Genomic DNA, 144,179 nt, shown 5'->3' on the forward strand with positions numbered 1-144,179 from the left:
TAGTGAATCTATGGAGTTCATTTCCCCAGTTGGCTGTGGAGGACTAGTCATTGGGTATATTTGAAGTGGAGGTTGATAGGTTCTTTATTAGTCGGGGCATCGAAGGTTATGAGGAGAAGGCAGGAGAATGGATTTGAGGGGGATAATAAATCAACCATGATAGACTGGCAGAGCAGAGTCGATGGCCAAATGACCTGATTCTACTCTTATGGACTTAGGAAAGTTTTAGGAGGATGTCAGAAGTAAATTTTTACACAGAGAGTGGTGGAATCATGGAATGGGGTGGAGGCGAAGGCAGATACATTAGGGACATTTAAGCAACTGATAATACAGGCACAGGGACGATAGAAAATGGAGGGCTATGTAGGAGGGAAGGGTACATAGATCTTATGTTGTGGTAGGCACTACATCATGGGCTGAAATATCTGTACTGTGCTGTAATGTTCTATGGTTTATGTTGATATCAAACTACATTGTACTTTCACTATAACTGCTACACTTTATTCTGCATTCTGTTATTGTCTTACCTTGTTCTACATCAATGCACAGTGTAATAATTTGTCACGTATGAATATATGCAAGACAAGCTTTTCACTGTATCTCTGTACTTGTGACAATAATAAACCTCTATAAATTAGACTTCTTGCATTTGGAATGGAGTAGGTTTGCTTGTGTTATTCGGGAGGGGTTAAGCTGGAGTGGCAGGAAGATGATAATCTCAGCAACAGGGCAATAGGTAGTAGAGTTGTGGGCAAGAAAAGTGGTTTGACAAGATTAAGGGAAAGGATAGTAAAGGACGGGTTAATAACCACGTTGGACTGATGGGCTGAAATGTCTTTATTTCTCTGCTAAGGGTATGAGGGGTAGGGAGGATGATCTCAGAGCCCAGATCCGGACATGGAGTTATGATGCTGTCGCCATTACAGAGACCTGATTGCATGAGGGACAGGACCAGCAGCTCAGGGTTGCTGGGTTTTGCTGATTTACAGCAGAGTGAAAGAGGTGGAGGGGTTGTTCATCTGATGACAGAGAATATCTCAGCAGCACTTAGTGAGGACACACTGGGGAGCTCATCCACAGAGGCAATTTCGGTGGAGGACCAAAGGAAGAAAGATCTCCTTATTCTGATGTGATTATACTTTCGGCCCTCCCACTAGCTACTGAGAGGTGGAGGAACATATATGAAGACAGATTATGCAAAGGTGCAGAAACAACAAGGTTGTCATAGTGGGGTCTTTAACTTCCCCAGTACTGATTGGAACTTCCTTAATACAAGGAGCTGAGATGGGGCAGGTTTTCTTCAGTGCATCCAAGAGGGGTTCTTGAAAGAGTTTGTGGAAAGTCCATTTAGAGGGGAGAATATATTGGACCTGGTTTGAGGAAATGAGCCAGGTTAAGTGACAGTGTGGATAATCATCTTGGGAATAGTGACCTCAATTCGTGAGTTCAAGTTCAACTTTTTTGTCATTCAACCACACACCTGTATACCACCAAACGAAACAGCGCTCCTCCGGACCACAACAACGCTCCTCCGGACCAAAACAACGCTCCTCCGGACCACAACAACGCTCCTCCGGACCACTACTCAGTATATATAGCTCACATGCAGTACATAAAGTAATACCACCACAAATAAATGAACAAATAACAAGGTGCATTTATGACACAATTTAAAAAGTAAACAGTATAATGCTACTTCTGCCTCATACACAGTGAGATCTGTGTGGTGGCAGTGAGTTTAGTAGCTTTACGGCCTGGGGGAAGAAGCTGTTTCTATCCGAACAGTCCTTGTCCTAATGTTGCAGTGCCTCCTGTCTGATGGTAGGGGACAAATAGATTATTAGTCAGATGGGAGGAACATCCTCTCCACATCCACTCCATCTTGGCCTTTCAATATTCAATAGGTTTCAGTGAGATCCTCCCTCATTGTTCTGAACTCGAGAGGACAGGCCCGGAGCCATCAAACCCTCTTCATACATTAACCTTTTCATTCCTGGAATCATTGGCGTGAAACTGCTGGATCCTCTCCAATGCCAGCACCAGCACATCCTGTCATAAGGGGGGGGGGGGGACACTGGGAGCAGACATGACATGGCTACAGGACTGGACATGGCTTGGGTTCTTTGTGACTTGGATTCCTCGAGGCTTGGGTTCGTACTCCGAGTCAGAGACTGGACAAGGACCAGAACCTGGGTCTTGACTTGGGCTCGGACTCTGGAACTAGGCAAAGACATGATGTGGTCTTGGGAGACAGGACTAGGCGAGGCTACAAGACAGAATGAAAGAATTCAGGGCAAGATGAGGGAACTCCAGCATAGGATGAAGCACATGGACAGGACGAGAACACAAAGACTTGACCTGGTACTCAGGAACCGCCGAGCCTTGGGCTTGGGACGGGGGGGGTGGGGGTGTAGTATACAATCAGGAGGGAACCCAGGATGATGAGAGTTAGGCGACAGTGTCTGCATTGCTGGGTCCATGTAAGGCTGCTTCGTTCTGTCATGGGGGGGGTGTGGAATGCTGGGAGCGGACATGGTGTGGCTACAGGACTGGACATGGCTTGGGTTCCTCCAGGCAAGGGTGTGATGAGGCTTGGGTTTCGACTCCGAGCCAGAGACTGGACAAGGATCCAGAACCTGGGTCTTGACTCTGGCTTGGACTCCGGAACTAGGCGAAGACATGACGTGGTCTTGGGAGACAGGACTAGACGAGGCTACAGGACAGAATGAGAGACTCCTGGGTAAGGTGAGGGAACTCCAGCACAGGATGAGGAAACTCCAGCACATGGACAGGACAAGAACACGAAGCCTTGACCTGCTACTCAGGAACAACTGAGCCTTAGACTTGGGATGACAGGAACCTCAGAACCTTGGACTTGGGATGGCGGGAATGCAGAACACAGAGCCTTGGTCTTGGGGAGGACAGGAACACAGAGCCTTGGTCTACAGCACGGAAACACAGAGCCTTGGACTTGAGAGACAGGAACACAGGGACATGGAACACAGAGCTGGGCCCCTCCTTGGGAATAGGACGTAGGGCCAGGATTCATACACAGAATGCTGAACACGACGAGATGGTTCCCAACACTAGGTAGCAGCAAACTGCCAGATCTACCTAGTAAAGGCGTGGACACAGAGACAGTTTCAACTCAACAATAGACAGTTCCTTATCTTGACACAGCAAGGCTCCGGTCTCACTCCAGTGGTTGAACTTGACAAGGTTGCGGGGCAAGGCTCCAGACACAGGCTGCAGGGCAAGGCTCCAGACACAGGTTGCAGGGCAAGGCTCCAGACACAGGTTGCGGGGCAAGGCTCCAGACACAGGTTGCGGCAAGGCTTCAGACACAGGTTGCGGGGCAAGGCTCCAGACACAGGTTGCCGGCAAGGCTCCAGACACAGGTTGCGGGGCAAGGCTCCAGACACAGGTTGCCGGCAAGGCTTCAGACACAGGTTGTGGGGCAAGGCTTCAGACACAGGTTGCCGGCAAGGCTCCAGACACAGGTTGCGGGGCAAGGCTCCAGACACAGGTTGCGGGGCAAGGCTCCAGACACAGGTTGCCGGCAAGGCTTCAGACACAGGTTGCGGGGCAAGGCTCCAGACACAGGTTGCGGGGCAAGGCTCCAGACACAGGTTGCGGGGCAAGGCTCCAGACACAGGTTGCGGGGCAAGGCTTCAGACACAGGTTGCGGGGCAAGGCTCCAGACACAGGTTGCGGGGCAAGGCTTCAGACACAGGTTGCGGGGCAAGGCTTCAGACACAGGTTGCAGGCAAGGCTTCAGACACAGGTTGCGGGGCAAGGCTCCAGGCACAGGTTGCAGGCAAGGCTGCAGGCACAGGTTGCGGGGCAAGGCTCCAGACACAGGTTGCGGGGCAAGGCTTCAGACACAGGTTGCAGGCAAGGCTGCAGGCACAGGTTGCGGGGCAAGGCTGCAGGCACAGGTTGCGGGGCAAGGCTTCAGACACAGGTTGCAGGCAAGGCTGCAGGCACAAGTTGCAGGGCAAGGCTGCAGGCACAGGTTGCGGGGCAAGGCTCCAGGCACAGGTTGCGGGGCAAGGCTGCAGGCACAAGTTGCAGGGCAAGGCTGCAGGCACAGGTTGCGGGGCAAGGCTCCAGGCACAGGTTGCAGGCAAGGCTGCAGAAGGATAGGGAAGGGAAGGGAACAGTCCAGCCTCAGGGTAATGGCAAAGACAGCCTGGCTTACCCCACAGAGGCAAGGACAGGATATTGACAAGACAAACCAGCACCCACACTCAAACCCAGGGCCACTTACATTCCCAGCCTCAAGACAAGCATCCGGTGCCCATGATTAAGACCAAATGAAACAAGGGTCAGCTAGAAGACCCGGAGTCCGGAGTCCACAGACCGGACCATGAACCGGAACGTGGATTTTACAGACCAGACCATGAGATATCCTTTCTTAAATAAGGGGCCCAAAACTGCTCAAATTGCTCCAAGTGCAGTCTAACCAATGCCTTATAAAGCCTTAGCTTTTAATATTCCAATTCTCTTGAAATGAATGCTAACAATACATTTGCCTTCTTACCACCAAATCATCCTCCAAGTTAACCGTTTTGGAACCCTGCACGAGAACCATACACAAAAGTTGCTGGTGAACGCAGCAGGCCAGGCAGCATCTCTAGGAAGAGGTACAGTCGATGTTTCGGGCCAAGACCCTTCGTCAGGACTAACTGAAAGAAGAGCTAGTAAGAGATTTGAAGGTGGGAGGAGGAGGGGGAGATCCAAAATTTTTTTCTTCCTAGAGATGTTGCCTGGCTTGTTGTGTTCACCAGCAACTTTTGTGTGTGTTGCTTGAAATGCCAGCATCTGCAGGTTTCCTCGTGTTTGCGTGTTTAAACCCCAAGTCCTTTTGATTTCTGAATTATCTTCCTGTTTGGAAAATAAACTACACCTTTATTCATGCTACCAAAGTGCATGACCACACACTCAGCGATTCAGGAACAGCTTCTTCCCCTCTGCCATCCAATTTCTAAATGGACATTGAATCTTTGGACACTACCTCACTTTTTTTTTAATGTACAGTATTTCTGTTTTTGCACAGTTTTTAATCTATTTTTAATTGACTTACTTGTTTATTTATTATTATTTTATTTATTTATTTTTCTCTCTCTGCTAGATTATGTATAGCATTGAACTGCTGCTGCTAAGTTAACAAATTTCACGTCACACGCCGATGATAATAAACCTGATTCTGATTCTGATTCATACACTTCTCCACACTATCTGCCACTTCTTTGTCCATTTCCCTAAACTGTGTAAGACTTATGCAGACTTCCTGCTTCATCAAGACTACCTACTCTTCCACTTACCTTTGTATTTGTCTGCAAACTTGGCCACAAAGCCATCAATTCCATTTTCCAAATCATTGACATATAACGTGAAAAGAAGCAGTCCTAACACTGACCGCTGTGGGACACTACTAGTCACTGGCCACCAAACAGAAAAGGCCCCCTTTATTCCCACTCTTTAATGAGAAATTAGCCAGGATTCCCTTCATTTATTTGGGAGACTATGTCACTTAATTGGGACAGGACCTATTGCTGAACAGTTTCTAACTAGAGTCAGATGCATGCACATATATGACCATTAGACAACAGGCCGTGCTAAGGTCGAACAGTTTTTAAATAACGTCAGTTGGGTGGACTTGTCTTCAAAAAGCAGTGATTTTTCTCACTGACAGTTGGTGAGAAATAAGCTGGAATACAATTCAGAACTTTTTTGCTCACTGCGGTTCAAACATTCAGGCTTGAGATGCCAGAAAGGGCCGGGAGTGAAAATGAAGCAATTTCATTACTTCATCAAGTTAGGAACTATGAACAATTTGAAAGCTTAGACAATCATCTTGAATGCTACAATAAAGATGAAGATCTTGTGAATGCAATTGTTGATAGCATTGTATGAAGGCAGCACCAGGTGCCTGCATCGATTTCTTCATTTACAGTTAATCAAAAGAATACAGCAGCATACAGGATAAATTCCGCCGACGATAACAGTTAGGAACTAATACACAGTTATATAGTACAGGTCGACCTTCACTAATCCGACTACCTATAATCCAGTCCCTTCTATAATCCGGCACTGATTATGCTTAATGTGATCCTTCTGTAATTCGGCATTTTCACCAATCTGGCGCTCCTCAGGTCCCAATGGTGCCGGATTAGTGAAGGTCGACTTGTACCGTAATAGTATTGATTGTGTTCTAATTTGTACCATATTTCATTTAAATACATAATTTATTACTTAGTTAAATGGTAAGATATCTCTTTCATACTTTTTAACTATTTCCATGAAAATTTGGATAATTGGGACAGCTGCTTAATTGGGTCAATGTATGTCGATCTCAATGTGTCCCAATTAACCAAAATCGATTGTGTATGCTACATGGGTGGGAAGGGGTATGGAGGTCTGGGTGCAAGTTGCTAGGACTAGACAGACTAGATGGGCCAAAGGGCCTGTTTCTAGAACATAGAACAGTATAGCATGGCAACAGGCCCTTCGGCACACAATGTTGTGCCAAACCAATTAAATTAGTAATCAAAGCGCTACCTAATCTGTTCTGCCTAAGCAACGTGGACTATCCTCCCATATTCCTCATATTCATGTGTCTATCTAAAAGTCCCTGAAAAGTATCTAATGTTTCCACCTGTACCATCACCTCAGCAAGCAGATTCCAGGTACCCACAACTCTCTGGGTAAAAAAAATATTACCCTCATATATCCTTTGAACCCACCCTCTCTCACCTTAAATGCATACCCTCTGGCCTCAGACATTTCAACCCCCTTGAAACAAATATTGTTTGTCTACTCTATCTATGCCTCTCATAATCTCATAAACCTCTATCAGATCTTCCCTAAGCTTCCATTGCTCCAGAGAAAACAGCCCAAGTTTTCCCAACATCTCATAATGTCACATGCCCTCTAATCCAGGCAACATCCTGGTAATCTTTTCTGGGCTCTCTCCAAAGCCTTGACATTCTTCCATAATGGGGTAGCCAAAACTGTATGCAATACTCCAGATGCAGACTAACTGGAGTTTTATAAAGCTGCAACATAACTTCCTAGATTTTTGAATTTAAAGTCTCAACTAATAAAGACAAACATGCCATATACCTTCTTAACCACCCTATCCACCTGTGTAATCGCTTTCCAGGAGCAATGAACTTGGACCCCAATATCCCTTTCCTTATCAGCACTGTTAAGAGTCTTGCCCTGAGCAGTATAGTTTCCTTTCACATTTGACCTACCAAGGTGCAGTACTTCACATTTAGCGGGGCTTGTTTCAACTCGCAGCCAACCACGAAAGCTTCTGGAATTCCGACACTCTAACTCTCTGGAGTATGGGTAGCTGGTGCGGCTCGTTTGAGGATTCAGGGCCATCTCACCTGTTGGCTGCCATGGTTTGGTGCCAGGATTCAAGGAGCACCTGAACAGAGGTTCAGTGCTGAATAATCAGAAGCTCAACTAGGGATATTGTCTAGCATCTTGTTCAGTGTTCAGTTCTCGTGCCAGTTTTGTACCATGTCTCAATCCTTGCCTCAGGTACTCAGGGACTCCACCATCCTCATCAAAGTCTCTCATCACAGGGTTAAACTCCGTCTGCCATTTCTCTGTCCATATCTGCAAATGAATAATATCCCGCTGTACTTTTTGCCAGTCTTCTATGCTATCCACAACATCACAGATCTTCATATCATCTCAGACTTACTGACCCAGCCATCTACATTTTCATCCAGGTCATTTACATGCATCATAAACTGCAGAGGTCACAGTACAGGTCTCTGCAGTACACCGCTGATGACAGATCTCCAGCTAGAATAACTCTCTTTGACCACTACTCTCTGCCCTCAAGGGGCAAACCAGTTCTGGATCCAAATGGCCAATTCACCATGGTTCCCATGCAACTTAATCTTCTGGATTAGCTTCCCATGAGGGATCTTGTCAAACATCTTACTGAAATCCATTCTCATCAAAAAACTCAATCAAGTTAGTATGACAAAACTTGTCTTGCATTAAACCGTAAGACCATAAGATATAGGAGCCAACTTAGGCCATTCAGCCCATCGAGTCTGTCCCACTATTTCATCATGGCTGATCCCGGATCCCATTCAACCCTATACACCTGCCCCCTCACCATATCCCCTGTTGCCAAGACCAAACAGGAATCTATCAACTTCCACTTTGAATATACCCACGGATTTGGCCTCCAGCACAGTCTGTGACATAGCATTCCACAGATTCACCACTGTGGCTAAAAAAATATTCCTCCTTACTTTTGTTCTAGAAGGTCGCTCCTCAGTACTGAGGCTGTGCGCTCTAGTTCTGGGTACCCCCACCACAGGAAACATCCTCTCCACATCTTATCTAGACCTTTCAACATTCGGTAGGTTTCAATGAGATTCCTCCCACATTCTTCTCATTTCTGGTGAGTACAGACCCAAAGCTCCTATACACTCCTTATATGTTAACCCCTTCATTCCTGTAATCATCCTCATGAATGTCCTCTGGACTCTCTCCAATGACAACACATCCTTTCTGAGATAAGGGGCCAAAAACTGTTGACAATACTCCAACTCGGGCTTGACTAGTGACTTATAAAGCCTTAGCATTATCTCCTTGCTTTTATATTCTATTTCCCCTGACATTAATGCCAACATTTCATTTGCCTTCTTTACCACAGGCTCAACCTGTGAATTAACTTTCTGGGAGTCTTGCATGAGGACTCTTAAGTCCCTCTGCACCTCTGATGTTTGAATTTTCTCCCCATTTAGATAATAGTCTGCACTATTTTTCCTTTTACCAAAATGCATTACTGTACATTTCCCAATACTGTATTCCATCAGCCACTTTTTTGCCCATTCTTCCAATTTGTCTAAGCCTTGCTGTAATCGCGTTGCTTCCTCAGCACTACCGACCCTTCCACCTATCTTCGTATCATCAGCAAACTTTGCCACTAAGCCATCAATTCCAGAGATATGCTTGTTTTCCCTAATAAGGACATGGCTTTCCAAATGCTCAGAAATCATATTTCTAAGAATTCTCTCAAGTAAGTTTCCTTCCCATGACATGAAACTCACCGGTCTGTAGTTTCCAGAATCTTCAGTCATGGAACATTAGCTACTCACCTGCCCTTTGACACCTCATCTGTGACTGGAGAAGACATGAATATATTGATCAAGGTCTCAGCAATCTTTTTTCTTGCCTTCTCAACTCCTGGGTTATATCGCACCATGCCCTGGAGACTTTGTCGCCTTAATGCCCTTTAAAAGATTCAACATTATCTCCTCCTTTACCTTGAAATGCCTTATCATATCAATAACTCAGCACTGTTCTTCCAATCCTCCATGACCTACTTCTTGGAAAATACTGATGTAAAGTACTCGTTAGGACCTCACCCACATCCTCTGCTTAGCAAGCAAATATTCCGCTCTATGTCCTCGAGTGGTCCTACCCTCACCATAGTTATCCCCTTGCTGTTGATGTATGTATAGAATACATTGGGACTCTCTTTAATCCTACTTGCCAAGGACTTTTCATGGCCCCTCCTGGATTTCCTAATTCTCTTCTTGAATTCTTTTCTGGCTTCTTTATAATCCTCAAGACCACAGTTTGATTCCTACTTCCTAAGCTTTATATACTTCTCCTTTTTCTTCTTGACTAAATTCATCATGTCTCTCGATATCCAAGGTTCTTGTACCTTGCCATCCCTGTCCTTCCTTCTTACTGGAATGTACCAGTCCTGCATCACGTGCAGTTGGTCTTTAAACACCCTCCACATGTCAGGATGTGGACTTGCACCAAAAAAGCTGTATCCTGTTAACTATCCCTAGTTGCTGCCTGAGTTTCCCTGCTCCAACTTAATACTCTGCTGCAAGGTCCACACCTATCCTTATCTAAAGCTATCTTAAAATTTGAAGACGCAAACAGGAATTCTGCAGATGCTGGAAATTCAAGCAACACACATCAAAGTTGCCGGTGAACACAGCAGGCCAGGCAGCATCTCTAGGAAAAGGTACAGCCGACGTTTCAGGCCGAGACCCTTCGCCATTGGTTGAGCAAGCCAAGGCTTTTCTCTTTGAAGATAAGGATGAGAGGTGATGTGATAGAGGTGTACCAGATATTAAGAGAGATAGATAGAGTGGACTGCCAGAGGCTTCCTTCTCAAGGTGGAAATAGCTAATACCAGGGGCATAATTGTACAGTGATTGGATAACTGGGGCAACAGCACTTGGTTTTATACACAGAGGGTGGTGGGTACATGGAACGTGTTGCTGGGTTTGGTGGTAGGGGTAGATAAATAGGGACACTGAAGGGAGTCTTAGATTGGCACATGGATGCATATAAAATGGAGGGCTATTCAGCAGGGAAGGGTTAGTTTGAACTCGGAGTAGGTTAAAAGGTCAGTACAACATCGTGGGCTGAAGGGCCTGAACTGTGCTGTAATGTTCTAGGCTCTATAAGGATGAGGATGGTAAAGTATGGGAACTTCTGATGACCTGAGAGGTTCTAAGTTCAGTCAAAAAGCTAAAGGAAGCATATGTAAGATTTATAAAGGTAAAATCAGATTGGACCCTTGTGGATTATAAGATAGCAGGGAAGTGGTTAAGCAGGTACAAATGAAAGGAGAAAGTATACCCCTTAGAGGCCCCTCAATAGCATTGAGGTACAGAGGGATCTTGGGGCCCAGGTCCATAGTTCACTGAAAGTGGCGTGGCAAGTGGATAGAATCATAGAGCAGCACAGCACAGAAACATGGCTTTTCGGCCCATCTAGTCTGTGCTGAACTGTGATTCTGCCCAGTGCCATCAACCCGCATCTGGGCCATTGTCCTCCATACCCTTCTCATCCATGTACTTGGACAAATTCCCCTCAAACCTCTTCATCAATGTCAACGAGACAAAGGAGATGGCTATTGACATCAGGAAAACTTGCAGCACTCACTCCTCTTTTTACTTCAGCTGAGGCAGTTTCAAACTCCTGGGAGTGCACAATTCACACAACCTCTCATGGTCCCAGAACACAATCTATACAACCAGGAAAGCTCACGAATGTGTCTGCTTCTCTGCTTTCTGATGAGGCGGTAGAGAGCTGGACTTTGCCTATCAATACTCACGTCCTTCTACAGATGTGCAGTAGGGAGCATCCTAACAAGCTGCATCACTGCATGGTACAGAAGCTGCACTGCGGCAGACAGGAAGCCTCAGCAATGGGTAGTCAAAACTGCCCAATGCATCACCAGCACCAGCTACCAGCTATCAAGGACGTATACACAGTCAAGTGCCAGAAAAGATCCAGTAACATTATGAAGGGTCCCACCCACCCTACCCATGGACTGTTTGTCCCACTCCTATCAGGGAGGAGGCTACGTAGCATCTACACCGGGACTGCCAGACTGAAAACAATTGCTTTCCCCAAGCAGTAAGGCTGATCAACACCTCCACCCACTAACCCATCCCTCCACATTCCCCACCATCACAACTTTATAATTTCCTGTCAGAGTCACCTTATGTACATATACTTCTGTGCCTAGCATCATTTTATGGACATACAATCAACCTATGTATATAAGCTATCTTATATATTTATATTTATTGTGCTTTTTATTATTGTGTTCTTTATCTTATTGTGTTTTTTGTGCTGCATGAGATATGGAGTAACAATTATTTCATTCTCCTTTACACTTGTATGCAACAGTCTTGGATCTTCAATCTTGAAGTAGTTGAAAGCGATGTGTACTGATGTGTATTTAATATTTCAGTAATCTTATATATATATATATATGTTAATTAAGAATTATTGTTCATTTAATTTTATGTTATATGTATGAATACATGAATTTCAAGTCAAATCTATTGTCATTTAACTACCTATATGTATGTAACATATATAATGTATATAGAAACAAGATGTTTCTTCAAACCAGGGTATAATGCTCACGACACACAATAACTTATGAAGGTAAGGATAAAATCTACAGATCTACAAATAAATATTGTAAGGTACAGAACAGATTAACCAGTGAAACTTCGAATACGATATGGCCAGGAGTTCAGAAGCCTAATTGCCTGGGAGAAAAAACTGTTTCCCATCCTGATCATTCTTGTTTTTATACATCATAGTCTCCTGCCTGATGGTAGAAAGTCAAAGAGGATGCTGGATGGATGGGTGGGATCCTTAATAATACTAAGGGCCCTGTGTATACAGCACTCTTGATAGATGTCCCGGGTGGATGGTAGGGAGATCCCTATGATCCTCTCAGCTATTCTCACCATCCTTTGTAGGGACTTCGGGTCCAATGGTCAACTGCTCCCATGCCAGATGCAACTTGTCAGGACACTCTCAATGATGCTTCTGTAAAACTCAGTTAAGATGGGTGAGAGCCTTGCTTGCCTCAATCTTCTTAGGAAGTGGAGGTACTGCTGTGTCTTCTTGTTCAGGGTGGTGATATTAAGGGACCAGGTGAGGTTAATTTTGACGTGAACTCCCATGAATTTGGTGCACGTAACTCTCTCTACGGAGGAGACGTGAATTCACAGAGAGGGACTTCACCTTCTTGAAGTTCACAATGATTTCCTTTGTCCTCTCCACATTCTCCAGGCTTCAGTTGTTCTTCTCACACCAATCCACCAGCTGCTCCACTTCCTCCCTATACTCCATCTTGTCATCTTTTAACTGGATGACACATTTTGAGCAGAATCCTGTGAGATAGTCATGCATCAGGAGTGTGAGCAGCAATGGGCTGAGCACACAGCCTTGCGGAGAGCCAGTGCAGTGGGACAAGAGATGTCGCTAGCCACACAGACTGACTGTGACCTTACTGTTAAGAAGTCCAGCATCCAATTGCAGAGGGAAGTGTTGAGGCCCAGTGAGGACAGTTTCGCCACCAGTTTCTGGGCTATGATGGTGTTAAATGCTGAACTGAAGTCTATAAGCAGCAGTCTGGCATATGAGACCCCATTTTCCGGTTTGGACAGCATAGAGTGGAGGGCAGAGGCTATTGCATTGTCAGTGGATCATTTCAGTGATAAGCGAACTGGAAAGGGTCCAATGTAGCCGGAAGCAAGGCTTTAATGTGCTCCATGACCAAAGGAAATGATGACATCAGACAACGTACTCACACATTATGTTCCACATTGTCCAGTAAATCTGTGACGCCTCGCCTTATAGAATGGGTGCAGTCATGTCACATGTTGTGAGTGATGGAAGTGAACACCCTGTAGCGTTTGCATCATGTTCCCTTACTGCTGCAGAGAAAAAATATGCACAAATTAACAGATTGGTCTAGTTTGGCGGTGTAAACTATGGGAGAGAATTTGACCTCTTTACTAATCATCAGCCACCGGTGTCCATTTTCAAGCTAAAGAAGGGTACTTCACTGATGGCGGCAGCACGAGTGCAGAGGTGGGCTCTGTTTCTTGGGGGACACAATTACAAGATATTGAATTCAAGAGGATTACTAATCATGGAAATGCTGATGAGTTGTTCTGTTTATCCGTGGATAAGGAAATACCTGAAAAATTTACAAAGAAGGATACATTCTCTCTAATGCAAATCTAAGGGCTCCCTATTATGGCAGAAATGACCCAAAGGGAAACCAGAAAAGACCTCACACTGATGCAGGTCTACATAACCACCCAGAATGTCTGGAATGTGCAGCAGTCCAATTCCCCCATTCTTACCAGTGCTGAGATGGACTTGCCCTTGGCGAAGGATGCCTTTTCTGGGGATTGACAGTAGCACCATCCAAGCTGAGAGCTGAAGTGTTGGAAGAGCTACCTACCGGTCATCTAGGCATGGTCAAAATGAAGGCATTGGCTTGAAGCTTTGTCCAGTGGCCTGAGGTAGATCAGCAGATTAAGCAGATTGCCATGCACTGTGCAATATGCCAACACATCTAGAAGATTCCAAGAATAGCGCCTCTCCATTCTTGGGAAAGGCCTGAATTGCCCTTGCAGAGGACTTATGTGGATTTTGCTGGCCCATTCATGGGCACAAATTTCTTGGTAGTAGTGGATGCAGTTACAAAGTGGCCGGAAGTGTTCCCAACAGATTGCACTACAGCCTCACACACCGTTGTGTTGAGAAACCTTCTCTCAAGGACTGGTGTTCCAGAACACTTAGTCAGTGACAATGGACCACACTTAGTGGCGGAACAGTTTCATTCATTCCTAAAAATGAATGGAATAAGACCTATTGCATCTGCACTATACCACCCAGCTATGAATAGCTTGGTGGAAAGGTCTGTCCAGAGTCTAAAGAATGCACTGCGTGCAACCTCACTAACACTAAGTGAGAAGCTTGCCAATTTCCTCCTTGCATGTCGCAATGTAACAAACTCCACAGCCAACTACTTATTAGATTATGAGGACACTCAGTCCTCGTTTATTGTCATTTAGAAATGCATGCATTGAAAATTATACAATGTTCCTCCAGAATGATATCACAAAAAAACAGGACAAACCAAGACTAAAACTGACAAAACCACATAATTATAACATAATTATGCAAAGCAATACCATAATTTGATAAAGAGCAGACCATGGGCATGGTAAAAAAAAGTCTCGAAGTCCTGATAGACTCATCATCTCACACAGGTGGCAGAAGGGAGAAACTTTCCCTGCCATGAACCTCCAAGCGCCGCCAACTTGCCGATACATTGGAAGCACCCGACTGCAGCCAACTCTGAGTCTGTCCGAAAACTTCAAGCCTCCGACCAGCCCCTCTGATACAGCCTCTCCGAGAACCATCCTCTGCCGAGCGCTTTGACCCTGCCCCGGCCGCCAAGCAACAAGCAAAGCTGAGGACTCAGGGCCTTCTCCTCTGGAGATTCCAGACCACACAGTAGCAGCAGCAGCGAAGCAGGCATTTCAGAAGTTTCTCCAGATGTTCCTCTGTGCTCTCACGTCCATCTCCATCAAATCAGGATTGTGCACGGCACCCTACTTTACAAATAACAGACATCACCACTGGAGTGGCCGCTGTGAGCTGCATCGCGCCGCCATCTTCTCCTCCCGCCTTCTCCTACTCACCAGCTATGCTGTTCCTGGGCTATCCTTTGTGTTTGCACTTGGATCTCCTCAAACCCAATCACGAAGGAGAAACAGCTGAGACAAATTGAAGGCTCCTCAAGCAAGGAAGTTCGATGTTTCACTCCTGCACAAGGAGACCTGTCGAGGGACTACAGAGGTGATCAAAGATGGATACTTAAAAAGATTAAGGACGGAGCTGGACTACTCTCCTATATTATGGAGATTGCGTCTGATATCATCTGGAGATAGCACTTTGATCAACTGAGGAAAATAGAGTCAATTGTTAGATAAGAAACATGGCTACCATGATCAGATCCACTTCTTGCAGTCTCAGAACAACTCCTACAACCAGCACAGGAGAGGCAGCAGAACCTTTGACCGTTTGACAGCCACGAGTCCCACCTGCCAAGCAGAATGATCCCCCTTGTCAGGAAAGAGGTTATTGCACAAGGGTAAGAAATCCTCCACAGTGATTAAATCTTAAGGCCTGAATGGGACAATTTAACATTTACTATGCTGCAGATGTCCACATAGCAGTTGCATTGTGTAGTATGCTGCCTATGTAGTTAAGATGCTGTCTTGAGTTGGATTTCATAGATAGGCAGGGAGGAGTATTGTGTATTTAATATTTCAGTAATATTTGAGTAATTCTGTATATATATGTGTGTGTGTGTGTGTGTGTGTGTGTGTGTATAGTTTGATTAAGAATTCTTGTTCATTTCTTTAATTCATTACAGGTTACACGTATAAATACATGAAACGTATATATCGTCATGCTACCACACAATACATGTGCACCTCGCTTCAAATAAAAGGATAAAGTTAGACTCGCATTCCCGGCTCTCTTGTTTTTCTTTGAATTAATGTTTTGAAGTTACAAAGCGTAACATGTACCTCTATCAAATCTCCCTTCATTCTTGTTCACTCCAGGGAAAACGAAAGCCCGAATGTATTCGACCTTTCCCTATGACCCAGGTCCTCAATTCTTGGCAACATCATTGTAAATTTTTTTGTATTCTTCAAGTTTTACTGATATCTTTGTGTAAAGACGTGAGGTATGTTTAAGTCGCTGCTGGGCAGCTAATCAGATTTGGCAAGTTTCTCAGAGTGCGAAGTGAATGAGGGAAGTGGTAATGAGATAACATGGAGCACTTGCCAGATACACTGAGAGTGTTTACAAGATACAATCAGAATCTGTCTGTAGGACATCAGCTCCGTAATCAGTTCCGTCAAGGCTTGGAGTTGGGTGCTTTGCTTGGGATACTCATCAGCATCACTCAAACACTGGCAATAGAGCGAAGGCTTGCCCGCTTGGAGGTCCTCGTCAATGTGGAGTGGGTGGGAGAGCAGGGAGAAAACATCGCCATGGAAGCTGTGAAACAGTGGTTGGAAAGATCCGGGTAGACCTGAGCAGGAACTAGAGCATAATTTGCAGATAATTCACTGTTGAGGTGAGTAAGGTTTCCACGCTGGTTCAGGAACCTGATGGCTGAAGGGTAATAACTGATCCTGAACCTGATGATGTGGGACATAAGGCTCCTGTATCTCCTTCCCAATGGCAGCAGCGAGAAGAGAGCATGGCCCAGATGGTGAGGCTCCTTGATGATGGATGCTGCTTTGCTGTGACGGCTCCCCTTGTGCTCAGTGGTGGGGAGAGCTTTTCCTGCGATGGACTGGGCTGTATTCAAGAATTTTTGTAGGCTTTTCCACTCATGAACGATAGTGCTTCTGTACCAGGCCATGGGCAGCCAGCACCATTTTCCCAGAGCAGAAATGGCTCATACTAAAAGGCATAGTTTTAAGGTGATTGGAGGAAAGTATAGGAGGGTTGCCAGAGGTAGATCTTTCACCTAGAGAGTGGCGGGTGCATGGAACACCTGCCAGGGTTGGTGTTAGAGGCAGATACATTAGGGACATTTAAGAAGCTATTAGATAGACACATGGATGAAAGCAAAATGGAGGGTTATGTGGAAAGGAAGGTTTCGGATTGACTTTAGAGTGGTTTAAAGGGTCAGCACAACATTGTGGGCTGAAGGGCCTGTACAGCACTATTGTTCTATGTTTGATGTACTGTATTCCCAGATCCCTCTTTTCTACCACACTCCTCAGTGTCCTACTGTTCACTGAGCAAGTGCTAGCTTGGTATGACTTCCCGAACTGCAACACCTCAGACTTGTCTGCATTAAATTCCATCTGCCGTTTTTCCAGCTGGTCTGGAACACACTGCAAGCTTTAATAGTCTTCCTCGCTGTCCACTACAGCCCTAACCTTATTGTCATCACAAATTTGCTTATCCACTTCACCACATTATCATCCAGATCATTTATATAGGTGACAAAGGACCTAGCACTGACCCCTGCGACACAACTCAAGTCACAGGGCTCCAGTCAGAGAGGCAACCATCTACTACCACTCTCTGACTTCTCCCACAAAGCCAGTTTAACTACATCATCCTGAAAGGCCAAGCCTTCTCGGTAAGCCTCCCACATGGGACCTTGTCAAGGGCCTTGCTGAGGTATGAATTGTAACATGAGTTATAAAGGGAATTTGAAAATGAGTGTAGTTTGTGGAGTCAGTTGAGGTGAGTGAAGTTATCCACACTGGTTCAGGAGCCTGATGGTTGTAGGGTAAGAACTGTTGCTGAAGCCCGATGGCAGCTGCAAAAAGAGGGCATGGGCTGAATGGTAGGGGTCCTTGATGATGGATGCTGTTTTCCTGTGGCAGCATTCCTTGTTGGTGTACTTGATGGTGGGGAGGGTTTTGCATAAGATGTATCCACCACTTACTGAAGCATTTTCCACCCATTGAGCATTGGTGTGTCAATAAGACCATGTCATAGGAGCAGAAATGAGGCCATTCAGCCCATTAGGTCTGCTCTGCCATTTTATGATGGATGATTTATTATTCCCTTCCAACCCATTCTCCTGCCTTCTCCCCATGACCTTTGATGCCTTGCTATGATGTCTCCCACCTGCCTAGCCTGTCCATGTCACCCTGAAGGACTCACCACCCCTCCCCCACTCTTGCAGTCACACCAAGTTCCATGTCATCAACACACTTGGGAATGTGATGTTTTGATCTTCACCAAGATTGGTGGTAGAGTTCAATGAGGAGACTGTTGGTTTAGTTTGCTATGTTGACTGTTGGTGTAGTTCACTGAGGAGACTGTTGGTGTAGTTCAATGAGGAGACTGTTGATGTAGTTCAATGAGGAGATTGGTGGTAGAGTTCAATGAGGAGACTGCTGGTGTAGTTTGACCAGGAGACTGCTGGTGTAGTTTGACGAGGAGACTGCTGGTGTAGTTTGCTGAGACTGTTGGTGTAGTTCGCTGAGGAGACTGCTGGTGTAGTTTGCTGAGGAGACTGTTGGTGTAGTTTGACGAGGAGACTACTGGTGTAGTTTGATGAGGAGACTGCTGGTGTAGTTTGACGAGGAGACTGTTGGTGTAGTTTGACGAGGAGACTACTGGTGTAGTTTGACGAGGAGACTGCTGGTGTAGTTTGCTGAGGAGACTGTTGGTGTAGTTTGACGAGGAGACTGCTGGTGTAGTTTGACGAGGAGACTGCTGGTGTAGTTTGACGAGGAGATTGTTGGTGTAGTTTGCTGAGGAGATTGTTGGTGGAGTTCAATGAGGAGATTGTTGACATAGTTCGATGAAGAGATTATTCGTGTAGTTCAATGAGGAAGTTGTTCTTGTAGTTTGATGAGAAGATTGCTTGTTTATGTTGATGATGAGATTGATTTTTAGGATATGGAGAGTATTGGTATAGTACAGAGAATTTTGTTGTAATTTGATGAGGAGTTTTTTGTGTGTGGTTTATTGAGGTGACTGTCCATGTTGTTCATTGAGGAGATTGTTGCTGTGGTTGACGTGGAGGTATTTGGTGTAGTTTAACGCAGAGAATTTTGGTGTAGTTTGATGTGGAGGTTGTTGGTCTGTTTTCAGGTGGAGATTTTTGGTGAAATTTAATGATGAGATAGTTGTATTGTGATGTGGAGTTTGTTGTGTAGTTGTATGAGGAGATTATGGGCATAGTTTGAAAAGGAGATTGTTGGTGTAGTTTAATAAGGTGATTAATTAGATTAGATTATGATGACACGCAGTCCTCTTTTATTGTCATTTAGTAATGCATGCATTAAGAAATGATACAATATTCCTCCGGTGTGATATCACAGAAACACAGGTCAGACCAAGACTGAAAAACTGACAAAAACCACAAAATTATAACATATAGTTACAACAGTGCAACAATACCGTAATTTGATGAAGAACAGACCATGGGCACGGTAAAAGAAGTTCAAAGTCTCTCGAAAGTCCCACATCTCACGCAGACGGGAGAAGGTAGAAAACTCTCCCTGCCATGCCCGACCACGGTCCGACTCTGAGTCGTCCGAAAACTTTGAGCCTCCGACCAGCCCTCCGACACCAAGGACCGAGCACCATCTCTGCTGAGTGCTTCGACCCCAGCCCCGGCCGCCAGCAGCAGGCAAAGCCGAGGATTTGGGGCCTTCCCTCCGGAGATTCTTGATCGCACAGTAGCAGCGGCAGCGAACCAGGCATTTCAGAAGTTTCTCCAGATGTTCCTCTGTGCTTCTCACGGCTGTCTCCATCAAATCAGAATTGTGCATGTCTCCCTATTTAACAGATACAATATCATTTCACCGGAGAGGCTGCGCACGCTGCGTCGCGCCGCCATCTTCTCCTCCTGCCTTGATGGTGTGGATTAATATGAAGGTAGCTGGTGTAGCATCAATAGGAGATTGTGATGTAGGTTACTGAAGGCATTTTTGCTGCAGCTTGATGTGGAAATTTTTAGTGTTGATGATGAGAATATAATTTGTGCTGTTAGATAAACAACTTGGTGGAGATTTATGAGGAGATTGTTGGAGTAGATTTTTGAAGAGATTGTTAGCGTTGTTTGATGAGGAGGTGGTTGATGTACAGTACTATGCAAAAGTCTGAGCACCCTTTAATTTTTATATAATTTCTTTCAGATATTTATTTACCGTCCTCCGCATTAGTTTGTCAGAAAAAGGAGCAAATTTTGGATTTTAAACATTCATTTTCCAAAAAGTTGAATGTTACAGTGAAATTCTTGTATTTCATTACAGAAAGTGATGTATTAAGTAATGGACTGCTTTTCTTTTTTTTGTAATTTATTTTTCATTGAAGTTCATCATCAAGCAAACAATTCCATAAGATGTATTTCAGATATTGTACGTATGTATCATATAGTCATATTTGTCACAAATCTCCACATAATATTTATCTGAGGTATACACTTACAGAAATGAGAGGAAAGAAAGAACTAGCAAAAGGAGAAAACTATGTACAAGTAGGGAGTGATTTTTTTTACCACATATTCATTGATTTGTGAGAATAAAATCAGGTCTATGAGGTGTTATGTAGTTAAACCATTGAATCAAATTGTTCCAACTTATGATTAACAGATGCTATTATCTTCTCCATTTTGTAAATATCCATTGTAACTTCCATCCATGTGTTTAAAGTTGGGCTCTCCTGCGACAACCATTTCCTGGTGAGAGTCTTTTTACCAGCCGCCAGCAGTATATTCATTAAATATTTATCTCTTTTCAAGCATTCTTGAGGTATATACCCAAAATATATGTTCTTACCTTCTAAGGGTATTTCACATTTAAAGATGTCTTGTAGGGCAATTTTCCCACTCCAATAGTCTATGATAATGGTCTGCATTTTGATATTCCACAATTTCTCCAGCAAATAGGAAGGTTACTATCATAATGGAATTTCTGAGAGGGTGTAATAAAATATCGTAATAAGTTTTTCCATCTGAACTCCCTCCATTTCTGTGAACTGGTACACTTCCATTGATACGCCCATATCATTGTCCAGTCTTCCTCAGGTATAATTAATCCTCCTTCCTTCTCTCATTTTGTTTCAATGTATGAAGTTGAGTATGTTTTAAGATTTGAGAAACCCTTATACACGTTTGAAATGATTCTAATACCGTTATCTGAATTATACGCTTTTCTAAATAGCTCTATCAAACATGTACTTGCCTTGGTTGCATTTTTAACCATCCTATTAACATACTGCCACATCTGTAAATATCGATAAAAGTCTTGTTTTTCTATTAAGTGTTTCTCTTTAAGCATTTCAAAACTGAACAGTGTTCCTTCTTTCATTATAATGCAAAGAACTGTTATTCCTTTAGCTGTCCAGTCCTTAAATCTAGCATCCAGTTTATTCGGCGTAAAATCCGAGTCATATGCACACCATTTAAGAATTGCAATATCTCCCTCTAGTTTATATTTTTTGATAATAGTTTTCCATTTTTTAAGAGTCCATTTCATCCATGGGTTATCAATAGTATTTATGTACCTTTGTAGGTTATTATCAGCCAAAATTGCCTGTATGAGGATGGGAAGTATCCCCTCCTCAATGCTTTTCCATTGAGCATCACATGATGGATTGCACCAACATATCACGGCTCTCAACTGTGCTGCAAAATAGTAATCTCTAAGAGAAGGTAGGCCCCATCCTCCCTTTTCCTTGGCTAATTGCAAAGATTTGAGGCGAAATCTAGGACTTTTACCTTGCCATATATAACTTGATAACATTTTGTTCCATTCATTGAATTGATTTTGACTAATCTCTACTGGTAGGGTCTGAAAGAGATATAGTAGTCTGGGCAGTATATTCATTTTAATAGATTCAATCCTTGAACGGAGACTAAAAGAAGAAATTAGGTTTCATCTTGTTATATATTTTTTATATATAGGCTGATAATTGCATTTTGACAATTTTAGAACATAGAACATAGAATAGTACAGCACAATACAGGCCCTTCGGCCCACAATGTTGTGCCAACCCTCTAACCCTGCCTCCCATATAAGCCCCCACTTTAAATTCCTCCATATACCTGTCTAGTAGGCTCTTAAACTTCACTAGTGTATCTGCCTCCACCACTGACTCAGGCAGTGCATTCCACACACCAACCACTCTCTTGAGTAAGAAACCTTCCTCTAATATCCCCCTTGAACTTCCCACCCCTTACCTTAAAGCCATGTCCTCTTGTATTGAGCAGTGGTGTCCTGGGGAAGAGGCGCTGGCTATCCACTCTATCTATTCCTCTTATTATCTTGTACACCTCTATCATGTCTCCTCTCATCCTTCTCTCCAAAGAGGAAAGCCCGAGCTCCCTTAATCTCTGATCATAATCCATACCCTCTAAACCAGGCAGCATCCTGGTAAATCTCCTCTGTACCCTTTCCAATGCTTCCACATCCTTCCTATAGTGAGGCGACCAGAACTGGACACAATACTCCAAGTGTGGCCTAACCAGAGTTTTATTCATTGCGACTCTTAAGCTCTAACCCTCGACTTAGGAAAGCTAACACCCCATAAGCTTTCTTAACTACCCTATCTACCTGTGAGGCAACTTCCAGGGATCTGTAGACATGTACTCCCAGATCCCTCTGCTCCTCCACACTACCAAATATCCTGCCATTTACTTTGTACTCTGCCTTGGAGTTTGTCCTTCCAAAGTGTACCACCTCACTCTTCTCTGGGTTGAACTCCATCTGCCACTTCTCAGCCCACTTCTGCATCCTATCAATGTCTCTCTGCAATCTTTGACAATCCTCTACACTATCTACAACACCACCAACCTTTGTGTCGTCTGCAAACTTGCCAACCCACCCTTCTACTCCTACATCCAGGTAGTTAATAATAATCACGAAAAGTAGAGGTTCCAGAACAGATCCTTGTGGGACACCACTAGTCACAATCCTCCAATCTGAATGTACTCCCTCCACCACAACCCTCTGCCTTCTGCAGGCAAGCCAATTCTGAATCCACCTGGGCAACTTCCCTGGATCCCATGCCTTCTGACTTTCTGAATAAGCCTACCGTGTGGAACCTTGTCAAATGCCTTACTAAAATCCATATAGATCACATCCACTGCACTACCCTCATCTATATGCCTGGTCACCTCCTCAAAGAACTCTATCAGGCTTGTTAGACACGATCTGCCCTTCACAAAGCCATGCTGACTGTCCCTGATCAGACAATGATTCTCTAAATGACCAGAGATCCTATCTCTAAGAATCTTTTCCAACAGCTTTCCCACCACAGACGTAAGACTCACTGGTCTATAATTACCCAGACTATACCTACTACCCTTTTTGAACAAGGGAACAACATTCGCCTCCCTCTAATCCTCCGGCACCATTCCCGTGGACAATGAGGACATAAAGATCCTAGCCAGAGGCTCAGCAATCTTTTCCCCCGCCTCGTGGAGCAGCCTGGGGAATATTCCGTCAGGCCCCGGGGACTTATCCATCCTAATGTATTTTAACAACTCCAACACCTCCTCTCCCTTAATATCAGCATGCTCCAGAACATCAACCTCACTCATATTGTCCTCACCATCATCAAGTTCCCTCTCATTGGTGAATACCGAAGAGAAGTATTCATTAAGGACGTCGCTCACTTCCACAGCCTCCAGGCACATCTTCCCATCTTTATCTCTAATCGGTCCTACCTTCACTCCTGTCATCCTTTTTTTCTTCACATAATTGAAGAATGCCTTGGGGTTTTCCTTTACCCTACTCGCCAAGGCCTTCTCATGCCCCCTTCTTGCTCTTCTCAGCCCCTTCTTAAGCTCCTTTCTTGCTTCCCTATATTCCTCAATAGACCCATCTAATCCCTGTATCATAAACCTCATGTATGCTACCTTCTTCCATCTGACCAGATTTTCCACCTCACTTGTCACCCATGGTTCCTTCACCCTACCGTTCTTTATCTTCCTCACCGGGACAAATTTATCCCTAACATCCTGCAAGAGATCTCTAAACATCAACCACATGTCCAAAGTATATTTCCCTGCGAAAACATCATCCCAATTCACACCCGCAAGTTCTAGCCTTATAGCCTCATAATTTGCCCTTCCCCAATTAAAAATTTTCCTGTCCTCTCTGATTTTATCCTTTTCCATGATAATGCTAAAGGCCAGGGAGCAGTGGTCACTGTTCCCCAGATGCTCACTCACTGAGAGATCTGTGACCTGACCCGGTTCATTACCTAGTACTAGATCTAGTATGGCATTCCCCCTGGTCAGCCTGTCCACATACTGTGACAGGAATCCGTCCTGGACACACTTAACAAACTCTGCCCCATCTAAGCCCTTGGAAATAATCAGGTGCCAATCAATATTAGGGAAGTTAAAGTCACCCATGATGACAACCCTGTTATTTTTGCACCTTTCCAAAATCTGCCTCCCAATCTGCTCCTCGGTATCTCTGCTGCTACCAGGGGGCCTATAGAATACCCCCAATAGAGTAACTGCTCCCTTCCTGTTCCTGACTTCCACCCATACTGACTCAAAAGAGGATCCTGCTATATTACCCACCCATTCTGTAGCTGTAATAGTATCCCTGACCAGTAATGCCACCCCTCTTCCCCTTTTTCCGCCCTCTCTATCCCTCTTAAAGCACTGAAATCCAGGAATATTGAGAATCCATTCCTGCCCTGGTGCCAGCCAAGTCTCTGTAATGGCCACTACATCATAATTCCATGTACCTATTCAAGCTCTCAGTTCATCACCTTTGTTCCTGATGCTTCTTGCATTGAGGTACACACATTTCAGCCCTTCTACCTTACTGTCTTTACAACGTTTATTCTGCTTATCTTTCCTCAAAGCCTCTCTGTATGTTAGATCTGGCTTTACTCCATGCAGTTCTTTCACTGCTCTATCGCTCTGGGTCCCATCCCCCTCGCAAATTAGTTTAAACCCTCCCGAACCATGCTAGTAAACCCACCTGCAAGGATATTGCTCCCCCTCGAGTACAGGTGCAACACATCCAATCCGTATAGGTCCCACCTTCCCCAGAAGAGATCCCAATAATCTAAAAATCTAAAACCCTGCCCTCTGCACCAACTCCTCAGCCACGCATTCAACTGCCATCTCCTCCAATTCCTACCATCACTGTCACGTAGCACTGGCAGCAATCCTGAGAACGTCACCCTTGAGGTCCTGTACTTTAGTCTTCTGCCTAGTTCCCAAAACTCACATTTCAGGACCTCATCCTTCTTCCTGCCTATGTCATTGGTCCCAACATGTATCACGACTTCTGGTTGCTTTCCCTCTCGTACCAGGATGTCGTGCACCTGGTCAGAGACATCCCGGACCCTGGCACCTGGGAGGCAACAAACCATGCGGGTGTCCTTCTCACATCCACAAAATCTCCTGTCTGCTCCCCTGACTATAGAGTCTCCAATGACGACAGCTCTCCTCTTCTCCATCCCACCATTCTGCACCACAGGGTCAGACTCAGTGCCGGAGGCCCTGCCACCGTGGCTCACACCTGGTCGGTCGTCCCCGCCAACAGTATCCAGGACGGTAAACTTATTATTCAGGGGAATGGCTATAGGGGTGCTCTGCGCTACCCGTCTGCTCACCCTTGCTTTCCCCCCCTCTGACTGTCACCCAACGACCTGCTTCCGACAGCCTAGGTGTGACTACCTCCCTGTAGCTCTCATCTATGACTGCCTCATTCTCCCTTATGAGTCAAAGGTCATCCAGCTGCTGCTCCAGATTCCTTACACGGTCTTCCAGATCGCCCAGCCGTATGCACTTCTGGCAGATGTGACTCTGCGGGAGAGGGGCGTTCCCCCAAGACTGCCACATCTCACATGAGAGGCACATCACCGTCTCAGGAGACATTGTAAAAACTAACTGCAAGCAAGCTTGTCCTCCGCCTCTTCTCATCGAAGCCTCAAAGCTCCACTCCTTCACTGGCCCACTCACTCGCTGGCCGCTTTGCTTGAGCTATCCCTCTATTTATCTGTTTGAGTTTTTCAAAATGCTTTGTCACCTGACCTCGATTGCCCAATCAGCTGCTTTCTGCTGAGTCTGAGCTATTCAAATCTTGATTGTCTAATCAACAGCTTTCTGCTGATCTATTCAAATCTTGATTGACTTGATTGCACAGACCAACTGCCAAAACTGCCAGAATCTCTCGAGTCAAAGCCTCAAAGCTCCACTCCTTCACTGGCCCACTCACTCACTAATGATGCCCAAATATTTGAAAGACTCTGTTTGCCATGCCCAGGGATAACTACTTTCAATTTCTCTTGGTGGGCTATAGTGATATGAAAGTAATTGCATTTTATCTATATTAATCTTGTATCCTGATAATTGACCATATTGTTCAAAGGATTGCATCAACTTAGGTAAAGAGTATTTTGGTTGCCCTAGATAGATCAAAATGTCATCCGCGTAACAGGCCAATTTATGCTCTGTCCCCTTAATAGTAATTCCCCTGATATCTTCATTTTGTCTGATGTGTTGAGCTAATGGTTCCAGATATAATGCGAAGAGTAGCAGTGACCATGCACAACCCTGTCTCGTGCCCCTTTCTAGGGTAAAACTATTTGATAACTATTGGCAGACACGAGGAAATCTGCAGATGCTGGAAATTCAAGCAACACACACAAAAAATGCTGGTGAACACGGCAGGCCAGACAGCATCCATAGGAAGAGGTACAGTTGACGCTTTGGGCCGGGACCCTTCATCAGGACTAACTGAAAGAAGAGCTAGTAAGAGATTTGAAAGTGGGAGGGGGAGGGGGAGATCCAAAATGATAGGAGAAGACAGGAGGGGGAGGGATGGAGCCAAGAGCTGGACAGGTGATTGGCAAAAGACTGGAGAAGGGAGAGGATCATGGGACAGGAAGCCTGGGGAGAAAGAGAAGGAGGGAGGGGAGCCTGGAGGGTGGACAGCAGGCAAGGAGTTATAGTGAGAGGGACAGAGGGAGAAAAAAAAAGAGAGAAAAAAAGGGGAAAAATAAAAAATACATAAAATATATATTAAATAAATAAATAACGGATGGAGTGTGAAGAGGAGGAGGGACAGTAACTGAAGTTAGAGAAGTCAATATTCATGCCATCAGGTTGGAGGCTACCCAGACGGAATATAAGGTGCTGTTCCTCCAACTGAGTGTGGCTTCATCTTTACAGTAGAGGAGGCCGTGGATAGACATGTCAGAATGGGAATGGGATGTGGAATTAAAATGTGTGGCCACTGGAGATCCTGCTTTCTCTGGCGGACAGAGCGTAGGTGTTCAGCAAAACGATCTCTCAGTCTGCGTCAGGTCTCGCCAATATATAGAAGGCCACATCGGGAGCACCGGATGCAGTATATCACCCCAGCCGACTCACAGGTGAAGTGTCGCCTCACCTGGAAGGACTGTCTGGGGCCCTGAATGGTGGTGAGGGAGGAAGTGTAAGGGCATGTGTAGCACTTATTCCGCTTACAAGGATAAGTGCCAGGAGGGAGATCAGTGGGGAGGGATGAGGGGGACGAATGGACAAGGGAGTCGCGTAGGGAGCGATCCCTGCTGAAAGCGGGGGGGGGGAGGGAAAGATGTGCTTGGTGGTGGGATCCCATTGGAGGTGGCGGTAGTTACGGAGAATTATATGTTGGACCTGGAGGCTGGTGGGGTGGTAGGTGAGGACAAGGGGAACCCTATTCCTAGTGAGTGGGTGGGAGGATGGGGTGAGAGCAGATGTGCGTGAAATGGGAGAGGTGCATTTGAGAGCATAGTGATGGTGAGGAAGGGAAGCCTCTTTCTTTAAAAAAGGAAGACACCTCCTTCGTTCTGGAATGAAAAGCCTCATCCTGAGAGCAGATGCGGTGAAGACGGAGGAATTGCGAGAAGGGGATGGCGTTTTTGCAAGAGACAGGGTGAGAAGAGGAATAGTCCAGATAGCTGTGAGAGTCAGTAGGCTTATAGCAGACATCAGTAGATAAGCTGTCTCCAGAGATAGAGACAGAAGGATCTAGAAAGGGTGAGGGAGATGTTGGAAATGGAAAAGGTAAACTTGAGGGCAGGGTGAAAGTTGGAGGCAAAGTTAATGAAGTCAACGAGTTCAGCATGCGTGCAGGAAGCAGCGCCAATGCAGTCGTCGATGTAGCGAAGGAAAAGTGGGGGACAGATACCAGAATAGGCACGGAACATAGATTGTTCCACAAAGCCAACGAAAAGGCAGCATAGCTAGGACCCATACGGGTGCCCATAGCTACACCTTTAGTTTGGAGGAAGTGGGAGGAGCCAAAGGAGAAGTTATTAAGAGTAAGGACTAATTCCGCTAGACGGAGCAGAGTGGTGGTAGAGGGAACTGATTAGGTCTGGAATCCAAAAAGAAGTGGAGAGCTTTGAGACCTTCCTGATGGGGGATGGAGGTATATAGGGACTGGACACCCATGGTGAAAATAAAGCGATGGGGGCCGGAGAACTTAAAATCATCGAAAAGTTTAAGAGCGTGAGAAGTGTCACGAACATAGGTGGGAAGGGATTGAACAAGGGGGGGATAAAACCGTGTCGAGGTATGCAGAAATGAGTTCAGTGGGGCAGGAGCAAGCTGAGACAATAGGTCGGCCAGGACAGGCAGGTTTATGGATCTTGGGTAGGAGGTAGAAACGGGAAGTGTGGGGTGTGGGAACTGTAAGGTTGTTAGCAATGGATGGGAGATCCCCTGAGCGGATAAAGTTGGTGATGGTGTGGGAGACAATGGCCTGGTGCTCCTTAGTGGGGTCATAATCGAGGAGTAAATAACAGGAGGCATCCACAAGTTGATGCTGTGCCTCGGCAAGGTAGAGGTCAGTTCACCAGACTACAACAGCACCTCACTTATCGGCGGGTTTAATAATAAGGTTAGGATTAGTGCGGAGGGAGTGGAGAGCAGAGCGTTCGGAAGGAGCGAGGTTGGAATGGGAACAAGGTGCGGTGAAATCGAGACGGTTGATGTCCCATCAGCAGTTAGCAATAAAGAGATCCAGAGCAGGCAGAAGACCAAAGTGGGGTGTCCATGAAGAGGAGGAGGGTTGAAGACGGGAGAAGGGGTCATCGGTGGGGGTGGGAGAGTCCTTGTCGAAGAAGTAGGCTCGAAGACGGAGCCAGCGGAAGAAGAGTTCAGCATCATGGCGAACGCGGAACTCGCTGAGGTGTGGGCGAAGGGGGACAAAGGTACGGCATGGACTAGAAGGGCTGAGATGGCCTGTTTCCATGCTGCGATTGTTATATGGTAAGGCCCTTACTGAGGACAGAGCGCTCTGCCTCAGAGAGTGGAAGGTTGGAGGAGATGGTAAGGACCTGGCACAGATGAGAGCTGGGATCAGAGGGGAGAGGGAGGTTAGTAGTGTTAGTGGAGAGGGGAAGGTTGGGGTGAGAGGAAGACGGAGCCTCTGAGGGCCCTGGAGCTGACGGTGGGATCTGAGGGAGACGGGGTTGCAGAGTGGTGGTGGGGGAAGGGGAGACGGGAGTCACAATAACAGCACGTGAAGACCCGGCCTTGTCATTGGGTGGTGGCTGGGAACGGACCCAAGTGCAAGACACAGACACTGAAGGACTAGGGACAGGACTAGGATACAGGGTGAGGGCAAGGACATGGACACGAAAACCGGGAACCTGGAACAGGACTGGACAAGAGAGCTAGGAACCCGGGCTTGGACTTCAAGCCAGAGACTGGACAAGGACTCTGTTCCTGGGTCTTGCCTCTGGCTTGGACCCCAGAACTAGGCAAGGATGAGGCTTGGCTGGCAGGCAGCATGAGGCTGGAGTCTTCAGGCTTGAGGCTAGAGGCTAGAGGCGAAGCTTGGCAGAAGGCAGGAGGCTGGAGTCTTCAGGCTAGAGGCTAGAGGCTAGAGACTTGAGGCAAGGCTTGGCAGGAGGCTGGAGACTTGAGACTTGAGGCGAGGCGAGACAAGGCTGGAGGCTGAAGGCAGGAGACTTGAGGCGAGGCGAGGCTGGAGGCTGGAGGCAGGAGACGAGAAGCTTCTCCTGGGAAGGGCGTGGCACTCCTGGGCAGGGCGCAGATCTCCATCCGACGGAGGCAAGGGACAGGAAGGGACAGAACCAACTGTAGGTAACGGCAATACGGCCCGGCTACCCGATGGAGGCAAGGGACAGGAAGGGACAGAACCAACCGTAGGTAATGGCAATATGGCCTGGCTTACCTGACGGAGGCATAGGGACAGGAAGGGAGCTAGGTACAGGGTGGCTCCAGGACAAGACAGCAAGACAAGGCAAAGCTTCAAGGCAATGCAAGGCAAGACAGAACTTCAGGCGAGGTGAGAGTTACCGGCAAGACAAGGCAGGGGCTTCAGGTGAGGAAACAGAAGGCAGAGGAAGGGATACAAGGAGTAAGGACAAGAACAATCCAGCAGCCATACCCTGGTCTCTGAAGGTATTTATGCAGCCAGCCCCAACGAGCATCAGCTGCCTCAATTAGTGCTCAACAAGAACAGAAACAGAGTAGACAGGAAAACCTGGAGCAAGGGTCGATGGACCGTGAAGGTGAACCGGAATACGGACTTCACGGACCAGACCATGACAGGTCTGGAGTTCAAGGCTGGGAGTCGCACTTGGTGGTTGCGCAATTGCTTTGAAGGTGTCCAGGGTCGTTGCTGGAGTCCAGATTTTGAATATGCCCTGGGTTGGTGGAGTCGCCGAGATCAATGGCAGAGGCCACGATCCGAAAGTTCATGCCTGCTAGCGTCGGGGCCAGCAGGCTTTGGGGTCTGCAGATGTAAGATCTTGCGATTCTTGCCTAACATGACAAAGTCCAAGAAATGGTGATTGCGGGCATAGTCCCAACGGAGGATGAAATAACGGGCAGGACCATTACAAACGATGAAAGAAGTGTCCCTGAGGTGTGGAAGGATCTGGGATAGGGACGCCAAGTACCTCCTCATGGCCGAGAGTCGTCGCCTTCAGAGTTTGATGGGAGAAGCGACGGGAGCAAGAATCAATTTATTTAATTATTTAATATATTTTTTTTTTTAATGTATTTTTTATTTTGCCCCCTTTTTTTCTCCCTCTCCTTTTTTCTCCCTCTGTTCATCTCACTATATCTCCTTGCCTGCTTTCCACCCTCTGGGCTCCTCTCCCCTCTTCTCTTTCTCCCCAGGCTTCCTGTCCCATGATCTCTCCCTTCTCCAGCCCTTTTGCCCAATCAACTTTCCAGCTCTTAGATCCACCCCTCCCCTCCCCTCCTGTCTTCTCCTATCATTTTGGATCTCCCCCTCCCCCTCCCCCTCCCACTTTCAAATCTCTTACTATCCCTTCCTTCAGTTAGTCCTGACGAAGGGTCCCGGTCTGAAACGTCGACTGTACCTCTTCCTATGGATGCTGTCTGGCCTGCTGTGTTCACCAGCATTTTTTGTGTTGTTAACTATCCATTGATTTTAATCCTGGCAGTAGGATTGTCATATAGTGCCTGTATAGTTTTAATAATTGTGTCATGTAGACCAAATCTATGTAAAACTCTGTAAAGAAAATTACAATTAACTGAATCAAATGCCTTTTCAGCATCCACGCTTATCACTATTGCTTCAATTTTATTTTTTGTATATGATCCATAATGTGAAGTGTCTTTCGTATATTGTCTTGTGTTTGGCATTGTTGTATAAAATCTGTCTAATCCTTATGTATCAGTACGGGTAGAAAATCTTCTAATCGTTTGGCCATGATAGAGGTAAATAATCTATAATCTACATTAAGAACAGATATTGGTCTAAATGACCCACATTCCATTTTATCCTTGCCTTCTTTCAGTATAGCTGAGATTATCGCCTCCTTCCAGCTGGGTGGCATTTGTGTCTTTTTTCGAGCCCAGTTCAGTGTGGGGAGGAAGACAGGAATTAACTCATTTTTAAATTCTTTGTACCACGCTGCCGTATACCCATTTGATCCTGGTGACTTGCTTAATTTAAGCCTACTAATTGCAGTATTTAGTTCAACTTCAGTTATGTCAGCAGTCATTATTCTATTTTATTCTTTGCTTAAAGTGGGTAACTCTGGAGAATTCAGGAAGGTGTCAATTTGGGTTATGCTTCCCCTTGGAACTTTGGAATATAGGGTTTTGTAAAATACTTCAAAAGTTTCTTGAATTTCACTTAGCTTATTTTTTTTTATCATTTTTGTTCTTGGATCCCTAATTCTATGAATTGTATTTTCTGCTATCTTTTTTTTCCAGTTTCCATGCCAGCATTTTCATAGACTTAGATCCACTTTCATAGTGTCTCTGTTTCAGAAACATTAATTTTTTCCTGATTTCTTGCATAGCCAAACTATTAATAACATTCCTAAATTTTTAAAGTTTCCTCTAATGTATCCTGTGCCAAGTTCAATTTGTGATTTTTTCTGGTTTCTTCAGCATATTTTGTAATTCCTCTAATGCTTTATTCCTTATTTTTTTCTTATATGAAGATATTGCTATAATTTTCCCTCTTAAGACAACCTTCATAGTATCCCATAGAATGGGAGGTGAAACCTCTCCATTATCATTGAATTCTAAGTAAAGACTAATTTCTTTTTTAATTTGTTCCTTAAAATAGGGATCATTGAGTAGACTTGAATTTAGTTTCCAAATAGTATTCTTTGGTTGTAGGTCAAAATCAAGAGATAAATATATAGGTGCATGGTCACTTACATCTATCGTCCCAATTCCACAGGTATTTATTTTGTCTTTGTCTTTTCCAAATGTTATGAAATAGTCTATACTTGTATATACAGAATGGGGGGGGGGGCAGAATAATGAGTGTAATCCCTTCTGTTGGGGAAAATGTCCCTCCATATATCAATTAGACCAACATCCTCAAAAAGTGTATTAACTTTCTTATGTAAGGATTTTGTGTCATAGGTTTTTCTATTGGAAGAGTCTAACTTTGGTTGTAATTGTAAATTTAAGTCTCCCCCACATATCAGGAGATCTTCTGTTTCTGTTACCATAATATTAGTAATTTTCTGAAAGAAACTAATATCACTTCCTGGGGGTGTGTATATATTCAATAGAATAACTGAATTTCCATCTATATTCCCCCTTACCAGAATATATCTGCCCTCCTTATCTCCCATTTTGAATACTTTTTCAAAATTTAGCCTGCTTGAGATGAGAATAGCAACTCCTCTCCTATGTCCTGATTTATATGAGGAGAAAAACAAATTAGTGAAGCCCATTCTCTTTAATTTTCCATGCTCATTATCACTTAAGTGAGTTTCCTGTAAATATACTACATGGGCTTATTCTTTTTTCATTTTGGATAGAATTTTACTGTGTTTGATTGGATTTAACAGCACATTGACATTAAAAGAAATGAATTTTACTTTGTCCTTAGCCATGTGTATTTATCTGCCAATATATCACTGAAATTAGCAGAATAAAACTTAATCGATCTACTCCCTGAACAAATAAGAACCAAGAAACGCAAATAATTTTAAAGAAAGGTAACAAAGGTGTGATTCCAAGGCTGAGGTCTCTAGATGACCCTGGGTTGGGCTAGAAGAAAAGTCTAGCCGTGGGGGATAGCCCCTCCTACCTGTGAGTTGAGGGCCCCCACTGCAGTACCCATAAAAGTAAGTGAGAAAATCTATGTCCATTACACAGAAAAGATCTCCCTGTGTATTCCTCCCATATATATATATATATTCTCATATAGGTGGGGAAAAAGGAGTGAATGAATAAATAAAAGAAATTGAGTACTATAAAATCCACATTATAATAGGTATTTCTTGAGACAGGTATAGCACCATCTATTTTCGCTTCCGTTTAGCTTATCAACACTTTTAAAGTTAGCCAAACCTTATGGCTTTTCTGGAGGGTTGTCTTTGGAAAACTCAATCTCTTCCTGATATTCTTCTCTTGCCCTTCTCCCATCCCCTGCTTTCTTGGTTCTGTAACTATTTTTCAAGCAGATCGGGATAACTGCTCAACCAGACTTTCCCTCAGTTTGACCACACTGACTGGCAGCCCTCTGTTCCTCATGTCTGTAGTCTCCTCTTCCACTGTCTGATACAGTTGCGTCCCACCTTCATAAAATACCCGCAGTTTAGCAGGGTATGGAGTTTGGAATCTAATCTTTCCTTGCTTTAGTATTTGCTTTACTTCAGGGTATTCCTTACGTTTCTGCAGGACAGCCCGGGCCGGGGGGGGGGGTGGAATCTTGATCAAAATATATTAATTTCCTGTTCAAAAACACCCTCTTTCCCCAGGCCCTTCGTAGAATCTCTGCCTTGGTATTGTATCGAAGGAATCTAATTACTATTGAGCGTGGCTCATCCTCTCTGTCTCCAGTAGGCCTCGGGACAAGCACACGATGCGCCCTCTCAATTTCAAGCTCCATAGTGGAGGGAATCTCCAGTGCATCCCGCAGCAACTTTCCTACAAGCTCCATCATAGACAAACCCTCTGCTCCTTGGGAACATTGTATATCCTGATATTTTTCCGTCGCGATCTTCCCTCCTGGTCAAGCAGTTTATTTTCTTGTTGATTTAATATTTTTATCATCTTACTTAGTATCCGTTCCACGTTTTGCACGCGATCTTCCACCTCCTCAATTCGTGTCTCTGCCACATCTATTTTCTGATTGACATTGACGAGTTCTGACATGATATCATTTAGTTGCTGTTTTATATCTTTTTGGAATCCCCGTATCTATTCCAGAATTTTTAATCATATTTGCTGCTTAATGGACTACTTTTCGAACCAAAATATTCTTGAATACTTTGTAGGTATAAAGCCCAGTGCCTGGTTAAACAAAGGTAACAAACAGATGCTAATGATCAATGACATTATGAGTTAAATGAACTAAACTTGTAGAATGTCTGCGAGATGGCTTTTTAGAACAGCTTGTCATTGAGCCCACTAGGGGATCGGCTGTATTGTGTAGTGAACCGGAGGTGATTAGACAGATTGAGGTGAAGGAACCCTTAGGAGGCAGTGATCATAACATGATTGAATTCCCTGTGAAATTTGAAAAAGAGAAGCCAAAATCCGATGTGTCGGTATTTCAGTGGAGTAAAGGAAATTGCAGTGGCATGAGAGAGGACTTCGCCAAAGTTGACTGGAAAGGGACACTGGCGGGAAGGACGGCAGAGCAGCAGTGGCTGGAGTTTATGCGAGAAATGAGGAAGGTGCAAGACAGATATATTCCAAAAAAGAAGAAATTTTCGAATGGATAAAGGATGCAACCGTGGCTGACAAGAGAAGTCGAAGCCAATGTTAAAGCAAAGGAGAGGGCATACAAGGAAGCAAAAATTAGTGGGAAGACAGGATTGGGAAATTTTTTAAAGCTGACAAAAAGAAACTAAGAAGGTCATTAAGAGGGAAAAAATGAACTATGAAAGGAAGCTAGCAAATAATATCAAAGAGGATACTAAAAGCTTTTTCAAGTATATAAAGAGTAAAAGACAAGTGGGAGTAGATATAGGACCAATAGTAAATGATGCTGGAGAAATTGTAATGGGAGATAAAGAGATGGCAGAGGAACTGAACGAGTATTTTGCATCTGTCTTCACTGAGGAAGACATCAGCAGTATACCGGACACTCAAGGGTGGCAGGGAAGAGAAGTGTGTGCAGTCACAATTACGACAGAGAAGGTACTCAGGAAGCTGAATAGTCTAAGGGTAGATAAATCTCCCGGACCAGATGGAATGAACCCTCATGTTCTGGAGGAAGTAGCTGTGGAGATTGCGGAGGCATTAGCAATGATCTTTCAAAAGTTGATAGATTCTGGCATGGTTCCGGAGGACTGGAAGATTGCAAATGTCACTCCGCTATTTAAGAAGGGGGCAAGGAAGCAAAAAGGAAATTATAGACCTGTTAGCTTGATATCAGTGGTTGGGAAGTTGTTGAAGTCGATTGTCAAGGATGAGGTTACAGAGTACCTGGAGGCATATGACAAGATAGGCAGAACTCAGCATGGTTTCTTTAAAGGAAAATCCTGCCTGACAAACCTATTACAATTTTTTGAGGAAATTACAAGTAGGCTAGACAAGGGAGATGCAGAGGATGTCGTATATTTGGATTTTCAGAGGGCCTTTGACAAGGTGCCACACATGAGGCTGCTTAACAAGATAAGAGCCCATGGAATTACAGGAAAGTTACATACATGAGTGGGGCGTTGGCTGATTGGCAGGAAACAGAGAGTGGGAATAAAGGGATCCTATTCTGGTTGGCTGCCGGTTACCAGTGGTGTTCCACAGGGGTCCATGTTGCGGCCACTTCTTTTTACGTTGTACATCAATGATTTGGATTATGGAATAGATGGCTTTGTGGCTAAGTTTGCTGACGATACAAAGATAGGTGGAGGGGCCGGCAGTGCTGAGGAAACAGAGTCTGCAGAGAGACCGGGATAGATTGGAAGAATGGGCAAAGAAGTGGCAAATGAAGTACAATGTTGGAAAGTGCACTTTGGCAGAAGTAATAAATGGGCAGACTATTATTTAAATGGGGAGAGAATTCAAAGTTCAGAGATGCAAGGGACTTGGGAGTCCTCGTGCAGGATACCCTTAAGGTTAACCTCCAGGTTGAGTCGGTGGTGAAGAAGGCGAATGCAATGTTGGAATTCGTTTCTAGAGTATAGGAGCAGGGATGTGATGCTGAGGCACTATAAGGCACTGGTGAGACCTCACTTGGAGTACCGTAGGCAGTTTTGGGCTCCTTATTTAAGAAAGGACATGCTGACGTTGGAGAGGGTACAGAGAAGATTCACTAAAATGATTCCGGGAATGAGAGGGTTAACATATGAGGAACGTTTGTCCGCTCTTGGACTGTATTCCTTGGAGTTTAGAAGAATGAGGGGGGACCTCATAGAAACATTTCAAATATTGAAAGGCATGGACAGAGTGGATGTGGCAAAGTTGTTTCCCCATGATGGAGGAGTCTAGTACGATAGGGCATGACTTCAGGATTGAAGGGCACCCATTCAGAGCAGAGATACGAAGAAATTTTTTTTAGCCAGAGGATGGTGAATCTATGGAATTTGTTGCCACGGGCAGCAGTGGAGGCCAAGTCATTGGGTGTATTTAAGGCAGAGATTGATAGGTATCTGAGTAGCCAGGGCATCAAAGGTTATGGTGAGAAGCGGGGGGAGTGGGACTAAATGGGAGAATGGATCAGCTCATGATAAAATGGCGGAGCAGACTCGATGGGCCAAATGGCTGACTTCTGCTCCTTTGTCTTATGGTCTAAACTGATTGATTGAAACAAAAACGGGTGTAAAAGGAATCAGACTGGGTGAAGCACAACTATACTAAAATGCCAGGACCCGGCTGATGTGACATTTTAACATTCAAATCATCAATTTTTACACCATGGCAAGAATGAGCAGAGCAACAAGACACACCGAGGTCGTCCTGCATCAGCAAGGTCTCTCCCAAAAAGAAATTTCATGGCAGACAGCAGTTGCAAGATGTGCTGTCCTAGTTCTTCTGAAGAACTACAAAGAATTGGGCAAGATTGAGGACCAGAAACACAGTGGTTGGTCACGGAAAGTCAGATGTATTACAGTAGAGTAAAGGGAACTTCAGAGGCATGACAGAGGAATTGGACAAAATTGATTGGAAAGAACACCAGTAGGGATGACGGCAAAGCGGCAATGGTGAGATTTCTGAAAGTAATTCAGAAGGTAACAGGAAATATAGATCTTAAAGAAGTATTCTAAAGGTAATATGACACAGCTGTGGCTGACAAGAGAAGTCAAAGCCAACATAAAAGCAGAAGAGAGGGCATATAATAAAGCAAAAGTTACTGGGAAGTTAGAGGATTGGGACGCTTTTAAAAACCAGCAGAAGACAACAAAACAAGTCATTAAGAAGGAAAAGATGGAGTAAAAACGCAAACACGAAGAATTCTGCAGATGCTGGAAACTCAAGCAACACACATCAAAGTTGCTGGTGAATGCAGCAGGCCAGGCAGCATCTCTAGGAAGAGGTGCAGTCGACGTTTCAGGCCGAGACCCTTCGTCAGGACTAACTGAAGGAAGAGCTAGTAAGAGATTTGAAAGTGGAAGGGGGAGGGGGAGATCCAAAATGATAGGAGAAGACAGGAGAGGGAGGGATGGAGCCAAGAGCTGGACAGGCGATTGGCAAAAGGGATACGAGAGGATCATGGGACAGGAGATCCAGGGAGAAAGATGGGGGGGAACCCAGAGGATGGGCAAGGGGTATAGTCAGAGGGACAGAGGGAGAAAAAGGAGAGTGAGAGAAAGAATGTGTGTATAAAAATAAATAACGGATGGGGTACGAGGGGGAGGTAGGGCATTAGCGGAAGTACAAAAGTAAGTTAGCCAATAATATTAAAGAGGATACCATCCATTTCTTCCGACATATAAAGCATAAAAAAAGAGATGGGAGTGGATATCAGACAGCTGGAAAATGATGCTAGAGAGGTAGTAATGAGGAACAAGGAAATATTGGATGAACTGAGTAAGTATTTTTCACCAGTCTTCACTGTGGGAGACACTGGCCGCATGGTGGAAGTTCCAGAGTGTCAGGGTCAGAAGTGTGTGAAGTTGTCATTACTAGGGAAAAGGTTCTTGGGAAACTGAAAGGTCTGAAGGTAGATAATCACCTGGACCAGGTGGTGTACACAGCAGGGATCTGAAAGAGGGGGCTGAAGAGATCACGGAGGCATTAGTAATGATCTTTCAAGAATCACTAGGTTCTGGAATGGTTTCAGAAGACTGAAAAATTGGAAATGTCTCTCCACTCTTCAAGAAGGGGGAGGCAAAACAAAGGAAATTATAGTCCAGTTAGTCTAACTTTTGCGGTTGGATTTGATTGTTAAACATGTGGTTTCAGGGTACTTGGAGGCAGATGACAGAATAGGTCATAGTAAGCATGGTTTCCTCAAGGGAAAATCTTGCCTGACAAATCTGCTGGAATTCTGTGAAGAAAAAGCAAGCAAGATAGATAAAGGAGAATGGTTTGATGTTGTATACATGGATTTCCATAAGGCCTTTGACAAGATGCCACATATGAAGCTGCTTAACAAATTAAGAGCCCATGATATTACAGGAAAGATATTTGCATGGATAAAGCAGTAGCTGATTAGCAGGAGGCGAACAGTGGGAATAAAGAGAGCCCTTTCTTGTTGGCTGCTGGTGATTAGTGGTGTTTCACAGGGGTTGGTGTTGGGTCCGATTCTTCTTACATTACATGTCAAGGACTTGGATGAAGGAATTAATGTCTTTGTTGCAAAGCTGGCAGACAATGTGAAGATGGTTGGAGGGACAGGTAGCTTGAGGAAGTAGAGAGGGGACAGAAGGACTTAAACAGATTAGGAGAATGGGCAAAGAAATGGCAGGTGGAATAGGGTTTCAGAAAGTGTGGTCATGCACTATGGTGGAAGAAATGAAAGGGCTGACTATTTTCTAAATGGAGCGAAAATTCAAAAATCTGAGGTGCAAAGGGTTTTGTGAATCCTTGTGCACGATTTCCTAAAGGTTAATTCACAGGTTGAGTCTGTGATAAGTAAGGCAAATGTTATGTTAGCATTCATTACAAGAGGACTGGAATATGCAAGGACATAATGGTGCTACTTTATAAGCCATTGCTAAGGCCTCTCTTGTAGTATTGTGAGCAGGTTTGGGCCCTTATCTTATAAAGGATACGCTGAAACTGGAGAGGGTTCAAAGGAGGTTCACAAAAATGATTCCAGGATTGAAAAGCTTATGATATGAAGAGCATTTGATGGTTCTGGGCTTGTATTCACTAGAGCTCAGAAGAATGAGGGGTGACCTCATTGAAATCTATCAAATGGCGAAAGGTCTTTATAGAGTGGATGTGGAGAGGATGTTTCCGTTGGTGAGAGAGTCTAGGATCAAAGGACACAGCTTCAGAATAGAGAGATGTTCCTTTAGAAGGGAGATGAGGAGGAATTTCTTTAGCCAGAGAGTGGCGAACCTGTGGAATTCATTGCCACAGGCAGTTGTGAAGGCCAAATAATTATGTATATTTAAGGCAGTGGTTAATAGATTCTTGATTGGTCAGGACACGAAGGGATACAGCAAGAAGGCAGGAGATTGGGACTGAGAGGAAAATTGGATCAGCCATGGACTAAATGGCCTAATTCTGCTCCTATATCTTGTGGAAACTGAGTTCAGCAGATGAGAAATACATCAAACTGACATCCCTTCTAAATTGGAAGAAGTCCAGCTTTGCTATTAGTCCTGAACTCACATAAACCACTGGAACCCAAGTACACTCCTTTACACTACGGAGAGATCTTGTCAGATGTGTCTTCATGGAATAGTTGCTGCCAAAAATCCATTCCTCCAAAGTTGAAACAAAGCCTAGAGACCGTCCTACGTACAAAAGTACAAGGACTGGGGTGCTGAGCAATGGCACTGTTCTGTGCTGTCAAGTCAAACTTTGAAATTGTTGGCTCAAAAGGAAGCAGTTTGTCCACAGAAGTGCTGGAGTGTAGGGTTGGGGCTGCATTTTGGCAAATGGATTTGGTGATCTGGTCAGAATTAATGTAATCCTCAATGCTGAGAAGTACAAGCAAATTCTCACACATCACGCAATACCCGAGAAGTGGCTGATAGGTGCCAACTTCATTCTGCATCAGGACAATGACCCCAAACACAGACAAGGTATGGAGATTTTTGGTGAAGATTGCTGGTGTGGCTTCATGAAGAGATTCCTGGTGTTCATTGTTAGCAGGAGATTGTTGGTGTAGATTGTTAGCGCCGATTGTTGTAGTTCGATGAGGAGATAATTTGTTTAGTTTGATGCAGCGTTTGTTGGTATAACTTGGAGATTTTTAGTGTAGTTTGATGAAGAGATTGTTCATCTAGTCTGATCAGGAGATTTATTGGTGTAATTTGCTGAGGAGATTGATGGAATAGTTCGATGTGGAAATTTTGAGTGTAATTTGATGCAGAGATGGTTTGTTATATTTGATGAAGAGATTGTTGGTGTAGCTTGATGCAGCTATGTTTGTTGAAGTTTGATGCACAATTTGCTGGTGTAGTTTGATACGGAGATTATTGCTGTAGATTTATGAGGAGATTATTGATATAGTTAGATAAGGAGATTGTTGGTGTAGTTTGATGTGGAGATTGCTGGAGTAATTTGCTGAGGAGATTGTTGCGGTAGTTTGCGGTAGTTTGATCCAGAGATTTTTGTAGTAGTTTGACGCAGAGACATTTTGGTGTAGTTTAATGCGGAGAACTTTGCTGTAAGATGAGGAGATAGCTGATATATCATGATGCAGAGATTGTTGGTGTAGCTGGACGAATAGATCGTTGGAATGGCATGTTGAGAGGAGAGTGTACGTTTAGTGTGATGCAGAGACAGCTGGTGTAGCTTGAAGAGGAGATTTTTGATGCAACTTGATGAGGAGATTTTTGGTGTACCGTAGTTTGATAAGGAGATTTTTGGTATGGGTTGTTGTGGAGATTGCTTGGGTGTTTATTCTGAAGATATTTCAAGTGGTTGAATGAGGAGATTGTTGGTGAAATTTAAAGAGGAGAATGTTTGTTTAGTTTGAATAGAAGCTTCCTTGTGTAGTTTGATGGGGTGGTGGGGGGGGCGGGTGTTTTGGTGATGTTCATTTGAGGAGATGTTGCATAATTGATGAAATGATTTTTGGTGTTCACCCAGGAGATTGTTACTGCAGTTGATGCAGAGTTTATTGGTGTAGATTGACTTGGAGATTTTTGGTGTGGTTTGAAAAGGAAAATATTGGTGTAATTTGATGCAGGGATTGTTGGTGTAGCTAGATACAGAGACTGTTGCTATAGTTTCAAGAGGAGATGTCTAATGTAGTCTGATGAGTTGTTTATTGTGTCATTTTATGAGGAGATTTTGGTGTATTGATCCTGAAAACAGAATACAAGGAGTTAGGAAGGAAGTTGAGAAGCAGGACCTCAAAAGTAGTAATCTCAGGATTACTGCCTGTGCTACGCGACAGTGAGTATAGGAATAGAGTGAGCTGGAGGATAGATGCGTGGCTGAGGAATTGGAGCAGGGGGCAGGGATCATTGATCATCAGATTTCTGGATCATTGGGACCTCTTTTGGGGCAGGGGGGTTGCACTTGAATCGGGGGGGGCAATATCCTGGCGGGGTTTTGCAAAGGCTACTGGGGAGAGTTTAAACTAGGATTGCTGGGGGGGGGGGTGGAAACCAAACTGAAGAGGTGGTGGAAGGGGCAGTTGGCTCACAAATAGAGAAAACTTGGAGACAGTGCGAGAGGGAAGATAGGCAGGTGATAGAGAAGGGATGTGCTCAGACTGATGGTTTGAGATGTCTCTATTTTAATGCAAGGAGTATTATGAATAAAGCAGATGAGCTCAGAGCATGGACCAGTACTTGGAGCTATGATGTTGTGGCCATTACAGAGACTTGGATGGCTCAGGGGGAGGAATGGTTACTTCAAGTGCCAGGCTTTAGATGTTTCAGAAGGGACAGGGAGGGAGGCAAAAGAGGTGGGGGCGTGGCACTGTTAATCAGAGATAGTGTCACGGCTGCAGAAAAGGAGGAAGTCATGGAGGGATTGTCTACTGAGTCTGTGTGGGTGGAAGTTAGAAACAGGAAAGGGTCAATAACTCTACTGGGTGTGTTTTATAGACCACCCAATAGTAACGGGGGCATCGAGAAGCAGAAAAGGAGACAGATTCTGGAAAGGTGTAATTCTAGCAGGGTGGTTGTGGTGGGAGATTTTAATTTCCTAAATGTTGATTGGCATCTCCCTAGAGCAAGGGCTTTAAATGGGGTGGAGTTTGTTAGGTGTGTTCAGGAAGGTTTCTTGACACAATATGTAGATAAGCCTACAAGAAGAGAGGCTGTATTTGATCTGGTATTGGGAAATGAACCTGGCCAGGTGTCAGATCTTTCAGTGGGAGAGCATTTTTGAGATAGTGATCACAATTCTATGTCCTTTACCATAGCATTGGAGAGGGATATGAACTGAGCTTAATTGGAGTAAGGGGAAATATGAGGCTATCAGGCAGGATAAATTGAGAATAGATGTTCTCAGGGAAATGTACAACATAAATGTGGCCAATGTTCGGGGGATATTTGCGTAGCATTCTGCATAGGTACGTTCCAATGAGACAGTGAAAGGATGGTAGGATACAGGAACCGAAGTGTACAAAGGCTGTTGAAAATCTAGTCAAGAAGAAAAGAAAAGCTTACGAAAGGTTCAAAAAACTAGGTAATGATGGAGATCTAGAAGATTATAAGGCTAGCAGGAAGGAGTTTAAGAATGAAATTAGGAGAGCCAGAAGGGGCCATGAGAAGGCCTTGGCGAGCAGGATAAAAGAAAACCCCAAGACATTCTACAAGTATGTGAAGAGCAAGATGATAAGATGTGAGAGAATAGGACCAATCAAGTATGACAGTGGAAAAGTGTGTATGGAACTGGAGGAGAGGGCAGGGGTACTTAATGAATACTTTGCTTGAGTATTCACTATGGAAAAAGACATTGGCGATTGTAGGGATGATTTACAGCGGACTGAAAAGCTTGAGCATATAGACATTAAGGAAGAGGATGTGCTGGAGCTTGTGGAAAGTATCAAATTGGATAAGTCTCCGGGACCAGACGAGATGTACCCCAGGATATTGTGGGAGGCAAGCGAGGAGATTGCTGAGCCTCTGGCAATGATCTTTGCATCATCAATGGGGACGGGAGAGGTTCCAGAGGATTGGAGGGTTGCAGATGTCGTTCCCTTATTCAAGAAAGGGAGTTTAGATAGCCCAGTAAATTATAGACCAATGATTTGATGGAAAAGATCCTGAGAGGCAGGATTTATGAACATTTGGAGAAGCATAATATGATTAGGAATAGTCAGCATGGCTTTGTGAAAGGCAGGTCGTGCCTTACAAGCCTGATTGAATTTTTTGAGGATGTGACTAAACACATTGATGAAGGTAGAGCAGTAGATGTAGTGTATGAGGATTTCAGCAAGGCATTTGATAAGGTACCCCATGCAAGGCATATTGAGAAAGTAAGGAGGCATGGGATCCAAGGGGACATTGCTTTGTGGATCCAGAATTGGCTTGCCCACAGAAGGCAAAGTGTGGTTGTAGATGGGTCATATTCTGCATGGAGGTTGGTGACCAGTGGTGTGCCTCAGGGATCTGTTCTGGGACCCCTTCTCTTCGTGATTTTTTATAAATGACCTGGATGAGGAAATGGAGGGATGGGTTAGTAAATTTGCTGATGACACAAAGGTTGGGGGTGTTGTGGATAGCGTGGGGGACTATCAGAGGTTACAGCGGGACATTGATAGGATGCAAAATTCGGCTGAGGAGTGGGAGATGGAGTTCATCCCAGATAAGTATGAGGTTTTTCATTTTGGTAGGTCAAATATGATGGCAGAATATAGTATTAATGGTAGACTCTTGGCAGTGTGGAGGATCAGAGGGATCTTGGGGTCCGAGTCCATAGGACACTCAAAGCTACTGCGCAGGTTGACTCTGTGGTTAAGAAGGCATATGGTACCTTTTCTCCTTGGAGTGAGAGGATGAGAGGTGACCTGAAAGAGGTGTAAAAGATAATAAGAGGTATTGATTGTGTGGATAGCCAGAGGCTTTTTCCCAGGGCTGAAATGGCTAACACGAGAGGGGACAGTTTTAAGGTGCTTTGAAGTAGGTACAAGGGGGATGTCAGGGGTAAGTTTTCCACACAGAGAGTGGTGGGTGTATGGAATTCACTGCCAGCAAATGTGGTAGAGGAGGATATGATAGGGTCTTCTAAGAGACTCAAGGATAGGTACATGGAGCTTAGAGAAATAGAGGGCCATGTGGTAGCGATATTTTAGGCAGCTTCTAGAGTATATAACATGTTTGGCACAACAAAGGGCCTGTTATGTGCTGTAGATTTCTATTTTTTCTATGTCTATCAAAGTAGACCAACAACCTTCCCTTCTAACTACACCAAAAATACCAGCTCAAACTACATCAGCAGCTCTCCAATGAAACTAAGTACCAATCATAACAAAGTACACCAACAACCAACACAAACCACACCACACTTCTCATCAAACTATACCAAATAGTCTTCTCATTAAAACTACACTAACCATCACTTCATCAAATGACACCATCAATCAACTCATCCAGCTGCACCAACCATCTGTTCATCTGAAAACAGAGACAATCCTCTCATCTAACACCAACAATTTCCTTCGCAAACTGCACCAAGTATTTCTGCATCAACACCACGAAAAACCTCTGCATCAAACTACACCAACAAAGTCCTCATCAAGCTACATCAATGTCCTCATCAAACTACACTGACAATCTCTTCATCAAACTACACCGACAATCTCTTCATCAAACTACACCGACAATCTCCTACTTGAAGTAGAATAACAATCTTCGCTTCAAACTGCATCAACAATCTGCTTATCAAACTACACCAACAACTTCCGGAACAAACCACCATAGCAACCTCAACATCAAACCACACCAGCAATCTCCTCATGAAACTAATACTTTATCATCACAGCAAACCATACCAACAATCTCCTCATCACACTACACAAAGAGACTTCTTGTCAAACTAAACTATCACTCTCCATTTCTAATTTTACCAATAATCTACCTACACCAACAGCGTCCTCCATCTACATGAACAATTTCCTCATCTAATGACCAGAAATCCTCTCGTCAAGCTACACCAACAATCTATCCATCAAACTACATCAACAATCTCCTTCTCAAATACACCAAAATTCTTCACATGAAAATACACCAACAACCTCTTCCTCGACATCAACAATATCTCCGTCAAGCTACCCCAAAAATGTTTGGGTTGAGTTGTTCTCCGATCTTGGCAATCCATTTGCAAATATTTTGTCACCATACGAGAAGACATCATTAGTGCACTGTTCATCTGTATTGTGTCCTCCCAGTGTTTGGCCTTTATATACTTATCAATCAACTGATCGGTCAACATTATGGAAACTCAGTTGTGACAAAGGGAGGGGGTGTCATCACTGGTTGGTTGTGTGACAAATTCTATTCATTGTGGTCTGGACTTTGTCCACATTGGCTTATAAACAGGATCGAGGTCTACATGTCTGTTTACAGAATTGTTTGCTTTTAGGAATCCTCATGCATGCTGCATGCTTGCTTGTACCATGACCTTCACTGATGCCCAGTTGAATTTGTGCCCCTCTCGATCTTCTTGGGTAGAGACTAGGTATGCAAGAGCATTCAGAGGACACATCACAAATGAACAGCGCAGTGGTGATGTCTCCTAATATGGTGATGAAACATTTGCAAATGGATTGCCAAGATCAGAGAACAACTCAACGCAACCACCAACCATCTGAGCTACATATTTTCTGAGTTATTTCATACCTCAAAAAACACTAAAAAAATACATAGAAACATAGAAAACCTACAGCACAACACAGGCCCTTTGGCCCATAATGCTGTGCTGAACATGTACTTACTTTAGTAATTACCTAGGGTTACCCATAGTCCTCTATTTTTCCAAGCTCCATGTACCTGTCCAGGAGTCTCTTAAAAAACCCTATCGATTCCGCCTCCACCACCGTTGCCAGCAGCCCATTCCACGCACTCACCACTCTCTGCGTAAAAAACTAACCCCTGACATCCCCTCCGTGCCTACTTCCAAGCACCTTAAAACTGTGCCCTCTTGTGTTAACCATTTCAGCCCTGGGAAAAAGTCTCTGACTATCCACATGATCAATGCCTCTCAATGTCCTTTACACCTCTATCAGGTCAGCTCTCATCCTCCACCGCTCCAAGGAGGAGAGGCCGAGTTCACTCAACCTATTCTCATAAGGCATGCTCCCCAATCCAGGCAACATCCTTGTAAATCTCCTCTGCACCCTTTCTATGGTTTCCACATCCTTCCTGTAGTGATGTGACCAGAACTGAACACAGTACTCCAAGTGGGGTCCGACCAAGATCATATATAGTTGTAATATTACCTCATGGCTCTTGAACTCAGACCCATGGTTGATGAAGGCCAACACACCATATGCCTTCTTAACAACACTGTCATCCTGCACAGCAATTTTGAGTGTCTATGGACATGGATCGTCAAGATCTCACTGATCCTCCACATTGATGAGTGTTACCATTAATATTACATTCTGTTTTCAAATCTGACCTATGGAAATGAACCACTTCACACTTATCTGGGTTGAACTCCATCTGCTACTTCTCAGCCCCATTCTGCATCCCATCAATGTCATGCTGTAACCTCTGACAACCCTCTAGACTATACACAACACCGTCAACTTTGTGTCATCAGCAAACTTACTAACCCACCCTTCCACTTCCTCATCCAGGACATTTATAAAAATCACAAAGAGGAGAGGTCCCAGAACAGATCCGTACAGAACACCACTAGGCACCGTCCCCAATACGAACCATCCACAATCACCCTTTGCCTTCTGTGGTCAAGCCAATTCTGGATCCACAAAGCAAGGTCTCCTTGGATCCCATGCTTCATTACTTTCTGTCTGAGCATTGCACGGGGAACCTTATCAAATGCCTTACTGAAACCCATATGTACTACATCCACTGCTCTACCTTCAATATGTTTTGTTACATCCTCAAAGAATTCAGTCAGGTCCGTAAGGCATGACCTGCCTTTGACAAAACCATTCTGACTATCCCTAATCAGATTACATCTCTCCAAATGCTCATAAGTCCTGCCTCTCAGAATCTTCTCCAACAACTTGCCTACCACTGAAGTAAGACTCACTGGTCTATAATTTCCCGAGTTATCCTTCCTCCTTTTCTTGAACAGGGGAACAACGTTTGCAGCCTCCCAATCCTCTGGTATTTCTCCTGACCCTATTGATGATGCAAAGATCATCACTAGAGGCTCAACAATCTCCTCCCTTGCTTCCCACAGTAGCCTGGGGTATATCTCATCCAGTCCTGGAGACTTATCTAACTTCATACCTTTCAGCAGCTCCAGTACATCCTCTTTCTTAATGTTTATGTACTCAAGCATTTCAGCTCACACCAAGTCATCCCCACAATTGCTAAGGTCCTTTTCATTGGTGAAAACTGAAGCAAAGAATTCATTAAGTACCTTGGCCACTCTATGGCTCATGCACGTTTCTACTGTCACTTCTGATTGGTCATATTCTCACATGGTTCATCCTCTTGCTCTTCACATATTTGTAGAATGTCTTGGGTTTTCCCTTAATCCAGTTCACCCAGGCCTTCTCATGGCCCCTTTTAGCTCTCCTAATGTCATTCTTGACCTCCTTCCTGGCACCCTTGTAATTTTCTAGAGCTCTAACACTACCTAGTTTCTTGAACCTTTCATTAGCTTTTCCTTTCATCCTTTTCCACATCCTTTGTACACTTGCCATCCTTTTACCCTACCATCCTTTCCCTGCCTCAATGGAACATACCTATGCAGAATGCCATGCAAATGTTCTCTGAACATTTGCCACATTTCTGCCAGGCATTTCCCAGAGAACATCTGCTCCCAGTTTATGTTCCCCAGTTCCTGCCTAATAGCATCATATTTCCCCTACCCCAATTAAACTTTTTCCCAAATTGTATGCTCCTATCCCTTTCCAGATCTATGGTAAAGGAGATAAAGTTGTGATCACTACCTCCGAAATGTTCTCCCACTGAGAGATCTGACACCTGACCAGGTTCATTTCCCAATACCAGATCAAGTACAGCCTCTCCTCTAGAGGCTTATCTGTAAATTGTGTCAGAAAACCTTCCTGAACACACCTAACAATCTCCACCCCATCTAAACCTCTTGCTCTAAGGAGATGCTAGTCAATATTAGGAAAGTTAAGATCACCCATCACAACAACCCTGTTATTATTGCACCATTCCAGAATCTGTCTCCTTACCTGCTCCTTGATGTCTCTGTTACTATTGGGAGGTGTATAAAAACACCCAGTAGAGTTATTGCCCACTTCCTGTTTCTGACTTCCACCCACAATGACTCAGTATTCAAACCCTCCATGACATCCTCCTTTTCTGCAGCTGTGACACTGTCCCTGATCAACAGTGCCACTCCCCCACCTCTTTTGCCTCGCTCCCTGTCCTTTCTGAAACCCAGCACACTCACCAGCCATTCCTGTCCCTGAGACATCCAAGTGTCTGTAATGGCCACAACATCATAGTTCCACGTACTGATCCATTCTCTAATTTCATCTGCTTTGCTTATGATACTCCTTACATTAAAATAGACACATCTCAAATCATCTGGCTGAGTACATCTTTGCTCCATCATCTGCCTATCCTTCCTCACAAACTCCCTACAAGCTGTGGTGGCATCCGTTAGTCTCGTGAGACCATGGATCTGCGCCTGGAAAGTCTTGCTTCAGTCTGTTGTGCCGTCGCGGTGAGACGACGCTGGAGTGTCCTCTCCAGGGTGCAAGCCTGGGCAAGGTTGTACGAAAGACCGGCAGTTGCCCATGCAGCTAGTCTCCCCTCTTCACGACACCGGTGTTGTCCAAGGGAAGGGCAAGGGCCGATACAGCTTGGCACCAGTGTCGTTACAGAAGTTGCCAGAACGAGGTTGAAGGCAACGTCGGACTGCCTTAGGGACTCCAGCTCCAGATTTGTCCTCAGGGTTTACTTCCGAAGCCTTTCCCATGAGTGGGTATGGCCGCAAGGCAGTGGAGGTTTGAAAGCAGAGTTTTCCCTCTCTCAGATGGACTGCCTTCCCAGGCTGACGAGCTCCATCTACCCGAAGCACTCGTTTTCAGGCTCCAGGACCCGCCTTCGCCCCTTCTCCTGTCAGTAGAAACAGTTCCGCCGGGCTTAGAGGCTAAGCCATACCAGAAGGCTGGGAGTTGGATTTGGGTGTCAGAGGCTATGTGAGGAGCACTTTTAGGTAGTGGGAGCTTGTCCCCACTACCATTCCTTGGCTTGACAACCTCAGAACCTGTCACTACTTGTGCACTAACTGCCCCATCCTCTGCCTCTTCACTTCAGATCCCACCCCTGCCCCCTGCAAATCTAGTTTAAACCCTCCCCAATAGCATGAGGAAACCTTCCTCCCACGATGTTGGTTCCACTCCTGTTCAGGTACACCCTGTCCCACTTGTACAGGTCACCCCTACCCCAGAAAAGGTTCCAAAGATCCAAGAACGTGAATCCCTGCCCCCTGAACCATCTCCTCAGCTACTCATTTATCTGTGCTGTCTTCCTGTTCTGACCTTCCCTAGCTCGTGGCACTGGGAGTAATCTGAAGATTACTACCTTGGAGGTCCTGCTCTTCAGCCTCCTTCCTAACTCCCTAGGCTTACTGCACAGGACCTCTACCCCTCTCCTGACTACGTCATCGGTACCAACATGTACCACGACCTCCGGCTGTTCACCCTCCCCTTCAAGAATATTCTGCAACTGGACCCTAGCACCTGGGAGGCAACACACTATCCTGGCATCTTTTTTGCTGCTGCAGACTCTCCTATGTGTCCCCCTAACTATCGAGTCCCCTACGATTATAGTTCTGCCTGACTTCACCCTTCTGAGGCTCAGAGCCCACCGCAGTGCTATTGGTCTGGCTGCTGCTGCTTTTCCCAGATAGGTCAACCCCTCATCAGTATCCAAAGGGGTATACAGTACCTGTTGCTGAGGGGAATAACCACAGGGGACCCTGCACTGACTTCCTTCATCCCTTCACCCATCTACTCCCCGAATTCTGCACTCTGGGTGTAACCACCTGATCAAAAGTCGAATCTATCAATTGCTCTGCCTCCTAGTGGATCCTAAGTTCATCTAACTTCAGCTCTAGTTCCTTAATGTGGTCTTCCATGAGCTGGAACTGGCTGCACTTCCTGCAGATGTAGTCATCAGGGAGACTACCAGGTTCCATGAATTCCCACATCCTACATGGGGGAGCATTCCACTGCCATATCTGCCATCCTGCCTGCATGGTACAATGGGCAACAAGACCAAATCCTCTAACCTTTTTCCTTGGCCTCAGCCCCTTCTCGTCAAAGCCTCTTGAGTCAAAGCCTGACAATCCTACTCTCGCTGCTGGCCTTCTCCCAACAGTGGCTGCCCACTCGCCCCTGCTGTACTTTTATTTAATTCCCAGTGCTCTGCTCCCAACGCTGACTAGACCTCTGCAATGTCCAAATGTGTGGTTTGATAATGCATCATGATGTACGAGAAGATTTTTGGTGAGGAGATTATTGGTGTAGCTGATGAGAAGGTTGCTGATGTGGTGTCATATGTACATGTAGCTTGATGAGGATTTTTGATGCAGTTTGATCAGGTTGTTACTGCTGCAGTTTGCTGAGGAGGTTGTTGGTATAGTTCAATTCATGCATTGCTGGTGTAGTTCATGCAAATGTTTGCAGTTATGTGATAACTAAATCATGAGGAAATTCTGGTGTAATTTTATGTGGAGATATTCGTTGTAGTTTGTAGAGGAGATCATTGGTGTAGTTTGTTGAGGTGACTGGCTGTACTTTGAGGAGCCTCATGATGTGGTTGAACAAGGAGATTATAGGTTTAGTCAGATGAGGAAACTTGGTGTAGTTCAAAGAGAAGATTTTCGGTGAGGTTTGATGTAGAGATTGTTCGGAAAGTTTGATCTGGAGATTTTTTTCCTGAAGTTTGATGAGGAAGTTGGTGGTGATATTTTGAAGATGACATTGTTGGTGTATTTTGGTAAGGAGGCTGTTAATATGGAGGAGTTTCATCTCAACATATTTGGTATTATTTGTGAGGACATTGTTGGTATAGTCTGATAAGGAGATTGTTTGTACGGTCCAATACAGAGTGTCAGGGCACTGGAGCAGGGATCCAATCGCAGACCCAGTACTGTGCACACAGTGATATTAATTGAATAACAAATCCCAAGGTGCAAACAGAGTCGGTTGTCAAAGTTCAGGAAGAGATCAAAATATCCAGAGAAATCCAAAAACCAGAATCAGGAAACAGGAAGAGTCGATATTCAGACAGACAGAGCTCAGATACAAATGCTGGAAAGGCTCAGGAAAATTCACTGGCACAATCTAGCAACAAACTGCTGAAAACTCAGGACTGAAATACACTGAGCAGTAAACAGAGAGGCAGATGATAGGTGGAGCACAATGAGATACAAGTGGCAGCAATACAGGTAATAATGAGAAACAGATGAGAGATACTCAGTAATACAGGGGCCGGAGTAGAGCAGGAGTGGGGACAGGAGCACATGGCAATACAAAACCACAGACTGACAGCTAGGGGGGAAAACACACAAAAAGACAGTTCAACTGGAAGTACTGAATGTACACCGCCACCCCCTGCCGCCCCCACAGCCACCTCCTGGCATCACGGCAGGTAGAGCTGGGTGCTGGCGATGAAAGTCCCTGATGACAGAGGGGTCCAGGATGTTACAGGCGGGGACCCAGCACCTCTCCTCAGGACCGTAGCCCTCCCAGTTCACCAAGTACTGGAGGTCACAGCCCCGGTGACGAACATCCAGCAGTCGATGCACTGTGAAGGTCTCTGACCCATCAATGAGCGGCGGGGGAAGTGGGGTGGTGGTTTCGGGACAGGACACAGGGGGTGGCTCATGATGGGCTTGATGTGGGATACATGGAAGGTGGAATGAATGCAGCGGAGAGTGGACGGGAGCTTGAGATGGACGGCAGCAGGGCTGATGACTTTAGCAATGGGAAAGGGGACGATGAAGCGAGGGTGAGCTTGTGGGAATCCACCTTGAGGGGCAGGTCTCGGGTTGAAAGCTACACCCGCTGTCCCTGGCGGTAAAGTGGGGCCTTGGTGCGATGGCGGTCAGCTTGACGCTCGATCCTAGCAGAGGCACGGAGGAGGGCAGAGCGAGTGTGCCTCCACGTCCGCTGAAAACAGTGGATGAATGCTTCGGCAGGTGGAACGCCAACCACCTCCTCCTGGGCAGGAAACAGTGGAGTTGGTAGCCAAGGCAGCACTCAAAGGGGGATAGACCGGTGGATGAGAACGGATGGGAGTTTATAGCGTACCTAGCCCAGAGTAGCTGCTGACTTCACGCAGAGGGATTCTGGGAGACCAGACACTGCAATACAATCTCTAGCTGTTGGTTGGCCCGCTCGGTCTGGCCTTTGGTCTGGGGGTGGAATCCGGAAGACAGAGACACCCAGAAGATTACAGAATGTCCTCCAGAAATTGGATGTGAATTGAGAGCCCCTGTCTGACACAACATCTACAGGTAAACCATGTACTTTAAAAACATGCAGTACGAGTAATTTGGCTGTTTCTTTGGCCGAGGGGAGCTTAGGTAGAGGAATGAAGTGTATAGACTTGGAGAAATGATCAACTACTGTGAGAATTGTGGTGTTACCATCTGATGGGGAAGAATGGTGACAAAATCCAGGGCAATGTGGGACCAGGGTCTCTTGGGGATAGACAGGAGATGTAACAGACCAGCAGGTGACCGGTTAGAGTTCTTGCCTTGAGCACAGACCAAGCAGGCTGAGTCAAAGTTGCGGATGTCATCTCCCATGGAGGGCCACCAGAACCGTCGGCTGATGAAGGCCTGAGTACGCTTGGTTCCAGGGTGACAGGATAACCGGGAAGAATGACCCCACTGCAATACCTGTGAGTGAACAGAGCTGGGAACATAAACACGGTTAGTGGGGCATTGACTAGGGGCTGCCTCGCTCTGTTAAGTAGCTCGCACCATGGCTTCAATGTCCCATTGCGCTGCACCCATGAGACAGTGAACAGGGAGGATGACCTTGGGTACCTCAGGGGTCTCAGTAGAAGGAAATCTTCTGGAGAGAGCATCAGGTTTTCCATTCTTGGAACTGGGGTGGAAGGACAGAGTAAAATGGAATCTTGAGAAAAACAGGGACCAACGAGCTTGACGGGAGTAGAGATGCTTGGTCACACAAATATATTCCAGATTCTTGTGATCAAGCCAGACTAAGAATGGCACCCTTGCTCCCTTCAGCCAATGCCTCCACTCCTTCAGAGCTAGCTTCACAGTGTTACGTACCCCGTAACTGGGTTGCCAAACCAGCAGAAATGGATCACTCAGTTGGAGTCTGGATTACTAGAACTAAGAAAATTTTATTAAAGAAACAAGCAACACAGTAATGGAAAGGATAATAAATGCAACAGTTCAGCAATGATAAACACACATGTGCACAGAATTAAGATAACAGCATCAATCAAGCTCTATCGTTGTCTAGGGGTAAATGACCAATTTCAAAGTGACGCAAAGTTCAGACCAATTTAGTTCAGTTCGCAGTAATCGTTGCTGTGGCGATGGACAATGTGGGGGGAAGGAGAGAGAGAACAAGAACGAATGATCATTCAAAACGGCTTCCACTCACAGACCTGCAATATTGCTCACAAGCAGCTTGCGGGCAGGTCCTTTGTGATGTCACCTGAGGTCACCGACTGTGACCCCTCCTCCAGATGCGGTCGATCCTCTGCAGTGAACCCGGCACCCAAGCGAGGGTGGACACACACCGGGTTCCCGCTGATCGTACCTTTCCACCCTGTGCGTCTAAGGCTTGGTTCCGCAACCAGCCTTACAAACGACTCCCGCCGACGCGGGGGGGCACCGCTTCCAGGGTCTCATTACCTCGTGGTGTTGTGTGTGTCCTGCCTTAGCGAACCTGTCCCTTTTTATCCCCCTGCTGGCGTATCGCCTGTCCATCACACTTCAAACAGTTCAGGGTTCAAAGGGGGAGCCGATCTTGACAATACCCAGACTGATGGCTCCTTCATTAACATCTCCAATTGCTGCTTCATTGTGTTCCTTATCTCTCCCTCCCCTGAGGACAGGTGGCAGACCAACTGCTGATGCCACTGGTGCTAGCCCAGGCCAGCAAACATCTTAATTTATGTGTATTCTCGTCGCAACAGCCAGAATAGAGGGCAGGACAGCGGTCACACTCACCGGCACTCCTCATCCTACTGGTGAGCACTGGCTTTTTACTGGGCAGGTGGAGCTCAAGTCGCCTGGTTGGCCACAGCACAGACAGGAGCAGGTGCCGATTCTCCTTTGTCTTTCAGTTGGCATCAGGTGGGTACGGTCAACATGCATAGCCTCGGGCTCTGGAACAGGAATCGTAGATGGAGGCAAATGGCAGGGCAATGTAGACGAGGAGCTTTGAACTCACCCAGTGCCCCCAGGGACCCTCTGCAGTGCTGCTGAAGGCAAACATCAATACAGATGGCCAAAGGTGGCAGGAAGGTCCTGGGTGACCAGCTTATCTTTGATGTCTTCAGAGAGGCCATTCAGGTAGGTGTCGTACTGTGCCTCCGAGTTCCAGCCACTGGAGGTGGCTAGGGTCCGGAACTCTATGATACAATCCGACACAGAACTGTGCCCCTGGTGCATGTGCAGAATTTCACGGGCAATCTTTCTCCCATGTTTGGAGCAATCAAGCACTTCTCATCTCCTCAGAAAATAACTGAGAACTACTGCAGAAAGGGGAGCCTGCCTCCCAGATGGCTGTTCCCCATTCTCTCGCCCAACTGGACAGTTGGGTGATGACATAGGCTACCTTGGCTCGATCAGTCAGAAATGTTGTTGGTTACAATTCAAAAATGAGGGTGCACTGGGAAAGAAAAGAGCAGCAGGTACTAGGCTCACCCAAGTACTTTCCAGAGGAGGCAGACAGGGCTCTTGGACAGGAGGAGTGAATAAGAACACGAAGATACAGTCACAGAATGTTGATGGGCACCCTGGGACAGCTGGAGTGACTGAGTCTGGGCCACAAGATCAGCTTCATTGGCAGAAAGCAACTCCACTGCCCTGAACACAGAGTCCAGCTGATTCTGGTGTCTCCCCAGCATCACTCTCTGTTCCAGGACAGCTCTTAGACGACCAGGGTCTGCTGGATCTATTCCGGCCAGATTGTACTGTCAGGTCACTGGAGCAGGGATCCAATTGCAGACCCAGTACAGTGCACACAGTGATATTAATTGAGTAACAAATCCCAAGGTGCAAACAGAGTCAGCATCAAAGTTCAGGCTGAGATCAAAACATCCAGAGAAATCCAAAAACCAGAATCGGGAAACAGGCAGAGTCGATATCAAGACGGATAGAATGCAGACAGGAATGCTGGAAAGGCTCAGGAAAATTCACTGACACAATCTGGCAACAAATTGGTGAAAGCACAGGACTGAAATACACAGCAATAAACAGAGAGGCAGACGATAGGTGGAGCACAATGAGACACAGGTGGCAGCAGAACAGGTAACAATGAGAAACAGGTGAGAGACGGAGTACTCAGTAATACAGGGGCCGGAGTAGAGCAGGAGCAGGGGCAGCAGCACATGGCAATACAAAACCACAGACTGACAGCTAAGGGGAAAACACACAAAAAGACAGAGTTCAACTGGAGGTACTGACAGCAGAGACCCTTGATACAGTATTGATGAGGAGATCGAGGGTATAGTTTGATGTGGAGATTTTTTGCTGAAGTTAAATAAGAATATTCTTCACTTGGTTGATGCAGTGATTGTTGGTTTAGTTTCATGAGGAGATTTTGGTGTAGTTTAATGCAGACTTAGTTTGATGTTGTTTGATAAGGGAGATTGCTGGTTCAGTTTGATTAGGATATTGTTGGTAAAATATGATGTAGAGATTGTTTGGGAAGTTTGATGTGGAGATATTTGGTGAGGTTTGATGTGGAGGTTCTTGGTGGTAGTTTGAAGAGAAGGTTGTTCCTATATTTTGATGCGGATACCGTTGATGTAGTTTCATGTTGACATATTTGCTGTTTTGCTAAGCAGATTGTTGGTGTATTTTGATGTGGATATTGTTTAGTGAAGTTTAATGAGTAGATTCTTGGTGTGGTTGATTGTTTGTGTAGATTAACGTGGAGATTGTTGGTGTAGTTTCATGGGGGGATTGATGGTTTTGTTTGCTGAGCAGATTGGTGGTGTAGTTTGATGTTCAGATTTGTTTGAGTTTAATGAGGAGATTCTTGGTGTGCTTGATACTGTGATTTTTGGTGTACTTTAATGAGCAGATTTTGGTTGTCGTTTGATGCAGTCCTATTTTTGATGTAATTTGATATTCTTATGAGTATTCCATGGTGCACCTGGAGATATCAAAATGTCAGGTCACACAGCCAGTGTGAAAACCCACTGCTCATGGAGAACCGTAGCTTGAACTACAGCTGTAGATCATGGTCTCTGTCAAGACCCTAGCCATCTTGAAAAGAAAAGAAATACATGAGAAAGGAAGAATAAGATGTTTTGCAGACACACTTGAAGAAGTTGCCCAAGCTCTTCCTCTCTATTTTTGTTGGTGTAGTTGGATGAGGAGATTGGTAGTTAGTTGGTAAGGAGACCTTTAGTGCAGCTGATGAGAACCTTCCTGGTGTAGTTTAATGAGGAGATTGCTAGGGTGGTTTGATTCAGTATTTGTGTGAATTGTTTAATAAGGAGATTATTTGCGTAGTTTGATAAGAAAATTCTTGAAGTACGTTGATGAGGACATTGTTTGTGTTCTTTGATGTGGAGAATGTTGGTGTAACTTGATCTTTTTTGTTATTGTTGGACAAGTGGATTGTTGTTGCAGCTTGATCAGGTCATTGCTGCTGTAGTTTGATGAGGAAATTGTTCGAGTAGTTCAATAGGTACATGTTGGTACAGTTTGTCATGTAATGTGATAGAAAATGGGTTGCGTAGTTTCTGATGGGAAGATTGTTTTTCTAGTTTCATGAGACTGTTGGTGGCATTTGATGCGGGTACAATTCATGTAATTTGAGGAGTAGATTGTTGGTGTTATTTGAGGCAGAAATTGTTGCTGCAGTTTGATGACGAGTTTGTTTGTATAGTTTGATGTGGGAATCTTTGGCATATTTGATGAGTAGTTTGTTGGTTAGTTTGATCTGGATTTCATTGGTGTAGTTTGATGACATGATTGTTAGTGGAGTTGATGCGGAGATATTTGATGTGGTTTGCTAAGGAGATTGTTGGTGTCGTTTGACAAGAGGATTGTTTTTGTAGTTAGATGAGCAGATGGTTGGTGGCGTTGTTTGACAAAATGGTTGCTAACATAGTTTGATGCAAAGATAATTTGGTGTAGTGTGATGAGAAGACTGCTGGTGAGGCGGGATGTGCTGATTGTTGGTGTAGTTCGAGAGAGTATCATTGGTGTAGTTAAAAGAGAAGATTGTTGATCTACTTTGAGTAGGAGAATGTCGGTGTAGTTTGATGAGGAGTTGTTGGTCTAGTCTGAAGTACAGATGTGTTGATCAATGTGAAGATTTTTGGTGTTGTGATGTGGATGTTGCTGGTGCAGTTGGTGAGAAGCTTGCTAGTGTAGTTCGATAAGGAGATGCTGGTGCAGTGTGATGCTGAGCTGGTGTTCTTCGGTGCAATGACTGTTGGCTTCATTGACGAGGAGTTTGTTGCTGTAATTTGACGAGAGGATTGTTGGTGCTGCAGTTTGTTGGTATAGTTCTAATCATGCAATATTGGTATAGTCTGTGCAATTTTTGGCTGTAATATGATAAGGAAATTATGAGGACATCATTGGTGATGCTTGATGCAGAGACTGCTCCTGTTTGAGTTGATTATTGGTGTTATTTGATACAAACATTATTGTTGTAGTTTGATGAAAAGTTTGTTGGTATAGTCTGATGAGGAGATAGTTGGTTTAGTTTGATGTAGATGTTTTTGGTATAGTTTGTTGTGGAGATTTCTGGGGTGGCCTGTTCTGAAAATTATTGGTGTAGCTTAATCAGGGCATTGGTGGTTAGATTAGTGAGGAGATTGATAGTGTAGTTTTAGTGATTATTGATGGTGTATCTCAAGGAGGAGATATTTGGTGTACTTTGTGGAGGAGATGCTCAGTGTAGTTTGTGCCCGAGAGGGGGGGGAGGATGAGCACCCCAGTCGGATGGACACAATGACATCAGACCCAGGCAATGAACAAACGACGATGAGGAAGCAGTGTGCATGTGGCAAAATCTGCAAGAACGATCATGGCTTGAAGATCCACCAAGCGAGGATGAGGTGTTTGGCGGGAGCAGGAGCAGGAGCAGCACAACGCACAGGTGTCCAACCTGGTGAGACGAAGGAGGGGCCAGGCCCAGAGTCACCCCATAGTGCCCAGAACCTCCAAGTGTTGCAAACTAATCCCTCGAACATGAAGTCTAACAGGAGACAAATCAAATGGCCTGCAGTTAACATGACTTCACTGTGGAAGCAGTTTGATGACGATGTTAACCAAATTCTGGAGGCAACGGCAAGGGGAGGGGTTGATAAGAAGCTGCAAACCATGACAACAATTATTGTTAGTATCGCAGCTGAACGGTTCGGAGAAGAGGAGAAGGAAGGCTCCAAAACATCTTACTCGAAGAACCAAAGAGCATTGGGGATCCACAACATCAGGCAGGAGATGAAAGCGCTGAAGTCCCAATACAAGGAGGCAGGAGAAGAGGAGGGCATTGGCTTGGCCCAGCTGATGTGCATACTACGAAAGAAGATCAGGGTCCTCCGCCGGGCAGAGTGGCATCGGAGGCGGCGTCGTGAAAGGGCTCGAAAACGTGCTGCCTTTATCGCCAACCCCTTCAAGTTCACCAAGGAGTTGCTGGGGGAGAAGCGCAGTGGGAAACTGGCCTGTTCGCAGGAAGACATAGACCAACATCTGAAGAAGATATATAATGATCCTGAAAGAGAGCAGGAGTTGGGAGAGTGCGACATCCTAATAGACCCACCTGAACCGGATGTGCAGTTCGACATGTCAGAGCTGCAACTAAAGGAAGTCAGAGAGGTCGTCCGCAAAGCAAGGGCAAGCTCGGCTCCAGGACCAAGCAACACCTCGTACAAAGTGTACAAGAACTGCCCCAAACTCCTGCTGCGTCTGTGGAAGATCCTGAGAATCTTCTGGAGAAGGGGGAAGATCCCAGAACAGTGGAGAGTGGCTGAGGGGGTGTGGATCCTGAAGGAGGAAAATGCCACCCAGCTAGATCAGTTTCGCATCATCTCCCTGCTGTGTGTCGAGGCGAAGATCTTCTTCAGTGCAGTTTCTAAACGGCTGTGCACCTACCTAGCAAAGAACACCTATATTGATACATCAGTCCAGAGGGGTGGCATTTCAGGGATGCCGGGCTGTCTGGAGCACATTGGTGTGGTGACACAGCTCATCAGGGAGGCCAGAGAGAACAAGGGCAATCTGTCAGTGTTGTGGCTGGACCTGGTAAATGCATATGGCTCCATTCCGCACAAGCTGGTGCAGCTCACACTGACCAAATATCATGTCCCCAGCAGAATCAGAGACCTTATCGCTGATTATTACAGCAACTTCAGGATGAGGGTCTCTTCAGGAGCAATTACATCAACCTGGCACAAGGTGGAGGTCGGCAGCATCACAGGGTGCACTATCTCAGTGACACTGCTCTCCCTGGCCATGAACATGCTCACTAAGTCTGCAGAACCAGAGTGCAGAGGGCCCAGAATGAATTCTGCTCAACGGCAACCACATATCAGGGCATTCATGGATGACCTCAGAGTCACCACAGAATCAGTCCCAGGCTGCCGGAGGATTCTGCAAGGGCTCGAAAAGCTGGTGGAGTGGGCCCGGATGCGTTTCAAACCTGCCAAATCAAGATCGATGGTGCTGAGGAAAGGGAAGGTGAAGAACAAATTCCGGTTCAGCATCGCAGGCACAGCCATCCCAACCATCACAGAAAAGCTAGGCAAAGTTTTTGACAGCTCTTTAAGGGACACAACATCCATTCAGGCAACCTGCACCGAGTTGGATGGCTGGCTGAAATCTGTGGACAAGTCTGGCCTACCTGGGAAGTTTAAAGCCTGGGTGTATCAGCACAGCATTCTTCCCAGAATCCTGTGGCCCCTCCTCGCCTATGCAGTTCTGATCTCGACAGTCGAAACCTTAGAGAGGAGGGTTAGCAACCACCTCAGGAGATGGCTGGGGCTGCCAAAGAGCCTGAGCAGCATCGCACTCTATGGACACCACAACAAACTGCAACTGCCCTTCAAATCCTTGGAGGAAGAATTCAAGGTAACAAGAGCCAGGGAAGTGCTACAGTATAGGGACTCAAGTGACCCGAAGGTAGCTAGAGCAGGGATCCAAGTAAGTACTGGCAGGAAGTGGAGGGCAGAGGAAGCTGTTCAGGAGGCAGAGGCGAGGCTGCGTCACAGGAGGCTGGTGGGAGTGGGCTAGGATCCTTTCCAACTCCCTAAATGGACACCAGAGGGAAGGAAAGGCATCATCTAGTTCAGGAGGAGGTGAGAGCCTGCAAGGCGGTGGGAATGAAGCAACAGGGAGCTTGGACAAGATGGGAGAATGCGGTTGAGAGGAAAGTGACCTGGGCTGATCTTTGGAAAGTCGAACCACACCGCATCCCATTTCTCATCCAGGCAGTGTACGATGTGCTTCCAAGCCCATCAAACCTGCACACATGGGGCAAGGCAGAGTCATTTGTGTGCCGACAGTGCTCCAAGCGGCTGTGCAAGGGCACTTGGTGAGGGACGGTACAGGCGGAGGCATGATCAGGTCCTGAAGACCATCGCTGAAGCCGTCAGCGCAGGAGTTGAGTGGGCGAAGCGGTCCCGACCCTCCAAGCAGACCATTGCCTTTGTCAGAGCTGGGGAGCAGCCAATACCCGCCAAAAGAACACCTGCAGGCATTCTGACCTCTGCAAGGGACTGGCAGCTGTTGGTGGACCTCGAAGGGCAGCTGAAGTTCCCCAACCATATCGCAGCCACCACCCTGCGACCAGACATTGTCCTAGTGTCTGAGTCTACTAAGCAAGTGGTGCTGCTGGAGCTGACAGTCCCATGGGAAGATAGCTTGGAGGAGGCCTTTGAAAGGAAGCTCTCCAAGTACGCAGGACTGGTCAGCAACTGTCAGCAGGCTGGATGGAGAGCGAGGTGTCTCCCAGTGGAGGTTGGTTGTAGGGGATTCATAGCCCATTCTTTAATTAGGGCCTTCAGCATTTTGGGCATCGAGGGAGAGAGGAAGAGGAGGGCCATCCGCAGTACCACCGATGTGGCAGAGCGGGCCCCAAGATGGCTGTGGCTCAAAAGAGGGCAGCCATGGAGTCATAAGCAGCTAGCCATCTGGACACAAGCTGGGGTCTGATCAGCCCCGGCTGGGTCACCTGGAGGAGGTTGTATGATGTTGAAAGACCCGAAACACCCGATGATTCCAGGAACATATCACTGAAGATGTGTCCGGAAGCATCAATAGATGTACGTACACAGATGAGGAGTTGTTGGTGTACTTTGAGAGGAGAATGTTGGTGTAGTTTGATGAGGGGATTTTTGGTGTAGTTTATTGAGGAGATTGTTGGTGAAGTTTGATGCAGACATCTTTGGTATACTTTGCTGAGGAGTTTGTTGCTTTAGTTTAATACAGAGATTTTTGGATTAGCTTCATAAGGAGGTTGTTGGTGCAGGTTGAGAAAGAGATTATGGGTGTAGTTTGATGAGGAAATTTTTGATGTAATTTGATACACATATTTATGCAGTATCTTGATAAGAAGATTCTTGTTGTAGTTTGACGAGGAGATCGCTGGTGTAGTTTGCAAGGGAATTTTTGGTGTAGATAAATGAGCCTGTAGGTGTAGTTTGATGAAGAATTTGTTGGTGAAGTTTGATGCAGAGATTCTTGGTGTAGTTTGGTACAGAGATTCTTGGTGTAGTTTGAGGAGGAGATTTTTGGTATAGTTCCACAGGGGATTCTTCTTGAATTTTGCTATAGAGGTTGTTGGTGAAGTTTGATGCCGGGATTTTCCAAGAAGTTTGATGCAGTGTCTGTTGGTAAAGTTTGATGTGGAGATCATGGTGTAGTTTGATGAGGAGATTGTTGGTGTAGTTTGATGAGGACATTTTTGCTATATTTTGAAGTGGACATTGTTGGTATTGTTTGCTGCTTGTTTAACAGGGGATTCCTCTTGAAGTTGGCTGCAGAGTGTTTTTGATGAAGTTTGATGCTGGGATTGTGCGAGAAGTTTCATGCAGTGAGGCAACATTTCACCTGCGAGTCTGTTGGGTGTCATCTACTGTAACCCATGCTCCTGGTGTGGTCTTGTGTCTATCACTGAGACCCGACGGAAATTGGGAAACCACTTCATTGACCATCTTTGCTCCGTCCACCACAAAAAGCAAGACTTGCTAGTGGCAACCCGTTTCAATTCTACTTCCCATTCCCATCCCAACATGTCAGTCTATAGCCACCCTCATGTTAGAGGGGCAGTTCCTTATATTCCATCTGGTTAGCCTCCATGCTGATGCCATGAACGTTGATTTCTTGAACTTCTGGTAATGGCCTACCTCCTTCACAGTTCCCCATTCTTGTTTCCCTCTTATAACTTCTCTTCTTACCTGCCTATCACTTCCCTCTGCTGCTCCTCCCCTTTCCCTTTCTTCCATTGTCTTCTTACCTCTCCTAAGAGGTAACACCTTCTCCAGTCCTTAATCTCTTCCACCAATCAACTTACCAGCTCTTTACTTCACCCCGGTTTCACTTATCAACTTCCTCCCCTCCTCCTCCTCCTTATTCTGACCTCTTCCCCCTTCCTTTCCAGTCTTGATGAAGGGTCTCAATCTGAAACGTTGACTGTTCATTCCCATCTATAGACGCTGCCTAATCTGCTGAGCTCCTCCACCACATTTTTGTGTATTTCTCCAGATTTCCAGCATTTGCAGTCCCTCTTGTGTCTACGTTGAGGAGAATGTTGCTTTGTTTGAATGTCAGAAGGCTGCTTTAGTTTGATGAGGAACTTAATATTATAGTTTGACGTGGAGATTGGTGGTGTAGTTTGATGAGGATATCTTTGGTTTAGTTTGATGAAGAGATTGTTTGTATAGTTAATTATAGAGATTGCTCTGGTGGTTTGTTCTGGAGATTGTTGGTATACTTTGATGAAGAGTTTGTTGGTGCAGTTTAATGAAGCGATTATTGATCTAGCTTTTTGAGAAAATTGCTGGTGTATTTTTATGTGGTGGTTGTTGTAGTTTTATGCAGTAAGATCATAAGACCATAAGGTATAAGAGCAGAATTAGGCCATTTGGCCCATCAGTCGGCTCCGCCATTTGGGGCCGATTGAAGCTGATTCCATTTTCATCTCAGCCCCAATCTCCTGCCTCCTCCCTGTATCCCTTCATGTCCTAACTAATCAAGAATCTATCAACCTTTGCCTTAAATATATGTAAAGATGGCCTCCAGAGCTGCCTGTGGCAATGAATTCCACAGATTCACCACACTCTGACTAAAAGAATTCCTCCTCATCTCTGTTCTAAAAGGACGCTCCTCCATTCTGAGGTTGTGTCCTCTGATCTTAGACTCTCCCACCATAAGAAACATCCTTTCCGCATCCACTTAATCAATGTCTTTCACCATTTTATAGGTTTCAATGAGGTCACCCATCATTCTTCGGAGTTCTAGTGAATAAAGGCTCAGAGCCATCAAACACTCTTCATATGACTACAGCCCATTTTATCAGGTACCTCCAAGTATCCTGAGACCTTATCCTTAATAATTCACTCCAACATCTTCCCAACCACTGAGGTCAAACTAACTGGCCTATAATTTCCTTTCTTCTGCCTCTCTCCCTTCTTGAAAAGTGGAGCCACATTTGCAATTTTCCAGTTTTCTGGAACCATTCGAGAATCTAGTGATTCTTGAAAGATCACTACTACTGCCTCCACAATTTCTTCAGACACCTCTTTCAGAATTCTGGGGTGTACACCATCTGGTCCAGGTGACTTATCTGCCTTCAGGCCTTTCACTTTCCCAAGAACCTTCTTTCTAGTAATGGCAATTTCACACACTTCATGCCCCTGACACCTGGAACTTACCCCATATTGCTAGTGTCTCCCACAGTGAAGACTGATGCAAAATACTTAGTCCGTTCATCCACCATTTTGTTGCCCCCCATTACTACCTCTCCAGCATCATTTTCCAGTGGTCTGATACCACTCTCACCTCTCTTTTAAACATTACGTATCAGAAGAAACTTACGGTCTCCTCTTTAATATTATTGGCTAGCTTCCTTTCACATTCCATCTTTACTTTCTTAATGACCTTTTTGGTTGGCTTCTGTTGGATTTTAAAAGCTTCCCACTAATTTTTGCTCTATTATATGCTCTCTCTTTGGCTTTTATGTTGGCTTTGACTTCTCTTGTTAGCCACAGTTTTGTCATCTTTCCATTGGAATACTTCTTCCTCTTTCCCTCCAAATTGTTTCCAGAAATTCCAGCCATTGAAGTCCTGCTCTCATCCCTGCCAAAGTTGTGTTTTTCCAAACAATTCTGGCCAACTCCTCTCATGCCTCTGTAATTCCCTTTACTCCACTGGAACACTGATAAATCTGATCTTAGCTTCTCCCTCTCAAATTTCAGGATGAATTTGGTCATGTTATGATCACTTTCCCCTAAGTGTTCTTTTACCTTAAGCTCTCTAATCAATTCTGGTTCATTGCACAACATCCAATTCAAAATAGCTGATCCTCTAGTAGGCCTAACCATCAGCTGCTCTAAAAAGCCATCTCGTAGGGACTCTAGAAATCCCCCCTCCTGGGATCCAGCACCAACCTGATTTTCCCAATCTACCTGCATATTGAAGTCCCCCATGACTATTGTAACATTGCCCATTTGGCATGCATTTTCTATATACTGTTGTAGGCCAAATCCTTGCTACCATTTGGGGGGTCTGTATTCAACTCTTTTTACCATTGCAGTTCCTTAGCTTTATCCACAATGATTTAACACCTTCTGACCCTATGTCACCTCTTTCTAATGATTTGATTTCTTTTTTTTCCAACAGACCAATGCTGCTCCCAATGCCTCCCTGCCAATCTTTTCGATACAATGTGTATTCTTGGACATTAAGCTCCCAGCTATAATCTTTCAGCCATGGTGTCGCTTCATGAGGAGAATTTTTGTGAAGCTTTATGAAGATATTGTTGGTGTTCTTTGATGAGGATATTGTTGGTATGATTTGATTCAGTGATTGGTAGTATAGTTTGATAAAAGATTGTTGGATTAGTTTGATGAGGAGGATATTGTTTCCTTTGATGAGAAGATTCTTGGTGTAGTTTGATGTGGAGATTGTTGGTGTAGCTTAATGTGGACAATTTTTTGCTGTAGTTTAATGAGGATATTATTGGTGTATTGTGATGCTGAGTTTTTTTATGGTGTAGTTTGATGAATCAATTCTTCATGTAGTTTAAAGAGGAGATTGTTGGTGCAGTTTGTTTAAAGGATTGTTGGTGTATTTTGGTGAGGAGATTTTTGTTGTAATCTGAGGAGATTGTTGGTATAATTTGTTGTGGCGATAGCTGGTGTTGTTTTATGAGAAGATTGATTTTGTGATTTAATGTAGAGTTTGTTGGTGTAGCCTTATTGCTGAGATTTTTAGTGTAATTTGATGTGATGGTGAATTCCTATGGAACGTCATCAGTCACAGCCTGCCAACACTGGGCGGCCCTTTTCCCACTCTTAGCATTCTGGGCCTTAATACTTCTCAGTTGTTGAGGAGATTGCTAGTGTAGTTTGATGAGGAGTTCGTTGGTCTACTTTAATGAATGCATTGTTGGTGTAGTTTGAGGAGTAGAATATTGATGTAATTTGATGAGGACATTGTTGGTCTAGTTTGAAAAGATTGTTGGTGTAGTTTGATGCGGAAATTGTTTGTGTCATTTGATGAAATTGGGATACCCTGCAGAATGTCTCTAGTCACAGCTTGTCAACATGACACTGTTTCTTGAAATAACAGTTTTCATGTCGATGAGGAGGTTGTGGCAGTAGTTTGATGAGGGGATTGTTGTTTTAATTTAATAAGAACATTGTTGGTGTAGTTTAACAACAGGATTGTTGGTGTGGTTTGAATGAGGTGATGTTTGGTGTGGTTTGATGAGGTGATGGTTGGTGTGGTTTGATGAGGTGATGGTTGGTGTGGTTTGATGAGGTGATGGTTGATGTGGTTTGAATAAGGTGATGGTTGATGTGGTTTGAATAAGGTGATGGTTGGTGTGGTTTGATGAGGTGATGGTTAGTGTGGTCTGATGAGGTGATGGTTGGTGTGGTTTGATGAGGTGATGGTTGGTGTGGTTTGATGAGGTGATGGTTGGTGTGGATTGATGAGGTGATGGTTGGTGTGGTTTGAATGAGGTAATGGTTGGTGTGGTTGAATGAGGTGATGGTTGGTGAGGTTTGAATAAGGTGATGGTTGTTGTGGTTTGATGAGGTGATGGTTGGTGTGGTTTGATGAGGTGATGGTTGGTGTGGTTTGACGAGGTGATGGTTGGTGTGGTTTGATGAGGTGATGGTCGGTGTGGTTGAATGAGGTGATGGTGTGGTTTGATGAGGTGATGGTCAGTGAGGTTTGATGAGACGATGGTCGGTGAGGTTTGATGAGGTGATGGTCGGTGTGGTTTGATGAGGTGATGGTCGGTGTGGTTTGATGAGGTGATGGTCGGTGTGGTTTGATGAGGTGATGGTTGGTGTGGTTTGAAGAGGTGATGGTTGAGGTGCTATGAATAAGGTGATGGTTGGTGTAGTTTGATGAGGTGATGGTTGGTGTGGTTTGATGAGGTGATGGTTGGTGTGGTTTGAAGAGGTGATGGATGGTGTGGTTGAATGAGGTGATGGTTGGTGTGGTTTGATGAGGTGATGGTTGGTGTGGTTTGATGAGGTGATGGTTGGTGTGGTTTGATGAGGTGATGGTTGGTGTGGTTTGAAGAGGTGATGGTTGGTGTGGTTTGAAGTGGTGATGGTTGGTGTGGTTTGAAGAGGTGATGGTTGGTGTGGTTTGAAGAGGTGATGGTTGGTGTGGTTTGAAGAGGTGATGGTTGGTGTGGTTTGAAGAGGTGATGGTTGGTGTGGTTTGATGAGGTGATGGTTGGTGTGGTTTGATGAGGTGATGGTTGGTGTGGTTTGAATGAGGTGATGGTTGGTGTGGTTTGATGAGATGATGGTTGGTGTGGTTTGATGAGGTGATGGTTGGTGTGGTTTGAAGAGGTGATGGTTGGTGTGGTTTGAAGAGGTGATGGTTGGTGTGGTTTGAAGAGGTGATGGTTGGTGTGGTTTGAAGAGGTGATGGATGGTGTGGTTTGAAGAGGTGATGGTTGGTGTGGTTTGATGAGGTGATGGTTGGTATGATTTGATGAGGTGATGGTTGGTGTGGTTTGAAGAGGTGATGGATGGTGTGGTTTGAATAAGGTGCTGGTTGGTGTGGTTTGAATGAGGTGATGGTTGGTGTGGTTTGCTGAGGTGATGGTTGGTGTGGTTTGAAGTGGTGATGGTTGGTGTGGTTTGATGAGGTGATGGTTGGTGTGGTTGAATGAGGTGATGGTTGGTGTGGTTTGAAGAGGTGATGGTTGGTGTGGTTTGAGGAGGTGATGGTTGGTGTGGTTTGATGAGGTGATGGTTGGTGTGGTTTGAAGAGGTGATGGATGGTGTGGTTGAATGAGGTGATGGTTGGTGTGGTTTGAAGAGGTGATGGTTGGTGTGGTTTGATGAGGTGATGGTTGTTATGGTTTGATGAGGTGATAGTTGTTATGGTTTGATGAGGTGATGGTTGGTGTGGTTTGAAGAGGTGATGCTTGGTGTGGTTTGAAGAGGTAATGGTTGGTGTGGTTTGATGAGGTGACGGTTGGTGTGGTTTGAGGTGATGGTTGGTGTGGTTTGAATGAGGTGATGGTTGGTGTGGTTTGAATGAGGTGATGGTTGGTGTGGTTGAATGAGGTGATGGTTGGTGTGGTTTGAAGAGGTGATGGTTGGTGTGGTTTGATGAGGTGATGGTCCGTGTGGTTTGATGAGGTGATGGTCCGTGTGGTTTGATGAGGTGATGGTCGGTGTGGGTTGATGAGGTGATGGTTGGTGTGGGTTGATGAGGTGATGGTCGGTGTGGTTTGAATGAGGTGATGGTCGGTGTGGTTTGATGAGGTGATGGTTGGTGTGGTTTGAAGAGGTGATGGTTGGTGTGGTTTGAAGAGGTGATGTTTGGTGTGGTTTGAAGAGGTGATGGTTGGTGTGGTTTGAAGAGGTGATGGTTGATGTGGTTTGAAGTGGTGATGGTCGGTGTGGTTTGATGAGGTGATGGTCGGTGTGGTTTGATGAGGTGATGGTCGGTGTGGTTTGATGAGGTGATGGTCGGTGTGGTTTGATGAGGTGACGGTTGGTGTGGTTTGATGAGGTGACGGTTGGTGTGGTTTGATGAGGTGATGGTTGGTGTGGTTTGATGAGGTGATGGTTGGTGTGGTTTGAAGAGGTGATGGTTGGTGTGGTTTGAAGAGGTGGTGGTTGGTGTGGTTTGATGAGGTGATGGTTGGTGTGGTTTGAAGAGGTGATGGTTGGTGTGGTTTGAAGAGGTGATGGATGGTGTGGTTTGAAGAGGTGATGGTTGGTGTGGTTTGATGAGGTGATGGTCGGTGTGGTTGAATGAGGTGATGGTCGGTGTGATTTGATGAGGTGATGGTCGGTGAGGTTTGTTGAGGTGATGGTCGGTGAGGTTTGATGAGGTGATGGTCGGTGTGGTTTGATGAGGTGATGGTCGGTGTGGTTTGATGAGGTGATGGTTGGTGTGGTTTGAAGAGGTGATGGTTGGTGTGGTTTGAAGAGGTGATGGTTGGTGTGGTTTGATGAGGTGATGGTTGGTGTGATTTGAAGTGGTGATGGTTGGTGTGGTTGAATGAGGTGATGGCTGGTGTGGTTTCATGAGGTGATGGTTGGTGTGGTTTGAATGAGGTGATGGTTGGTGTGGTTTGAATGAGGTGATGGTTGGTGTGGTTTGAATGAGGTGATGGTTGGTGTGGTTTGAATGAGGTGATGGTTGGTGTGGTTTGATGAGGTGATGGTTGGTGTGGTTTGAAGAGGTGATAGTTGGTGTGGTTTGATGAGGTGATGGTTGGTGTGGTTTGATGAGGTGTTGGTTGGTGTGGTTTGAAGTGGTGATGGTTGGTGTGGTTTGATGAGGTGATGGTTGGTGTGGTTTGATGAGGTGATGGTTGGTGTGGTTTGAATGAGGTGATGGTTGGTGTGGTTTGAATGAGGTGATGGTTGGTGTGGTTTGATGAGGTGATGGTTGGTGTGGTTTGATGAGGTGATGGTTGTTGTGGTTTGATGATGTGATGGTTGGTGTGGTTTGAATGAGGTGATGGTTGGTGTGGTTTGAATGAGGTGATGGTTGGTGTGGTTTGATGAGGTGATGGTTGGTGTGGTTTGATGAGGTGATGGTTGTTGTGGTTTGATGAGGTGATGGTTGTTGTGGTTTGATGAGGTGATGGTTGTTATGGTTTGATGAGGTGATGTTTGGTGTGGTTTGAAGAGGTGATGCTTGGTGTGGTTTGAAGAGGTGACGGTTGGTGTGGTTTGATGAGGTGACGGTTGGTGTGGTTTGATGAGGTGACGTTTGGTGTGGTTTGAGGTAACGGTTGGGGTGGTTTGAATGAGGTGATGGTTGGTGTGGTTGAATGAGGTGATGGTTGGTGTGGTGTGAAGAGGTGATGGTTGGTGTGGTTTGATGAGGTGACGGTTGGAGTGGTTTGATGAGGTGACGTTTGGTGTGGTTTGAGGTAACGGTTGGGGTGGTTTGAATGAGGTGATGGTTGGTGTGGTTGAATGAGGTGATGGTTGGTGTGGTGTGAAGAGGTGATGGTTGGTGTGGTTTGATGAGGTGACGGTTGGATTGGTTTGATGAGGTGACGGTTGGTGTGGTTTGAGGTAATGGTTGGTCTGGTTTGAATGAGGTGATGGTTGGTGTGGTTTGAAGAGCTGATGGTCGGTGTGGTTTGATGAGGTGACGGTTGGTGTGGTCTGATGAGGTGACGGTTGGTCTGGTTTGATGAGGTGACGGTTGGTGTGGTTTGATGAGGTGACGGTTGGTGTGGTTTGATGAGGTGACGGTTGGTGTGGTTTGAGGTAATGGTCGGTGTGGTTTGATGAGGTGATGGTTGGTGTGGTTTGATGAGGTGATGGTTGGTGTGATTTGAAGAGGTGATGGTTGGTGTGGTTTGAAGAGGTGATGGATGGTGTGGTTTGAAGAGGTGATGGTTGGTGTGGTTTGATGAGGTGATGGTTGGTGTGATTTGATGAGGTGATGGTTGGTGTGGTTTGAAGAGGTGATGGTTGGTGTGGTTTGAAGAGGTGATGGTTGATGTGGTTTGAAGAGGTGACGGTTGGTGTGGTTTGATGAGGTGACGGTTGGTGTGGTTTGATGAGGTGACGTTTGGTGTGGTTTGAGGTAACGGTTGGTGTGGTTTGAATGAGGTGATGGTTGGTGTGGTTGAATGAGGTGATGGTTGGTGTGGTTTGATGAGGTGACAGTTGGTGTGGTTTGATGAGGTGACGGTTGGTGTGGTTTGATGAGGTGACGGTTGGTGTGGTTTGAGGTAATGGTAGGTCTGGTTTGAATGAGGTGATGGTTGGTGTGGTTGAATGAGGTGATGGTTGGTGTAGTTTGAAGAGGTGATGGTTGGTGTGGTTTGATGAGGTGATGGTCGGTGTGGTTTGATGAGGTGACGGTTGGTGTGGTCTGATGAGGTGACGGTTGGTGTGGTCTGATGAGGTGACGGTTGGTGTGGTTTGATGAGGTGACGGTTGGTGTGGTTTGATGAGGTGACGGTTGGTGTGGTTTGAGGTAATGGTTGGTGTGGTTTGAATGAGGTGATGGTTGGTGTGTTTGAATGAGGTGATGGTCGGTGTGGTTTGATGAGGTGATGGTCGGTGTGGTTTGATGAGGTGATGGTTGGTGTGGTTTGATGAGGTGATGGTTGGTGTGGTTTGATGAGGTGATGATTGGTGTGGTTTGAATGAGGTGATGGTTGGTGTGGTTTGATGAGGTGATGGTTGGTGTGGTTTGAAGTGGTGATGGTCGGTGAGGTTTGATGAGGAGATGGTCGGTGTGGTTTGATGAGGTGATGGTTGGTGTGGTTTAATGAGGTGATGGTTGGTGTGGTTTGAAGAGGTGATGGTTGGTGTGGTTTGAAGTGGTGATGTTTGGTGTGGTTTGATGAGGTGATGGTTGGTGTGGTTTGAAGTGGTGATGTTTGGTGTGGTTTGATGACGTGATGGTTGGTGTGGTTTGATGAGGTGATGGTTGGTGTGGTTTGATGAGGTGATGGTTGGTGTGGTTTGATGAGGTGATGGTTGGTATGGTTTGAATGAGGTGATTGTTGGTGTGGTTTGATGAGGTGATGGTTGGTGTGGTTTGAATGAGGTGATTGTTGGTGTGGTTTGATGAGGTGATGGTTGGTGTGGTTTGATGAGGTGATGGTTGGTGTGGTTTGAAGAGGTGATGGTTGGTGTGGTTTGAAGTGGTGATGGTTGGTGTGGTTTGATGAGGTGATGGTCGGTGTGGTTGGATGAGGTGATGGTGTGGTTTGATGAGGTGATGGTCGGTGTGGTTGGATGAGGTGATCGTCGGTGTGGTTTGATGAGGTGATGGTCGGTGTGGTTTGATGAGGTGATGGTTGGTGTGGTTTGAAGAGGTGATGGATGGTGTGGTTTGAAGAGGTGATGGTTGGTGTGGTTTGATGAGGTGATGGTTGGTGTGATTTGATGAGGTGATGGTTGGTGTGGTTTGAAGAGGTGATGGTTGGTGTGGTTTGAAGAGGTGATGGTTGATGTGGTTTGAAGAGCTGACGGTTGGTGTGGTTTGATGAGGTGACGGTTGGTGTGGTTTGATGAGGTGACGTTTGGTGTGGTTTGAGGTAACGGTTGGTGTGGTTTGAATGAGGTGATGGTTGGTGTGGTTGAATGAGGTGATGGTTGGTGTGGTTTGATGAGGTGACAGTTGGTGTGGTTTGATGAGGTGACGGTTGGTGTGGTTTGATGAGGTGACGGTTGGTGTGGTTTGAGGTAATGGTAGGTCTGGTTTGAATGAGGTGATGGTTGGTGTGGTTGAATGAGGTGATGGTTGGTGTAGTTTGAAGAGGTGATGGTTGGTGTGGTTTGATGAGGTGATGGTCGGTGTGGTTTGATGAGGTGACGGTTGGTGTGGTCTGATGAGGTGACGGTTGGTGTGGTCTGATGAGGTGACGGTTGGTGTGGTTTGATGAGGTGACGGTTGGTGTGGTTTGAGGTAATGGTTGGTGTGGTTTGAATGAGGTGATGGTTGGTGTGTTTGAATGAGGTGATGGTCGGTGTGGTTTGAAGAGGTGATGGTCGGTGTGGTTTGATGAGGTGATGGTTGGTGTGGTTTGATGAGGTGATGGTTGGTGTGGTTTGATGAGGTGATGGTTGGTGTGGTTTGAATGAGGTGATGGTTGGTGTGGTTTGATGAGGTGATGGTTGGTGTGGTTTGAAGTGGTGACGTCGGTGAGGTTTGATGAGGAGATGGTCGGTGTGGTTTGATGAGGTGATGGTTGGTGTGGTTTAATGAGGTGATGGTTGGTGTGGTTTGAAGAGGTGATGGTTGGTGTGGTTTGAAGTGGTGATGTTTGGTGTGGTTTGATGAGGTGATGGTTGGTGTGGTTTGAAGTGGTGATGTTTGGTGTGGTTTGATGAGGTGATGGTTGGTGTGGTTTGATGAGGTGATGGTTGGTGTGGTTTGATGAGGTGATGGTTGGTGTGGTTTGATGAGGTGATGGTTGGTGTGGTTTGAATGAGGTGATGGTTGGTGTGGTTTGAATGAGGTGATTGTTGGTGTGGTTTGATGAGGTGATGGTTGGTGTGGTTTGATGAGGTGATGGTTGGTGTGGTTTGAAGAGGTGATGGTTGGTGTGGTTTGAAGTGGTGATGGTTGGTGTGGTTTGATGAGGTGATGGTCGGTGTGGTTGGATGAGGTGATGGTGTGGTTTGATGAGGTGATGGTCGGTGTGGTTGGATGAGGTGATCGTCGGTGTGGTTGGATGAGGTGATGGTCGGTGTGGTTTGATGAGGTGATGGTTGGTGTGGTTTGAAGAGGTGATGGTTGGTGTGGTTTGAAGAGGTGATGTTTGGTGTGGTTTGATGAGGTGATGGTTGGTGTGGTTTGAAGAGGTGATGGTTGTTGTGGTTTGATGAGGTGATGGTTGTTATGGTTTGATGAGGTGATGGTTGGTGTGGTTTGAAGAGGTGATGCTTGGTGTGGTTTGAAGAGGTGATGGTTGGTGTGGTTTGATGAGGTGACGGTTGGTGTGGTTTGAGGTGATGGTTGGTGTGGTTTGAATGAGGTGATGGTCGGTGTGGTTGAATGAGGTGATGGTAGGTGTGGTTTGAAGAGGTGATGGTCGGTGTGGTTTGATGAGGTGATGGTCGGTGTGGTTTGATGAGGTGATGGTCGGTGTGGTTTGATGAGGTGATGGTTGGTGCGGTTTGATGAGGTGATGGTTGGTGTGGTTTGATGAGGTGTTGGTTGGTGTGGTTTGAAGTGGTGACGGTTGGTGTGGTTTGATGAGGTGATGGTTGGTGTGGTTTGATGAGGTGATGGTTGGTGTGGTTTGATGAGGTGATTGTTGGTATGGTTTGAAGTGGTGATGGTTGGTGTGGTTTGATGAGGTGATGGTTGGTGTGGTTTGATGAGGTGTTGGTTGGTGTGGTTTGAAGTGGTGATGGTTGGTGTGGTTTGATGAGGTGATGGTTGGTGTGGTTTGAATGAGGTGATGGTTGGTGTGATTTGATGAGGTGATGGTTGTTGTGGTTTGATGAGGTGATGGTTGGTGTGGTTTGATGAGGTGATGGTTGGTGTGGTTTGATGAGGTGATGGTTGGTGTGGTTTGAAGAGGTGATGGATGGTGTGGTTTGAAGAGGTGATGGTTGGTGTGGTTTGAATGAGGTGATGGTTGGTGTGGTTTGGATGAGGTGATGGTTGGTATGGTTTGATGAGGTGATGGTGTGGTTGAATGAGGTGATGGTTGGTGTGGTTTGATGAGGTGCTGGTTGGTGTGGTTTGATGAGGTGTTGGTTGGTGTGGTTTGAAGTGGTGATGGTTGGTGTGGTTTGATGAGGTGATGGTTGGTGTGGTTTGATGAGGTGATGGTTGGTGTGGTTTGAATGAGGTAATGGTTGGTGTGGTTTGATGAGGTGATGGTTGGTGTGGTTTGATGAGGTGATGGTTGGTGTGGTTTGATGAGGTGATGCTTGGTGTGGTTTGAAGAGGTGATGGTTGGTGTGGTTTGAAGAGGTGATGGATGGTGTGGTTTGAAGAGGTGATGGTCGGTGTGGTTTGATGAGGTGATGGTCGGTGTGGTTGAATGAGGTGATGGTCGGTGTGATTTGATGAGGTGATGGTCGGTGAGGTTTGTTGAGGTGGTGGTCGGTGAGGTTTGATGAGGTGATGGTCGGTGTGGTTTGATGAGGTGATGGTCGGTGTGGTTTGATGAGGTGATGGTCTGTGTGGTTTGAAGAGGTGATGGTTGGTGTGGTTTGAAGAGGTGATGGTTGGTGTGGTTTGAAGAGGTGATGGTTGGTGTGGTTTGATGAGGTGATGGCTGGTGTGGTTTGATGAGGTGATGGTTGGTGTGGTTTGAATGAGGTGATGGTTGGTGTGGTTTGAATGAGGTGATGGTTGGTGTGGTTTGATGAGGTGATGGTTGGTGTGGTTTGACGTGGTGATGGTTGGTGTGGTTTGATGAGGTGATGGTTGGTGTGGTTGAATGAGGTGATGGTTGGTGTGGTTTGATGAGGTGATGGTTGCTGTGGTTTGATGAGGTGATGGTTGGTGTGATTTGATGAGGTGATGGTTGGTGTGGTTTGAAGAGGTGATGGTTGGTGTGGTTTGAAGAGGTGATGGTTGATGTGGTTTGAATAAGGTGATGGTTGGTGTGGTTTGATGAGGTGATGGTTGGTGTAGTTTGATGAGGTGATGGTTGGTGTGGTTTGATGAGGTGATGGTTGGTGTGGTTTGATGAGGTGATGGTTGGTGTGGTTTGATGAGGTGATGGTTGGTGTGGTTTGATGAGGTGATGGTTGTTGTGGTTGGATGAGGTGATGGTTGTTATGGTTTGATGAGGTGATGTTTGGTGTGGTTTGAAGAGGTGATGCTTGGTGTGGTTTGAAAAGGTGACGGTTGGTGTGGTTTGATGAGGTGACGTTTGGTGTGGTTTGATGAGGTGACGTTTGGTGTGGTTTGAATGAGGTGATGGTTGGTGTGGTTGAATGAGGTGATGGTTGGTGTGGTTTGAAGAGGTGATGGTTGGTGTGGTTTGATGAGGTGACTGTTGGTGTGGTTTGATGAGGTGACGGTTGGTGTGGTTTGAGGTAATGGTTGGTCTGGTTTGAATGAGGTGATGGTTGGTGTGGTTGAATGAGGTGATGGTTGGTGTGGTTTGATGAGGTGATGGTCCGTGTGGTTTGATGAGGTGATGGTCGGTGAGGTTTGATGAGGTGATGGCTGGTGTGGTTTGATGAGGTGATGGTTGGTGTGATTTGAATGAGGTGATGGTTGGTGTGGTTTGAATCAGGTGATGGTTGGTGTGGTTTGATGAGGTGATGGTTGGTGTGGTTTGACGTGGTGATGGTTGGTGTGGTTTGATGAGGTGATGGTTGGTGTGGTTGAATGAGGTGATGGTTGGTGTGGTTTGATGAGGTGATGGTTGGTGTGGTTTGATGAGGTGATGGTTGGTGTGATTTGATGAGGTGATGGTTGGTGTGGTTTGAAGAGGTGATGGTTGGTGTGGTTTGAAGAGGTGATGGTTGATGTGGTTTGAATAAGGTGATGGTTGGTGTGGTTTGATGAGGTGATGGTTGGTGTGGTTTGATGAGGTGATGGTTGGTGTGGTTTGATGAGGTGATGGTTGTTGTGGTTTGATGAGGTGATGGTTGTTATGGTTTGATGAGGTGATGTTTGGTGTGGTTTGAAGAGGTGATGCTTGGTGTGGTTTGAAGAGGTGACGGTTGGTGTGGTTTGATGAGGTGACGTTTGGTGTGGTTTGATGAGGTGACGTTTGGTGTGGTTTGAATGAGGTGACGGTTGGTGTGGTTGAATGAGGTGATGGTTGGTGTGGTTTGAAGAGGTGATGGTTGGTGTGGTTTGATGAGGTGACGGTTGGTGTGGTTTGATGAGGTGACGGTTGGTGTGGTTTGAGGTAATGGTTGGTCTGGTTTGAATGAGGTGATGGTTGGTGTGGTTGAATGAGGTGATGGTTGGTCTGGTTTGAAGAGGTGATGGTTGGTGTGGTTTGATGAGGTGATGGTCCGTGTGGTTTGATGAGGTGATGGTCGGTGAGGTTTGATGAGGTGATGGTCGGTGTGGTTTGATGAGGTGATGGTTGGTGTGATTTGACGAGGTGATGGTTGGTGTGGTTTGAAGAGGTGATGGTTGGTGTGGTTTGAAGAGGCGATGGTTGATGTGGTTTGAATAAGGTGATGGTTGGTGTGTTTTGATGAGGTGATGGTTGGTGTGGTTTGATGAGGTGATGGTTGGTGTGGTTTGATGAGGTGATGGTTGGTGTGGTTTGATGAGGTGATGGATGGTGTGGTTTGAAGAGGTGATGGTCGGTGTGGTTTGATGAGGTGATGGTCGGTGTGGTTGAATGAGGTGATGGTCGGTGTGATTTGATGAGGTGATGGTCGGTGAGGTTTGTTGAGGTGGTGGTCGGTGAGGTTTGATGAGGTGATGGTCGGTGTGGTTTCATGAGGTGATGGTCGGTGTGGTTTGATGAGGTGATGGTCTGTGTGGTTTGAAGAGGTGATGGTTGGTGTGGTTTGAAGAGGTGATGGTTGGTGTGGTTTGATGAGGTGATGGCTGGTGTGGTTTGAAGAGGTGATGGTTGGTGTGGTTTGAAGAGGTGATGGTTGGTGTGGTTTGAAGAGGTGATGGATGGTGTGGTCTGAAGAGGTGATGGTTGGTGTGGTTTGATGAGCTGATGGTTGGTGTAATTTGATGAGGTGATGGTTGGTGCGGTTTGAAGAGGTGATGGTTGGTGCGGTTTGAAGAGGTGATGGTTGATGTGGTTTGAATAAGGTCATGGTTGGTGTGGTTTGATGAGGTGATGGTTGGTGTGGTTTGATGAGGTGATGGTTGGTGTGGTTTGATGAGGTGATGGTTGTTGTGGTTTGAAGAGGTGATGGTTGGTGTTTTGAAGAGGTGATGGTTGGTGTGGTTTGATGAGGTGATGCTTGGTGTGGTTTGAAGAGGTGATGGTTGGTGTGGTTTGAAGAGGTGATGGATGGTGTGGTTTGAAGAGGTGATGGTCGGTGTGGTTTGATGAGGTGATGGTCGGTGTGGTTGAATGAGGTGATGGTCGGTGTGATTTGATGAGGTGATGGTCGGTGAGGTTTGTTGAGGTGGTGGTCGGTGAGGTTTGATGAGGTGATGGTCGGTGTGGTTTGATGAGGTGATGGTCGGTGTGGTTTGATGAGGTGATGGTCTGTGTGGTTTGAAGAGGTGATGGTTGGTGTGGTTTGAAGAGGTGATGGTTGGTGTGGTTTGAAGAGGTGATGGTTGGTGTGGTTTGATGAGGTGATGGCTGGTGTGGTTTGATGAGGTGGTGGTTGGTGTGGTTTGAATGAGGTGATGGTTGGTGTGGTTTGAATGAGGTGATGGTTGGTGTGGTTTGATGAGGTGATGGTTGGTGTGGTTTGACGTGGTGATGGTTGGTGTGGTTTGATGAGGTGATGGTTGGTGTGGTTGAATGAGGTGATGGTTGGTGTGGTTTGATGAGGTGATGGTTGCTGTGGTTTGATGAGGTGATGGTTGGTGTGGTTTGAATGAGGTGATGGTTGGTGTGGTTTGAAGAGGTGATGGTTGGTGTGGTTTGAAGAGGTGATGGTTGATGTGGTTTGAATAAGGTGATGGTTGGTGTGGTTTGATGAGGTGATGGTTGGTGTAGTTTGATGAGGTGATGGTTGGTGTGGTTTGATGAGGTGATGGTTGGTGTGGTTTGATGAGGTGATGGTTGGTGTGGTTTGATGAGGTGATGGTTGGTGTGGTTTGATGAGGTGATGGTTGTTGTGGTTGGATGAGGTGATGGTTGTTATGGTTTGATGAGGTGATGTTTGGTGTGGTTTGAAGAGGTGATGCTTGGTGTGGTTTGAAAAGGTGACGGTTGGTGTGGTTTGATGAGGTGACGTTTGGTGTGGTTTGATGAGGTGACGTTTGGTGTGGTTTGAATGAGGTGATGGTTGGTGTGGTTGAATGAGGTGATGGTTGGTGTGGTTTGAAGAGGTGATGGTTGGTGTGGTTTGATGAGGTGACTGTTGGTGTGGTTTGATGAGGTGACGGTTGGTGTGGTTTGAGGTAATGGTTGGTCTGGTTTGAATGAGGTGATGGTTGGTGTGGTTGAATGAGGTGATGGTTGGTGTGGTTTGAAGAGGTGATGGTTGGTGTGGTTTGATGAGGTGATGGTCCGTGTGGTTTGATGAGGTGATGGTCGGTGAGGTTTGATGAGGTGATGGCTGGTGTGGTTTGATGAGGTGATGGTTGGTGTGATTTGAATGAGGTGATGGTTGGTGTGGTTTGAATCAGGTGATGGTTGGTGTGGTTTGATGAGGTGATGGTTGGTGTGGTTTGACGTGGTGATGGTTGGTGTGGTTTGATGAGGTGATGGTTGGTGTGGTTGAATGAGGTGATGGTTGGTGTGGTTTGATGAGGTGATGGTTGGTGTGGTTTGATGAGGTGATGGTTGGTGTGATTTGATGAGGTGATGGTTGGTGTGGTTTGAAGAGGTGATGGTTGGTGTGGTTTGAAGAGGTGATGGTTGATGTGGTTTGAATAAGGTGATGGTTGGTGTGGTTTGATGAGGTGATGGTTGGTGTGGTTTGATGAGGTGATGGTTGGTGTGGTTTGATGAGGTGATGGTTGTTGTGGTTTGATGAGGTGATGGTTGTTATGGTTTGATGAGGTGATGTTTGGTGTGGTTTGAAGAGGTGATGCTTGGTGTGGTTTGAAGAGGTGACGGTTGGTGTGGTTTGATGAGGTGACGTTTGGTGTGGTTTGATGAGGTGACGTTTGGTGTGGTTTGAATGAGGTGACGGTTGGTGTGGTTGAATGAGGTGATGGTTGGTGTGGTTTGAAGAGGTGATGGTTGGTGTGGTTTGATGAGGTGACGGTTGGTGTGGTTTGATGAGGTGACGGTTGGTGTGGTTTGAGGTAATGGTTGGTCTGGTTTGAATGAGGTGATGGTTGGTGTGGTTGAATGAGGTGATGGTTGGTCTGGTTTGAAGAGGTGATGGTTGGTGTGGTTTGATGAGGTGATGGTCCGTGTGGTTTGATGAGGTGATGGTCGGTGAGGTTTGATGAGGTGATGGTCGGTGTGGTTTGATGAGGTGATGGTTGGTGTGATTTGACGAGGTGATGGTTGGTGTGGTTTGAAGAGGTGATGGTTGGTGTGGTTTGAAGAGGTGATGGTTGATGTGGTTTGAATAAGGTGATGGTTGGTGTGTTTTGATGAGGTGATGGTTGGTGTGGTTTGATGAGGTGATGGTTGGTGTGGTTTGATGAGGTGATGGTCGGTGTGGTTTGATGAGGTGATGGTCGGTGTGGTTTGATGAGGTGATGGTTGGTGTGGTTTGATGAGGTGATGGTTGGTGTGGTTTGATGAGGTGATGGTTGGTGTGGTTTGATGAGGTGTTGGTTGGTGTGGTTTGAAGTGGTGATGGTTGGTGTGGTTTGATGAGGTGATGGTTGGTGTGGTTTGATGAGGTGATGGTTGGTGTGGTTTGATGAGTTGATGGTTGGTGTGCGTTGATGAGGTGATGGTTGGTGTGGTTTGAATGAGGTGATGGTTGTTGTGGTTTGATGAGGTGATGGTTTTTGTGGTTTGATGAGATGATGGTTGTTGTGGTTTGATGAGGTGATGGTTGGTGTGGTTTGATGAGGTGATGGTTGGTGTGGTTTGATGAGGTGATGGTTGGTGTGGTTTGATGAGGTGATGGTTGGTGTGGTTTGATGAGGTGATGGTTGGTGTGGTTTGAAGAGGTGATGGTGTGGTTTGATGAGGTGATGGTTGGTGTGGTTTGAAGAGGTGATGGTTGGTGTGGTTTGAGGAGGTGATGGTTGGTGTGGTTTGATGAGGTGATGGTTGGTGTGGTTTGAATGAGGTGATGGTTGGTGTGGTTTGATGAGGTGATGGTTGGTGTGGTTTGAAGTGGTGATGGTTGGTGTGGTTTGATGAGGTGATGGTTGGTGTGGTTGAATGAGGTGATGGTTGGTGTGGTTTGATGAGGTGATGGTTGTTGTGGTTTGATGAGGTGACGGTTGGTGTGGTTTGATGAGTTGATGGTTGGTGTGGTTTGATGAGGTGATGGTTGGTGTGGTTTGAAGAGGTGATGGTTGGTGTGGTTTGATGAGGTGATGGTTGGTGTGGTTTGATGAGGTGATGGTTGGTGTGGTTTGATGAGGTGATGGTTGGTGTGGTTTGATGAGGTGATGGTTGGTGTGGTTTGAAGAGGTGATGGTTGGTGTGGTTTGATGAGGTGATGGTTGGTGTGGTTTGAAGAGGTGATGGTTGGTGTGGTTTGAAGAGGTGATGGTTGGTGTGGTTGAATGAGGTGATGGTCGGTGAGGTTTGATGAGGTGATGGTCGGTGTGGTTTGATGAGGATATTGTTGGAGTAGTTTAATGCTGAGATTGTTAGCGTAGATTGATGAAATGCTAAATATCTTCAGAACATATCAGTCACCGCCTTGACTTTGCATTCTGGGCAGCAATAGCTCCCAGCCTGTGTCAGTCCTTTTACCCTCACTGCAGTCTGCAGTATTCTCATTGACTAACCTCCTGTGTGGGATCATGCATCAACATCATTCAAAAAATCCATATACTCCACACTTAGAAAGTTTGTTCATCTATATAAATACTCAGAGATCATACAACAGTACAGCAGAGGCCATTTGGCCCACAATTTTTTCCTGAACTCATTAAGGTAGTCCTTAAATACCGAAGTAAACTAACTCCTCCATTGATACAATGTACACATTCCTCCATTCCATGCATATTCGTGTCTCCTGCACTATGGCAGAAGGAATAGAGGAGTAGAAAATTTTCATAACGGGGAGAAATTTCAAAAAGAAGAACTGCAAGGGGACTTGGGAGTCTCCGTGTAGGATTCCCTGAAGTTACCTTGCAGTTTTATTGGTGGTAAAGAAGGCAAAAGCAATGCTAGCGTTCATATCCTAGGAGGAGGAGGAGGAGGAGGAGGAGGAGAAGATGGCGGCACGACGCAGCGCGCAGCAGCCATCTGGTGGTGGTGTCTGTTATCTGTCAATTAAGGTGCCGTGCACAATCCTGATTTGATAGAGACAGACGTGAGAGCACGGAGGAACATCTGGTGAAACTTCTGAAATGCCTGTTTCGCTGCTGCTGCTACTGTGTGATTCTGAATCTCGGGAGGGGAAGACCCTGAGTCCTCAGCTTTGCTTGATGCTCAGCGGCTGGGGCGGGGTCAATCTGCTTGGTAGAGATGGTGCTCCGTGCTCGGTGTCGGAGGGCTGGTCGGAGCCTCGAAGTTTTTGGATGGACTCAGAGTCGGCTGCGGTCGGGTGCTTCCAGGGTGCTGCATCAGCAAGTTTGCGGAGCTGGAGGTTCATAGCAGGGAGAGTTTCTCCCTTCCACTGTCTGCGTGAGTTGATGGGCTATCGGGACTTTGAGACTTTTTTTTACCGTGCCCACGGTCTGCTCTTTATCAAATTACGGTATTGCTTTGCACTGTTGTAACTATATGTTATAATTATGTATTTTTTGTCAGTTTTAGTCTTGGTCTGTCCTGTGTTTCTGTGATATCATACTGGAAGAACATTGTATCATTTCTTAATGCATGCATTTCTAAATGACAATAAACGAGGACTGAGTGTCCTCATAATCTAATATCCAGAGGGCTAAAAAAGCAAAGATGTAATGTTAAGGCTTTTTAAGGCACTGGTCACGCTGCGCTTGGAGTTTTGGACCCTTTATCCAAAAAAGGATGCTGGCATTGGAGAGGGTCCAGGCAACATTCACAAGAAGGACCCCAGGAATAAGAAGGTTAGCATATGATGAGTGTTTGAAGAATTTGGGCCTGTACCTGCTGGAATTTAGAGGCATGAGGGGAGATCTAATCAAAGCCTATCAAATATTGAAAGGCCTAGATAGAGTGGATATAGACAGGATGTTTCCAGTATTGGGGCGGTATAGCACAAGAGGGCCCAGACTCAGAATAGAAGGATGTCCCTTTGGAACAGAGATGCAAGGATTTCCTTTAGCAGGGCGTAGTGAATCTGTGGAAATGATTGCCACATTTAGCTGTGAAGGCAAGTCACTGAGTGTATTTAAAGCAGAGGATGATAGCTCCTTGATTAGTAAGGGTGTTAAAGGTCATGTGGAGAAGACGGGAGAGGGATAAAAATCAGTCATGATGGAATGGCAGAACAGTCCTGATGGGCTGAATGGCCAAATACTGACTGCTCACTATACTCCAAATATGGTCTGAACTCTTACAATGTCTTTAAATTCCACTCGACCTTGTCTACCTCAATCCCGTCTCCTCCCAACCTTCTCGGTTCCAGTAGAACCACCCGGGCTTCTCCACACCCACTCTGGGGCTGGAATGCCTTCTCCCTGGATCTGTCCCTGTAAGTCTTATCCATCCCCTCCCAGGGACCTTCCCACTCTCCAGAAGTGTAGTGACCTGCACTGGGCACAATGCCTGGGTCAAAGGGGAGCCAAGAAATGCTTAAGATCGGGGTAGACTGGAGTTGTCTGTCCAAGAATGGTGGTGGCAGAAACCTTGTCACATCCACCACGTACTGGGTGATCTGTAGCAGCTGGGCCCTGGGGAATGATGCAGTGAGCTGGACCATATCTACTAGGTGATCCTATTGGGTGCAATGACCCTCAGACTGCCCGACAAGCCCCTTCACGCCAACAGCACAGGACTGCTAACGCTGAGTACCTTTTCCATTACTCCAACCTAATTCAGATGTCCAGAGAATCGGGGAAGAGACATTCCCAGAGAAGAAGTTGGGATCCTGAGGCCGAGGTGAGTTCCAGAGTGGAGGCCGGGTCCCACCTGGAGCCCCTTCCTCAGCAGACTGAAGCCAGCCCGTGATGACGGCGTCGTTCATTGCCACGGGGTAGACGGACGGGCCGGCGAGGTGTTGGCCAGTGAGGAGTTCCTAACCAGGCCCTGCAGAAGAATGGAGGCAGAGAGTACATGAGGCTGGACAGGGACCAGGACGGGAGCAGAACATGTGCAAGACCTGGGTGGCATGTGAGCATGGGAGCTTGCTGAGGTGCTGTGGCTCAGTGACACCTCTCTGCTCTGTAATGTATTTGTGAATCCTGAGATCCTATCCCTTTACTAACCATGCTCCCAATGTATTTCTCAATTCTTCTGTTCCTTAAACCATAGAAGGAGGCTATTTGGCCCACCCATACTGTGTTGATCCCAGAACAACGGCACCCATCCCTCTTCAATCTGTCCCCTCCCAGCAGGTCACAGCAGCCTGGCCCTCCCCCTCCAACCACACACACTGTAGTCAGTCTGTTAATCCACTGACCCACACATCTTAGGGAGGAAACTGGAACACCTGGGGGAAAAACGCCCACGGTCACAAGAGGACCTTGCAACCTCCACACAGACAGTTCCAGGGGCGGGACCGAACCAGGGTCTCTGGAATTGAAACCTGTTGCTTATGGGCGTCAACGCCTCTGAAGACCTATCCTGGGCTCATATATGGACGCAATCATGGAGAAGGCGCGACAGCAGCTATATTTCATTAGAAGTTTGAGGAGATGTGTTATGTCAGCAAAGACTCTTGCAAATTTCTACAGATGTATCGTGGAGAACATTCCAACTGGTTGCATCACCGTCTGGTACGGAGGTGCCAATGCACAGTCTGAAAATTTTGCACAGGATTGAAAACTCAGCCAGCTCCATCATGGCCACTACCCTCCCACCATCAACGATATCTTCAGAAGGTGGTGTCTTAAGAAGGTCCATCACCAAGGACCTTCACCATCCAGGGCATGCCCTCGTCTCATTATTGCCATCAGGGGGGAGGTACAGGAGACTGAAGACCCACAGTCAAAATTTCAGGAACAGTTTCTTTCCCTCCACCATCAGATTTCTGAATGGTGCGTGAACCAAGGGCAATATTTTGTTCTCATTTTGCATATTTTTTAAAATATTTCTTCTTGTAACTTATAGTCTGACACTATAACATAGTGGTTAGCACAACACAACAGTTTGTACGATTGGGGTTCAACTTCTGCTGCTGTTTCTAAGGAGTTTGTACGTTCTCCTCGTGACTGTGAGAGATTCCTTCAGGTGTGCCTGTTTCCTCACACCTCCCAAGTTGTAAGGGTTACGGTTAGTGAGTTGTGGGCGTGCTGTACTGGTGACAGAAAAGCAAAAGGACATTTGTAAACTACCCCCAGAACAATCCTCGCTGATCAGTTTTGAGGCAATCAATGCATTTCACTGTATGTTTTGATGTACATGTGACAAATAAAGCTAATTCCTTTCAGTATTTTTTAATGTTTTTCACTGTACTGGCTCGGGTGTGAGCTTGGATCGCTCTGGGTGCTGAGCTGTTTTGAAGAGCTTGAGCACGGCTTCAGGCTGGGTGATGAAGTGGGGGCCTGGAGCGAGTCACTGGGCAGCATGGGCTAGGCCCGGAGCCTTTCACTGCAGTGGTACCAGCAGCCCAGTGTGAGGTATGATACACTGTTTAGACAATTTAAACGCCCACCCAGATTGGAGATGAGAGCCGATTTTGCTCATTCTCCGCGATGATCATCTCCGTGTTGCTGAGGCTACGAAGGCTGCCCCGGCTGCTGTGCTCCATACCCACTAATATGATGAGCTGATAAGCGAGGCTTTGGGCCTACTCCAGGGTTTGGATCTGAGGACTCATTTTTGGTTTGGAATGCTGTTGTTCGCTTCAATTATTTGCATGACTTGTATTTTTTCCCTTCTCTTACGCCTCGAGTGTTGGTCTTTTCTTTTTATTCTTTTTTTTCTTTAATTGGGTTACTTCAGGTTTCTTGCTTTGTGGCTACCTGTGAGCAAGCAAATCTCAAGGTTGTATACATTCTTTTAATAATAAATGTACTTGAGTCTTGAATCTTGTACTGCTGCCGTAAAATGTTGAATTTCACCACATATGTCAGTGAAAATAACTGGGATCCTGGTTCAGAATCTCTGTGCCTCCCATGCCTCTTACTTAATGGACCCTACATGGGGGAGGACAGGTGCTGCCAGGTGGAGGATTTACACACACGAGTACCCGAGTCCCTCCGATGCTGCTCATCCTGTGGGACCGTTGCACATAGCCACAGCTCTCTCTTGATCCCATCTGCCAAAGAACATCCCTTGAAAGATATTCAAAGGTACACAAGGATTCAATTGTCTTTATAAGAAATAGGGACACAACAATGGAAAACATTGCTGTATGTCTTCCACGCAGTGTCAGTGATGAATGCAATGAGAGAGAGTGTCACTCTTGGCGTGGTGACATATTGGCCGCTTTCCTCTGGACCCATGATTCTGGTAGCATGGCTTTAACCCGTTCTAACAACTCCATAAGACTAGAAAACCTAAGAAGAGAATTAGGCCATTCAGCCCATTGAATCTGCTACAGTATTCCACCATGGCCTATTTATTATCCCTCTCAACTCCATTCTCCTGCCCTCTCCATTTGAGACCCTTACTAATCAAGAGTTTATCAACCTCCACTTTAAATATACCCAAATGACCTGGCCTCCACAGCTACCTGTGACAATGAACTCACCACCCTCTGGATAAAGACATTTCTCTTCATCTCTGTTTTAAAGGAATGTCCTACTATTCTGAGGCTGTACCCTCTGGTCCTAGACTCCCAAGTATAGGAAACATCCTCTCTACATCTGCTCTATCTAGGTTGTTCAATATTCAATAGGTTTCAATGAGATCCCCCTCATTTTTCTAAATTCTATTGAGTACAGGACCAGAGCAATTAAATGCTCCTCATACATTAACCCTAACAATCTCCAGATCATTCTTCTGAACATCCCCTCCAATGCCAGCACATCCTTTCTTTGATAAGGGGTCCAAAACTAATGATCACATTCCAAGTGCTGTTTGATGAATGTCTTATAGAGCCCTAATGTTACATCCTTGCTCTAGTCCTCTTGAAATGAATGTTAACATTGTGTTCATTACCGCCAACTCAACTTGCAAGTTAACCTTTAGGGACTTCTGCATTATGACTCCAAGTCCCTTTGCACCTCTGATTCCTGTATTTGCTCCCCATTCATAAAATAGTCTATGTCTTTATCAGCACCTCATAGACATTTTTTCAGAGCTTGAACAGCGGTCAATTGAAGGTCGGGATTCATTAGCAGGGTCAAATAATAATAAGGGAAGGGTACGTGGAGTGGCTATTGTTGGAGTGGAGTAATGTTAGAGTGGGGCTTTTGCTCTAGAGGCTTGGGTGACGTAACTATCTGGTAAGCTTTTTCTTTCTTATTCGGCATCTGTAAGTGTACAGTACGGGCAGTAATTATGGCTCCAGGGGCTGTGTTTTGTTCTTTGTGTGAGATGTGGGAATTCTGGGTGAGCTCCAGCCTCCCGGATAACCGTATCTGCACCAGGTGCACCAAGCTGCAGCTCCTCAGAGAAGGTGCTAAACAACTGGAGCTGCAGCTCAGTGACCTTCGGCTCTTGAGGCAAACTGAGGAGATGATAGATGATAGATAGGAGCTACAGGGAGGCAGTCACCCCTAGGTTGCAGGGGGCAGGTAAGTGGGTGACTGCCCAGAGAGGGGAGGGAAATGGGCAGCAATCAGGTCTCTGGCATTGAGTCTGGCACCGTGGCTCTGAAGGGAAGGGCCAGAGGAGGACTGCAGTAGTGATAGGAGATTCCATAGTTAGAAGAGTAGATAGGATAGTCTGTGGATGTGACAGAGAGAGGCACAGATGGCATGTTGCCTCCCTGGTGCCAGGGTCAGGGACGTCACAGATCATGGCCATGGCATTCTAAAGGGGTGGGTGAGCAGCCGGGTGTCTTGGTACATATGGGCACCGATGGCAAAGAAAGGAAATGAGAGGAGACTCTAAAGAGAAAATTTAGAAAGCTAGGTAGAAACCTTAAAAACAGGACCTTGAGGATAACAGTCTCTGGATTGCTGTCTGCGCCATGCACCCGTGAGGGCAAGAATAGGATGATTTGGCAGAGGAACTATTACAGGGGCTAGGGTTTCAGATTTCTGGATCATTAGGATCTCTTCTGGGGAAGGGTTGACACGTACAAAATGGACGGGCTACACTTGCACCTGACGGAGACCAATATCTTTGTGGGAGGGTTTGCTAGAACTGTTGGCAGGGTGATGGGAACCAGAGTAATAGGGCCGAGGATAGGGATGCTGGTTTACAAGCAGAAGCGGTGTGTTGAGGCAATGTTGGGAAGGACAGGAAGATGATGGGACAAAATTGCAGTCAGTGGGGTGGGGGGGGGGTGTTGCAGTGTAAGAGGGAGACAAAATTGGAAAGGGTGATGAATACAGGACTGAATGTGTTATATCTGAATGCAAGCAGTATACGGAATAAGGCAGATGATCTTGTGGTGCGGGTAGAGATTGACAAGTATGACATGTGGGTATCACAAAGTCATGGCTGAAAGATGATTGTAGTTGGGAGCTTCATATCCAAGGCTACACACTCTATCGAAAGGACTAGCAGGTAGGTAGAAGGTTTGGAGCGGCTCTGCTGGTAAAAAATGAAATTAAATCTTTAGAAAGACGTGACATAGGAAGGGAAGATGTAGAATCCTTGTGGGTAGAGTTAAGAAACTGCAGGTCTAAGGAGACCCTGATGGGAGTTATTTACAGGCCTCCAAACAGGAGCCAGGATGTGGTCTACAAGTTACAGCAGGAGATAGAAAAAGCGTGTCAAAAAGGCAATTTTGCATTAATCATGGAGAATTTCAAAATGCAGATAGATCAGGAAAATCAAGTTGATCCAGGATCCCAAAAGAGAATTTGAGTACTGCCTCTGAGATGGCTTTTTGGGGAAGTTTGTGGTGCAGCCCACGAGGGATCAGCTATTTTAGATTGGGTGTTGATTAAGGAGCTTAAGGTAAAGGAACCCTGAGGAAACAGTGATCGTAATTATGATACAATTCACCCTGCAATTTGAAAGGAAGAAGTGAAAGTCAGATGTATCAGTATTGCAGTGGAGTAAAGGGAATTACAGAGGTGTGAGAGAGGAGCTGGCCAAAGTTGATTGGAAGGGTACACTAGCAGAGATGATGGCAGAGTAGCAACGTCTGGAGTTTCTGAGAGCAATTCAGAAGATGCAAGGTAGATACATCCTAAAGAAGAAGAGGTATTCTAAAGGCAGGATGACACAACCATGGCTGACAAAGGAAGTGAAAGCCAACATAAAGTAAAAGAGAGGGCATATAATAAAGCAAAGGCTAATGGGAAGTTAGAGGATGGAAAAGTTTTAAAAAATCAACATAAGGAAACTAAAACAACCATGGGGAGGGGATGAAATATGAAGGTAACCTAGCCAATAATATCAAAATTGATACCAAAAGTTTTTTTCAGATATATATAGAGTAAAAGAGAGGCAAGAGTAGATAGTAACGGGGGGCAAGGAAATGGTGGACTAATTGAATAAGTATTTTGCATCAGTATTCACTATGGAAGACACAAGCAGCATGCTGGAAGTTCGAGAGTGTCAAGGGGCAGAGGTGAGTACAGTTGCTATTACTAGGGAAACGTTGCTTGGGAAGGTTGAAAGTAGATAAGCAATCTGGAACTGAGGGACTACACTCCAGGAATCTGAAAGAGGAAGCAGCAGCCACTGCGGTCAGTAGGATTGATCTTACAAGAATCAATAGACTCTGGAATGGTTTTGGAGGACTGGAAAATTGCAAATGTCACTTCACTCTTCAAGAAGAGAGGGAGGCAGAAGAAAGAAAATTATAGGCCAATTAGCATGACCTCAGTGGTTGGGAAGACATTGGAATTCATCAAGTACTCTATGTGGTTTCAGGGTATTTGGAGGCACGTGACAAAATAGGCCCAAGTCAGCATGGTCTCCTTAAGGGAAGATCTTGACTGACATACCTGTTGGAATTTTTTGAAGAAATAACAAGCAGGATAGAGAAAGGAGAATCGATGGATGTTGTGTACTTGGATCTTCAGAAAGTCTTTGACAAGGTGCGACATGAGAGGCTGCTAAACAAGAGCCCAGGGTATTACAGGAAAGATAATAGCATGGATAGACATTGGCTGATTGGCAGGAGGCAAAGAGTGGGAAGAAAGTGAGCCTTTTCTGATTGGCTGCCGGTGACTAGAGCTGTTCTACAGGGGTCTGTGTTGGGATGGCTTCACTTAATGTTGTACGTCAATGATTTAGGTGATGAAACTGAGGGCTTTGCGGCCAAGTTTGCAGACGATACAAAGGTAGGTGAAGGGGCAGGTAGTGTTGAGGAAGTAGAGAGGCTACAGAAGGACTTAGACAGATTAGGAGAATGGGCAAAGAGGTGGCAGATGGAATACAGAGTCCGGAAGTGTATGGTCATACACTTTAGTAGAAGGAATAAAAACATGGACTATTTTCTCAATGGAGAGAAAACTCAAAAATTCAATGCACAAGGGGACTTGGGAGTCCTTGTGCAGGAATCTAAAAATGGTTAGTTTGCAGGTTCAGTCACTGGTGAGGAAGTCCAGTGCAATGTTAGCATTCATTTCGAGAGGACGAGAATATAAAAGCAAGGATGTGATGCTGAGGCTTTAAAAGGCTCTGGTGAGGTCTTATTTGGAGTATTTTCAGCAGTTTTGGCCTCCTTATTTAAGAAAGGATGTGCTGACTTCGGACATGGCTCAGAGGAGGTTCACAAGAGTGATTCCGGGAACGAAGAGGGTGTCATGTGAAGTGATTGAAAGTTCTGGGCCTCAGCTTGTTGGAATTTAGATAAATGAGGGAAGATCTCATTGAAACCCATCGAACGTTGAAAGGCCTAGATGGAGGAAGTGAAGAAGATGTTTCCTTTGGTGGGGGCATCTAGGACCAGATGGTACAGCCTCCGAATAGAGGGATGTCCATTTGGAACAGAGATGAGGAGGAAAGGTACATGACTATTCATTTCTCCACAGTATATTCATCATTTCTCTGTGATGAAGCAGTCTGAGCTAGCTTTCATTAGAAGAGAATTACCATCCCTCAGTACCACCCCTCTTTACAAAACTACGTCAGTTTATTTATACAAAAATACAAACATCATTTACAAGACAGTGAAGAAATTCAAATCATATGATTATTAGTCTGTAAAATAGACAATTCCTGGGCCGGAGCACCACCCCCGGAAATCCCCCACTGTACCCATTGTGACCGCATGCTCCCTCTCCGAGGACAGCCGGGCACTAATGTATCCTAGGAAGAGGGGCAGACAGTCGGCCCTCGACTTTCCATCACCTAGACGCGTGAATGGCTGTCTTGGCCAGGCCCAGGTAGATCCTTCAAGCAACCCCTCCCCTTCAAAACTGGGTGCCCATATATCAGGAGCGTGGGGCATACCCTATTCAAACAACAGGCTGCAACCTCTCACACTCCATATATGCATGATAGACTGCCTCCTCCCGGACACAGAGTGGACAGGTGGACGGGGTGTCAGTGAACCTGCCCAAAGACCTGTTGCATGGTACTGCCCTATGCAACACCTTCCACCCCAGGTCCCCAATGTACAGGGGAAGAGCCCCTTCATAAAGATATTTCCACTATAGACCACCTCTGCTGCTGGATATAAAACAGACTGCCTTGGCGAGTCCAGTCGACAGACAAAGGCAGGGAAGTGGAAGGTGTGTATGACCAGCCTGTACAATAACCTGCTTGGTACATTGCAGAAGGGCACAGTGGGCACTCCCACAGGACGGCTCACATTATGTGGGAACCTCTCCCGCGAGGTACAATGTCTCACGGACCGAGTCCGATGAGCAATTCCAGCTGAACAGGTGTCAGTGCTGCCTGGAGACCACTCCCCTCCCCCACAGCCTCCTCCACACCCACCGTGATAGGATAGAGACCGGCCGCCCTCAGAGCCAGAGCCCATCCCCCACCAGCACAGCAGCACCCTGTCTCCACCCCGTACCTGCAGCAGCTCTCGATAACACGGGGGCGGTTTCCACAGCGCATGCTTACCACCACGTGCCCTCCTGCAGCCAATGGTCCCGGCGGAGGAAGTGCCAGCACACGCCACCTCAGCGGGTGGTCGATAAACAAGTGTCTCTGCAGGGTCCTGAGGTGGACAGCCGCCAGCTGGGAGTGGCCACATATCAATGACTGACCAGCTCTGCAGTTTGGAGAGTCTGGACCACAGCAGAGACCCGCTGCCTCCTATTACCCTGGAACATTTGCAACTCTCTCTTCTGGGTCCCGGAGACAAAAGCACTGGCTGGGACAAAAGTAACCATAACATGGAGGCGACCAGCTGATGTATTACCAAAGCTCTTCCTTGGTACGAGACTGCACGAAGCAGGCCTGGCCAGCGTCCCAGCTGGGCAGAGATTTTTGTCTCCAGGTCCCACCAGTTCACCAGCCAGGCATCCTCAATTGAGCTCAGGTAGACCCCCATGTAGAGGAAGTGTGTGGTGCTCCTCACAACGGGTCTTAACCCCTCCAGTCGGGAGTCCATCTGCCTCTGACCCACCCTCTCTGCCCGCTCACTGTTCCCTGTTGACCCTTGCAGAGGACATGGCCGAGAAGATCTGCTGCCAGTCTCGCATCCTCTGCAAGTCAACAGGGCCAGTGACCATGAGGAGAACGTCATCGGCATAAGCCAAAAGGACGACCTCCACGTCTGGTTCGTGTGGAACCAAACCTGTTAACTTCTGACAGAAAAGGCACAGGAATGGCACTGTCCCGACATGGGGCACCCCTGATGCACACCCAGCCCTCCAAAAGCACAAGGGCTCTGTCAGAGACCCATTAACTTTAACAAAGCTGTCCATAGCAGTGTGCAACACTCGGACACGGGCCAGAGCCCAAACATGTGCAGCGGGCCAAAAAGGTACTTGTGGTCCACCCTGTCAAACACTTTGTCCTGGTCAAGGGAGAGAATGGTGACTGACAGTCCAGCCTCTTGGCATAGGTGAGTATCCTGGTTGGACCACCCTGAGACCATGTGCGACTGACCAGGGTCGACCACTTGAGCCAGCACAGAGCCCAGACGATTGACCATTGCCCGGGCAAAAATCTTAAGCTTTGCACTGAGGAGAGATACTGGGCATGATTAATGCAACACAAACACTTCGCGGAACAGGAGTGCCTGCACCGGGCTGGGTTCAGGGGTGTACACATTGACAAAATGCATCAGCACGCCATCCTGGCACACGGCGAGGTGAGGCAGACGGTCTGGCACGAGCTCCGGCACCTGCAATTCCTCAGGCTGGAAAAAAAGGAGCCAATGAGATGGCCATCCCACTCGATGTGGAACAGAAGTGGCTCATGAAGACCTCCCCTCACCATTCCAGGAGACAGGTGGATTCATCTCCTGGAACGGTGTGGGTTTCCTGAAAGAAGTTCACCACATATCTCCTGTCCTGGAAGACAGAGAGATGATGGAATCTGCGGAGAGCTCCCGCTGTCGCCATTGACACTGAGAGGAGCTACACCAAACTTTGTGATGCATCTTATTAAGACCCTTCACCAGAGCCCTAGGAAGAAGGAGCAGAGCTTCCCCTCGAGCCCTCTCCCATCTTCTCCATATAACCTTCTCCAGGGATTCCAGGAATCTCTTGAATCGGTGGGGATCAGCTCCCTTCCCCTTCTTTTGGAGGATCGTGTGGAGAGACTGAATGACCCCTTGCAGACCTGGCCAGGAACCAGTGGCAAGCAGTCATCACCTGCACCCCACGTGACCACACCACTCCTCACTGTAGCCCTAATGGGAGACGCCACCACAGGCACTATTCCATACCCGGGACCACTGACTTTTCTTGGAGCAAAGAAATCCCTGCACTAAGGGAGCACAACAATTGGGAGGGGCAACACTGAGGGAGGGTCACACTGTGGGAGCAGCGGTACTGATGGAGGGTCACACAACCAGATTTACTGTGGCAATCTGTTTTACCATCTGGTGGTGGGGGAGATCCCCAGCTGAAATCTCTTTATGAAGGGGCTCTTCCCCTGTACATTGGGGACCTGGGGTGGAAGGTGTTGCATAGGGCAGTACCATGCAACAGGTCTTTGGGCAGGTTCACTGACACCCCGTCCACCTGTCCACTCTGTGTCCGGGATGAGTCAGTGTCCCACGCTGATATGGAGTGTGAGAGGTTGCTGCCCCTGTTTGAACATCTGAAAGGGCAGCTGCTCAGGATCTGGTTACACTTTAGCCCTGCGCTCCCTATATACAGGCATCCAGTACGGAAGGGGCATGGCATTGGGAGGATCTACTGGTGGTCTTGCTTCTGGGCCTGGCCAAGTTGGCTATTCATGGGTCTAGCCGGCAGAAAGTCGAGTGGTCTGTCTGGGTCGACTGCCTGCCCCTCTTCCGAGAATACATTAGTGCCCGGCTGTCCCTAGAGAGGGAGCATGCGGTCACAATGGGTACAGTGGGGAATTTCCGGGAGTGGTGCCCTGCCCCAAGGGCATTGACTGTTTTATAGACAGTAATAATCATATATAATTTGAATTTGTTCACTGTCTTGTAAATACTTGATGTTTGTATTTTGTGTGAATAAACTTTTGTGGTTTTGTAAAAGAAAAGGCGATGGTGTGGGAGCTCTCTGGAAAAAGTCAATTTTTTCCAGAAATAAACCCTATAGAATGGTGATGAGGATGGAGGAAGGTGAAGGAGAGAAGTGTTTTATCTTCAGCAGTGGACCACAGCAGTTTTCTTATCAGAGGAAAGCTGTTTTGCTGTGTTTGTTGAGTCTGTGCTCGAGCTCCGGCAGCAACTGTGGCTTGCGGGTTGACAGAAGTTCATTTTTGCAATATTTAGTGGGATCTGGGATGGATTTCTCTAGCTGTTAACACTGGGAAACCGCGTACTCGAAACGTACTCAGCCCAGGACGGCTGGATCAGGAGTTTTGCAGCAACTGCTTTGGACTTTGGTGCTGATGGAAGAACATCAAGGCAGCCCGGCAGAAGACGCTTCGCATCAGGAGGGTCTGTGCAAAGTCTACATTGCACAGACTTTTCTGCCTGTCTGGAAGAGATTCCTATCCCTTCTCGCTTCTCTGAACAGCTCTTCAAAGGACTAATAAGTAAATATCTTGGTGTTTTGATTTCTGACTGAGTGGTGCAGTAACATGATGGGCTGCAGCTCCAAAATTGCAAGCCTGAGATCCTACACAGGAGTGGCAGCTTCTGGTGAAAGATCTTCTGCAGAGACACCACCTCTCAGACTAATAGCTAAAAAGCATGGTGCAACGCGATATCCCTTCACCTTTGAGTGCAACGGTGAAGTTAGCTACTGTGGCAGTGTCAGTGGGTGGAGATGAGGGCCTTACTGGGATTGGTCAGCTGCACCAGAAGACCCTTTTCTACCTACAGTCCACTAGAGAGTGTCCTTAGCCCTGAGTCTGCGGGTAAACGTCAAAGGGGTCTCATCATAAACAAGAGAAAATCTGCAGATGCTGGAAATCCAGAGCAACAAACACAAGATGCTGGAGGAACTCAGCAGGCCAGGCAGCATCTGTGGAGAAGAGTAGTCAAATTTTTGGGCCAAAACATTGACTGTTCACTCTTTTCCTAGATGCTGCCTGGCCTGCTGAGCTCCTCCAGCATCTTGTGTGTGTTGTTCAAAGGGGTCTTTCCGCCGATAGAGCCAGCAACAGGCCCTGTTCAGGAGGTGATCCTCTATAACGCGCACTTTCACCTCCATGAAGCAGACCTTCTCCCCAAACTGTGTACTTTGGGGGAGATGAGGTCGCCAGCATCTGTATACTGCTCAAGCCAGACGGAGGTCATTCTGGGCATCTGCTTAGCCTCCATCATGTGGTACTAATGGATCTGGAATGGCCGGGGTATGCTGAAAGGTACTTTCATGTATGGCACGGAAGGATCCGCTGAGCTATTGGCCAGCTGCAAGGGGTTTGGTATATTCATAAGAATTGCCCTAAGTGCCAGGCCGCTCTTATCTGTGGCAGTGCAGGACGGCCCCTCTGGGCCTCCCCATTGCCTCCGCCCCTTGCTCCTAACGCCCCCCCCCCCCCCCCCGCCGTTGTGCCTCCTGATCCTGAGGTAAAGGCCAGGAAGGCTAAGGGGAAGAAGAAAGATTTCCAGGTCTTTCCGCTGCAGAAGGATGAGCCAGGGCCTTCCCTTAGTCTCTGCCTGGTGGGTACAGATATCTCTGTGGCTCAGCAAGGGTCTGGAGAGGCTGTGAGGGAGGACGTGGTGCTGAGGGCCAAGAGTTCTGCTGAAATGGAGGTCACCAGGCCTCTCCACATCAGAGGAGGAGTGCATCCTCAGAATCCAAAGATATGGAATCAGCTAAGGGGGAAGATTTACCCCCACAAAAGGCTGCATGCTCAGACACATGGTGGGGGGGGACCGTAGAGCATCCCTCGGTTGCCTCTACCTCCTCGGAACAGAAGGATGGTCCCATCACTCAGAGGCCACCCATGGAAAGAGACTCCCTCTTTGCCGGGACTCCAACCCCTCAGGATGTAGTCTCTGGGTTGAAGGGGATCCTGGCAAATATGGGTTGTTCCCAGGACTGGTTCGTCCTCGGGTGCAGTGGAGAGCTCAGGGTGTGTGTCCTCTGAGGCGAGGATTGGCACTGGTGAACGGGGGTCATTTGCGGTCAGCGGAGAGAGAAGGGGGTCACCGGTGAGGGAGGTCTCTCGGGTTGTAGCTCCATAGAAGCAAAGTTCCCTCTCTGAGGTCAGTGGGCCCCAGCGGTGGGTGACCAAAGCGATCTGGGTGCAGAGGTGGTCAAGGACAAGGTGGCTCGAGCCCTTCTTTCAGACTTCAAGGAGGCTGATGGGATGTTCAAACTGGGCACGGGAGCCATGGCGGAGAGTAGTACCAGCGAGCAGGGGCCAGCTCTGTCCCGCAACAGGAACAGGCTGGCGGGGGCGGGGGTGTTGTTGACAATCCAGGGAGAATGGGGTCTCTTCCTCGCACTGCTCCTGAGGCTAGGGCCATGCCTGTGGAGGGGACACTTGATATGGCCGCTACCGGTAGTGGGGTGAGTGTGTGGGGACGGGGCAGTGAAGATGAGGACTGGGGTGACTGTGTGGGAATGGGACAGAGAGACGAGGACTGGGGTGAGTGTGTGAGAACGGGACAGTGAAGATGAGGACGAGGGTGAGCGTGTGGGGACGGACAGTGAAGATGAGGACTGGGGTGACTGTGTGGGAGCAAGACAGTGAAGATGAGGACTGGGATGAGCGTGTGGGAGCAAGACAGTGAAGATGAGGACCGGGGTGAGTGTGGGGATGGGACAGTGAAGATGAGGATTGGGGTGAGTGTGAGGATGGGACAGTGAAGATGAGGACTGGGGTGACTGTGTGGGAATGGGACAGAGAGAAAGAGGACTGGGGTGAGCGTGTGGGGATGGACAGTGAAGATGAGGACTAGGGTGAGCGTGTGGGAACGGGACCATGAAGATGAGGACTGGAGTGGGTGTGTGGGAGCGAGACACTGAAGATGAGGACTGGGGTGAGCATGTGGGAGCGAGATAGTGAAGATGAGGACTGGGGTAAGCGTGTGGGAGCGAGACAGTGAAGATGACTGGGGTGAGCGTCTGGGGACGGGACAGTGAAGATGAGGATGACCTGGGATGCAGTGACAAGAACGGGGAGGACACTTTTGAAGCCAAAATGGCGGAGGAACTCGTTCCCAGCAGTGAGTCTCAGACTGTGTCTGTGGAGGAAATTTGGGAGTTCTTAGCTGACTCTGCACAGACAGCATAAGGCCTGACTAGCCGCTGATCGATGGAGGGACCTGCCTGGGTTTGTGCGATTTATCCTTAAAAAGGGGAGGAATTTGTTAGTGGTCGTGTTGGAGCGACGCCAATTCAGGGAGTTCCTGAGAGCCCTGTTCGGGGTGCTTGGGCACAGGGTATGTGCCTGCTCCCGGTAGCCAGGGCATTAGTGGGAAGATGTATCTCAGTCAGGAAGGTCACAGTAGCAAGTATCGATATCAATGGCGGCAGGGAGTCTTACCGCGGGTTCCGACATCTCTCAGGCCTCAGGGAACGAAGATATGTGGTGAGCTTCCTGCAGGAAACCCACACCTCCACCTGGCTCCCAGAATGACATGAGTCATCTCAGCTCCGATTCGAACAGGGTGGCGATCTTGTTGCCCCAACCTTCCAGCTGGAGATGGTGAAGGTTACCGAGCTCAGGCCAGGTCGCTGGCTGTATCTCGCCGTGCAGTTGGGTCGGTGTACGGTTACACTTGTTAACGTGTCCGCGCTTCCATCGGGAGATAGCTGTGCTGTTGGGCTACATTGACCAAGGCGAGTGCGTTGTTCCGTTCCCGAGGCTCTGGCGGGACGTGGGCAAAGCTCACGTCCGACTCTTTTGCAAGGAATACGCCCGAGGATCGATCAAGAAGCGGGTGTCCCAGATCGAGCGGCTCGAGAAAGCTTGACCTAGAGTTTCAGCTGATCCCAACCACAGGCGACCCGCTCCATTGACAGAGGTACCGGGGAAGAAGGAAGCGCTGAGGTGCTTTCGTGAGGACAGGGATCCAGCAGAAGATCTGGACCGTGCCTCGCCATTCTTTACTCTGGAGAAATGGAGGGGTGTGGGCAGGCAACTGTGGAGCTGCTGGCAGAGGAAGGCTCTTGCGTCACGGATCCGGCGAGAATGGTTAAGGAAGATCGCTCATCTTATGCGATCCTGTTCTCGCCGGGCCCGCCAAGTAAGGAGGCGCAGGGAGTGCTGAGGGCGGATCTCCAGGGGCTGGACTCTCCCTTGTCGCTGGGGGAATTGACTTTCGCATTAACCAGCTACAGGGAGGCAAGCCCCGGGGCTGGACCGGTTGACTGTGGAATTCCTCCCCGCCTTCTGGGACATACTGGGTGCTGACTACACCAGACTGCTGGACAAAAGCCGGCCGACAGGTGGGATGCCCCCCTCTTGGCGCGGGGCGGGCGTGGTCCTACCGCCGTAGAAGGGGGATCTTGGCCACCTGAAGAATCCGGTGTCTGTCCTGTCCACCAAAAATAAGATCTTCGCCCAGGCAATGGCCAATGCCCTGGGTTCGTGCTGTCCTAAATGATCCATTACAGGGTCCCGGGCTGGTCCATTCAGGACAATATCCACCTCGTTTCTTGACGACGCCCTTTTACTTTGGTGGGGCCGGAACTTCAGGGCTGCCCGATGTCGGGGATCTGTTCTCCCTCTCTCTCTCTCTCTCTCTGCGTACAGCCTTTCCAGTGCCTTCTTAGGAAGCGGTTCTCAGGTCTGATTCCACGCGGGCCGGAGAGGAAGGTAGTCCTTTCGGCCTATGCCGGTGATGTCCTCCTCATGATCACCATCCCCGTTGACCTACAGAGTTGTGAAATCGCCAGCGGGTTTTCTCAGCCGTGTCCTCTGTCACGGTCAACAGGGAGAAAGTGCTCTGATCTTTTCGTGGGTCAGTGGGAGATGGACTCCCTACCGGAGATCATAGGAACAATTGGTGTGGAGCAGCACACACCTCCTCTGACTGGAGGTCTACCTAAACTCCACAGCGGACAACTTGGTCGGCCAGCTGGCGGGAGTTAGAGAGTCTGCCCGGGTCCACTCCACCCAGTCTCGGGGCAGGGCGTCGGTCATTAACCAGCCGGTAGTCTCCATGTTTTGGTACCGGCTGGTCATCTTAGTCTTGCCCTCGGTATTATCGCCAGGATTCAGAGGAAGTTGGTAGACTTCTGGGGCAACAGGAGGCATTGAATCTCCGCTGTGACCCTGCGTCTTCCGATTGTGGAGGGCGGTCAGTCTCTGGTGTGTGTACTTACCCGGTTGGCAGCTCTGCCTCAGGACCCTGCAGAGATGCCTGTACAACGAGCACCTTCCGAGGTGGCACACACTGTCGACACACTTTCTTCGCCGTGGATATTGCCGTAAGGAGGGTACGTGACTCCTGGCGTTGAGCGTCAGCCGCTCTGCTGTGCGGGACTGCCTGCTTTTCACCCGGAGATACTGCGGTTCTGGGGTAGAGACTCCTCCGGTCAGACTGTTCCTGCCCCTGCAGGGGTAGCGCTCGGGCCGCGGGGTAGGTCATTGCCCAGCCCTCCATGCTGGGTGCGCGGGTGGCTTGGGAGTGTGGAGTGGCTCCGGCCGCGCCGACCCCTGCTCCGTCGGAGGTGCTCGTGGGACCCAAACCCACACAGCAAAATGAAGGGTCTGGGCCTGAAACGTCCACTGTTTACTCTTTTCTGTAGATGCTGCATGCCTCATAGCATGGGTCGCTTCCCGGAGACACCCACCGTTCCGCTCCGCGACGCGCCGACACCGTTCCTGTACGGACTGTTCATGGCCCTCGCCTGCCATCAGTCACGACGTGGCGGCCTGTCTCACCATCAGGCCCTGAGGGAGGCCCCCAGTGGAAGTCCTGCTATGTCGGGCTTTTTCCCCTGTACACTGGAGACCTGGGCCGGAGGGTGTTGCACAGGGCAGTATGGTACAATAGATTCACTGATACACGGACCACCTGTCCTTTCTGTGGCGGGAGGAGTCAATACGCCTGTCTACATGGAGCGGGACGAGTCAATACGCCTGTCTACATGGAGCGGGAGGAGTCAATACGCCTGTCTACATGGAGCGGGACGAGTCAATACGCGTGTCTACATGGAGCGGGAGGAGTCAATACGCCTGTCTACATGGAGCGGGAGGAGTCAATACGCGTGTCTACATGGAGCGGGAGGAGTCAATACGCGTGTCTACATGGCGCGGGAGGAGTCAATACGCGTGTCTACATGGAGCGGGAGGAGTCAATACGCCTGTTTACATGGAGCGGGAGGAGTCAATACGCGTGTCTACATGGCGCGGGAGGAGTCAATACGCCTGTCTACATGGAGCGGGAAGAGTCAATGCGCCTGTCTACATGGAGCGGGAGAAGTCAATACGCGTGTCTACATGGAGCGGGAGGAGTCAATACGCGTGTCTACGTGGAGCGGGAGGAGTCAATACGCGTGTCTACATGGAGCAGGAGGAGTCAATACGCCTGTCTACGTGGAGCGGGAGGAGTCAATACGCGTGTCTACGTGGAGCGGGAGGAGTCAATACGCCTGTCTACATGGAGCGGGAAGAGTCAATGCGCCTGTCTACATGGAGCGGGAGAAGTCAATACGCGTGTCTACATGGAGCGGGAGGAGTCAATACGCGTGTCTACGTGGAGCGGGAGGAGTCAATACGCGTGTCTACGTGGAGCGGGAGGAGTCAATACGCCTGTCTACGTGGAGCGGGAGGAGTCAATACGCGTGTCTACGTGGAGCGGGAGGAGTCAATACGCGTGTCTACGTGGAGCGGGAGGAGTCAATACGCCTGTCTACGTGGAGCGGGAGGAGTCAATACACGTGTCTACGTGGAGCGGGAGGAGTCAATACGCGTGTCTACGTGGAGCGGGAGGAGTCAATACGCGTGTCTACGTGGAGCGGGAGGAGTCAATACGCGTGTCTACGTGGAGCGGGAGGAGTCAATACGCCTGTGTACGTGGAGCGAGAGGAGTCAATACGCCTGTCTACGTGGAGCGGGAGGAGTCAATACGCCTGTCTACGTGGAGCGGGAGGAGTCAATACGCGTGTCTACGTGGAGCGGGAGGAGTCAATACGCCTGTCTACGTGGAGCGGGAGGAGTCAATACGCCTGTCTACATGGAGCGGGAGGAGTCAATACGCGTGTCTACATGGAGCGGGAGGAGTCAATACGCGTGTCTACATGGAGCGGGAGGAGTCAATACGCCTGTCTACATGGAGCGGGAGGAGTCAATACGCGTGTCTACATGGAGCGGGAGGAGTCAATACGCGTGTCTACATGGAGCGGGAGAGGTTGCAGCCCCTGTTTGAATATCTGAAGGGGCTGCTTCTCGAGTGCTGGCTGCACTTCAGCCCCACTCTCCCGGTTTATGGGCACCCGGTAAGGAGCGGTGCGGGTCGCTCGGAGGATGCCCTGGTAGACTGGCTCCTGGACCCAGCTGAGGTGGCCATTCACGAATCAAAGCATCGGCCTGTCGAGGGCTCTGGTGTGTGTGCTTACCCAGTCAGCAGTCTCCTCCTCAGTACCCGGCGGAGATACATGCCTGCCGCTCTTCTGGGGCTACATTTGTGCCGGGGTGTCCTTGGAGAGGGTGCATGCAAGAATTATGGTCACGGGGGTATTTCCTGGAACGATGACCCCCCAAGGAACTGAGTGCATTGTAGCTGGTAATAACAGTATTTTAATCTGGCTTCCCTATCTGTGTTATAACCCCTAACCTTTATATGTCTATTGTTTTGTACATTTGTAAAAAAGTAGCGGCACTGAGAAAGGCCGCACTGTCGGGGGCGTGAACGTAGAACAAAACAGCTCAGGAACAGGCCCTTCGGCCCACAATTTTGTGCCAAACTCATTCCATTGTTCATCAAATTCCCAACTAAACTAATCCTTTCTGCCTACACAACGTCCATATCCTTCCATTTTCCTCACGTTCGCGTGCTTTAAAAGTCCCGAATGAATCTACCTCTACCTCCATCCAGGCTCCCACCGCTCTGGGTAAATAACTTGCCCCTCACATCTCCTTTGAAGTCACCTTCTCTCGCCTTAAATGTATGCCTTCTGCTGTTAGACATTTCAACACTCGGGGAAAAGATATTGCCTGTGTGTTCAATTGATGCCTTTCAAAGCTTCTGTCAGATCTCCCCTCATCCTCCGCAGCTCCAAAGACCATAGCCAAAGTTCATCCGCCCTCTCATTACAGCACATGCCCTCTAATCCAGACAATACCCTTTTCTGCACCCTCTCCAAAGCCTTGACATTCTCCCTATAATGGAGTGATTAAATCTGCATGCAATACTCCAGATGTGGCTTAACCAGAGCTCTATGAAGCTGCAACCTAACATTCTGACTCTTCAACTCAGTGCCTCGTCAAATAAAGACAAGTACATCATCTGCCTTTCTAATTTCTGTAATCACTTTCAGGAGCGAGCTATGAACTTGGGCTCCAAGATGCCTCTGCGCATCAACACTGAGGGACGGTCACACTGTGAATGTGGTGATACTGAGAGAGGGTCACACTGTGGGAGGGGAGGTACTGAGGGAGGATCACACTATGGGAGGGGTAATACTGAGGGAGGATCACACTATGGGAGGGGTGATACTGAGGGAGGATCACACTGTGGGAGGGGTGGTACTGAGAGAGGGTCACACTGTGGGAGGGGAGGTACTGAGGGAGGATCACACTGTGGGAGTGGGGGTACTGAGGGAGGATCACACTGTGGGAGGGGTGGTACTGAGGGAGAGTCACACTGTGGGAGGGGTGGTACTGAGGGAGAGCCACACTGTGGGAGGGGTGGTACTGAGGGAAGATCACACCGTGGGAGGGGTGATACTGAGGGAGGATTACACTGTGGGAGTGGGGGTACTGAGGGAGAGTCACACTGTGGGAGGGGAGGTAATGAGGGAGGGTCACACTGTGGGAGGGGCGTTACTGAGGGAGGGTCACACTGTGGGAGGGGCGTTACTGAGGGAGAGCCACACTGTGGGAGGGGTGATACTGAGGGAGGATCACACTGTGGAGTGGTGGTACTGAGGGAGGATCACAGTGTGGGAGGGGTGGTGCTGAGGGAGAGTCACACTGTGGGAGGGGTGGTACTGAGGGAGAGTCACACTGTGGGAGGGGTGGTACTGAGGGAGGATCACACTGTGGGAGGGGTGATACTGAGGGAGGATCACACTGTGGGAGGGGTGGTACTGAGGGAGAGTCACACTGTGGGAGGGGAGGTACTGAGGGAGAGCCACACTGTGGGAGGGGAGATACTGAGGGAGGATCACATGTGGAGGGGTGGTACTGAGGGAGAGTCACACTGTTGGAGGAGTGGTACTGAGGCAGGATCACACTGTGGGAGTGGTGGTACTGAGGGAGGATCACACTGTGGGAGTGAGGGTCCTGAGGGAGAGTCACACTGTGGGAGGGGTGGTACTGAGGGAGGGTCACACTGTTGGAGGGGTGATACTGAGGGAGGATCACACTGTGGAGAGGTGGTACTGAGGGAGGATCACACTGTGGGAGTGGGGGTACTGAGGGAGAGTCACACGGTTGGAGGGGTGGTACTGAGGGAGGATCACACTGTGGGAGGGGTGGTACTGAGGGAGGATCACACTGTGGGAGGGGTGGCACTGAGGGAGGGTCACACTGTGGGAGGGGCGTTACTGAGGGAGAGTCACACTGTGGGAGGGGTGGTACTGAGGGAGGATCACACTGTGGAGGGGTGGTACTGAGGGAGGATCACACTGTGGGAGGGATGGTGCTGAGGGAGAGTCACACTGTGGGAGGGGTGGTACTGAGGGAGGGTCACACTGTGGGAGGGGTGGCACTGAGGGAAGATCACACTGTGGGGGGGTGGTACTGAGGGAGGATCACCCTGTGGGAGTGGGGGTACTGAGGGAGAGTCACACTGTGGGAGGGGTGGTACTGAGGGAGGGTCACACTGTGGGAGGGGCGTTACTGAGGGAGGGTCACACTGTGGGAGGGGCGTTAATGAGGGAGACCCACACTGCGGGAGGAGTGATACTGAGGGAGGATCACACTGTGGAGTGGTGGTTAGAGGGAGGATCACAGTGTGGGAGCGGTGGTGCTGAGGGAGAGCCACACTGTGGGAGGGGTGGTACTGAGGGAGAGTCACACTGTGGGAGGGGTGGTACTGAGGGAGGATCACACTGTGGGAGGGGTGGTACTGAGGGAGAGTCACACTGTGGGAGGGGAGGTACTGAGGGAGAGCCACACTGTGGGAGGGGTGGTACTGAGGGAGGATCACACTGTGGGAGGGGTGATACTGCAGGAGGATCACACTGTGGGAGGGGTGGTACTGAGGGAGTGTCACACTGTGGGAGGGGAGGTACTGAGGGAGAGCCACACTGTGGGAGGGGTGATACTGAGGGAGGATCACACTGTGGAGGGGTGGTACTGAGGGAGAGTCACACGGTTGGAGGAGTGGTACTGAGGAGGATCACACTGTGGGAGGGGTGGTACTGAGGGAGGGTCACACTGTGGGAGGGGTGGTACTGAGGGAGAGTCACACTGTGGGAGGGGCGTTACTGAGGGAGGATCACAGTGTGGGAGGGGTGGTACTGAGGGAAGATCACACTGTGGGGGGGTGGTACTGAGGGAGGATCACACTGTGGGAGTGGGGGTACTGAGGGAGAGTCACACTGTGGGAGGGGTGGTACTGAGGGAGGATCACACTGTGGAGGGGTGGTACTGAGGGAGGCTCACACTGTGCGAGGGGCATTACTGAGGGAAGGTCACACTGTGGGAGGGGCGTTACTGAGGGAGAGCCACACTGTGGGAGGGGTGGTACTGAGGGAGGATCACACTGTGGGAGGGGTGATACTGGGGGAGGATCACACTGTGGGAGTGGGGGCACTGAGGGAGAGTCACTCTGTGGGAGGAGTGGTACTGAGGGAGGATCACAGTGTGGGAGGGGTGGTGCTGAGGGAGAGTCACACTGTGGGAGGGGTGATACTGAGGGAGGATCACACTGTGGGAGTGGGGGTACTGAGGGAGAGTCACACTGTGGGAGGGGTGGTACTGAGGGAGGGTCACACTGTGGGAGGGGTGGTACTGAGGGAGGATCACACTGTGGGAGAGGTGGTACTGAGGGAGGGTCACACTGTGGGAGGGGCGTTACTGAGGCCAAGCCACACTGTGGGAGGGGTGATACTGAGGGAGGATCACACTGTGGAGAAGTGGTACTGAGGGAGGATCACAGTGTGGGAGGGGTGGTGCTGAGGGAGAGTCACACTGTGGGAGGGGTGATACTGAGGGAGGATCACACTGTGGGAGTGGGGGTACTGAGGGAGAGTCACACTGTGGGAGGGGTGGTACTGAGGGAGGGTCACACTGTGGGAGGGGTGGTACTGAGGGAGGGTCACACTGTGTGAGGGGTGATACTGACGGAGAGTCACACTGTAGTAGGGGTGGTACTGAGGGAGGGTCACACTGTGGGAGGGGTGGTACTGAGGGAGGGTCACACTGTGGGAGGGGTGATACTGAGGGAGGATCACACTGTGGAGAGGTGGTACTGAGGGAGGATCACACTGTGGGAGGGGTGGGGCTGAGGGAGAGTCACACTGTGGGAGGGGTGGTACTGAGGGAGGATCACACTGTGGGAGGGATGATACTGAGGGAGGATCACACTGTGGGAGTGGGGGTACTGAGGGAGGATCACACTGTGGGAGGAGTGATACTGAGGGAGGATCACACTGTGGAGGGGTGATACTGAGGGAAGATCACACTGTGGGAGGGGTGATACTGAGGGAGGGTCACACTGTGGGAGTGGGGGTACTGAGGGAGAGTCACACTGTGGGAGTGGTGGTACTGAGGGAGAGTCACACTGTGGGAGGGGTGGTACTGAGGGAGGGTCACACTGTGGGAGGGGTGATACTGAGGGAGAGTCACACTGTGGGAGGGGTGGTACTGAGGGAGGATCAAACTGTGGGAGGGGTGGTACTGGGGGGGGGTCACACTGTGGGAGTGGCAGAACTGTGGGATGGTCACACTGTGGGAGGGGTGGTACTGAGGGAGGATCACACTGTGGGAGGGGCGTTACTGAGGGACAGCCACACTGTGGGAGGGGTGGTACTGAGGGAGAGTCACACTGTGGGAGGGGTGGTACTGAGGGAGGGTCACACTGTGGGAGGGGTGATACTGAGGGAGGATCACACTGTGGAGAGGTGGTACTGAGGGAGGATCACACTGTGGGAGGGGTGGTGCTGAGGGAGAGTCACACTGTGGGAGGGGTGGTACTGAGAGAGGATCACACTGTGGGAGGGGTGATACTGAGGGAGGATCACACTGTGGAAGTGGGGGTACTGAGGGAGGATCACACTGTGGGAGGGGTGATACTGAGGGAGGATCACACTGTGGAGGGGTGATACTGAGGGAAGATCACACTGTGGGAGGGGTGATACTGAGGGAGGGTCACACTGTGGGAGTGGGGGTACTGAGGGAGAGTCACACTGTGGGAGTGGTGGTACTGAGGGAGAGTCACACTGTGGGAGGGGTGGTACTGAGGGAGGGTCACACTGTGGGAGGGGTGATACTGAGGGAGAGTCACACTGTGGGAGGGGTGGTACTGAGGGAGGATCACACTGTGGGAGGGGTGGTACTGAGGGGGGGGTCACACTGTGGGTGTGGCAGTACTGTGGGATGGTCACACTGTGGGAGGTGTGGTACTGAGGGAGGATCACACTGTGGGAGGGGTGGTACCGAGGGAGGATCACACTGTGGGAGTGGGGGTACTGAGGGAGGATCACACTGTGGGAGGGGTGATACTGAGGGAGGATCACACTGTGTGAGTGGGGGTACTGAGGGATAGTCACACTGTGGGAGTGGCAGTACTGTGGGATGGTCACACTGTGGGAGGGGTGGTACTGAGGGAGGATCATACTGTGGGAGTGGAGGTACTGAGGGAGGGTCACACTGTGGGAGGGGTGGTACTGAGGGAGGAGCACATTGTGGGAGGGGTGGTACTCAGGAAGGGTCACACTGTGGGAGGGGTGGTACTGAGGGAGGATCACACTGTGGAGGGGTGGTACTGAGGGAGGATCACACTGTGGGAGTGGGGGTACTGAGGGAGAGTCACACTGTGGGAGGGGTGGTACTGAGGGAGGATCACACTGTGGGAGGGGTGGTACTGAGGGAGAGTCACACTATGGGAGGGGTGGTACTGAGGGAGGATCACACTGTGGAGGGGTGGTACTGAGGGAGGATCACACTGTGGGAGGGGCGTTACTGAGGCAGGGTCAGACTGTGGGAGGGGCGTTACTGAGGGAGAGCCACACTGTGGGAGGGGTGGTACTGAGGGAGGATCACACTGTGGGAGGGGTGATACTGTGGGAGGATCACACTGTGGGAGTGGGGGTACTGAGGGAGAGTCACACTGTGGGAGGGGTGGTACTGAGGGAGGATCACAGTGTGGGAGGGGTGGTGCTGAGGGAGAGTCACACTGTGGGAGGGGTGGTGCTGAGGGAGAGTCACACTGTGGGAGGGGTGGTGCTGAGGGAGAGTCACACTGTGGGAGGGGTGGTACTGAGGGAGAGTCACACTGTGGGAGGGGTGGTACTGAGGGAGGATCACACTGTGGGAGGGGCGTTACTGAGGGAGGGTCACACTGTGGGAGGGGCGTTACTGAGGGAGAGCCACACTGTGGGAGGGGTGGTACTGAGGGAGGATCAGACTGTGGGAGTGGGGGTACTGAGGGAGAGTCACACTGTGGGAGGGGTGGTACTGAGGGAGAGTCACACTGTGGGAGGGGTGGTACTGAGGGAGGATCACACTGTGGGAGGGGTGATACTGAGGGAGGATCACACTGTGGGAGTGGGGGTACTGAGGGAGGATCACACTGTGGGAGGGGTGGTACTGAGGGAGAGTCACACTCTGGGAGGGGTGGTACTGAGGGAGGATCACAGTGTGGGAGGGGTGGTACTGAGGGAGAGTCACACTGTGGGAGGGGTGGTACTGAGGGAAGATCACATTGTGGTGGGGTGGTACTGAGGGAGGATCACACTGTGGGAGTGGTGGTACTGAGGGAGAGTCACACTGTAGTAGGGGTGGTACTGAGGGAGGATCACACTGTGGGAGGGGTGGTACTGAGGGAGAGTCACACTATGGGAGGGGTGGTACTGAGGGAGGATCACACTGTGGAGGGGTGGTACTGAGGGAGGATCACACTGTGGGAGGTGCGTTACTGAGGGAGAGCCACACTGTGGGAGGAGTGGTACTGAGGGAGGATCACACTGTGGGAGGGGTGATACTGTGGGAGGATCACACTGTTGGAGTGGGGGTACTGAGGGAGAGTCACACTGTGAGAGGGGTGGTACTGAGGGAGGGTCACACTGTGGGAGGGGTGATATTGAGGGAGAGTCACACTGTGGGAGGGGTGGTACTGAGGGAGGATCACACTGTGGAGAGGTGGTACTGAGGGAGGGTCACACTGTGGGAGGGGTGTTACTGAGGGAGAGCCACACTTTGGGAGGGGTGATACTGAGGGAGGATCACACTGTGGAGAGGTGGTACTGAGGGAGGATCACACTGTGGGAGGGGTGGTACTGAGGGAGGATCACACTGTGGGAGGGGTGGTACTGAGGGAGAGTCACACTGTGGGAGGGGTGGTACTGAGGGAGGATCACAGTGTGGGAGGGGTGGTACTGAGGGAGAGTCACACTGTGGGAGGGGTGGTGCTGAGGGAGAGTCACACTGTGGGAGGGGTGGTACTGAGGGAGGATCACACTGTGGGAGGTGTGATACTGAGGGAGGATCACACTGTGGGAGTGGGGTACTGAGGGAGAGTCACACTGTGGGAGGGGTGGTACTGAAGGAGGGTCACACTGTGGGAGGGGTGATACTAAGGGAGAGTCACACTGTGGTAGGGGTGGTACTCAGGGAGGGTCACACTGTGGGAGGGGTGGTACTGAGGAAGGATCACACTGTGGGAGAGGTGGTACTGAGGGAGGGTCACACAGTGGGAGGGGTGATATTGAGGGAGAGTCACACTGTGGTAGGGGTGGTACTGAGGGAGGATCACACTGTGGAGGGGTGGTACTGAGGGAGAGTCACACTGTTGGAGGAGTGGTACTGAGGGAGGATCACACTGTGGGAGGGGTGGTACCGAGGGAGGATCACACTGTGGGAGTGGGGGTACTGAGGGAGGATCACACTGTGGGAGGGGTGATACTGAGGGAGGATCACACTGTGTGAGTGGGGGTACTGAGGGAGAGTCACACTGTGGGAGTGGAGGTACTGAGGGAGGATCACACTGTGTGAGTGCGGGTACTGAGGGATAGTCACACTGTGGGAGTGGCAGTACTGTGGGATGGTCACACTGTGGGAGGGGTGGTACTGAGGGAGGATCATACTGTGGGAGTGGAGGTACTGAGGGAGGGTCACACTGTGGGAGGGGTGGTACTGAGGGAGGATCACATTGTGGGAGGGGTGGTACTCAGGAAGGGTCACACTGTGGGAGGGGTGGTACTGAGGGAGGATCACACTGTGGAGGGGTGGTACTGAGGGAGGATCACACTGTGGGAGTGGGGGTACTGAGGGAGAGTCACACTGTGGGAGGGGTAGTACTGAGGGAGGATCACACTGTGGGAGGGGTGGTACTGAGGGAGAGTCACACTATGGGAGGGGTGGTACTGAGGGAGGATCACACTGTGGAGGGGTGGTACTGAGGGAGGATCACACTGTGGGAGGGGCGTTACTGAGGCAGGGTCAGACTGTGGGAGGGGCGTTACTGAGGGAGAGCCACACTGTGGGAGGGGTGGTACTGAGGGAGGATCACACTGTGGGAGGGGTGATACTGTGGGAGGATCACACTGTGGGAGTGGGGGTACTGAGGGACAGTCACACTGTGGGAGGGGTGGTACTGAGGGAGGATCACAGTGTGGGAGGGGCGGTGCTGAGGGAGAGTCACACTGTGGGAGGGGTGGTGCTGAGGGAGAGTCACACTGTGGGAGGGGTGGTACTGAGGGAGAGTCACACTGTGGGAGGGGTGGTACTGAGGGAGGATCACACTGTGGGAGGGGTGATACAAAGGGAGGATCACACTGTGGGAGGGGTGGTACTGAGGGAGAGTCACACTGTGGGAGGGGTGATACTGAAGGAGGATCACACTGTGGAGGGGTGGTACTGAGGGAGGATCACACTGTGGGAGGGGTGGTACTGAGGGAGAGTCACACTGTGGGAGAGGTGGTACTGAGGGAGGATCACACTGTGGGAGGGGTGGTACTGAGGGAGAGTCACACTATGGGAGGGGTGGTACTGAGGGAGGATCACACTGTGGAGGGGTGGTACTGAGGGAGGATCACACTGTGGGAGGGGCGTTACTGAGGGAGGGTCACACTGTGGGAGGGGCGTTACTGAGGGAGAGCCACACTGTGGGAGGGGTGGTACTGAGGGAGGATCAGACTGTGGGAGTGGGGGTACTGAGGGAGAGTCACACTGTGGGAGGGGTGGTACTGAGGGAGGATCACACTGTGGGAGGGGTGATACTAAGGGAGGATCACACTGTGGGAGGGGTGGTACTGAGGGAGAGTCACACTGTGGGAGGGGTGATACTGAAGGAGGATCACACTGTGGAGGGGTGGTACTGAGGGAGGGTCACACTGTGGGAGGGGTGATATTGAGGGAGAGTCACACTGTGGGAGGGGTGGTACTGAGGGAGGATCACACTGTGGGAGGGGTGGTACTGAGGAGAGTCACACTGTGGGAGGGGTGATATTGAGGGAGGATCACAGTGTGGGAGGGGTGGTACTGAGGGAGAGTCACACTTGGGAGGGGTGGTACTGAGGGAAGATCACATTGTGGTGGGGTGGTACTGAGGGAGGATCACACTGTGGGAGTGGGGGGTACTGAGGGAGAGTCACACTGTGGGAGGGGTGGTACTGAGGGAGGATCACACTGTGGGAGGGGTGGTACTGAGGGAGAGTCACACTATGGGAGGGGTGGTACTGAGGGAGGATCACACTGTGGAGGGGTGGTACTGAGGGAGGATCACACTGTGGGAGGTGCGTTACTGAGGGAGAGCCACACTGTGGGAGGGGTGGTACTGAGGGAGGATCACACTGTGGGAGGGGTGATACTGTGGGAGGATCACACTGTGGGAGTGGGGGTACTGAGGGAGAGTCACACTGTGGGAGGGGTGGTACTGAGGGAGGATCACAGTGTGGGAGGGGGGTGCTGAGGGAGAGTCACACTCTGGGAGGGGTGGTGCTGAGGGAGAGTCACACTGTGGGAGGGGTGGTACTGAGGGAGGATCACACTGTGGGAGGGGTGATACTGAGGGGGGATCACACTGTTGGAGTGGGGGTACTGAGGGAGAGTCACACTGTGAGAGGGGTGGTACTGAGGGAGGGTCACACTGTGGGAGGGGTGATATTGAGGGAGAGTCACACTGTGGGAGGGGTGGTACTGAGGGAGGATCACACTGTGGAGAGGTGGTACTGAGGGAGGGTAATACTGTGGGAGGGGCGTTACTGAGGGAGAGCCACACTGTGGGAGGGGTGATACTGAGGGAGGATCACACTGTGGAGAGGTGGTACTGAGGGAGGATCACACTGTGGGAGGGGTGGTACTGAGGGAGGATCACACTGTGGGAGGGGTGGTACTGAGGGAGAGTCACACTGTGGGAGGGGTGGTACTGAGGGAGGATCACAGTGTGGGAGGGGTGGTACTGAGGGAGAGTCACACTGTGGGAGGGGTGGTGCTGAGGGAGAGTCACACTGTGGGAGGGGTGGTACTGAGGGAGGATCACACTGTGGGAGGGGTGGTACTGAGGGAGGATCACACTGTGGGAGGGGTGGTACTGAGGGGGGGGTCACACTGTGGGTGTGGCAGTACTGTGGGATGGTCACACTGTGGGAGGTGTGGTACTGAGGGAGGATCACACTGTGGGAGGGGTGGTACCGAGGGAGGATCACACTGTGGGAGTGGGGGTACTGAGGGAGGATCACACTGTGGGAGGGGTGATACTGAGGGAGGATCACACTGTGTGAGTGGGGGTACTGAGGGATAGTCACACTGTGGGAGTGGCAGTACTGTGGGATGGTCACACTGTGGGAGGGGTGGTACTGAGGGAGGATCATACTGTGGGAGTGGAGGTACTGAGGGAGGGTCACACTGTGGGAGGGGTGGTACTGAGGGAGGAGCACATTGTGGGAGGGGTGGTACTCAGGAAGGGTCACACTGTGGGAGGGGTGGTACTGAGGGAGGATCACACTGTGGAGGGGTGGTACTGAGGGAGGATCACACTGTGGGAGTGGGGGTACTGAGGGAGAGTCACACTGTGGGAGGGGTGGTACTGAGGGAGGATCACACTGTGGGAGGGGTGGTACTGAGGGAGAGTCACACTATGGGAGGGGTGGTACTGAGGGAGGATCACACTGTGGAGGGGTGGTACTGAGGGAGGATCACACTGTGGGAGGGGCGTTACTGAGGCAGGGTCAGACTGTGGGAGGGGCGTTACTGAGGGAGAGCCACACTGTGGGAGGGGTGGTACTGAGGGAGGATCACACTGTGGGAGGGGTGATACTGTGGGAGGATCACACTGTGGGAGTGGGGGTACTGAGGGAGAGTCACACTGTGGGAGGGGTGGTACTGAGGGAGGATCACAGTGTGGGAGGGGTGGTGCTGAGGGAGAGTCACACTGTGGGAGGGGTGGTGCTGAGGGAGAGTCACACTGTGGGAGGGGTGGTGCTGAGGGAGAGTCACACTGTGGGAGGGGTGGTACTGAGGGAGAGTCACACTGTGGGAGGGGTGGTACTGAGGGAGGATCACACTGTGGGAGGGGCGTTACTGAGGGAGGGTCACACTGTGGGAGGGGCGTTACTGAGGGAGAGCCACACTGTGGGAGGGGTGGTACTGAGGGAGGATCAGACTGTGGGAGTGGGGGTACTGAGGGAGAGTCACACTGTGGGAGGGGTGGTACTGAGGGAGAGTCACACTGTGGGAGGGGTGGTACTGAGGGAGGATCACACTGTGGGAGGGGTGATACTGAGGGAGGATCACACTGTGGGAGTGGGGGGTACTGAGGGAGGATCACACTGTGGGAGGGGTGGTACTGAGGGAGAGTCACACTCTGGGAGGGGTGGTACTGAGGGAGGATCACAGTGTGGGAGGGGTGGTACTGAGGGAGAGTCACACTGTGGGAGGGGTGGTACTGAGGGAAGATCACATTGTGGTGGGGTGGTACGGAGGGAGGATCACACTGTGGGAGTGGTGGTACTGAGGGAGAGTCACACTGTAGTAGGGGTGGTACTGAGGGAGGATCACACTGTGGGAGGGGTGGTACTGAGGGAGAGTCACACTATGGGAGGGGTGGTACTGAGGGAGGATCACACTGTGGAGGGGTGGTACTGAGGGAGGATCACACTGTGGGAGGTGCGTTACTGAGGGAGAGCCACACTGTGGGAGGAGTGGTACTGAGGGAGGATCACACTGTGGGAGGGGTGATACTGTGGGAGGATCACACTGTTGGAGTGGGGGTACTGAGGGAGAGTCACACTGTGAGAGGGGTGGTACTGAGGGAGGGTCACACTGTGGGAGGGGTGATATTGAGGGAGAGTCACACTGTGGGAGGGGTGGTACTGAGGGAGGATCACACTGTGGAGAGGTGGTACTGAGGGAGGGTCACACTGTGGGAGGGGTGTTACTGAGGGAGAGCCACACTTTGGGAGGGGTGATACTGAGGGAGGATCACACTGTGGAGAGGTGGTACTGAGGGAGGATCACACTGTGGGAGGGGTGGTACTGAGGGAGGATCACACTGTGGGAGGGGTGGTACTGAGGGAGAGTCACACTGTGGGAGGGGTGGTACTGAGGGAGGATCACAGTGTGGGAGGGGTGGTACTGAGGGAGAGTCACACTGTGGGAGGGGTGGTGCTGAGGGAGAGTCACACTGTGGGAGGGGTGGTACTGAGGGAGGATCACACTGTGGGAGGTGTGATACTGAGGGAGGATCACACTGTGGGAGTGGGGTACTGAGGGAGAGTCACACTGTGGGAGGGGTGGTACTGAAGGAGGGTCACACTGTGGGAGGGGTGATACTAAGGGAGAGTCACACTGTGGTAGGGGTGGTACTCAGGGAGGGTCACACTGTGGGAGGGGTGGTACTGAGGAAGGATCACACTGTGGGAGAGGTGGTACTGAGGGAGGGTCACACTGTGGGAGGGGCGTTACTGAGGGAGAGCCACACTGTGGGAGGGGTGATACTGAGGGAAGATCACACTGTGGAGAGGTGGGACTGAGGGAGGATCACACTGTGGGAGTGGGGGTACTGAGGGAGGATCACACTGTGGGAGGGGTGGTACCGAGGGAGGATCACACTGTGGGAGTGGGGGTACTGAGGGAGAGTCACAATGTGGGAGGGGTGGTACTGAGGGAGGATCATACTGTGGGAGTGGAGGTACTGAGGGAGGGTCACACTGTGGGAGGGGTGATACTGAGGGGGAATCACACTGTTGGAGTGGGGGGTAGTGAGGGAGAGTCACACTGTGGGAGGGGTGGTACTGAGGGAGGGTCACACAGTGGGAGGGGTGATATTGAGGGAGAGTCACACTGTGGTAGGGGTGGTACTGAGGGAGGATCACACTGTGGAGGGGTGGTACTGAGGGAGAGTCACACTGTTGGAGGAGTGGTACTGAGGGAGGATCACACTGTGGGAGGGGTGGTACCGAGGGAGGATCACACTGTGGGAGTGGGGGTACTGAGGGAGGATCACACTGTGGGAGGGGTGATACTGAGGGAGGATCACACTGTGTGAGTGGGGGTACTGAGGGAGAGTCACACTGTGGGAGTGGAGGTACTGAGGGAGGATCACACTGTGTGAGTGCGGGTACTGAGGGATAGTCACACTGTGGGAGTGGCAGTACTGTGGGATGGTCACACTGTGGGAGGGGTGGTACTGAGGGAGGATCATACTGTGGGAGTGGAGGTACTGAGGGAGGGTCACACTGTGGGAGGGGTGGTACTGAGGGAGGATCACATTGTGGGAGGGGTGGTACTCAGGAAGGGTCACACTGTGGGAGGGGTGGTACTGAGGGAGGATCACACTGTGGAGGGGTGGTACTGAGGGAGGATCACACTGTGGGAGTGGGGGTACTGAGGGAGAGTCACACTGTGGGAGGGGTAGTACTGAGGGAGGATCACACTGTGGGAGGGGTGGTACTGAGGGAGAGTCACACTATGGGAGGGGTGGTACTGAGGGAGGATCACACTGTGGGAGGGGCGTTACTGAGGCAGGGTCAGACTGTGGGAGGGGCGTTACTGAGGGAGAGCCACACTGTGGGAGGGGTGGTACTGAGGGAGGATCACACTGTGGGAGGGGTGATACTGTGGGAGGATCACACTGTGGGAGTGGGGGTACTGAGGGACAGTCACACTGTGGGAGGGGTGGTACTGAGGGAGGATCACAGTGTGGGAGGGGCGGTGCTGAGGGAGAGTCACACTGTGGGAGGGGTGGTGCTGAGGGAGAGTCACACTGTGGGAGGGGTGGTACTGAGGGAGAGTCACACTGTGGGAGGGGTGGTACTGAGGGAGGATCACACTGTGGGAGGGGTGATACAAAGGGAGGATCACACTGTGGGAGGGGTGGTACTGAGGGAGAGTCACACTGTGGGAGGGGTGATACTGAAGGAGGATCACACTGTGGAGGGGTGGTACTGAGGGAGGATCACACTGTGGGAGGGGTGGTACTGAGGGAGAGTCACACTGTGGGAGAGGTGGTACTGAGGGAGGATCACACTGTGGGAGGGGTGGTACTGAGGGAGAGTCACACTATGGGAGGGGTGGTACTGAGGGAGGATCACACTGTGGAGGGGTGGTACTGAGGGAGGATCACACTGTGGGAGGGGCGTTACTGAGGGAGGGTCACACTGTGGGAGGGGCGTTACTGAGGGAGAGCCACACTGTGGGAGGGGTGGTACTGAGGGAGGATCAGACTGTGGGAGTGGGGGTACTGAGGGAGAGTCACACTGTGGGAGGGGTGGTACTGAGGGAGGATCACACTGTGGGAGGGGTGATACTAAGGGAGGATCACACTGTGGGAGGGGTGGTACTGAGGGAGAGTCACACTGTGGGAGGGGTGATACTGAAGGAGGATCACACTGTGGAGGGGTGGTACTGAGGGAGGGTCACACTGTGGGAGGGGTGATATTGAGGGAGAGTCACACTGTGGGAGGGGTGGTACTGAGGGAGGATCACACTGTGGGAGGGGTGGTACTGAGGAGAGTCACACTGTGGGAGGGGTGATATTGAGGGAGGATCACAGTGTGGGAGGGGTGGTACTGAGGGAGAGTCACACTTGGGAGGGGTGGTACTGAGGGAAGATCACATTGTGGTGGGGTGGTACTGAGGGAGGATCACACTGTGGGAGTGGGGGTACTGAGGGAGAGTCACACTGTGGGAGGGGTGGTACTGAGGGAGGATCACACTGTGGGAGGGGTGGTACTGAGGGAGAGTCACACTATGGGAGGGGTGGTACTGAGGGAGGATCACACTGTGGAGGGGTGGTACTGAGGGAGGATCACACTGTGGGAGGTGCGTTACTGAGGGAGAGCCACACTGTGGGAGGGGTGGTACTGAGGGAGGATCACACTGTGGGAGGGGTGATACTGTGGGAGGATCACACTGTGGGAGTGGGGGTACTGAGGGAGAGTCACACTGTGGGAGGGGTGGTACTGAGGGAGGATCACAGTGTGGGAGGGGGGTGCTGAGGGAGAGTCACACTCTGGGAGGGGTGGTGCTGAGGGAGAGTCACACTGTGGGAGGGGTGGTACTGAGGGAGGATCACACTGTGGGAGGGGTGATACTGAGGGGGGATCACACTGTTGGAGTAGGGGTACTGAGGGAGAGTCACACTGTGAGAGGGGTGGTACTGAGGGAGGGTCACACTGTGGGAGGGGTGATATTGAGGGAGAGTCACACTGTGGGAGGGGTGGTACTGAGGGAGGATCACACTGTGGAGAGGTGGTACTGAGGGAGGGTAATACTGTGGGAGGGGCGTTACTGAGGGAGAGCCACACTGTGGGAGGGGTGATACTGAGGGAGGATCACACTGTGGAGAGGTGGTACTGAGGGAGGATCACACTGTGGGAGGGGTGGTACTGAGGGAGGATCACACTGTGGGAGGGGTGGTACTGAGGGAGAGTCACACTGTGGGAGGGGTGGTACTGAGGGAGGATCACAGTGTGGGAGGGGTGGTACTGAGGGAGAGTCACACTGTGGGAGGGGTGGTGCTGAGGGAGAGTCACACTGTGGGAGGGGTGGTACTGAGGGAGGATCACACTGTGGGAGGGGTGATACTGAGGGAGGATCACACTGTGGGAGGGTGGTACTGAGGGAGAGTCACACTGTGGGAGGGGTGGTACTGAGGAGGATCACAGTGTGGGAGGGGTGGTACTGAGGGAGAGTCACACTGTGGGAGGGGTGGTGCTGAGGGAGAGTCACACTGTGGGAGGGGTGGTACTGAGGAGGATCACACTGTGGGAGGGGTGATACTTAGGGAGGATCACACTGTGGGAGTGGGGGTACTGAGGGAGAGTCACACTGTGGGAGGGGGTGGTACTGAGGGAGGGTCACACTTGGGAGGGGTGATACTGAGGGAGAGTCACACTGTGGTAGGGGTGGTACTCAGGGAGGGGTCACACTGTGGGAGGGGTGGTACTGAGGAAGGATCACACTGTGGGAGAGGTGGTACTGAGGAGAGTCACACTGTGGGAGTTGGGGTACTGAGGGATAGTCACACTGTGGGAGGGGTGGTACTGAGGTAGAGTAAAACTGTGGGAGTGGTGGTACTGAGGAGGGTCACACTGTGGGAGGGGTGATACTGCGGAGAGTCACACTGTAGTAGGGGTGGTACTGAGGGAGGGTCACACTGTGGGAGGGGTGGTACTGAGGGAGAGTCACACTGTGGGAGGGGTGGTACTGAGGAGGATCACACTGTGGGAGGGGTGATACTGAGGGAGGATCACACTGTGGGGAGTGGGGGTACTGAGGGATGATCACACTGTGGGAGGGGTGGTACTGAGGGAGAGTCACACTGTGGGAGGATGGTACTGAGGGAGGATCACAGTGTGGGAGGGGTGGTACTGAGGGAGAGTCACACTGCGGGAGGGGTGGTGCTGAGGGAGAGGCACACTGTGGGAGGGGTGGTACTGAGGGAGGATCACACTGTGGGAGGGGTGATACTGAGGGAGGATCACACTGTGGGAGAGGTGATACTGAGGGAGAGTCACACTGTGGTAGGGGTGGTACTGAGGGAGGGTCACACTGTGGGAGGGGTGGTACTGAGGGAGGATCACACTGTGGGAGAGCTGGTACTGAGGGAGGGTCACACTGTGGGAGGGGCGTTACTGAGGGAGAGCCACACTGTGGGAGGGGTGATACTGAGGGAGGATCACACTGTGGAGAGGTGGTACTGAGGAGGGGTCACACTGTGGGAGGGGTAGTGCTGAGGGAGAGTCACACTGTGGGAGTTGGGGTACTGAGGGAGGGTCACACTGTGGGAGGGGTGATACTGAGGAGGGTCACACTGTGGGAGGGGTGATACTGAGGGAGGATCACACTGTGGAGAGTTGGTATTGAGGGAGGATCACGCTGTGGGAGGGGGTGGTGCTGAGGGAGAGTCACACTTTGGGAGTGGGGGTACTGAGGGAGAGTCACACTGTGGGAGGGGGTGGTACTGAGCGAGAGTCACACTGTGGGAGGGGTGGTACTCAGGGAGGGTCACACTGTGGGAGGGCTGATACTGAGGGAGAGTCACACTGTAGTAGGGGGTGGTACTGAGGGAGGGTCACACTGTGGGAGGGGTGGTACTGAGGGAGGGTCACACTGTGGGAGGGTGATACTGAGGGAGGATCACACTGTGGAGAGGTGGTACTGAGGGAGGATCACACTGTGGGAGGGGTGGTGCTGAGGGAGAGTCACACTGTGGGAGGGGTGGTACTGAGGGAGGATCACACTGTGGGAGGGGTGATACTGAGGGAGGATCACACTGTGGGAGTGGGGGTACTGAGGGAGGATCACACTGTGGGAGGGGTGATACTGAGGGAGGATCACACTGTGGAGGGGTGATACTGAGGGAAGATCACACTGTGGGAGGGGTGATACTGAGGGAGGGTCACACTGTGGGAGTTGGGGTACTGGGGGAGAGTCACACTGTGGGAGTGGTGGTACTGAGGGAGAGTCACACTGTGGGAGGGTTGGTACTGAGGGAGGGTCACACTGTGGGAGGGGTGATACTGAGGGAGAGTCACACTGTGGGAGGGGTGGTACTGAGGGAGGATCACACTGTGGGAGGGGTGGTACTGAGGGGGGGGGTCACACTGTGGGAGTGGCAGTACTGTGGGATGGTCACACTGTGGGAGGGGTGGTACTGAGGGAGGATCACACTGTGGGAGGGGCGTTACTGAGGGAGAGCCACACTGTGGGAGGGCTGGTACTGAGGGAGAGTCACACTGTGGGAGTGGTGGTACTGTGGGATGGTCACACTGTGGGAGGTGTGGTACTGAGGGAGGATCACACTGTGGGAGGGGTGGTACCGAGGGAGGATCACACTGTGGGAGTGGGGGTACTGAGGGAGGATCACACTGTGGGAGGGGTGATACTGAGGGAGGATCACACTGTGTGAGTGGGGGTACTGAGGGAGAGTCACACTGTGGGAGTGGCAGTACTGTGGGATGGTCACACTGTGGGAGGGGTGGTACTGAGGGAGGCTCACAATGTGGGAGGGGCGTTACTGAGGGAGGGTCACACTGTGGGAGGGTCGTTACTGAGGGAGAGCCACACTGTGGGAGGGGTGGTACTGAGGGAGGATCACACTGTGGGAGGGGTGATACTGGGGGAGGATCACACTGTGGGAGTGGGGGCACTGAGGGAGAGTCACTCTGTGGGAGGAGTGGTACTGAGGGAGGATCACAGTGTGGGAGGGGTGGTGCTGAGGGAGAGTCACACTGTGGGAGGGGTGGTACTGAGGGAGGATCACACTGTGGGAGGGGTGATACTGTGGGAGGATCACACTGTGGGAGTGGGGGTACTGAGGGAGAGTCACACTGTGGGAGGGGTGGTACTGAGGGAGGATCACAGTGTGGGAGGGGTGGTGCTGAGGGAGAGTCACACTGTGGGAGGGCTGGTGCTGAGGGAGAGTCACACTGTGGGAGGGGTGGTACTGAGGGAGGATCACACTGTGGGAGGGGTGATACTGAGGGGGGATCACACTGTTGGAGTGGGGGTACTGAGGGAGAGTCACACTGTGGGAGGGGTGGTACTGACGGAGGGTCACACTGTGGGAGGGGTGATATTGAGGGAGAGTCACACTGTGGTAGGGGTGGTACTGAGGGAGGATCACACTGTGGAGGGGTGGTACTGAGGGAGGATCACACTGTGGGAGGGGCGTTACTGAGGGAGGGTCACACTGTGGGAGGGGCGTTACTGAGGGAGAGCCACACTGTGGGAGGGGTGGTACTGAGGGAGGATCACACTGTGGGAGGGGTGAAACTGTGGGAGGATCACACTGTGGGAGTGGGGGTACTGAGGGAGAGTCACACTGTGGGAGGGGTGGTACTGAGGGAGAGTCACACTGTGGGAGGGGTGGTACTGAGGGAGGATCACACTGTGGGAGGGGTGATACTGAGGGAGAATCACACTGTGGGAGGGGTGGTACTGAGGGAGAGTCACACTGTGGGAGGGGAGGAACTGAGGGAGAGCCACACTGTGGGAGGGGTGATACTGAGGGAGGATCACACTGTGGAGGGGTTGTACTGAGGGAGAGTCACACTGTTGGAGGAGTGGTACTGAGGGAGGATCACACTGTGGAGTGGTGGTACTGAGGGAGGATCACACTGTGGGAGGGGTGGTACTGAGGTAGAGTCACACTGTGGAGGGGTGGTACTGAGGGAAGGTCACACTGTGGGAGTTTGGGTACTGAGGGAGAGTCACACTGTGGGAGGGGTGGTACTGACGTAGAGTCACACTGTGGGAGTGGTGGTACTGAGGGAGGGTCACACTGTGGGAGGGGTGATACTGAGGGAGAGTCACACTGTAGTAGGGGTGGTACTGAGGGAGGGTCACACTGTGGGAGGGGTGATACTGAGGGAGGATCACACTGTGGGAGTGGGGGTACTGTGGGAGGATCACACTGTGGGAGGGGTGGTACTGAGGGAGAGTCACACTGTGGGAGGGGTGGTACTGAGGGAGGATCACAGTGTGGGAGGGGTGGTACTGAGGGAGAGTCACACTGTGGGAGGGGTGGTGCTGAGGGAGAGTCACACTGTGGGAGGGGTGGTACTGAGGGAGGATCACACTGTGGGAGGGGTGATACTGAGGGAGGATCACACTGTGGGAGTGGGGTACTGAGGGAGAGTCACACTGTGGGAGGGGTGGCACTGAGGGAGGGTCACACTGTGGGAGGGGTGATACTGAGGGAGAGTCACACTGTGGTAGGGGTGGTACTGAGGGAGGGTCACACTGTGGGAGGGGTGGTACTGAGGGAGGGTCACACTGTGGGAGGGGTGGTACTGAGTGAGGATCACACTGTGGGAGGGGTGGTACTGAGGTAGAGTCACACTGTGGAGGGGTGGTACTGAGGGAGGGTCACACTGTGGGAGTTTGGTTACTGAGGGAGGGTCACACTGTGGGAGGGGTGGTACTGAGGGAGAGTCACACTGTGGGAGGGGTGATACTGAGGGAGAGTCACACTGTGGGAGGGGTGGTACTGAGGGAGAGTCACACTGTGGAGGGGTGGTACTGAGGGAGGGTCACACTGTGGGAGTTTGGTTACTGAGGGAGGGTCACACTGTGGGAGGGGTGGTACTGAGGGAGAGTCACACTGTGGGAGGGGTGATACTGAGGGAGAGTCACACTGTGGGAGGGGTGGTACTGAGGGAGAGTCACACTTTGGGAGGGGTGGTACTGAGGGAGGATCACACTGTGGGAGTGGCAGTACTGTGGGATGGTCACACTGTGGGAGGGGTGGTACTGAGGGACGATCATACTGTGGGAGTGGAGGTACTGAGGGAGGGTCACACTGTGGGAGGGGTTGTACTGAGGGAGGATCACATTGTGGGAGGGGTGGTACTCAGGAAGGGTCACACTGTGGGAGGGGTGGTACTCAGGAAGGGTCACACTGTGGGAGGGGTGGTACTGAGGGAGAGTCACACTGTGGGAGTGGAGGTACTGAGGGAGGGTCACACTGTGGGAGCTGCAATCGGGTTGTAGTTGTGTGGGAGTGGGGAATTTTGGAACAGTGATGGTAGGGATGTGTAGCACTGTAGCAGCGTCAGTGAGTACAGAGCTTGTGTTACCATCTCTAAGAGAGAGGTGTCTCATTTGTTGCAGATGACACTTCATACAGGGGTCCTATCACTCCAGAATCCTATCCTACTCACAGAGCAAATAATTTCTCACTGAGATAATTATAATCTAAGGAGATAATTTAAACTGGGTTGCTGTATTATTTACTCAGTTTATATATTATTAACCAATTAGTTGTTTTATTTACTCATTTCCTCTATTATTAATTTAATCACTAAAATATTAATGAAGTCATGTAGTATGCAATGCTGGTTATGTATTTATAAACTCGATTTCATTAATAGCATTTTACCTTCCCTGCCTATTCGTGTTTATCTCCATGCTTTACTCACACACTCTCCCTCACTCTCCCTTGTTCTTCCTCCCCATTGTCCATGGCTGCCTCTCTCTTCTCCCCCTCAAAATTTCCATCTCCCTCCTTCTCCACTGTTTCTAACTTTCCCTCTCCCTCATTCTCTCCCCGGTTCCCTCCTCATCTTTCTCTTCCTCCTTCACTTCTTCCTTTTCTCCATCACACTTTTTATTCTCTGTCTTCTCTTCCCTACTTTCTCCCCTTTGTTCTTTTGTCATCGACTATCATTCCCTCCCTCCTTCTCCCCTTTATCTGTCCTCATCTTCCTCTCTCCCTTCCTCTTTCTCTTTCCCTCTCTCTGTCTCTCTCCACCATCACTCCCCTTTATCCCTCTCTATCCCTCTCTCTATACAGTATCTCTATCTCCCTCCCCTTTTTCACTCTCTCCTTACCTCCCTCTATCTTTCTCTCTTTCCCCATCTCCCCACCTCCTTCCCTGCCTCTCACACTCTCTCTCCTCCCTCACACCACGACCCTCTCTCTTTTCTCTCTTCCTACCTCCTTCCTTGCCTCTCTCCCCTACTCTCCCTCCCTCTCTTTCACTCTCTCATTCTCGCTCTCTCTCACCCCTCCCCCCCTCCTCCCCGTTGCCATGGAGTGACCCTGAGGTATCTGTTGCCGGGGAATGAGAGGCTGGAATGTGAGCTGGGAAAATTTCAACAAAATTCTGCTGACGTTTACAGCTCCAGCCGCGTCAGATATCAAAGCAAACAGTGATCCTGAGCTCCAAGGAGGCTAGTGTGTCAGGAATGCAAAGCAATCCTGGGAAATATTCCCAAGCCGGAGAGCAGAGCCCAGTCACAGGGATCCGATCTCTAACCCAAAAAGCACACCAGGCACCCTTCTCTCCAGGGCTGGGCTTGCTCCAACTTTGGAGCTCACGCTGTCTGACCCTGCGGCCATCACGGGGCCATACCCGCATTTTATGGGTATTCCCACGTGCACTACCAGCCAGAGATGGGAGAACAGGCCAGACGATAGGGAGGAGGGGCTCGCAGAACTCCTTGTCTGTGTGGAGAACCAGTCCTCACATCCAAAGAAGCCATTAATTGGTTAAACATGTCAAATGAAAGCATATGTATTATCAAAGTGTATATATGTCACCAGACACTACATTGGAATCCATATTCTTGCTGGCAATTATAGGAAAATAAAGAAATACAATGAATTTAGGAGAAACTACACTTAAATGGAGAAACGTGTAAAAGAAGACACATCAAATACAGTAATAAACAAAAGTAAATTAATAATACTGAGAACATAAATTATAGAATCCCTGAAAGTGAGTCTGTGGGTTATAGAATCAGTTTAGAGTTGAGATGAGTGAAGTTCTCCACGCCCTAGGAAAATGTCCACTCTTCCATTACCCCTTATCATCTTGTACGCCTCTGTCAAGTCACCTCTCATCCTCCTTCACTCCAAAGAGAAAAGCCCCAGCTTCCTCAACCTATTCTCATAAGACATACTCTGTAATCCAGACAGCATCCTGGTCCATCTCCTCTGCACCTTCTCTAAAGCTTGCACATCCTTGCTATAATGAGGTGACTAAAACTGATCACAATGCTCCAAGTGTGGTCTAACCAGGGTTGTATAGAGCTGTACAAATACCTCACGACTTTTGAACTTTATCCCCCGACTAATAAAGGCTAACATGCTTTCTTAACCACCCTATCTGCCACTCCTCAGCCCAGTTCTGCATCCCATCGTAACCTATGACAACCTGCTACTCAATCACCTGAAAGATGCTTGGCATTCAGGATGAAGTCATAAATTAGGTTCGACATCTTAGCAGAAGAAGCCAGGGAGTGTTAGTAGATGGTTGCCTCTGTGACTGGAGGCCTGCACAAGTGGTGTGACGCAGGGACTGATGCTGTGTCTGTTGTTGTTTGTCATCTGCTGTCTATTAAAGATTTAGTTGATTTAAATCATTATTAAAAATGACAAACAATCAGTCACCAAAATTGGATCAGCAAATTTGCAGATGACACCAAGGTTGGGGACTCGGTGAAGAGCAAAAAGGTTGGAGTGGGGGTCTGGACCAGCTAGAAAAATGGGTGAAAAAGTAGCAGATAGAAGTTAATGTAGATATGTGTGAGATTTTGCACTTTGGGAGGACAAACCAGGTTAGGACTTATGGTGACCAGTCGGGCACTGAGGAGTGCTGTAGAACAGAGGGATCTGGGAATACTGATCCATAATTCCTTGAAATTGTTATCACTAGTAGATAGGGTTGCAAAGAGAGCTTTTGTCACATTGGCATTGATAAATCAAAGTACTGAGTACAAGAGTTTGCATGTTATGTTGAAGTGGTATCATATACTAGTGAGGCCAAATTTGGAGCATTGTGTGCAGGTCTGGTCACCTACCTACAAGAAAGATGTCGATAAGATTGAAAGAGTACACAGAACATTTACAAGGATATTTCCAGAACATGACGACGTGAGTTATAGGGAAAGGTTGGATAGGTTAGAAATTAATTCCCTGGAGCATAGGAGAATGAGGGAAGATTTGATAGAGGCATGTAAAATTAAGAGTGGTTTAAATAGAGTAAATGCAGCAGGCTTTTTCCCCTGAGGTTGGGTAAAACTAGAACAAGAGGTCATGGTTTAAAAGACAAAGCTGAAGTATTTAAGGGCAACATGAGGGGAGTATCTTCATTCAGAGGGTGGGTGAGCACATTGAGCACATCTACAAGGAGAGCTGCCACAAGAAAGCAGCACCTATACAAATGACCCCGCCATCCAGGCCATGCTCTGTTCTCATCGCTGCCATCAGGAAGGAGGTACAGGAGCCTTCGGTCTCACAACACCAGGTTCAGGAAGAGTTATTACCCTTCAGTCATCAGGATTCTGAACTAGAGTGGATAACTTCATTCACCAAAACTCTGAACTGATTCCACAATGTACAGACTCACTTTCAAGGACTCGACAAATTATGTTCTCAGTATTGTTTATTACTTATTTATTCATTATTATTGTTAGTTTTTTTTGTATTTGCACATTGGTTGATAGATAGATAGTTACTTTACTGATACTTTATTTAGTTTCTCCTCTATTGAATCATGGCTGACTTTATTATTCCTCTCAAACCCATTCTCCTGCCTTCTCTCCATAACCTTTGACACCCTTACTAATCAAGAATCTATCAATCTCTGCTTTAGATATACCACATGCTTGATTCATTAACTCAATTCAATTCAATTAATTTGATTCAATTTCTTTATTCTACTGTAAATGCCTGCAAGAAAATTAATCTCAGGGTAATTTCTTAGGCATCCATTAGTCTCGTGAGACCATGGATTTGTGCCTTGGAAGGTTTCCAGGGCACAAGCCTGGACAAGGTTGTATGGAAGACCGACAGTTGCCCATGCTGCAAGTCTCTCCTCTCCATGACACCGATGTTGTCCAAGGGAAGGGCATTAGGACCCATACAGCTTGGCACCGGTGTCGTTGCAGAGCAATGTGTGGTTAAGTGCCTTGCTCAAGGACACAACACGCTGCCTCTGCCAAGGCTCGAACTAGCGACCTTCAACTCACTAGACGAACGCCTTAACCACTTGGCCATGTGCCAACAGGGTAATTTACATACTTTGATAATAAATTTACTTTAATCTTTTGAACTAGTACTTTGGAACAAGGTGCCAGTGGAAGTTGTGGATACGGGTTCAAGTGTAACATTTAAGAGATTTTGGATAAGCATATGGATGGGAGGGTCATAGAGGGCTATGGTCCAGGTGTGAGTCAATGGGACTAGGCAGAATAACAGCTTGCCATGGACTAGGTGGGCTGAAGGGCCTGTTTCTGTGCTGTATTGTGCTCTATGACTACTCCCCCCACCCACCAACCTTTCTCAACGACTATCAGTGATGGCAATAATAGAGATGGATTTAAAAGATAAAACAAGTATAGGAGTTGGGATGTAATGTTGAAATTGTACAAGGCATTAGTAAGGCCAAATTTGGAGTATTGTGTACAGTTCTGGTCACCAAATTATGGGAAAGATGTCAACAAAATTGAGAGAGTACAGAGAAGATTTACTAGAATGTTGCCTAGGTTTCATCTCCCAAGTTACAGAGAAAGGTTGAACAAGTTGGGTCTTCATTCTTTGGAGCGTAGAAGGTCGAGGGGGGACTTGATAGAGGTATTTAAAATTATGAGGAGATAGATAGAGTTGACGTGGATAGGCTTTTTCCATTGAGAGTAGGGGAGATTCAAACAAGAGGACATGAGTTGAGAGTTAAAGGGCAAAAGTTTAAGGGTAACATCAGGGGGAACTTCTTTACTCAGAGAGTGGTAGCTGTGTGGAACGAGCTTCCAGCAGAAGTGGTTGAGGCAGGTTTGATGTTGTCATTTAAAATTAAACTGGACAGCTATATGGACAGGAAAGGAATGGAGGGTTATGGGCTGAGTGCAGGTTGGTGGGACTAGGTGAGAGTAAGAGTTCGGCACGGACTAGAAGGGCCGAGATGGCCTGTTTCCGTGCTGTAATTGTTATTTGGTTATATTCTCCTGGATTCTTCCCTGAGTTGACTCTGCAGCTAATTTGAGAGAATGCAAAAGATACTTGGGAATGGCATTTTGAGAGCTGAGAAATCAACTTCAGTTCATTCCTCACCTCCCGAACACCAGGACCACCAGACCTAAAAACAACTACTTTCCCCAAGTGGAAAAGCTGATCAACATCTCTACCTATTAACCGACCCCACAGTACACCTCCCACAACCACTACTTTATCATTTCCTGTCAGTCACCTTCTGTACAGATACTCCTGTATCTAGCATCACTTTATGTACATACCATCAGTCTACTTATGTAAGCTAATCTTATGTGTTTATATTTATTCTATTACTTAAATTGTGTTCTTTATGCTTATTGTGTATTCTATGCTGCATTGGATCGAGCGTTGCAATCATTTTGGTCTCCCTTACACTTGTGTATTGAAGAATGAAAATAAACAAGCTTGAATCTTAAATCTTGAATTCCACAAGACGCAGATGAGGGATTAGTTGTACTGGGCAGAGCATGAGCAGATTATTGTTCAGGTTTATCAGGGAACATCTCAACTGGAACTGATGTACAACAATCCCCGATAGAGCAGACAACAAGTAGTGCCCCACCTCGACACAGCAGACAGACAGAGGGAGGAATGCGAACTGGAAACTCTGCAAGTCTCCGGGAAGTTGATCCCAAATCTGATCCCTGATATGGATCTGGGAGTTTGTCTTGGCTTTGAGATGCTTGATCTTGCACAGTGTCTTTTATTCTCTCTTAGGATATGGGCATGATTGGCAAGAGTGGCAGGTATTGGCTAGCCCTTGAGAAGATGGGGGTGGGGGTGCTGCTTTAAAATCATTGAAGATGGCCTCTTCTCATCACTACCATCATTTTGAAACTTGTAGCAATTTTTATGTCTTGCATTGTACTGCTGTCACAAAACAAAGGACCTCAGAGTTTATACTTCGTTAGAAGTTCAAAGAGATTTGGTGTGTCACCAAAGGCTCTCACAAATTTCTACAGAGGTACCGTGGAGAGTATTCTAACAGGTTACTTCACCGTCCGGTGTGGAGGGGCCACTGGACAGGATCGAGAAAAACTGCAGAAAGTTGTAAACTCAGCCAGCTCCATCAGGGGCACTAGCCTCCCCAGCAGTGAGCACATTTTCAAAAGGTGATACTTCAAAACGGCAGCATCCTTCATCAAGAACCTTCACCATCTGGGACGTGCCATGAAGGAGGAGATACTGGACCTGAGGACACACACTCAGCATTTTAGGAACAGCTTCTTCCCCTCTGTCATCAGATTTCTGAATGGTCCATGAAACCATGAACACTACCTCACTAATTTGCTCTCTCTTTGCAATACTTTTTAAAATATATTTCTTATTGCAACCTATAGTAACTTTTGTGTATTGCTCTGTACTACTGTTGCAAAACAATAAATTTCACACCCTATTTCAGTGAAAGTAAAAATGATTCAGCCCAGCTCGTTCAGTTTCCCGTGCCTGGCTCCTATCCCTCTAAACCTTCGTAACCTGTATCCTGTCCATCAGTGCTACCATCTTCTGCGTGTGAAAAAGTAGCCCCCTCCCCCTCCAGGTTTCAAGTAAACCTTTTATCTCTCACCCCAAAGCTATGTCCTCAAGTCCTAGACTTCCTTCCCATGGGGAGAAAGCTGTGACCATCGTTCTATCCATGTCCTTCTCTTACCTCTACCTCTGTCCCTCATCGGGTAGCGATTCCTAATTCTACCAGACTTGCTCATCGTTCTAACAGGAACACTTTAGATCAGGGAACAGTGCAGCACAGGAAAGTGCCTTTTGGTGCACAACATTTTGTTTAGTAATTAAACTATTAATTAAGTTCCTAACTAAGCTAATTTTAGACCTTCTGTCTATATACTTCCACTTACTGCACATTTATATGCCTATATAAGAAGGTCTGAAACACCCTAGTGTATCTGCCTCCAGCACCAACCTCGGCAGCATATTCCAGGCACCCATTACTCTCTGTGTAAAAACACATCCCACACATCTCTTCTGAACTTACCATTTCTTACCATAAATGCATGCCATCTGGTATTAGACGTTTCAACCCTAGCAAACAGCAAGGTACTGGCTGCTTCCTCTATCTATGCCTCTCATAAATCCTTTAAACCTCTGTCAGGTCTCCCCGCAGTCTCTGTCGCTGCAGAGAAAACAACCAGTTTGTCCAACCTCTCATTATGGCTCATGATAAACACAAGAGGTTCTGCAAAGGCTGGAAGTACAGACTCTGATTCTGCTCCTGTGTCTTATGCTATTATGGTCTTCAAGTGCTGGAGGAACTCAGCAGGTCAAGCTGCACCTACGGAGGGGAATAAGCAGTCGATGTTTTGGGCTGAGACCCTTCATCAGAACTGGAAGGAAAGAAGGAAGAAGCCTGAATAAGAAAGTGGGAGGAGAAGGAAGGAGTGCATGCTGACAGGTGATACGTGGGATTTTCGAAGAATAAGGGAGAATCTCATTGAAATCTCTTGAATATTGAAAGGCCTGGATAGCTGATGTGGAGAGGATGCTTCCTATAAAGGGGGAATGAGGGCCAGAGTGCACAGCCTTGGACCATAAGACCATAAGATACAGGAGCAATGGCTGATCCAATTTTCCTCTTAGCACCAATCTCCTGTCTTCTCCCTGTATTATTCCATGCCCTGACCAATCAAGAATCTATCAATCTCTGCCTTAAATATACAGACTTGGCCTCCACAGCTGCCAGTGGCAAAGAGTTCCACAGATTCACCACTCCCTGGTTAAAGAAATTTCTCCACGTCTCCATTCTAAAAGGATGCCCCTCTATTCTGAGGCTGTGTCCTCTGGTCTTAGACTCTCCCACCATAGGAATCATCCTTTCCACATCCACTCTATCAAGGCCTTTTGCCATTTGATGTTTAAACCCTTCGATGATTAAACGTTCTTCATAAGACAAGCCATTCAATCCTGGAATCATTTTTGTGAAACTCCGTTGAACCCTCCCTCTCCAGTTTCAAAGCATCCTTTCTAAGATAAGGGGCCCAAAACTGCTCACAATACTCCAGGTGAGGCTTCACCTGTGCTTTATAAAATCTTAACATTACATACAAGGGAAGATCTGCAGATGCTGGAAATCTGAGCAACACACACAAAATGCTGGAGGAACTCAGCAGGTCAGGCAGCGTCTATGGGAAAGAGTACAGTTGATGTTTCAGGCCGAGACCCTTTGGCAGGAAGGGTTTCTCACCATTATTGCATCCTTGCTTTTATATTCCAGTCCTTTTGAAATGAGTGCTAATTTTGCATTTGCCTTCCTCACCACAGACCCAACCTGCAAATTAACTTTTAGGAAATCCTGCACAAAGACTCCAAAGTCCCTTTGAAGCTCAGTTCTTTCGTATTTTCTCTCCATTTAGAAAATAGTCAACCCTTTCATTTCTTCTACCAAAGCGCATGACCATACACTTCACAACACCGTATTCTATCTGCCATTTCTTGACCCATTCTCCTAATCTTTCTAAGTCCTTCTGTAGCCTCTCTACTTTGTCAAAACTACATGCCCCTCCACCTATCTTCATATCATCTGCAAACTTTGCAACAAAGCCATCAACATAATATAAAAAAAACTGGTCCCAACACAGACCCCTGTAGAACACCACTAGTCACCAGTAGCCAGCCAGAAAAAGTTCCCTTTATTTCCACTCTGTGCCTCCTGCATATCAGCCTCTGCTTTATCCATGCTAGAATCTTTCCAGTAATAACATGGCCTCGTAGCCCACAAAGCAGCCTCAAGTGTGGCACCTTGTCAAAGGCTTTCTGAAAATCCAAGAACACTGCATCAACTGATTCTCCTTTGTCTATCCCACTTGTTATTTCTTCAAAGAATTCCAACAGGTTTGTCAGACAAGATTTTCCCTCGAGGAAACCATGCTGACAACGGCTAATTTAATCACGTGCCTCCAAGTACCTTGAAACCTCATGCTTGATAATTGACTCCAACATCTTCCCAACCACTGAGGTTAGACTAACTGGCCAATAATTTCCTTTCATTTGCCTCTCTCCATTCTTGAAAAGCGGAGTGACATTGTACTTTTCCGGTCTTCCAGAACCATTCCAGAATCTAGTGATTCTTGAACGATTATCACCAATTCCTCCACTATCTCTTCAGCCACCTCTTTCACAACTCTGGGGTGTATACCATCTCGTCCAGCTGACTTATCTATTTATTTACATTTCAGTTTCCCAAGAACTTTCTCTGCAGTTAAGGTAACTTCACACACTTCATGACCCCCGACACCTGGAACTTCCACCATACTGCTGGTGTCTTTCGCAGTGAAAGCTGATGCAAAATACTTATTTACCTTATCTTGGGCTTTTATATTGGCATTGACTTCTCTTTTTATCCATGGTTGTGTCCTCTTTCCTTTAAAATACTTCTTCCTCTTTGGAATGTATATATCCTGTGCCTTCCAAATTGCTTCCAGAAATTCCAGCCATTGCTGCTCTGTCGTCATCCCTGCCAGTGTTCTTTTCCAGTCCACTCTGGCCAACTCCTCTTTCATGCCCCTGTAATTCCCTTTACTTCATTTGTAATACTAAAACATCTGATGTTGCTTGAGAACAGAGATGAGGTGGAATTTCTTTAGCCAGAGGGTGGTGAATCTGTAGACTTAATTGCCACAGATAGTCATAGTCATACTTTATTGATCCCGGGGGAAATTGGTTTTCGTTACAGTTGCACCATAAATAATAAATAGTAATAGAACCATAGTTAAATAGTAATATGTAAATTATGCCAGTAAATTATGAAATAAGTCCAGGACCAGCCTATCGGCTCAGGATGTCTGACCCTCCAAGGGAGGAGTTGTAAAGTTTGATGGCCACAGGCAGGAATGACTTCCTATGATGCTCTGTGTTGCATCTCGGTGGAATGAGTCTCTGGCTGAATGTACTCCTGTGCCCAACCAGTACATTATGTAGTGGATGGGAGACATTGTTTAAGATGGCATGCAACTTAGACAGCATCCTCTTTTCAGACACCACCGTCAGAGAGTCCAGTTCCATCCCCACAACATCACTGGCCTTATGAATGAGTTTGTTGATTCTGTTGGTGTCTGCTACCCTCAGCCTGCTGCCCCAGCACACAACAGCAAACATGATAGCACTGGCCACCACAGACTCATAGAACATCCTCAGCATCGTCTGGCAGATGTTAAAGGACCTTAGTCTCCTCAGGAAATAGAGACGGCTCTGACCCTTCTTGTAGACAGCCTCAGTGTTCTTTGACCAGTCCAGTTTATTGTCAATTCGTATCCCCAGGTATTTGTAATCCTCCACCATGTCCACACTGACCCCCTGGATGGAAACAGGGGTCACCGGTACCTTAGCTCTCCTCAGGTCTACCACCAGCTCCTTAGTCTTTTTCACCTTAAGCTGCAGATAATTCTGCTCACACCATGTGACAAAGTTTCCTACTGTAGCCCTGTACTCAACCTCATCTCCCTTGCTGATGCATCCAACTATGGCAGAGTCATCTGAAAACTTCTGAAGACGACAAGACTCTGTGCAGTAGTTGAAGTCCGAGGTGTAAATGGTGAAGAGAAAGGGAGACAAGACAGTCCCCTGTGGAGCCCCAGTGCTGCTGATCACTCTGTCGGACACACAATGTTGCAAGCACACGTACTGTGGTCTGCCAGTCAGGTAATCAAGAATCCATGACACCAGGGAAGCATCCACCTGCATCGTTGTCAGCTTCTCCCCCAGCAGAGCAGGGCAGATGGTGTTGAACGCACTGGAGAAGTCAAAAAACATGACCCTCACAGTGCTCGCTGAAGCTGAAGCAAGTGATGAATAAAGAGACAAGAGTAGAGGAAGGAGGGAGACTGGTAAATGCAGGGATAGAGGGATGGGGACTGATTGAGGGAGTGGTGATGTGAGGGAGGGAGAGAGGCTGGGACACTGATGGTAGGAGTGAGGGACTAGGTCTGGCAGACAGACATAGGCCTGAATTTACAGCTTCCCTGCAGTGAAACTCTATCCAATTAATGTATTAGTTAAACAATGAATTTTGGGTTTGTTCAGCTGTTGCCATCTTCCCTAACTCACCTCCCACGCACTGACTATCTGATTTGGCAGGAGACACTTGACGTGAAACTCCTGCAGCCTCATCACATTGCCAAATGGTGAGTTTGTGGATGTGAAGTTGCTGCAAAGCATTGATTCACAGATTAGACTGCTGCACTTTTTTCCTTCAATCTCTCGCTCTCTCTCTCTCCCTCTCTCTCTCTCTCACACACACACACACACACACACACACACTCTCTCTCCTCCTCTTATCACCCCAACCAACTATCTCCCTCCCTCTTCCTCTCCCCTATCCCTCTCTTTTCTGCCTCTCACTTCCCTCTCTCCTAATGTCTCTCTCTCTCTATCTTCCTCCCTCTTTTCCTCCTAATCTTTCTCTTTGTCCCTCTTTTTCTCTCTCTCCAAATATCTCTCACACTCCTCTCACCCTCTCTCCCTACCCTCCTCTCTCTCACTCTCAAACTCTTTCCTCATCTCTCCTCTCTATCCATATTTTCTGTATTCTCACTCTCCCTTTCTGCCTCTCTCTCTCTCCCACTCCTTCTCTAAACCCTTCCCTCTCTGTGCTTCACTTTCTCTCAGAGTCCCTCTCTCCCCCTCTGAATTTCTCTCCCTCACTCTCTCTTTCTCTAGCTCTCTCTCCTCTCCCTCTCTCCTCCCTTCTTTCTCTATCTCTCTCTCTATCCCTTTTCTATCTATCTGTCTCTATACCTCTCTCTCTCCTTTACTCTGTCTCTATCTCTCTGTATCTGAGTCTCCCTCTCTGTTGTTCTCTCCCTCCCTCTCTCCTCTGTCTCTCTCTCTTTATATATCCCCATCTCTCCCTCTCCAGTCCTCTCTCTCTGTGCCACAACAAGATGATGGCCTCCTTATCTCAGGCCTCTGTTACAGAGCTGCCTGAACTGGTTGTACCTGTAGAACCTATTGGACTGGTTGGGCAGGTTGGACTGGTTGGGCAGGATAGATTAGTTGTACTGGCTGGACTGGTTGGGCTGATTGGGCAGGTTGAACTGGTTCAATTGGTTGGGCAGGTTGAACAGGTTGGACAGGTTGGGCTGGTTGGGCAGGATGGACTGGTTGGGTAGGTTGGACTGGTTGGACTAGTTGGGCAGGTCGGACTAGTTGGACAGATTGGACTGGTTGGGTAGGTTGGACAGGTTGGGCAGGTTGGACTGGTTGGACAAGTTAGACTAGATAGACTAGTTGAATTGGTTGGACTGGTTGGGCAGGTTGGACAGTTTGGACTAGTTGGGCAGGTTGGACTAGTTGGACATGTTGGACTGGTTGGGCAGGTTGCACTGGTTGGGCAGGTTGGACTAGTTGGGCAGGTTGGACTAGTTGGACAGGTTGGACTGGTTGGACAGGTTGGACTGGTTGAGCAGATTGGACATGTTGGACTGGTTGGACTGGTTGGACAGGTTGGACAGGTTGGACTGGTTGGAAAGATTGGGCAAGTTGGACTAGTTGAGTAGGTTGGACTGGCTGGACAGGTTGGACTAGCTGGGCAGGTTAGACAGGTTAGACTGGTTGGGCAGGTTGGACTGGTTGGATGGGTTGGACTGGTTGGACTGATTGGGCAGGTTGGACTTGTTGGGCATGTTGGACTGGTTGGGCTGGTTAGACTGGATGGGCACATTGGACTGGTTGGACAGGCTGGACAGGTTGGACTGGTTGGACTGGTTGGGCAGGTTGGACTGGTTGGGCATATTGGACTGGTTGGGCAGGTTAGACTGGTTGGGCACATTGGACTGGTTGGACAGGTTGGACAGGTTGGACTGGTTGGACTGGTTGGACAGGTTGGACTGTTTGGACAGATTGGAAACTGGAGTTACATTAGTTAGATTCATAATGAACCAAACCACCAGCTGATTCAGGTCCATGGTCAATCTGCGCATTTCCCTGATGAACAATGAGGCCCATCATCCAGATGTGGATGAAGGATTGAGTGTTGTATTGGACACCTGGTGAATTTCACAGTTGTTCCTTACAACCATATGGAATGATAGAACTCAAAGAAATAGCAGCATCAGTAGGCCACTTGGCCCCACAAGCGGAACAAGTGCTGCACCTTCCCCTACACCTCCACCCTCACTACCGTTTAGGGCCCCAAACAGTCCTCCCAGGTGAGCTGACACTTCACCTGTGAGTCTTTTGGGATCACCTACTGTATCCGGCGCTCCTGGTGTGGCCTCTTGTTAGTCAGTGAGACCCGACATAGATTGGGAGACCGTTTCACCGAGCACCAACACTCTGCCCACGAGAAAAAGCAGGATCTCCCAGTGGCCACCCATTTTAGTTCCACTTCCCATTACCATTCTGACATGTCCATCCATGTCCTCTACTGTCGTGATGAGGCCTCACTCAGGTTGGAGGAGCAACACCTATATTCCATCTGGGTAGCCTCCAACCTGATGGTATGAACATCGATTTCTCAAACTTTCAGTGATGACCCCCCCTTCTCTATTCCCCATCCCCTTTACCCCCTCTCACCTTATCCCCTTACCCACCCATCAGCCCCTTCTGGTGCTCCTCTCCCTTCCCTCTCTTCCATGGTCTTCTACCCTCTCCTATCAGATACCCACTTCTCCAGCCTTTTACCTCCTTCACCAATCTACTTCCCAGCTCTTTACTTCACCCCTCCCAGTTTACCTATCACCTTGTGTTTCTTCCTCCCTTCTCTCCATCTTCTTACTCTGACTCCTCATCTTTTTTTTCTCCAGCCCTGATGAAAGGTCTCAGTCCAAAGCATCGACTATACTCTTTCCCATAGATGCTGCCTGGCCTGCTGAGTTCCTCCAGCATTTTGTGTGTGTCGCTCGGATTTCCAGGATCTTCAGATTTTTTCTTGTTTGGAAATATATTCAACGGTCTGGTCTCCCCCATCCTCAGGAAAAGACTTCCAGAGATTCACCTCCCACTGAGAGAAGACATCTCCACACACCCAAGTGTTAAATGTCCACCTCCGTGGTTTAGAATATAGAACATCGAACAGTATAGGCCCTTCAGCCCCTCATATCTGTGCCGATCACGATGGTCAACTTAACTAACCCTGTATGTCTGCACATGGACCACATCCTTCCATTCTGTGCCTGTTCAGGTTGAAGTGAATTTTAAACACTGAATCAGAATCAGGTTCTTTATCACTGACGTAGAGTATGTCGTGAAAGTTGCTGTTTTGCAGAAGCAGCACAGTGCAAGACATAAAAACACAACCGTTCCAGTAAGAAAAATATAAAAAAAATGTAAATAAGTAGCACAAAGATCAGTGTTCATGGGTTCATGGATCATTTAGGAATTTGATGCTTGAGGAGAAGAATCTGTTCCTAAAATGTTGAGTGTGTGTTTTGAGGCTCCTGTACCTCCCCCTTGACAGTAACAATGAGAAGAGGGAATGTCCTGGGTGGTGGGGGTCCTTAATGATGGATGCCGCCATTTTGAGGCATCACCTTTTGAAGAAGTTCTCAATGGTGGGGAGGTCAGTGCCCATGATGGAGCTAGTGGAGCTGACAACCCTCTGGCAGCCTTTTCTGATCCAGTGCATTGGCCCCTCCGTATCAGACAATGATGCATTCGGTCTGAATGCTCTCCACAGTGCATCTATAAAAATTTCCTGGGGTCTTATATCATATCTGCCTCCTGGCAGCCCATTTCAGGCACCCACTACTCTGTGTGAAAAACTTACTTAGTAAATCCTCCTAAACTTTCTCCTTCTAACCTTCAACTAGTATTTCAACTTCTACCCTCTAGTATTTGACTTTCTACACTGGGAAAGAGGTTCTGTCTACTCTATCGATGCCTCTTGCAATCAGATAAAATTGTATCAGGTCTTACCTCAGAATCTGCTACTCCAGAGCAAACAACCCAAGCCTGTCTGATCTCCCAGTATGGCATACGCCCTCTAATCCAGGCAACATCCTTGTGAATCTTCACGCTTTCTACTTGCAACTCTGTTCCTTGTCTGTGCCTCTCCCCCAACTTCTCTCATTCTTTTAAACCCCACCAATGCCTACCCAAAATTACCAGCCTCTCTTGATGGGACAACGTTCTCACCCCAGGAATTACCCTGAAGTATCCTAACTGATTGTATCACAGCCTGGTGTGGAAACACCAAGGACCGGAAATGGAAAAGTTCACAGAAAGTAGAGAACACAGCCCAGACCGTCACAGCCTTCCCCACCTCTCAGCACATCTAGAAGGAGTGTTGCCACAACAAAGCAGCATCTATCATGAAAGACTCCCCACCACTGAGGGTATGTCCTCTGCTCGGGGCAAGTACAGGAGCCTTAGGTGCCACACCACTACGTTCAGGAATAGTTATTACCCCTCAACCATCAGGCTCTTGAACCAGTGGCGATAACTTCACTCACCTCAACACTGAACTGATTCCATAGCCTACTGACAAACTTTCAAGGACTTTACAACTCATGTTCTCGGTATTATTCATTTAATTTTTTATTTGTACAATTTGTCTTTATTGTACATTGGTTATTTATCAGTCTTTATTTATGTATAGTTGTTCATAAATTCTATTGTATTTCTTTATTTTCCTGTAACTGCCCACAAGAAAATGAATCTCAATCTAGTAAATGGTGATACACTATACATACAGTATGCTTTGATTGTAATCTTAGCTTGACTTCTGCATTTTGAGTATCGATCAGATTACCCCCAGTAGTGCTGAATCCTTTACATAGGAACAGGAACTGGAACTCTGCCAGGTATTCAAGGAGTGGCCTCAACAATACCCCATACAACTTGAACACAACCTCCCTGTTCCTAAACTCCAACCCCTTTGCAATAAAAAACATGTTGTTTTCTTTCTTATCTATTTGAGGGACCTGCCTGCTAATGTGTGATCTGTGTACTGGAAGTCCTCAGTCCCTCTAAACTTCACTCACTCACTCACCGTCTCACTTCATTGAGACAATAATCTGATTTTCGATTTCTCTTTCTTTGCACCTGGAGCACAGATTCAACTAGAAGCTTAGAGAATGAGGAACAGTTTAATAAATCAAGCTTTTTTCCCCTTGTGACTTTCAGAGATCAAATGGGACTCTAATCGGGGTGTTCAAAATGACGATTAGGTTCCTCAGAGCAGTTTGGGTGGAAATGCTTCAAGTTCTAATTCAGATTCGGCTTCATTTATTTATAAGACCATCAGACATAGGAGCAGAATTAGGCCATTCAGTCCATCGAGTCTGCTCCACTATTCAATCATGGCTAATTTATTATCCCTCTCTTTGCCATTCTCCTGCCTTCTCCCCATAACCTTAGATGCCGTTTTTAATCAAAAACCTATAAACTTCCACTTTAAATATACCCAGAGACTTGGCCTCCACAGCTGCCTGTGGCAAAGAATTCCACAGATCTTCCATCCTCTGGCTAAAGAAATTTCTCCTCATCTCTGTTCTAAAGGGACATCCCTCTATTCTGAAATTGTACCCTCTGGTCCTGGACTTCCCCAATATAGCAAACATCCTTTTCACGTCCACTCTCAACAGACCTTTCAATATTCAAAAGGTTTTGAATATGAGATCCCCATTCATTCTTAAGACCTCTAGTGAATACAGGCCCAGAGTCATCAAACACCCCTTGATACATTAACTGTTTTATTCCTGGAATTATTATTCTTGTAAAACACCTTTGGAACCTCTCCAAGATGATGGAACATCCTTTCTCGGGTAAGAGGCCCAAAACTACTCACAACAGTCCAAGTGCAGTCTGACCAATGCCTTATAAAGCCTCAGCATTACATACTTGATTTTATATTCTAGTCCTCTCAAAATGAATTCCAACTTTGCCAACAATGTCTTCCTTACTATCGACTCAACCTGTAAGTTAACCTTTGCATCTTGCACGAGGACTTCCAACTCCCTTTGCATCTCTGATTTCTGAATTTTCTCCCCATTTAGAAAATAATCTATGACTTTACTCCTTTTACTAAAGTGCGTGACCATACACTTCCCAACATTATATTCTATCTGCCATTTCTTTGCCCATTTTTCTAATCTGTCTAAGTCCTTCTGCAGACACCCAGCTTCTTTAATACTGCTTGTCTTTCCACCTATCTTCATATCATCTGCAAACTTGGCCTCAAAGCCATCAATTCCATCATCCAGTGGCCAACAATTTTAATTCCTATCTCCATGCACATTCCAGCATTTCAGTCCATGGCCCCCTCCACTACCAAGATGAGGCCACTCTCAGGTTGGAGGAGCAACACCTTAGATTCAGTGTGGTAGCCTCCAACCTCATGGCATGGATATTGAGTTCACTATCTTCAGGTAGTTTTCCCCCTCCCCCATCCCTCTTCTTTCATTCACCACTATGGCTCCCGTCTCATCCCTTGTCTTCTCCTCACCTGCCTGTCACATCCCCTGGTGCCCCTTCTCCTTCCATTTCTCCTACTAACTCTCCTGTCCTATCAGATTCCTTCTTCAGTCCTTTCACCTCACTTCATAGCCCCTCCCCCAATCACCTTTTAGCTTTTCTTCCTTCCCCTCCCCAATCACCTTTTAGCTTGTCTTCCCTCCCCTCCCCAATCACCTTTTAGCTTGTCTTCCTTCCTCTCCAATCACCTTTTAACTTGTCTTCCTTCCCCTCCAATCACCTTTTAGCTCCTCTTCCTTCTCCTCCTCAACTTCTTATTCTAGCTTTTCCCTTATTCCTTCCCATTCCTGATGAAGAAATTCAGCCCAAATTGTTGACTTCTTGTTTCTTTCCATAGATGCTGCCTGACCTTCTGTGTTAATTTGTCCTATCATTTCCTATCTTCTGCCTCCCTCCCTTCTTAAAAAAGTGCAGTGACGTTGCAATTTTTCAATGCTCCAGAACATAAGAACATAAGAAAAAGGAGCAGGAGTAGGCCATCTGGCCCGTCGAGCCTGCTACACCATTTAATATGATCATAGACTGATCTGACCATGGACTCATCTCCATCTACCTGCCTTTTCCCCATAACCCTTAATTCCCCTACTATGCAAAAATCTATCCAACCTTGTCTTAAATATATTTACTGAGGCAGCCTCCACTGCTTCATTGAATAGAGAAATGCACAGATTCACCATCCTCTGGGAAAAACACTTACTCCTCATCTCCCTCCTAAATCTACTCTCCTGAATGTTGAGGCTATGTCCCCTAGTTCTAGTCTCACCTACCAGTGGAAACAACTTTCCTGCCTCTATCTTATGTATCTCTTTCATAATTTTATATGTTTCTATAAGATCGCCTCTCATTCTTCTGAATTCCAGCAAATCTAGTGACTTTTGAAAGATCACTTCTAATTCCTCCATAATCTCTTCTGACACATCTTTCTATCTCATTCAGAACTTTAGGTATAGTCCATCTGGTCCAGGTGACTTACTTACCTTCAGACCTTTCAGCTTCCAAAGCTGCTTCTCCTTAGTAATAGCAACTATACTCACTTCTGTCCCCAACACTCTCGACTTTCAGGAATACCAGTAGTGTCTTCCACAGTGAAGACTGAATCAAAATACCTGCTGGTGTGCCCTACGATCAACTTTCACCAGCTCCTTTCTCGTCTCTCTGTAATTCCCTTTACTCCCTGTAATACTGATACATTTGACCTTAGCTTCTCCTTCTCAAATTGCAGGGTTAATTCTATCATTTTCTGATCACTGCTTCCTAAGTGGTCCTTTACCTTGAGCTCCCTCGTCAAATAGGGTTCATTATCCAACACCAAATCCAGAATTGCTGTTCCCCTAGTGAGCTCAATCACAAGCTGCTTTGAAAAGCCATCTCATAGACATTTTAAAAATTCATTCTCATGGGATCTAGCACCAACCTAATTTTTCCAGGTTACCTGCATATAGAAATCCCCATGACTACAGTGCACCCTCTTTGCATGCCTTTTCTATCTCCTATTGTAATTTGTACCCCACATCCTGGCTGCTGTTCAAAGGCCTGTGTACCCTTTCAGTTTCTTAACTCTACCAACAAGGATCTATACCCTCTGATCCTATGTCTCCTCTCTCTAAGGATTTGATTTCTGTTTTTACCTGCTGTCTTTGGTACAGGCTGTCTTCGACCTTCAGCCTCAGCAGGCTCGGCTTCAACTTGGAGGCTTTCAGACTCAGTTCTCTGTCTGCTGTGTTTTGACTTCCAGGCTTCTGATTGAAGCCCGAGCTTCATTCTTTGGTATAGACCCCAGGACTCGTGGATAGCGACAAATGAGGACCCCTAACTCCGGACTCACTGATGACAGATTCTAGAACACTAGGCCTCAAACTCCAGACTCACCGGTCTGCATATGCAGGGTGTTACTCTCACTTGTCTCTTTGGTTCGTGTGTTTAGGAGAACCCATAAAATCTTCAAATTACAGGGAGGATGTTCTGGAATGAAATCAAGAAGTTTTTCACACAAGGCAAAGGAAGTATATTTGTCAGAAATCTGTGGGTGTTGGGTACTAAGTGATGTTTTTGTTGATACTGGGCAGAGGGTGTGATGGAATCCACGTACAGGTCAGCCTGATGCATGGATAGTGGACCATATCCAAGGATTGATGGTCATCTCCCGTTCCTCACTTCAGTTACAGAGTCAACAAACAGCCGTCTCAGATGGATCCAGTTCCAATGATAAGCTGCTGGGATGGACCGACCAAAAGGATGGGCAGGTGGAACTCCGTGGGAAATGAGCTCACTCATTGTCCAACCCAATGTGTCATCGGAATTTCACTGTACATAGGCACAGCCTGCTCCACCCCAACCGGAGCAGCCTCCCAACACTCTCTTCTCTCCAAATGTGGCTTCGTCTTAGGACGTTGACATGTTACTCCACAGATAGGGCCATTCAGTCCTTTGGGTTTGTACTAGCCCTTCGACAGAGTACCACCACCTTCCCCCTTTTATTGCTCATAAATCTCCTAATGGCCCCAGAACAGTTCACTCTTCAGGAATTTAGAACTTCCTGTTCACACTAACACCTACATGCACACACTCACACAAACACACGTGCATGTGTACACACGTTTACACACACACACACGCCCATGTATGCACATTTATAGGCATGCAAATAGTTTAATTTTATTTCTTGATACAGCACAGTGACAGACCCTTCCAGCCCAGTGAGCTGTGCTGCCCAATTACACCCACGTGACCTGTTAACCTCCCCACCCATACGTCTTTGGAATGTTGAAGGAAACCGGAGCACCCCGAGGAAACCCACGCAGTCACTGGGAGAACGTACAAACTCCTTACGGAAAATGGTGGGAGTTAAACCCTGGTCACTGGCACTGTAAAGTATTACGTAACCACTATGTATCATCCTGCCCAAGTCATAACAGACATACTTGTATACAAGCACACAAAAGTGCATATGCTCAAGCACAAAGAAACACACACACACACACACACACACACCCCGAACACACACACACACACACACACACCCTGAACACACACACACACACACACACACACACACACACACACACACACACGAACACACACACTCACACACACACACACACCCCGAACACACACACACACACACACACACACCCTGAACACACACACACACACACACACACACACACACACACACACGAACACACACACACACACCTACCCCACACACACACACACACACACACACACACACACACGAACACACACACACACACCTACCCCACACACACACACACACACACACCCCGAACACACACACACACACACACACACACACACACACACACACACACACACACCCTCCAAACACAAACTATTTCTACAACAAGAGAAAGGTACATGCAGTGTAGTCACCCCAGAGTGTCGAGTGTCGATTTTGGTGAATAAAGGGGGTAATTTATTACAGTTTTTTTGAAGTATTGGTTTAATTTACATTTACGGTTAAAGTCACTTAACCATGCAGTTTTAAATGTCATTCCTAGTCAAGAAGTAAACATATTGTGTTCTCTCAGGCCATTGGCTAACCGGCTGGAACGGATTAATGAATGTTTGACGACACAAAGTAGAGACAGCTGGGGAAATAATTCTCAGGCTAAGTTTGGTGGGATATCTAGTGGGTTCTGTGGTTGTAGATTGTGGGCAGTGGTGAGTCAGGGCTAGAGTGACACTGCTCAAAGGAAATGAATGGCAGTGCGGCTTCCAGCTGTGAAGAGCCACTGGTGACCACACCTACCATAAGTGCTGGCAGCTGGAGGACGCATAGTTAGGAGTGGAGGAGCTGGCACTTGAGGTCTCAACAGCTTTGAAGATCTCTACTGGGCCTACGTTATTGGATGTGATGGTTTGTCAGATAAAAAGACCAGACACGCTGTGTCTTGGTCAAGCAGGGGGAATGGAAGGTGGTTAGATTAGATAAGCTTTATTGAGACAGAGTGAAATGTGTCACGTGTCAGATCAAATCAGTGAGAATACGTGCTGGGTCCTGCAAGTGTCGCCATGCATCTGGTGCCAACATAGCATGCCCACAACTCACTAAACCTAATCTGTAGGTCTTCGGGAGGAAACCAGAGCCCCAAGAGGAAACCCATTTGATCGCAGGGAGAATATACAAGCTCTTTCCCGACGGCAGTGTGAATTGCTAAATTGTTAATTGTGAATGGTGCTAAAACTGAGCAAAATAGTGATGTGAAGTTCATGGGTTCATTGACTGTTGAGAAATCTGATGGTGGAAGGGAAAGAGATGTTGAATGTGG

The 144,179-nt window shown here is 48.2% G+C and overlaps 1 long non-coding RNA gene across 1 annotated transcript; it reads right to left on the minus strand.

Annotated features, from left to right (window-relative positions):
• Positions 1-13,173: 13,173 nt before the first annotated feature.
• LOC140199877 (uncharacterized) lies at positions 13,174-98,291 on the minus strand. The gene is made up of 3 exons (XR_011886512.1): positions 97,731-98,291; positions 83,520-83,753; positions 13,174-13,259 (listed from the first exon to the last, which is right to left on the minus strand). It is a non-coding gene; the product is annotated as an uncharacterized lncRNA (long non-coding RNA).
• Between the last annotated feature and the right edge of the window lie 45,888 nt (positions 98,292-144,179).

The sequence above is a fragment of the Mobula birostris genome, chromosome 6 (assembly GCF_030028105.1).
Source record: "Mobula birostris isolate sMobBir1 chromosome 6, sMobBir1.hap1, whole genome shotgun sequence".
NCBI classification, from domain to species: Eukaryota; Metazoa; Chordata; class Chondrichthyes; order Myliobatiformes; family Myliobatidae; genus Mobula; species Mobula birostris.